General features: G+C 38.9%; 10 protein-coding genes across 12 annotated transcripts; 8 read left to right on the forward strand and 2 right to left on the reverse strand.

Moving 5' to 3' along the window:
• Nucleotides 1-9,103: 9,103 nt before the first annotated feature.
• On the forward strand, nt 9,104-10,048 carry OR52R1 (olfactory receptor family 52 subfamily R member 1; the record flags this gene model as incomplete). Its single annotated transcript, XM_079788395.1, has 1 exon — nt 9,104-10,048. The coding sequence occupies one exon, from the start codon at nt 9,104-9,106 to the stop codon at nt 10,046-10,048; it is 945 nt and encodes a 314-aa protein (XP_079644521.1).
• Nucleotides 10,049-16,398: 6,350 nt separating this feature from the next.
• On the forward strand, nt 16,399-17,334 carry LOC307109615 (olfactory receptor 51F1-like; the record flags this gene model as incomplete). The annotated part of the gene is made up of 1 exon (XM_079788432.1): nt 16,399-17,334. The coding sequence occupies one exon, from the start codon at nt 16,399-16,401 to the stop codon at nt 17,332-17,334; it is 936 nt and encodes a 311-aa protein (XP_079644558.1).
• A 5,706-nt stretch (nt 17,335-23,040) lies between these two features.
• LOC307109614 (olfactory receptor 51F1-like) lies at nt 23,041-23,976 on the forward strand (the record flags this gene model as incomplete). Its single annotated transcript, XM_079788431.1, has 1 exon — nt 23,041-23,976. The coding sequence occupies one exon, from the start codon at nt 23,041-23,043 to the stop codon at nt 23,974-23,976; it is 936 nt and encodes a 311-aa protein (XP_079644557.1).
• A 12,575-nt stretch (nt 23,977-36,551) lies between these two features.
• LOC307109588 (olfactory receptor OR51C1-like) lies at nt 36,552-37,496 on the forward strand (the record flags this gene model as incomplete). Its single annotated transcript, XM_079788401.1, has 1 exon — nt 36,552-37,496. One exon carries the CDS (start codon nt 36,552-36,554, stop codon nt 37,494-37,496), a length of 945 nt encoding a protein of 314 aa, XP_079644527.1.
• Nucleotides 37,497-41,758: 4,262 nt separating this feature from the next.
• Nucleotides 41,759-42,709, reverse strand: LOC307109569 (olfactory receptor OR51C1-like; the record flags this gene model as incomplete). Its single annotated transcript, XM_079788382.1, has 1 exon — nt 41,759-42,709. The coding sequence occupies one exon, from the start codon at nt 42,707-42,709 to the stop codon at nt 41,759-41,761; it is 951 nt and encodes a 316-aa protein (XP_079644508.1).
• A 9,003-nt stretch (nt 42,710-51,712) lies between these two features.
• LOC307109609 (olfactory receptor OR51C1-like) lies at nt 51,713-52,652 on the reverse strand (the record flags this gene model as incomplete). Its single annotated transcript, XM_079788426.1, is given in 2 exon segments — nt 51,713-51,736; nt 51,738-52,652. Coding segments are annotated over 2 exon segments (939 nt in total).
• Nucleotides 52,653-65,560: 12,908 nt separating this feature from the next.
• LOC307109578 (olfactory receptor OR51C1) lies at nt 65,561-72,614 on the forward strand. The gene is made up of 2 exons (XM_079788391.1): nt 65,561-65,692; nt 71,629-72,614. Exon 2 carries the CDS (start codon nt 71,664-71,666, stop codon nt 72,606-72,608), a length of 945 nt encoding a protein of 314 aa, XP_079644517.1. The 5' UTR covers nt 65,561-65,692; nt 71,629-71,663; the 3' UTR covers nt 72,609-72,614.
• Nucleotides 72,615-75,599: 2,985 nt separating this feature from the next.
• On the forward strand, nt 75,600-81,927 carry LOC307109540 (olfactory receptor 51E2). 3 transcript variants are annotated; one of them, XM_079788351.1, is made up of 3 exons: nt 76,166-76,304; nt 78,634-79,642; nt 80,110-81,927. In XM_079788351.1, the coding sequence occupies exons 1-2, from the start codon at nt 76,253-76,255 to the stop codon at nt 79,635-79,637; spliced, it is 1,056 nt and encodes a 351-aa protein (XP_079644477.1). In that variant the 5' UTR covers nt 76,166-76,252; the 3' UTR covers nt 79,638-79,642; nt 80,110-81,927. The 3 variants fall into 3 exon arrangements, with proteins under 3 accessions (XP_079644476.1, XP_079644478.1, XP_079644477.1); XM_079788350.1 differs by having other exon boundaries at nt 75,600-76,304; nt 78,634-81,925; XM_079788352.1 differs by lacking the exon at nt 76,166-76,304 and adding an exon at nt 75,748-75,883 and having other exon boundaries at nt 78,634-81,924.
• Nucleotides 81,928-90,961: 9,034 nt separating this feature from the next.
• On the forward strand, nt 90,962-91,939 carry LOC307109629 (olfactory receptor 51I2-like; the record flags this gene model as incomplete). Its single annotated transcript, XM_079788448.1, has 1 exon — nt 90,962-91,939. Exon 1 carries the CDS (start codon nt 90,977-90,979, stop codon nt 91,937-91,939), a length of 963 nt encoding a protein of 320 aa, XP_079644574.1. The 5' UTR covers nt 90,962-90,976.
• A 4,706-nt stretch (nt 91,940-96,645) lies between these two features.
• Nucleotides 96,646-97,624, forward strand: LOC307109630 (olfactory receptor 51I2-like; the record flags this gene model as incomplete). Its single annotated transcript, XM_079788449.1, has 1 exon — nt 96,646-97,624. Exon 1 carries the CDS (start codon nt 96,671-96,673, stop codon nt 97,622-97,624), a length of 954 nt encoding a protein of 317 aa, XP_079644575.1. The 5' UTR covers nt 96,646-96,670.
• Between the last annotated feature and the right edge of the window lie 3,703 nt (nt 97,625-101,327).

Below are 101,327 nucleotides of genomic sequence, written 5' to 3' on the forward strand. Positions count from 1 at the left end.
GGTAGGGCCTTGTTAGCCCATTCCCATCTAAGACTCCTCATCTATAAACCTTAAACTTTAAAAATATCTCTGCTCTGCCTGTTTCCAGCTGTTTCTGTAATGGTCAAATGCGAAGATGTATTTGAAGTCCTCCTTTCTAAATATAAACGGGTTCTAATAAGAAAGCTATCAGAGAGCTCAGACTGTGATGATCCTGCAAAAGGTGGAGCTGATGCCAAGTGAAAGAACTAAAAAAGTTTATAATTCTAGAAAATAGAAATATAGAAATCAGCCAAATTTAAAAGCTGAGTGAGACAACAATAAAATATATAAGAAATGTCAAATTCGGGTAACACAGAATCATAAAAATTTACTCTACTTCCTTGACTTGACTGACTTTGACATTTTCTCCTAGAAAGAAATGTTTGTTTGCAAGCTTCTTAGTGATCTTTCACTAATTCTCATAACCCTCTGCTTCAGCCTGTCACTGTGAATCCCTCTTCCCAATACCTCTCCTCTTCTACCTCTGATTTGCAGTCCTTTGCCACTAAGTGCCTGCCTTCCTCTCCCCATGCCTTGCTCTCCAGGTTAGCTCTCATCATTCCCTCTTCTTGGTCTTCTGTTTCTGGCCCTAGCATCTTACCTGGATCCCGACAAAAGGAGAGCTTCTTTCCACGATCTGCCAGCCAAGTACTTATGTGGGTGCTCTTGGATCTGGTTTCTACAAGGAGCTGCCAAGAGACCCTTGGGGTTTGGAGATACTATAATCAGATGAGCAGCATGATCCTAGTGTGAGAACTAGAATTTCCCTGGAGGTTCACCAAACCAGACTAAGCAGGTCTACATAATATGTTTACCATCTCACTTTTAATTGTTTTTATTATCTTTATATTATTTTAATGAATATAAACATTCTTTTTTTTATCCATTAACTTTAGGTTTTTATTTACTGCTGTGTAGGGTGCAGGCAAGAAATGTCCTTACACTTTCCTCATCTTCTTTTTCTATTCCCAAATTTAGTCACCAAGAGCATAATATTTTCCTGGAAAAGATATATGAATTTATATACAGCATTAGAGCTAAGATTAAATATTGTGTATTTGTATTTCAGTTGTTTGAACTGTAAAGCAAATAAATTTTTATTGAAATAAGCTTAAACAAACATTACCCAACACATATATCATCCTAAATCACTAAGCACATATCTCTATTAAAGGAAGCATCTATTCATCAAAATAAAATAGATTCTTTCCTTGTACATGATTCAATTATATCACTTTTTCATTTCATTTATAATGGATCATGGATTTCTTTTTTCTTTTTAAATATATTTTACTGATTTTTTTTTGCAGAAAGGAAGGGAGAGGGATACAGTGTTAGAAACATCGATCAGCTGTTTCTTGCACACCCCCTACTGGGGATGTGCCAGCAACCAAGGTACATGCCCTTGACCAGATTCCAACCTGGGACCCTTCAGTCCACAGGCCTCTATCCACTGAGCCAACCCGATTAGGGCTGGATTGGGGATTTCTAAGACCACTTTCTGTTTTCTCTGAAATTCAAATTGTCTTCCATTTTGCCTGCTAGCAGGATAAGGACAGGCTTTCTTTATCATCCCATTCATAACTTACTGCTATTTACTCAGAATGGTAATTAAATGTTTGCAAAATTTAGTGACTACAAATAACCTCAAGACGTTATTAAAATGAAAATTCTAATTTATTATGTCTGGGATGGAGCCTGAGTTCTGAACTTCTGAGTTCTAAGTTCTGAATTACTTTACATGGCACCCCTGAGTAATTTCCACTCATACTTGATTAGCAATAGTTGAACTTTACTGGATATCTGTTTTATTTTGCTGAAGCACTTTCATTCAGAAAAAAAGTGGACGCAGAAAATGATAAATGTTCTGTGTTCCTGCTTGTCTCAAAGAATATATTTTCTTAGATCCTATACTTTATTGATAGATTGGCTTTGTATAGAATTGTTAGATTTTTAAATAATTTTCTTTGAACATGTTTTTTAATCCTCACCTGAGGATGTTTATTGGTCTTTAGAGAGAGGAAGAGAGAAAAAGAGAGAGAGATTTATTGATTTTTTACATGTTTTTTATTGATTTCAGAGAGGAAGGAAGAGGGAGAGAGAGATAGAAATATCAATGGATAGAGAATCATTGGTCCACTGCCTCCTGCACACTCCCCACTGGAGAGCCCACAACCAGGCATGTACCCTGACCTGAAACCAAACGGTGACCTCATGGTTCATAAATTGATGCTCAACCACTGAGTCACACCTGTTTATTGGTTTTAGAGAGAGGAAGGAAGAGAGAGAGAAACATCAATGTGAGAGATAATCATGGATTGGTTGCTTCTTGTACACACCTGCCTGGGGATTGAACCCACAACCTTTGGTGTACAGGACCACGCTCCCACCAACTGAGCCACTGGCCAGGGCTTTCTCTGAATATTTTAAGGTTTAGTTTAACATAGTGAAAAAGACTAGAGATAAAGTTCTGGGTCTGTATATCTACAAATAGTGAAAACTTAACCTGTCTGTGCCTTAGTTTCTTTACCTGTAAAATGAGGATGTTGAGACCAAGTTCATGAAGTTGTTGTAGAGAATAAGTAATTTTATAATTTTAAAACCTTTAGAATACAATCTGGCATGTAGATACTATTAAACAAATCTCACCTATTCACTGCTAGGCCTGTCAGACAAAAACTAAACTTACTGGCCTTCCTTTGCAGGTCATCTCCCTATGTTTAACCATTAGGCTCTACTCTTTATCCTTGGTGCTATGAATTCCACAGTATTATTCTGTACTAGAGGCCCAGTGCACAAAAATTTGTGCATTCAGGGAAGTCCCTCAGCTCGGCCTCATCCTCTCGCAGTCCAGGACCCCTTGGTGGGGGGAGAATTGGGGTGGTGTCCACCTGCCAGCTTAGGCCCGCTTCCCGGAGGATTGGGCCTAAGCTGGCAGTCAGACATCCCTCTGCCAGCCAGTAACCCTCAGGGGGAGCGGGCCTAAGTGGCAATCGAATATCCTTAGTGCTGCTGTGGAGGCGTGAGAGGCTCCCACCACCACCACTGCGCTCAGCTTGTGGCTGAGTGGATCTCCCCCTGTGGAAGCGCAATGACCATCAGAGGGCAGCTTCTGCTTTGAGCATCTGCCCCTTGGTGGTCAATGTGCGTCATAGCAACTGGTCATTCCGCCATTAGGGTCAATATGCATATTACCCTTTTATTATATAGGATTATTATATAGGATAATAAAAGCCCAGGACCAAACGACCTGTTGACTAATCGCTATGATGCACAATTACCACCAGGAGGCAGACACTCAACACAAGAGCTGCCCCCTGGTGGTCAGTGCACTCCCACAGTGGGAGCGCCACTTGACTGACTAGGATGAGTGGCACTCCCATGGCAGGCCTATCCCCACAGGTCACGCCCACCACCTGTGCACGAATCCCTTGCATCAGGCCTCTAGTTTCTATATATACTCTCCCTCACCCCCCCCCCCCCGGCCCAGTTATTTCTTCTTTTTCCTTATTTGCTGAGTAGTATTGTATTGACTAAATGTAGCAAAATTATTCTAACTAATTGATTGACAGATTTTTCAGTGTTTCCACATTTTACCTGCTATAAATACATTCTTTAACATTTTTTATGTATATATAAGCCATTTATTTGGGGTATGCAACTAGAAGTGAAATTCCTTGGCCAAAAAGATGTTTGACTTTAACACATTTAAAGAAATTACCAGAAATGTTCCTGATGCGGGATGGCGGCAAAGGTAAACAACTAAACTGCCACCTCGCACAACAATTTCAAAACTCCAACTAAAAGACAAAACGTCTACCACCCAGAACCACGGGAAAGCAGGCTGAGTGGAAGTTTTACAACTAAGAAGGAAAGAGAAAGGAGCACAAACACTGAAAAGCTGAGGTTCAGAGGCACGCGAATCGTACTGGTGGCGGGTGACTGGGCACGTGGCTTTTTTCCAACCCAAAGGGAGACAAGCTCCCAATCACTCTGAAATCCAGTTTCTGGGGACATGTGGGGGACCCAGACACCTACGGGGAGAAGCTGGAATGTCGGCCATCGGGTCGGAAAGTGAGAGTGACTTTTTTGCAGAAATTCGCCCAGCAATCATTGTTTACTGCGCTGGAGCACGGGGCTCGGGGACTTAGAAAGGTGGAAAGGCAGAGACGGCTGATGGGAGCCATCGCCGTTTGCCACGCCCTAGCCTAGTGACGCCCTGAGACCCCGCCCCACCCTGAGACCCCGCCCTGCCCAGAGACCCTGCCCCGCACATTCTACAAACTCGCCCAGGATCCACACAGCGGCTTTTGCATATAAATGGCCTGTTCTGTGGAAGCTTAACCAAATAAACTGCAGCTCCAGTCAGACTGCTCCAAAACCACCAAACCCCAAGCAAAGAGGAGAAAACTGTAGTTCTTTCTGTAGCTCCTGCTGGGGGGGCCTCAGACAGTAGCTGACCTGCTCCCCATTGGAGATCCAGAAACTAGTGTATCTAGTGATCGGTGTGAGACGACACCAGATTTCAACTACTCTTATAACAGACACATTCAAGAGGCAGACTCAGTGAGCACCAGAGCCCTACTGGAACAAGTCCTGTCCCATAAACATGTCTTCAGCACAGCAATTCTTCTGTTATGGACACAGAGGGTCCTCACAGCCAATTGGCCTGGAGGTCAATTCCTCCCAGTGACACCAACAACAATCAACACTTAACTACAACAAGGCTGTCCACACAGTCCACAAAGGGGTGCACCAAGAGTGTTCACCTCAGGTAACTGGGAGGCTGACCCATTGAACCAATAGGACACCTAGTACACAAAGCTACCATACCAACTCAGGGAAACAGCGAAAATGAGGAGACAAGGAAACAGATCACAAATGAAAGAAATGAAGGAGAACAAATGACTGGACATAGAGGTCAAAACCACAGTTATAAGGTTTTTCAAGAATTTCATGGAAAAAGCCAATAAATTTAATGAGACCCTCAAGGATATGAAAAAGGACCAACTAGAAATTAAACATACACTGACTGAAATAAAAAATATTATACAGAGACCCAACAGCAGACTAGAGGAATGCAAGAATCAAGTCAAAGATTTGGAATACAAAGAGGCAAAGGACACTCCTCCAGAGAAACAAGAAGAGAAGAGAATTCAGAAAGTTGAAGATTGTGTAAGAAGCCTCTGGGACAACCTCAAGCGTACCAACATCAGAATTATGGGGGTGCCAGAAGAAGCGAGAAAGCAAGACACTGAAAACCTATTTGAAGAAATAGTGACTGAAAACTTCCCCCAATTGGTGAAAGAAATAGACTTACAAATCCAGGAAGCACACAGAACCCCAAACAAAAGGAATTCAAAGAGGACCACACCAAGACACATCATAATTAAAATGCCAAGGGCAAAAGACAAAGAGAGAATCTTACAAGCAGCAAGAGAAAAACAGTTAGTTACCTACAGGGGGCACCCATACGATTATCAGCTGATTTCTCAACAGAAACTATGCAGGCCAGATGGGGGTGGCAAGAAATATTCAGTGATGAATAGCAAGAACCTACAACAAAGATTACTCTACGCAGCAAAGTTATCATTCAGAATTGAAGGGCAGATAAAGAGCTTCACAGATAAGAAAAAGCTAAAGGAATTCATCACCACCAAACCAGTATTATATGAAATGCTGAAAGGTACTCTTTAAAAAGAGGAAAAGGAAGACAAAGTAAAGATAAAAATTATGAACAACAAATACATATCTATCAACAAGTGAATCTAAAAGTCAAGTGAATTAAAAATCTGAGGAACAGAATAAACTGATGGAATATAATATAATAGGAGTGGATTGATAATTCTCAGGGGGAAAGAGGTGTCTGTGTGGGGGGTACGGAAAGAGACTGGACAAAAATAATACACCTATAGATGAGGACAGTGGTGGGGAGGTAAGGGCAGAGGAGAGGGGTTGGGAACTGGGTGTAGGGGAGATATGGGGGGGGGAGGAGAAACAATTGTAATAATCTGAACGATAAAGATTTATTAAATTAAAATAAATAGATAGATGATAGATGATAGATAGATAGATAGATAGATAGATAGATAGATAGATAGATAAATAAATAAATGTTCCTGATGCGGCTCTATTCCTTGCATGGGTGCTCCCATTGCTCCACATTTTTGCCAATACTTAGTGTTATCATTATATTTCATTTTAGTTGTTCTAGTGAGTTTGCATTGGTTCTCATTGTGGATTGATTCTTTTCATTTCCCTATAATAATAATGGTGAGCACCTTTTCATATGTATATACAGTATATGTAAAATCCATTCCTTTACTTCTCTTGTGAAGTTTCTGTTTAAATCGTTTGCTTAAAATTTTATTGAGTTGTTCATCATTCTATTAATTGTAAGGCCTTATTTTTTTCAGCTAAAGCATTGTTAATATTTTCTCTATCTGTGGCTTGCCTTTTCATATTTATTATGAAACCGTTGGGAGTAGACTCTTTAAAATAAACTCTAATGTCAATTTTTTCTTTTATGGCTAATGTCTTTTATGTCCTGTCTAAGAAATGTTTGTTTTCCTCAAGCTTATGACAATATTATCGTATTTTTCTTCTTTTAGAATCTTTACAGTTTTAACTTTCAAAAGTAGGTTTATATTATATTTCATATAAACTCACATTCGTGTAATCTCAACAACACACCCTCTGACACATGCATTAAATCCCCTAGTTTTGTACTTGTGTACACAGAGGAGAGGGGAAAATTAGGGGTTAATGCTTCCAGCTTTAATCTCTGGTCTCAGAGGAAGCCAATACATGAGGCAGTGGGGCACAGGAGGAGAAGGAGAACTAATGCTTGGGGGAAGGGAAAGGCCAGACTTCAATAGACCTTTAAATAGGCCCTAATCTGAGGTCTCTGCTAATGACTGAATCCCAGAAGCCAGTTAGAGCTGCTCATGGTCATGGGAAGCTTGGTCAGAGATAAAACACAGCTCAAGGTGAGTGGTTTCCTGTGCCCCAGGTATCTCTGCCCCTCCCTGAGAGAAGTAGGACTCACCGGGGCTCCAAGATGCAGGAAGGAAAGATGTGTTCTGTGAAGAATGGCATGACACACTGGGGGCTCCTAGTCCAGAGTTCCATGACTGCTGAGCTTCCTTCTGAGAAGATTCACTGCTCAAACTGTCTTTCAGGGAAACTCCAGAAAAATAGAAAGACCACCTCCATGTGCAATCCCTGCACAAAGGTGGCTGGACCTGACCCTCACCCTGTTCTAGCACTGCTGTCCTATGCTGTAGTTTAGATACCACAACATGAGAAAACAGAATCTAAACGTCCCTGAAGCTATTTCTTAGCAAGATCTCAGCCCACTTTATCTTTCATCCCTTTAGGCTTGAGCAACCCCATTGAACTAATGGACATAACTATTTCTACATAATGAGTGCAATAATTGAGGCCTCATAGAGCCAGTAGGTACTGGAGCTGGATTAAACTCATACTCACAGATGAAAAAGGAGCTCTATCAGTGTAAGAATATAGTTCTAATAACCATTATTTCCTGAAAAAAAAAGCCATGCCAAGTTCCCACACATTAGATTATATTGTGGGGAGAAGATAAATTGAATCTGAAGTTCATTGTGTGATCACCCTAGCTAGAATATTTGAAAAAGATGACAGTTTCATCATTCAGTATGAACTATGCTCACAAGCATTCTAGCCCATGGAGGGGAGGGAAGGAGGAAATATTTAAAATCAGGGAAAGGAGGAAAGAATGCTGGGAAAAAAGGGAAAGTATGATACTCTTCCTTTAGAGAATGTATATTTCCATCCCTTAACCCAGATAACGTGTCTTCTCCACAGAAACACTTTTGAAAACCTCAGGCACTGCACAAAAATGATCAAAGGTTGTTAACTCCCTGTCCACTCTCCATTGCTTATATAACTCTGAATGTGGAGTTCGTAAGCCTGAGAGAAAAAATGATAAGGGAATTGCTGATTCCATGGGATAGCAGCAGAAAATGCAGAGAGGAAAGAGAAATACCTGTCAAGGGCCCTCATGTTCCACTTCAGACTTGGGTCCTAGGTCAGCTCTACTGCTTTGTTGTTCACGCAAGAAAGACTATCTTAGAGCAGAAAATCAGAGTCAATGGAATGAAAGCTGAGAAGCATCTCGTATGGGAGAGCTCTAGTCTGTGAGGAGGCCATTGGAGAGTCTGGAGTATAGATGCAGCAGAGGAGGGAAAGTGGCTTGTAAAAGAGACTGCACACTGTGAGTAGCTGAAAATGGGCTGAGAAGAGTCACCACTCCCCCCAAAAAAGTATGTAGAACAGTTGAGTTCACCTTTGAAGCTCATAGGCAGAAACTAATAAAGATGAAATCTTAGAGAAAGCAGCCCATACCCAGAAGAACAACTTGGGGCATACTCTACAGCCACTCCAGTGATGTGGCAGACCTGTCTATAATTCAGTATATAATTTTACAAGTAACTTTCATATATGTCTTTGTCATAAGAGGGCAACAATCTCTGCTTTATTCCACCAGGGTGAGTGCCCTAATCAATCATTATCTAGCAGAGACAGTGTATGACCAAAAGCACGGATGTGAAGTCATGTACAAGGCACTGTTTTATTGCATTTCCCAGCTGGCTTCCCACCCTGAAAGTTGTGCAAGTGGCTTAAACAAAGGGATAAAAAGGACCTAGGGGAAAAGTTAAACAAATCAGTTGTTAGGTCTAAAGAATAAAAGGGTGAGAATTACTATGACATTATTTGTCAATATAGTTTTCCCTTAGTATATTCTACTTTCAAAAAAAAAAAGTTCTTATAAAAAAGTTACACTTACAGCTAATATGTTCTGACCCCATTTTGAATGGCATAAATATAAATAAAGAATCAAGAGTAGCATCACTTTATGTTATAAATTTTTATTTATTAAAATAGTTTAAATTATTCTAGTGTATCCTTAAATACTATTGCCCTATTATTCAATTGCTCCTTCCAAGAGATTATAAATAATAATTTACTTGACTTATTTGATTATCACCTGCAGAGAGTAGATTACCTTCCCAGTGGAGAACAACTTAACCATCCTGAGATGTCGGCTTCAGGGAACAGGTCTTCTCATCCCATGTCCTTCATCCTGCTTGGCATCCCTGGACTCGAGAATTCCCACTTTTGGATCGCCTTCCTATTTTGTGCCATGTATGTGGTGGCTGTAGTTGGCAATATCACTATTCTTCACATAATTCGAACTGACCACACCCTGCATGAGCCTATGTACCTCTTTCTGGCCATGCTGGCTGTCACTGATCTGGTCCTCTCCTCTTCCACCCAACCTAAAATGCTAGCTATTCTCTGGTTTCATGCTCATGAGATTGAATACCATGCCTGCCTCATCCAGGTGTTCTTCATTCATGCCTTTTCTTCCGTGGAGTCTGGGGTGCTCATGGCAATGGCCTTGGACCGTTATGTGGCTATCTGCTTCCCACTTCGTCACTCGAGTATCCTGACCCCATCTACAGTGGGTAAACTGGGGGCAGTCGTGATGATGAGAGGGCTGTTGTGGGTAAGCCCCTTCTGCTTTATGGTTTCCAGAATGCCCTTCTGCCCCAGCCAGATCATTCCTCAGTCATACTGTGAGCACATGGCTGTGTTGAAGTTGGTGTGTGCTGATACCAGAGTAAATCGTGCATATGGACTCTTCGTGGCCTTCTCGGTGGTTGGCTTTGATATGATAGTCATCACCATATCTTATGCGATGATCTTGAGGACTGTGCTGGGGTTGCCCGCTGGCGAAGCCCGACTCAAGGCTTTTGGTACATGTGCTTCCCATGTCTGTGTCATCTTGGCTTTTTATATCCCAGCCCTCTTTACTTTCCTCACCCATCGCTTTGGACATCGTGTGCCCCGAGTGGTACATGTCATGTTTGCTAATCTCTATCTACTGGTGCCTCCCATGCTCAATCCCATCATCTATGGAGTTAGAACCAAACAAATCAGGGACAGGGTTATTCAAGGATGTTGTGGAAAAGACCCCTGAGCCCATGTGCACAGCATTACAGCCACCCCAATCACCTCACTGCTCTGGGGACATAAATGCAGAAAGTTTGCCAGGCCATCATATCTCATCACTGAGGCATTTCTATGAACCACTGACCCAGAGGTGGGCAACCTTCCAGAAGTAAAAGGAGACAATTTTCAGCATGCCCAGAATAAGACTTCTCTGAGAAATGCTGAGTTGACCTATGTTCATCATCACAAGAAAACAGCAAAAATATGTTTATCTCCAAAATGAGTGAAGATTTTGAAAAGTATATCATCTTCCATAGACCACTAAAAGTATATTATCTTCCACAGACCACTAAAGTAAAAATTATTTTTACATTGTTTGTAGAACACTAAGTTGGTATGCCTTGTTTAAAAAGAGTATAAAATTTCTATCAAAACAGTTAAAAGTACATATATTTTTCCTATATTGGAATCTCTTTATAGAAATAGAATGTTAGAAAAAAGTACAAAGATGTGTATGCTATTATATTTATTATTAAAAAAACAAAACCAGAAAAACATTTCAAAATTAATCTATAAGGAACCTGATGATGCAATGAGCAATTGAATAGCATGTGTCATTTAACTATTATATTTGCAAAGAGTGTCTAAGGGTGTGAAAAATGGTCAAGGTATAATATTAAAGGGGGAAAAAGAACAATTGCCCATAAGGCTGATGCCAATAGTAAAAAAAAAGGAATACATGTGCAAAGAAAAAGACTGGAAATACATCCAAATGCTAATAACAGCTACTCGGAGTAATAAGATTTGTGGTATTTTAATTATTTTTTTGCTCATTTATGTATCTTTTAAAAATTATCCTCTCTTGAGGAACTTTAATTTTAGTATGAAAAAGTAATTGAAACAACAAAAGTGTAGAAAAGAAGTTAATTAATTGCCAAAGTCTAGGGGAGTGGAGTGGGCAATCTGCAAGGATGAGGGACTCTGGAATAGATTAAGTTCCAGTAAAACTTGAAAATCTAGATGCAAATTTTCCAAAATCACAAGTACTTGAGACTGCTAACAATTAGGATTAGGTATTCTGAGTTGGTCTCTTTACAAAATTTCTTGATTTCCTGATGACAATGGTTATCAAAATGAAAAAGTTTGGGAAAAGACTGAGGAAGGAGATTCTCTTATGTGATTAAAATTAGTGAAAAAGTCACTAGATATTAAAATGATATTTATAAATATTCAATTTCTTTTAAAATTAAAACTTTAAGCTATTTTAGAAAACTATGTTCTTTTATTTTTTCCAACTTTATTGAAGTATACTTAACATGCAAAAAGTTGCATACATTAAATACATTTTTGATGAGATTGGACAATTTCATATATCCATAATACCATCACCTCTAAAAAGGTGACATATTGGTTACAATCCTTACATTTGTGTTTTTATCTTCATTTACCATTCTCTTGTCAAAGTCAATAGTAAAGAAGATTCTAAAATTCAGGCTTTTATATTACTAAAACCAACATCAGATAAAGGTGCTTTAAGAGGAATCGGCAATATGTTTGCTTCTCCCAAAAGAAATAGCTATTGGAGCCTAAAATGCCCCGCAAAATTAATAAATATTCTGCAGGATTGTTTTCATAATTCCAAAATTTAGCGTTGTAAGGGATCTTTACTCCCTTATCAGCAAATCAGTTAACGATTGTGAGTCTCCCCGTTTTTCTTTGTAAAATTGAATAATTTGAGATAATAAAACGAAAATATTTTAATACATAGTTTGATGAGTTCTGCAACATTTAATGCCTATGTAACTACCAGCCCAATTAAAATATAGAACATTTTCATTACTTCATAAAGATTTCTTTTACCTCTTTGTAGCCAATCACTTGCTTCTACCCCAAATAGATAGACACTGATATGATTTCTTTCACTGTGGATTAACTTTTCTCTCACTAAAACTTTATATATGTATATAAAAATAAATGATACATTTTTGAGAGGCGTGTGGCATTTTTTCTCTGTATAAAATTTTACAGATCCATCTATACTGTTACATGTATGAGTAGTTTATTTCCTATTATAGATGAGTAGTGTATTAAATTTTTTCAACATACCTCAATTAGTATATTGTTACCTTTCTCCTTTGCTTTAGCCCCTCTAGTCTTTTTTTTAATATATTTTATTGATTTTTTTTTTTTTTTTTTTTTTTTTTTTTTTTTTTTACAGAGAGGAAGGGAGAGGGATAGAGAGTTAGAAACATCAATGAGAGAAACATTGATCAGCTCCCTCCTGCATACCTCCTACTGGGGATGTGCCCTCAACCAAGGTACATGCCCTTGACTGGAATCGAACCTGGGAACTTTCAGTCCACAGGCTGAGCCAAACCAGTTAGGGCAGCCCCTCTAGTCTTTATTTACAAGCACATCAACCACTTATCTGTCTTAGGGCTTTGCTCTTAATCATCCCACGTTGCCCCATTGTTCTTTTCTAGGACATTCTATCTCCCTCTAATCATCCTTAGGTCTCAACTAAAACCACCTTTTCAGTGAGATGTTTCTTAACCTTGTATCTTGACTAGATCCTGCCCCCTATAATTTTCTTTCAACATAAATACTTTATTTCCTCCCTATCTTAGTACAATATGTAATTATTTAAATTATTTATTTATCACCTGTTCCTCTGACTTGAATATAAATTCCATAAAAGCACAGTATACTTGCTCACTATTCTATTCCCAAACCTAGCTTACTGCAAAAAAACACTAGTCAACATGAAGGAATGATTGAATCAAATGTGCCTATTATTATCCCAACAGTTCCACTACTGACCACAAGGTGGTACTTGCGGGTTTATTTTTGTCTCATTTCTGCAAAACTGGATACCAGACTTCTCAGTTCTAAGGTCTACTTTTATAATTTCCATGGAAATTTTGAAGGATATTTTTAGTCAAATAAGATAAGTCTGTTATGTAAATAACAGAAGTATCATTTCAGACACTTGATAGGGGTTGCAGGTAGAGCCATGGTGTTTGAATTTAACCTCTCACACTTTCTACTATTAAGAGTTCTTAAACCAGAAAGCATAGGAATAATAGCAAAATAAAAATTAAAGAAAAACAGCTAAATGAGAACCCTATTACTGGTCTTACTGACATCTAGGCAAACCCAAGACTCTCTCTGTCAATGTGGGCCTTCTCTATGAAAGATAAACATAATGTTTGGGTGTTGGTCTTTCCTTCTCCTATGAATCTAGAATTGCTAGGCCTATGAAGTAATCAGCATCCATACTCAACTTCTTACATTGACAAGGCTGGACAAATTCTCCCAAGAATCTGGACCCTTCCATTTATTATCACAGGAAAACAGCAAGTACCAGAGTAAGAACACATGAGAACTCATTACTTATACACCGTGATGCCAGCCACTAGCAAAATGGGGCCCGATTCATATATCAGGAGCGGACCCATTTGGGGGGAAAAAGCTAGTGAGTGGCTAGGCAAAGATGGATTCGGGAGTGGATATATCACCCTCCCTATGAGTCAATGCGGTAATAAAGAAACAGGGGCCTAGAGAGTGGTTTGCAAATTTCTTCATTCTTTATTGTCACCATGATTGTCCCAGGAAACATTGGTTTGCTTTCTTATCTTCACAGCATATGGATAATACAGAGACAACAACCTGCCCTTCTCTATTCCCCAATGACAGAGCAACATCCATTTATATGGATGATTTTGTTTATTTGCATTTAAGGATCCCAAGGAACACGTGTCACTTGAGTTAGTTGCTAAAACTCTTCTGAGATTATACAGGATTGTCCTATATTAACAGATGGAGAGAGAGAAATTTTTCAGTTTTTCTCTGTCTGTGACCCCAGGGAGATTTGCATTTTGCCAGTGGTCCCTCAGCTCAATCCCACTTTGCTATAAAGTCCTTGGATCCAGAACTGTAACTTGTTCTCTCCCTGCTAGTGAAGACAGAAAAGGCTCCTCTTTCCACGTGAAGCTGGTAAGAAGGTAGAGAAAGGTGTTTTATTGTGTTATCGTTGTACTTTGATGGGTGCCTACTCACAAATGTTCATGTGAGCTTGTAGGAAAGTCAGATAACTTACAGTCACCCCTGTCCTCAGGGATCCATATAACACACAGATTTCTGAACCCTACTAAATTATGGTTAACTATTGTAATGATTTTTCTCAGATTGACTAAAAACCCTAGGAACTTGAAATGAAAAAGCAACTGTAGAAACAAGCATAAAGGGAATAGTAACATGTATACTTACTACAGGGTATTTGCTCTCAGGAAGTAAACTTTACCTAGTATTTTAAAATGTTTAATTAAAAACATATTAATATTATAATAATTAATATTGCTATTATTTGGTTTTTGTCTTCCTAGAATTGATTTTAACAATGTAAATGTATTCCTTTAAATATTTTTAAAATGTTAATTGAACAAGACTATAACATTTCTGTGTGGATTGATTCAACTGCTTTTCCTCTTTTCTGCAATGTCTACTGAAAACCTCTACCTCATCTTCAAACTGGCATCCATCACTTCATACTCCTAGAACAGCAGTAAATATCACTCAGAACTCATGTGGGGCAAAGAGTAGGCACTGGTTAAAAGGGAAGGAAATGCTGACACAGGCTACAGCATGTCTGAACTTTGAGAACATTATGCTAAGTAAAATAAGCTATCACAAAATAACAAACACTGCATTATTCTATTTATGTGAGATATTTAGAATAATCAAAACATAGGGAGAGACAGTAGAATGGTGGTTTTCAGAGACTAGCAGGAATCGGGAAATGGGGGGTATTGTTTAAATGGCTATGAGTTTCAGTTTTACAAGATGAGAAGAGTTGAGGTAATTGATGATAATGTTGCACAACACTATGGATATATGAAATATCATTGAATTATACACCTAAAATGGTTATGATGGTAAATTTAATGTTCGGTGCATTTGACTGCCATAAAAAATTTATTTTAAAGTAGCACTGGCACATAATGCCCTCATATAACCCTCCACTAATCTACCTTTTTGCCACTTACTCTCTAGTGTCAGTGGAAATGATGATCATCACCTTTTTTAAATTAAATTTATTGGGGTGACATTGGTTACTTATATTATATAGACACATGATCCGTATATTGCATCATGTTGATTTTTTGATGGCTAATTACTATCATGTTCTAAATCAAACACCTGGTACTTTCTTAAAGAATTTTCTATACCATTGTATATTTTCAAGCTCTCATTATTTACTATATCTTTTTAAAAAATGTTTTAATTGATTTTTAGAGAGAGAAGAAGGGAGTGGTAGAGAGAGATAGAAACATTAATGAAACATCGATTGGCTGTCTCCTGCCCTGATGGGGAATGAACTGGTGACCTCTTGGTGCATGGGACGATGCTCAATCTTTACAATATTGCAAAAATTCTCCCTCTACCTTAGTCATGGCCTTTCCCCTTGCTCCCACTAACAAGTTTCCAGAAATAATATACACTGTGCCTCCACTGCTTATTCTCCCATTCATTCCTCATGCCACCGTAGCAGGTTCTCAGCTTTCATTGGGGAACTTCAATTACTTTTTTAGGGTCACTAATATAACCATTACATGGGATATCATTTAAAATTTTTGACCCTTAGTAGACTTGACTGCATAAGCAATTCTACACTATTGTTCATATAACACTGAGTCATGACATCATGCTCTCTTGGTTTTTATGGTTCCTATAAATTGTCTAAACTCACCTCACTTTAGGATTAAACCTTTACAGTGAATCTGCAGAGTTCCATTGTCACTGGTTTTCACTTGTAAGTCCATTCTCTGAGATCGTTCACCCATAATGTTAGATTAAAATGATTCACAACTTCCAAATCTATAAGGAGCAAAAATCTGAGTTTTTATCTCCAATTCAAATCTGGAAAGTTTTGCCTGGAGATTCACATCTCATGGACACTTCATATTTAAGGATACCTTTAAGGGGATTTCTCTTAATCATTTCATATATTATAGATTTAAAATTGAAAGTAATTATTTTTCTTGGCTGTCTCTATTCACAGAATCTAATGATCTAATGGAGCTTAAAATTATGTCAATATATAAAATAATAATAATAAAATGAATAAAGTTATACCAGCATCTTTTCCTTGAATTTAAGACTTAAGATGTTTATATATTTTGCTAAATATCCTATATGAGTGCAGATAAATGTCAGAGTTCAATTTAGAGTTTTCTCAATAATAGAGCACTTATTTATGAACTTAGATACTTCTCCTAACCCAAAGAAAATTTATCTAACTATTTTATATAACTATATAATTTCTTATTTCTATAGGATATGAGCATTGTGAGGACAAATGCTACAAATCTATAAAACATGGAGAGCTTCAGTAACTTGACTTCTACATTTCCAACTTTCTTGTTGACCGGCATTCCTGGCCTGGAGTCTGTCCATGCCTGGATCTCCATTCCCTTCTGCTGTCTTTATGCCATTGCCCTCTCTGGGAACAGCATGATCCTGTTTGTCATCATCACCCAGCACAGTCTCCATGAGCCCATGTACTATTTCCTCTCCATGCTGTCAGCTGCTGACTTGGGCTTGACTATTTCTACAATGTCAACGACATTAGCTATCTTCTGGTTTAATGCAAGAGAAATCAGTCTAGATAGCTGCATTATCCAGATGTTTTTTCTTCATGGATTTACTGTCATGGAATGTGGGGTGCTGGTGATCATGGCTTTTGATCGCTTTGTGGCAATCTGTAACCCTCTAAGGTACACTACTATTCTCACTAATTCCAGAATTATTCAGATGGGTCTCTTAATGATTTTACGTACTGTAGTAGTAATAGTGCCAACACTCTTGCTCCTTAAGCCCCTCTCCTTCTGTAAAGCAAATGTCCTTTCCCATTCTTACTGTTACCATCCAGATGTGATTAAATTAGCATGTTCAGATACTTGGGCCAACAATATCTGTGGATTAATTGGTCTCATTCTGACCACAGGAGTGGATACACCATGCATTGTCCTGTCTTATATCTTGATCATTCGCTCTGTGCTCAGTATGGCCTCCCCCAAAGAACGGCACAAGGTCTTTAGTACTTGTGTCTCTCACATTGGGGCGGTTGCCATTTTCTACATCCCCTTGATTAGCTTGTCCTTGGTGCATCGCTATGGCCGATCAGCCCCCAAAGTGGTCCATTCAATGATGGCCAATATATACTTGCTTTTGCCCCCTGTGCTCAACCCTGTCATCTATAGTGTGAAAACAAAACAGATTCGCAAGGCTATACTTAGTCTTCTTACAAAATAGAGATGATCAATTTTGAGAAAAACATGATAAAGGTTACTTTCACTGTTAGATGACTCTCTATTAGATTTTTTTCTCATTTTATTCATTTATTCAGCAAATATTTAGTAAGAATTTTTATATTTGCTAATTCATTAGATAAAATATGATATACTTCAAGTACTTATGGTTCATCAAATAAGGGAAGCAGGAAAATAACAAAAATAATATACATAATAGTTAACATTTACTGAGTATTTATTTTATACTGTGTTGTCTACTAATAGCTCTTTAAAAATATACTACTTTTATTTATTTCAGAGAGAAAAGGAGAGAGAGAGATAGCAACATCAGTGATTACAGAGAATCATTGATCAGCTGTCTCCTGCACGAGCCCGAAACCTAGGCATGTGCCCTGACTAGGAATCGAACTGTGACCTCCAGGTTCATAGGTCAACGCTCAACCACTGAGCCATGCTGGCCAGGCTCTACTAACAGCTTTTTAAGATATATTCTATTTTATCCTATAGTAGTTCAATGAGATATATAAAATTATTAATTATACAGGAGTGGGCAAAAGTAGGTTAAATTAGCAGCCATCATTTCCTAAAAGATAAATCTTAAGTAAAAATATGAAATAATAATAAAAAGAATAATAAGATATTAATACAAATAGTACAATAATAAATAAATAACAATATAAGAATAAACTCTGTATTTCACATGCTCACAACCATAAACCTACTTTTGCCAATACCTGTATTTTAGAGATGAAGATGCTGAGGCCTAGAGACATTTAGTTCACCAAAGGCCAGACATCTAACAGAGAAGGGTTGAGATTTTAATCCAGGCCTTCTGTATCTTAGATACCATTCTCTTCACTAGTATACTCTGCCAAGAGCAACTAGGAAAACTATTATAAGATCATTTGTAAGAACTTGATCTTTCTTAGTGTATATTTTAGCTAGTTTTCCTCATTCATAATTAATAGTACAAAAGATAGGAGGAATAGTATGTGTCATGACAATAGTATGTGTAAACCATATTTAGTATCCAGTACTGGTTCGGTGCATTTGCTAATTCATTGGAGAAAATGGAAATTTTTGAGAACTGGAAAAAGTCATGAAGTAGAATGTAAGGACATTTGGGTCAATGGCTGCTTTGGAATCTGAAGCCTTCTCCAAAGAAATATCACATATAAATACACACATTATTTTTCATAAAATTTCAGAGGTTTCACAAATGTCATGAAGGATGATACCATTCTCTTAACCAACCAAAGAATCAAGGTAAATAATTCATGGTGCTCAGCTACAAACAACTATATATAGCTAGATCTAAAATATTTGATCCCCAAAAATGGACTCACAGCAACTACATGAAGCGTAAAATTTGGTTTATAAAATGCTAGAAAACTGAGATGGAAACCTGAATTTTATTGTTGGAAAAGTGGTTATAAAGAATAAGAGATGCTTCGTGTACCCCACAAACACTGGGAGAAGTAATATGCCATCTTTCAAAAGACCGTTATGTGTATCTCTTTTAACTGTGTGTTCAATGATGTTATATTGGCAGCTCAAATTCCGCATTGATACCGTGAAAATAGGCAAGCACTGCAATCTTCAGAGATTTGGTTTACCAGAACACCAGTGACTGGGAGCCTACCTTGTGTAGGCCTTGTGAGAAGTAATACAAATGAAAAGATCAATAAAACATATTTAAACCTAGCTGTTTTGGCTCAGTGGATAGAGCATTAGCCAGCAGAGACGGGTCCTGGGTTTGATTCCTGCCAAAGGCACATATCTCAGTTGCAGGATTGATCCAGGCTCTGGTTGGACACATGCAGGAGGCAACTAATCAATGTGTCTCTCTCACACTGATGTTTCTCTCTCTGTCTCTCCCCCTTCCTTCCACTCTCTCTAAAAATCAATGGAAAAATATCCTTGGGTAAGAATTCACAAAAAACATATTTAAATAAAACAATTATCAAAATACCTGACAGAGAGCACCTTAGACGCAATGAAATGTTTAATTATAGGAACTTACTGAAGGGGAATGCTATTTCATGCAGGCCACTGTGCTACCCATTGGTAACTCCAATCCCCCAACTTTCTTTGGCTGGAGTTCCAGGACTAGAAGCTTTTCACATCTAGTTTCCCATCCCTCTTTGCTGCCTTGTGTGGTTCACCTTTTGGAGAACAGCACAAACTCTACGTCATGATCACTGGCTCCAACTTCCACAAGACCATTTACTATTTCTTCTTCATACTCTCCACCACTGGCATGTGCATCACTATTTCTTTTCTTCCCACAACACTGGGTGTCCACTGGTTTAATGCCAGGACCATCAGCCTAGATGCCAGCATTATACAATTGTTCTTTCTGCATAGATTTACCCTTATGGAATCCTCTGTGCTTTTGGCCATGAATTTCAACTGATTTGTTGCTATCTGCAATCCCCTAAAATATGCCATTTCACACAATGATTTTTTCATAGTTCATTTTTGTTGTTGAAATATCAGTCCAGACATTTGATAGGGGTTTCTGATAGAGTTATAAAGCTTGAATTGAAAACTCCACTCTGCCATTAAGCATTCTCATGCAAGGAAGCATAGGGAGAAAAATAAACAAACATAAATTAAGGGAAAATAGCCAAAGAGAGAACACTTTACTGTTTAATTGATATCTGGACAAATGCAAGACATGTTGCCAATGTGAGACTTCCCTATAAAGGAAAACATAATATTTGGGTATGTATCTTGTCTTTTCATATGAATCTAGAATTGCATCTGTTACTCAACTACCCAAGGTACACACCCAACTTTTTGGGCAAGGTTGGCCAAAATCCCCCATTAGTCCAGGATATTAAACATATTACCATAGGGAAACATTAAGTATGAGAGCAAGAACACAGGCATGAGAGAACTCATTATTTGCCTACAATGATCTCAGCCATGAGAAAAATGGGTCCCATTTAATTGATTAGGGACTAACCCATTTCTTGGGGAAAAGCTAATGAGTTATTGAAAAGAGATAGATTCAGGAGTAGATGTCATCCTTCTTATGGGTCATTGTAGTAATGCAGACTGGGATACATATTCCTTCCATCTTCATTGTCACCATAATTATTCCAGTTAATACTGGTTTGCTTTCTTATCTTCCCAGAATACTGATAATCCAAAGACAATGACATGCACTTCTCTAATCCCCAGTGACAGCGCAAGATCCAAACATTCATTTATATGGATAATTTGGTTTATTTGCTTTGCATTAAAGGTCTCTAAGGGCCACTTGTCATTTGAGCTAGTAGCTAAAACCCTTCTGAGATTACACAGCATTGTCCTGTATTTATAGATGAAGAGAAAAGTTTTTCTCTTTTTATGGCTCCAGGGAAATTTAAATTTGCCAAAGGCCCCAGAGCTTAATACCAATTTACTATAAAATTCATGGCTCCAAAACTACAACTTGTTCTTGCTCTGCTAGTGAAGACAGAAAAGGCTCCTCTTTTCATATGAAGCTGGTAAGGAGCGAGAAAGGTGTTAATTGTCGTTGCCAAGGGTTTGGAATGAGGAAAATAAGAAGTTATTGTTTAATGGGTATAGAGTTTTACTTTTATAAGATGAAAAGATGTATAGAGATGAATGGTGGCAATGTTTGCACAACATTAAGAATGTGGGGGGCGGCGCAATGGGGCGATAAGGACACATATGTAATACCTTAATCAATAAAGAAAAAAGAATGTATTTAATATCACTGAACTACACGCCTAAAAATGGTTGATGGTAAAATATTTTTTGGTGTATTTGATCACAATAAAAAATTTTGTGGAGGAAAAAATTGCACTTGGTGATATTTACCTCCTCTAACCCTCCACCAACCTACTCATTTAGCACTTACTAGTGTCAGCAGAAATGAGGATCCTCATCTTTTTAGAGCTAATTATCATCATGCTACATATTCAATCACCAACTATTGTCTTCAGTAATTTTCTACATCAATTAATCGCTAGCATTCCATATTTTCAGTCTCACACTATGTATTGTATGTATCTTTGACATCAGTTTATAAATATGTTCATTTGTCTAGGTCTTTCCATTCTTACAAAAATCTTACATTCCCCTTACAGTCTTTTTTGGTTATTGCTTATTTTTCTCCCTGCCTTCACTGATAAGTTTCAAAAATACTATACGCTGTGCCTCCACTACTTGTTTTTCTACTCATTCTTCAGGTCACTGTAGCAGGTTCTCAGCATACAAATATATATACACTGAGTTGCCAGATTATTATGATCTCTGAATGCATAAAAATCTGGCCACTCAGTGTATATCCTATATAATAAAAAGCTAATATGCAAACTGTCCCCTCGACCAGGAGTTAGACCAGCAGGCAGGCTGGCAAACCGCTCATGTCCCCTCCCCCTGGCCAGGCTGGCCGGACCCCACCCATGCATAAATTCATGCACTGGGCCTCTAATATATATATATATATATAAACACACACATATATATATACTGAGTGGCCAATTATTATGCGTTCAGAGATCATAATAATCTGGCCACTCAGCATGTAGAGATAGATATATATAGATAGATATAGATATAGATATAGATATAGATATAGATATATAGATAGATATAGATATAGAGATAGATATATAGATAGATAGATAGATGATAGATAGATAGATATAGATATAGATAGATAGATAGATAGATAGATAGATAGATAGATAGATAGATAGATATAGATATAGAGATATAGATGATATAGATATAGATTTCAGAGAGGAAGGGAGAGGGAGAGAGAGATAAAAACATCAATGATGAGAGAGAATCTTTGATTGGCTGCCTCTTGCATGCCTCCAACTGGAGATCGAGCCCACAACCCAGGCATGTGCTTTGACTGGAATCAAGAACCTTTCAATCACAGGCCTATGCTCTATCCACTGAGCCAAACCAACTAGGGCAGGTTCTCAGCTTTCAATGCTGGACTTCAACTATGTTTTCTAGGATCACTAATGTGTACTCAGATGCATTTGAAAATTTTAATTCTTTAGAAGACTTGACCTCTGAAGCAATTTAACACAGATGTGCATGCCACACCCAGTCATGACACTGTCCTCTTGATTTTAATGTTCCTGTAGAGCTGCCTAGTTTCATCTTGATTTAGAGTATATAGACCTTTCCAATAACTTTTTCATCTTCACCAGTTATCTCTTGTAAATCTAATTTCTGAGATTGTTGACCTACACTGTTTGATTAAAATGGCACTTATACAATTATATTTCCAAATGTATATTACCAGCAAAAATCTGGAGATTTATATCCACATGAGCACTGCCGACCCATAGATATTTTTAAGTGGACTTCTATTAGTCATTTCATACAAGTCATTAAAAATAATGCACTGATTTTATAACTAAGTCTCTAATCATTTAATATTGTCATTTAATGGAACTATAAGTTCTGTCAATATAGAAAATAATTAAATTTCAATATGTATAAAACTATATTGACATATTCATCTTGAATTTAAGAGTAAACACACATATGTGTATGTATGTATAAAATAGCATTTGATTTAGAGTATTCTCAATAAGTACTTACTGATGTCTTGAGATAACTTTCTTAATCAAAAGAAAATTTATCTAAATATTTTATATAACTATATAATTTCTTATTTCTATAGGATATGAGCATTGTGAGGACAAATGCTACAAATCTATAAAACATGGAGAGCTTCAGTAACTTGACTTCTACATTTCCAACTTTCTTGTTGACCGGCATTCCTGGCCTGGAGTCTGTCCATGCCTGGATCTCCATTCCCTTCTGCTGTCTTTATGCCATTGCCCTCTCTGGGAACAGCATGATCCTGTTTGTCATCATCACCCAGCACAGTCTCCATGAGCCCATGTACTATTTCCTCTCCATGCTGTCAGCTGCTGACTTGGGCTTGACTATTTCTACAATGTCAACGACATTAGCTATCTTCTGGTTTAATGCAAGAGAAATCAGTCTAGATAGCTGCATTATCCAGATGTTTTTTCTTCATGGATTTACTTTCATAGAATCTGGGGTGCTGGTGGCCATGGCCTTTGACCGCTTTGTGGCAATCTGTAACCCTCTAAGGTACACTACTATTCTCACTAATTCCAGAATTATTCAGATGGGTTTCTTAATGATTTTACGCACTGTAATATTAATAGTGCCACTACTCTTACTCCTTAAGTCCCTCTCCTTCTGTAAAGCAAATGTCCTTTCCCATTCTTACTGTTACCATCCAGATGTGATTAAATTAGCATGTTCAGATACTCGGGCCAACAACATCTGTGGATTAATTGATCTCATTCTGACCACAGGAGTGGATACACCATGCATTGTCCTGTCTTATACCTTGATCATTCGCTCTGTGCTCAGTATAGCCTCCCCCAAAGAACGGCACAAGGTCTTTAGTACTTGTGTCTCTCACGTTGGGGCGGTTGCCATTTTCTACATCCCCATGATTAGCTTGTCCTTGGTGCATCGCTATGGCCGATCAGCCCCCAAAGTGGTCCATTCAATGATGGCCAATATATACTTGCTTTTGCCCCCTGTGCTCAACCCTGTCATCTATAGTGTGAAAACAAAACAGATTCGCAAGGCTATACTTAGTCTTCTTACAAAATAAACAGAGGTGATCAATTTTGAGAAAAACCTGATAAAAGTTACTTTCACTGTAAAAAGCAACCCTGGTAGGTAACTGCCTGTCAGATATCTTTTATCATTTATTCATTGATTCAACATGTAATAAGCATTTTTGTGTTTTCAGTTATCAAATATACATATGCTATACCTCAGAAATTTTGTAGTCCAATAATGGAAACAGGAAAATATAATAATAAAATAATAAAAATCACATCCCATAGTAATTAACATTTATTATATTCGGTGCCCTGTTAGCTGCTTTTGAGATATACAGGGGTGGGCAAAAATAAGTTTATAGTTGTTCATTTGAAAAAGACATATAGGTTAAATAAATAATAATATTTTAGAAACTTGGTGTTTTGTGTACTTACAACTGTAAACCTACTTTTGCTCACCCCTGTATTCTATTTATTGTTTTAAATGACTCAATGAAATTATTAATATTTTTAAAGATGAAGAAACTGGAGCCTAGAAACATTTACTTATTCATCAAAGGCCAGACATCCATAGAGCAGGGTTTAATCTGAATCCAGGCTTTCTGTGTCTTAGAAGCCATGCTCTTCACTAGTGTTTTGCATACTCTGACGAAAGCATCTAGGAAACATGTTATGAGATCAAAAGTAAACACTAGATCTTCATTTCTATAGATCATGGTTTAAAAAGTCATAATGGCTTCCTTAGTGTATTCTTTAGTTTTCTTCATTAATTACTAATAAAACAAAATATAAGTGCATATATGCTCAAAAAGTAAGCAATCGATCAGTATCTAGTACTTGATAGTCAATAGTTAAAGCTTCAAGAATTAAGGACATTTGGTAATTCGTCACAGGAAATGGGAACTTTGGAAAACTGAAAAGATAGTGTAGTAGTAAAATGTAAGGAAGTTAGGGGCATAGGCTCTTAACCATTTTCTGCAAAAATTGGAATCTAATGAAACCCATTAGCCCTTCTCCACAGAAAAATCACATATAAACACACTCATACTATTTTCCATGAAAGTCAGAGATTTTACAAATGCCATGAAGGACCTACATGGCTCTCAACCAGCCAAAGTAAAGAATCCATTGCTTTCAGCATATAAACAGTTATTCGTAGCTAGACCTAAGCCTTTTGGCTCCTGGAAAGAGACTCACAGAAACCATATCAATTTTAAGAGGCAGGCAGCTTAAAACTCAACTGAATAAATTGGTAGAATAACTCAGAGAAAAATAGAGGTAGGAACCTGATGGGAGTCGCATCAATTTTGTTGTAGTTGAGAAATTAATCAATAGGAGGGATGCTTCATGTATCCCATAAACACTGGGACAGCAGTGTGCTGGAGCTCACACCAGCTTGTGAGAACCCATAGTGTGTATCTCATCTCAACTTTGTTTTCAGTGATGCTTTACAGGCAGCTGAAGTCAGCATTTTGCATATACTAAGGGAAGCAGTAAACTGCAAATGAAGAGGGCATTTGTTTCTTTGTTTGTTTTCAGAGATACAGTTTACCAGCACACCAGTGTCTGGGGTCTACCTTATGTTTGGCCTTGTGAAAAGCAATAGAAAATAAAAGTAAAAATGTATTCCTCTACACTCAAGGAGCTTAAAGTCTAATGTGTGAAGTAGTGACATAGACAAGTTCTAAAATAACACATTAAATGTTGTGATAGTTTATAATACAAAATTATACCCCTTGTTTGCATTGCCATCTGAGTTGAAGTGATTCCAAAGGTAAATGGAGAATAGCATCCTGGCAATTCTGTGGATGAATATAAGTATTGTGTCATCATTTTACTTTTCATGGAAAAATACTCTCCTGAGTTTTAAAATTTATCATCTTAACTGAATCTAGCATTGAAAAATATGAAAACCAAATCTTTTGTTATTTTTTCTTTTGTTTTCTTTATCCATCAGATTTTTTCAAGATGACAATATTTGTATTACTTGCTTAAAAAACATATTTTGCTTGAACAATACTATTTTATAAAGGAAGTGATTAGATTTGGTTTAGAAATGTAGTTGTGCTTCCTGAATTTTTATGTGGGGGACTTTGGTTCTGGTAATTCTACATGCCTGTAAGCTCTTTGGAGCTTCAGCAAGATAAAACACGGAATATTAAAGTTGAGGGACTTTTACTTTCAGATACTTAAAGAGCTACAATTGCGAAGTGTGTTCCTAGATAAATCACACACACACACACACACACACACACACACACACACACACACACACGAAAGGGAAAAAACTCTAAGTATCTATGGAGAACACTAGCTAGAACTGAGCAAGAGAACAAGATGATGGCAAAGGAGAAATCTTCTTGATGTATTTGGGGACTCTTATAAATTGCAAGCAAAATCTTGGATAATTTATTTAGTGTGAATTGTACTGCTGGTTTACAAAATGTCCAGGATACTATATAGACATGTTACTTGGTACAATTCTCAATGAGAATAAACTAATGCTTAGCTTAGTATGTAGAGTAGGCTTGAGGTAAAATTATTTAATTCATATTCTAATAAATTTTAGTAGCTCAAGGAGACACCATTAAAAAGATATTCATAATAGAGTCTTGAGGATCAGAGTAGCTCATTCCATAGGTCACAGGTAGAAATTAAAAAGAGTGACAAGAAAGAAGAAAACATCTGTGTGCATGTGAAGGCATAGCATTGTTTTCCCTATATTTTTCATACACTATGTAATTCTTTTTTTTATTATTAAGGTATTATATGTGTACATATCTTACCATTGCCCCCCTACCCCACTCCCATACATGCCCTCACCCCCCAGTGTTTTGCATCCATTGGTTATGCTTATATGCATGCATACAAGTCCTAAGGTTGATCTCTTATCTCCCCCACCTCTCCCTAACTTTCCCACTGAAATTTGACAGTCTGTTTGATGCTTTACTGCCTCTGTATCTATCTTTTTGTTCATCAGTTTATAATGTTCTTTATTATCCACAAATGTGTGAGATCATGTGGTATTTTTCTTTCATTGACTGGCTTATTTCACTTAGCATAATGTTCTCCAGTTCCATCCTAGTTGCTGCAAATGGTAAGAATTCCTTCTTTATGGCAGCATAGTATTCCATTGTGTAGATGTACCATAGTTTTCTGATCCAGTCATCTGCTGACGGGCACCTACACTATGTAAGTCTTGATTCTTTCATTTATATATCTGTTGTATTCTCTGCCTGTTCTCTCTCTTTAACTGATCCATCTAGTACCCTGCCATCTGATCAATTTATGGGAAAAAATGAATTTAAATGTTTTCTTCAGAAGGATGGACCTACTGAAATCTCTCAGCCTTGAAGTCAGTTACTTTCTTATTTCCTTCATGACCCAGGTTTCCAACCAGGCTTGTATTCTCACCATTTATTTCACACCAGAGCTTAACTTCAAGTTGACTCGTGCTGTTTTCCACTCTTAAGATACCACATGCCTGCCCTTTTTGCTTTTAGTCTACATTGTATTTGTAGTTCCACTCCTTTTATGAACCATTCTTTTGCCCATTGGCTAAAATGACTGAGGAAAATGAGCATGCTGGGATGGGTAAATTATATAAGGCAAGAATCCACCTTAAGGTGTGTTCCATGAGAGGCCCAGAGGACACACCATTCATCAAAGCCATTAGGAATGAGCTGTGAAAGTGATACCACCATCACTAAGAAGTTGAGAAGTGGCTCTTTTCTGTTGACCAGGAATGACAGTAAGAGATGCAATCCCAGAACCAGGCTCTTGAATATGGATGTATATGATGAGGCCTTGACATAATAGAAACCAGATAGCAGTGGTTAATCACCAAAAATCAGGGGGACTGCAATTATCATAAGGACCTACAAGGTCCAAAAGGCAGACAGGAAAGCTGAATGTGCAAATAGTTGTGAAGGTGATTAATAGAGCAGACATCATTGGGGCAAAATAGACAAGCAGCCAACAAGGCGCTAGGTAACATTTACTACAAAAAAAAAAAGACAAATGGGCAAAAAGAAGGAGACTGGAAGAACTATCATACCTTGATGTAAACTTTGTGTTAAGGAAAGACGGCAAAAAACAGTTTTGGTAGAAAGTATCTTACTCTGTAGCGTAATTCTTAACAGGTTAGTAAAAGCCGTTGGGTATCCTCAAGTCAAAGTCACCGGTCAGACAAGTCCTGTGCCCTCCGGGAATGGACCTGCCTGAGTTTCCCTGCCACACTCAGTAGAGTAGGCTTCTCTGTCTGGAGAAGCTCATGGGAAATGTGGCCATCTTCGAATGTGATCATGGATTTAAGAGCTCAGTCACTAAGACTGTTTTTCTCCATTAGTCTAAGGTGTGAAGGGCTCATTTTAATAACCTCCTCATCTCAAATTAAAAGAAAAATATTTAGGGCAATACAAACAGAAGCCAAACAACTGATTCTTGAGACAGAGAAGCCAGAGCAACTAGGCTGCTCAGGAGAAGTTTAAGAGTATGTCATTTCCCGTCTCATGCATCTTCCTTGAAGTTTCCGATGCTCAGGAAATAAAGTAGCAGGGTGAAGGATACATGAGTATTCCTTTTGCAGCTTTTCTGTAACTCAGAAACTATCTTGAAATATAGTGTTAAAAATTCTCATGAGAGAGCATCTGATTGGCCCTGCTTGGATCTGGTGTCTAAGCCTCCAGTATTGATCAATCAGGTTCACGTGTGCAGGGGTGGTGCACTGGGCCGCCCCTTTAAGCTTGTGGCTTATGTCTAACTGCTACACTGTATACCTGAAACTAATGTAATATTGAATGTTGACTGTAATTGAAAATTTTAAAAATGTTTTTAAAGAAAAGAAAGGGGAAATAATTTTGCCATAGACCCATCCAACACCATTCTAATACCCACTCATTATTCACCAATAGAGTGCATTAAGAACATGTGATTAGTGACAAATGTCTTCAAGTCAATAGTCATGATCCTGGGGATTAAATAAATGACTAAACAGAAGAATATTTTCAACTTTAAGTTTCCCTTTTAGCAAAACAGCTCAAGGCAAAAATACCGAGGATTACAAAATCAGTGATTAGATGAATAACAGAACAGTCATATGAAATTGCAAAGTGTAAAGACATTGTTAACATGTCCTATCTTTCCTGCAGGCTTGCAGAGATAAATTCAGATAATTTTGAAGCAAAGATTAAAAAGTAATCAAGATTTAAAATTCTTACTCTGTTAGGCATAGAAATGATAAACTGTCCCTCATGTATAATTTAGATTCTTCATAAAAATTTCCTGTTTTTTATATTAAATAATTACTTATTCTGACAATTACTGTTTTATAAATTTAATTTAATACTAATACTTTGCTACTAAGAACAAATAGTGCTATATATCATTAAAAGTTTAAAAACCTAATAATTCTCAATCTGAGGCAATTTATGAGAATTAAACAAAATATACAAAAATAATTGCATAATATCTATGGTAACTTAAATCTATGTTTCTATATTCATTGCCCTATTTTGTGTTAGTCAGAAAAGAAACCCATTATTCAAACCTAATTTTATAAAGTTATACATTTATTTTTCATTATTTATTCATTCAATGAATATTTGCCAACACCTGCTCTGTAAAAATAAATAAAACATGCTCTCAAAGGACATGTACTCTCACGAAGCATTTCTAACTGTGTCTTCCTATCAAAATAATCCACATGCCCCATCAGTACCTCAAAGTCAGCAGGTTCAAAACCAAATTTATTTTGTTTCATTTATAAAAAAATCGAATTCGTCTGTATATGAGTGAAATTATTTCTGACAATAAAAGATGTAGGTGATTAAAAGATATCCTTCATTAAAAAAGCTTGACCAAATGCTCCTCTGACACCCAGCAACATGTCTTTCTGTTTAAATGTCTAGGCGATCCAAACTAAAAATTTTTATCTCCCTTTGTAACGCCACCCTCTTTTCAGTCAACCAAGTCTAATTTATTGATGTCACCTTTGGCCTTTCTCTCTATCTTTAACATCAGAACTATTACCATATAAACTACGTATCACTTCTTTGATGCTGCACTTTACTAAACTTTCTCATTTCCAACTCCACAATTCTGTGCCTTTAGAACAGTGGGTCTCAACCTTTCTAATGCCGCGACCTTTTAATACAGTTCCTCATGTTGTGGTGACCCCCAACCATAAAATTGAGAACCGCTAGCAGGGTCGCCTAAGACCATCAGAAAACACAGATATTTACATTACGATTCATTAACAGTAGCAAAATTACAGTTATGAAGTAGCAACGAAAAAGATTTTATGGTTGGGGATCACCACAACATGGGGAACTGTATTAAAAGGTCACAGCATTAGAAAGGTTGAGAACCACTGCTTTAGAATCTCTCTTTGCTATCAGCACATCCTTACCAGGGGCCCTACTGCAGGCTCTCCTCATTGCAATTTATTTTCTATGCAATTGTCAGGTTAATCTTATAATGGAATCACAACATTGCTTAAAATAACCTTCTCATGCTGTCCAAATTATAAACAAATTCCATCAGCCAAGAAAACACTAAATCTTAATCCTCTGTATTTTCCTTTTAGAGAGGAAGAAAGAGAGAGAGAGAGAGAGAGAGAGAGAGAGAGAGAGAGAGATGAAAGAGAATCCTTGATCACCTGCCTCCTGCACACCTCACACTGGGGACTGAGCCAGCTGGCAACCCAGGCATATGCCCTGACCAACCAGTAATGGAACCGTGACCTCCTGGTTCATAGGTCGATGCTCAACCTCTGAGCTACACCAGCCCAGCATTTTCCTTAAAATTTTAAGAAATTATCTAGTTCATCATTCTATTTTTCAGATACAGAAACTTATGCCCTTAGCTGTAGTGTCTTTTCTTTGAGCCACACAGTTGGCAGAGCAGTTTTCTGGTTTTCTGGTTGTATAATGGAGGATTCTTAGAACTCTACTATGCACCTCTCAACGATGGAAATGCTTAAACTATATGCTGCCATCTTTGATGAGTCTCTTCTCCCCTCTCTTGTTCCACTTAAGTAAAAATGTATAACAAAATTATAAGTATATTTGCAGTAAACCTAGGGATGCAGATATCTCTTAGAGATCCTGATTTCAGTTTCTTTGGATAAATACCCAGAGGTGAAATACTGGATCACATGGTATGGTAATTCTATTTTTAATTTTCAAGAAACCTTCATACTATTTATTGTAATGGCTGTACCAATTTAAATTCTCACCAACAGTATACCAGAATTCCCTAATCTCCACATGCTCAGCAACATTTGTTACCTTTTCTTTTTAATAATAGGCAGTTTAAGCAAGTGTGAGGTGATATTGTGATTTTGATCTCCATTTCTCTGATAGTGAACACCTTTGCATGTATCTGTTGGCCTATAGTTAACAATACTATAGTATATACTTAAATTTGATAAGAGAGTGGTTCTTACCACAACATAATAATACTAGAGGCCCGGTGCATGAATTCGTGCACCAGTGGGGTCCCTCGGCCTGGCCTGCAGGATTGGGCCAAAACTGGCTCTCCGACATCCCCCGAGGGGTCCCAGATTGCAAGAGGGCACAGGCCAGGCCGAGGGAACCCCAATGGTGCACGATCAGGGCCAGGGAGGAATGCAGGAGGTTGGCCAGCTGGGGAGGGATCTTGGGAGGGCTCCAGGACATGTCCGGCCCATCTCGCTCAGTCCCGATTGGCCAGACCCCAGCAGCAAGCTAACCTACTAGTTGGAGCATCTGCCCTCTAGAGGTCAGTGCATGTCATAGCGAGCAGTTGAGCAACCTTAGCATATCATTATTATATTACACTTTGGTTGAACAGCCGACCGGACGACTGGACACTCAGCATATTAGGCTTTTATTATATAGGATAATAATAAATATAATAATAGAGGGGTAGGAGGAAACTGAGAGGTGATAGATATGTTTATGGCCTTGATGGTTACATGGTTGTACACTTATCCCCAAACTTATCAAGTTGTGTACACTATATACACAGTTTTTATATGTCAATCATACTGCAATAAAGTAGTTAAGATAAGATTTCTATGCAAGTTCTACAAAATAAGCTTTCTACACTCACCAGCAATATTTATTCCCCCCTGTAATACTGACTGATGTGTTAGTAGCTAGTTTAATACTCATAGCTCATTCTCTGTGTCCTCAATGCCCCCAGTAAGTGAACTGTAGGCTACTTGTTTTTTTTTCTCAATCATAATTATTGTAATGGAAATTTATACAGTATATTAAAATATGGTTTATGAAAGGAGGATAATATGGAATTCAAATTTACAGAACTACATTAAAAGGCCCTAACTCTACATCAAATGATTACAAATAAATCACATATATAAATTTTAGGTTGAAAGAAAATGTTCAGTGTAGGTTAAAATTATTTTTATGACTTGTATATGTAACCAACTTTATTAAATAGTTAACCTAACCATCAACCAAATAAAGTTGAATAAAATGACTTCTGTTTTGCTGGTCTATACAATTCTCTTTTCTAAAGCATGAAATAGATCTTCAAGTGTAAGGAATAAATTAACTCAATTAACCACTGACTTTGTGTTAAGCACTGTGTTCATGAATAAATGGCAGGTAAATAAAACATGTTTGCTTTAGCCTCAACAGCCAAGACTAAAGAAGATAATGTACCTGAAATTACTTGGCAAACATTAATCACTATACAGATGTTAATTAATGTAATCCTTGAGAACCAACCTGGAAGTTGCTTCTACTTGACCTCCCATCCTGTCTGATTTTCCTTCTTCTATTAAAAAGGGAACCCCCATGAAGCCCCTTGACTTTTCATTTCTATTTTACTGCTTGTTTCTGATTGTTAATATCCATTTGCTCATGTTAACAAACATTAATGCATATGTACTAGATACCTGAAATTATGCTACTACCTAGAGATACTTTCAAAGCATCTGCCATTCCACATAGTTGTACACACACACACACACAAAAAAAAACCTATTTAATAGATTATTTACAAGAGACACATAGTAGAATAAAATTCGGAACTAGATTCTGGGACTTCTTCTTGAACGTTGTGTATCCATGTTTAAAATAATGATTCCGTTTTATTTTTAATTAAAACATGTAAACATAGAGTCACAATGTCATTATGGTTTTTTCTTTGTTTGCCCCCCCACCAACTTATCTGAGCACCCACATTTCCTAGTGCCAACTAACTCACCCAGGGGGGCAGACAGGTGAAGCACAACAGAATGATGCATAAATCCCAAAGGTATTTTTATTTCAATTAGGTAAATGGCAACATCATCATGGTCCCTTATAAAAATTTTCCCTTCATAGTGGCAAATGGGTGACCTTCGTTTAACTCACTCTAAATAAGGGTAAGAGAAGTCTAAAGGCCAAGGCAAGTAGCTGCTCTCAGATCAGAAATGGTACTTGTTTGTGTCTAGAATAAGATGTGTCTGGTGACTTTAAGCTGCATTATGAATAATTTAGCTTGGGTAAACAAGAGAAAAAATTTTTTGGAAGTTAATGACAATAATTCACCTTGTTGTCTGGCATTGCTCTTTCAACATCTATATTTTTATTCCTTCTAATTTTCCACAGCTTGAAAGGTAAGACCCTCCCTCCCCTCTTATCCCTGGTCTCTAACCTCCAAACCCTCCTTGCTTCTGATTATACTTACTCTCCACTGTTTTGTTCACTTCCATGAGCCTGATACCTATTAAGAAATTCCAAATGCCAAAAAAACTACAATTTGTTAGTCACAAAATAGCCCTGGAAATGTAAAGTACAGCATAGGGAATATAGTTAATAATATAATAACTATGTATGGTATCAGGTGGGTACTGGAAATATTGGGAGGACCACTTTGTAAAGTATCTGATGATCTAACCACTATGTTGTACAACAGAAACTAATACAAAAATATTGAATGTAAGCTGTAATTAAAATTAAAGAAAAGAAATTTCAAATCCCATATAAATGTTTTGTTTTCATCTGTTTAGCTAATTATAGCAAAAACTGTGCTTATTGTCAAAGGAACTAATAAGTTGAAAACATAAATGTTATTTATCTCTAATAACCATAGGATATAGCAATTTGCTCTAGGCTTTTTTTTAGTACAATAAGAAATAAGGTCAATTTCAAATTTAAGGAATTTATCACAATATCTCATATGTACTATATTAATCTGTCTATAATTATCTATTACCTTGAAAATAAAAGGTTATTTTAAGGGTTAAGTATATAAAATTGACCTAATTATTGAAATAAGAAATTATTGAAGGAAATATATATATTTATACACACACATCATATGCACACTAGCAGCAGTGGCTGTTATTATCACTATTTGTAATTTCTGAGAAATTAAATTGTTAATTTAAAAGAAAGCAAGTCTGCCGAAACCGGTTTGGCTCAGTGGATAGAGCGTCAGCCAGCGGACTCAAGGGTCCCAGGTTCGATTCCGGTCAAGGGCATGTACCTTGGTTGCGGGAGCATCCCCAGTAGGGGGTGTGCAGGAGGCAGCTGATCGATGTTTCTCTCTCATCAATGTTTCTAACTCTCTATCCCTCTCTCTTCCTCTCTGTAAAAAATCAATAAAATATATTTTAAAAAATAAATAAATAAATAAAGGAAAACAAGTCTTTTGTATTTGAATAAATAATGGTAAATGAACCTTTTACCTAATTACTCTCCACCATGTAAGAGTGCAGTTTTCTTTTAAATCAACAATCCTTACTAATCTTTGTTATTTAATTGATTAAAAACAATTGTTTTAATTAATATTCCTTTGGCTGATGGTAAAATCAAATATTCTTCCTGTATTACTAGCAGTTCTTCTTTGGGGAATTCCATTTTTAATGTATTTTACTTATTTATTTTTTTTTTTCCTGTTTTACAGTAAGCAATTTATTCAACTGAGTGTTGTATGTGCTTTAATTGTGTCTCCCAGTTCATAATTATTCTTTTAATTCTGTGGAATTAAAGGTTTTTTTAAACAATAAAATAATTCTTTGTATTTTATCAAATCAAATATATCAATCTGTACCTCTATGGTTTATATCTTTCATGTTATCATTAGAAAATTCTTTCTCACTCAAGGATTATATAAATATTTCCCTGGTTTTTAAAAAATTTTCACCTGAGGAATATGTCTTCACTGATTTTAGAGAGGGAGAAAGGGAGAGAGAGAAACAAACATCAATGTGAGAGAGAAACATTGATTGCTTGCCTCCCATATGAACGAAAGTGGGAATCAAATCCAAAACCTAGGTATGTGCCCTGACTGGAATCAAACCTTTAGGTGTAGGGACAATGCTTCACCAACTGAGCTACCCAGCCACAGTTTACCTGATTTTAATTTAAGTTGCATGTGGTTTATACATGAGTAAATATTTAACCATCAGGAAATAATTTAAATATATATTGTGGTGTATGCTTTATTATATTTTTCCAAATGGAATTTACCCAACTTTATTTATTCAATAACTTACTGTATTACTACTGGTTTATGAAGCTTCCTTTATATTTCACTAAATGTTTATGTAGGCCTCTCCCTGTACTTTTAATTCTGTCCCAGGGTTGTATTTGTTTCCAAAAAGGTACTAAATTATTGTAATTCTATTGGAAGTGAATTCTTATGTATGTAGTCTCTGAGAAGAGATGGCTCCCTGCTAAGTTAAAATGAATTTTCACTTCAAATCTGAGTTTAATTGTTCTAAAATTCCAAGACAAAATTAGTGAATTATTTGTTTAGACCAAGTCATACTCCTGGTTAAATAGAATATTCCAGGAAAAGCAAATAAAATGTAAGTAAATTAGCAAGAACATATTCAATATCTATGAAAAGCATAAAATTCTACTAAGCAATTAGCTAAAAATAACCCCTTCTTCTCATGAGACCATATTAATAAGTACAAACTTATAATCTAGTTGAAGTATAAAAATAAAATAAAATATTGATAAGAGTACAAGATATTAAGTGGTAAGTACCAAATAAATGTAGCTAAGTAAATTGAACTTAATTAAATATCTTATTTCAGTGATGAATCTCACAGATAAAATATTAAGTGAAAGAAGCAAGATACAAATAATATATATATATATCAAGATGAAGAACAGAGAAAAGTATTTATGCTAATAGAAGTCAGAAGAATGGTTACTATAGAAAAGGACATTGTTGAGGATGAGGTGTTAGGAAGTCTCCTGGGTTGGTGGTAATATCTTTTAATATATTTTATTGATTTTTTACAGAGAAGAAGGGAGAGGGATAGATAGTTAGAAACTTATATGAGAGAGAAACATCAATCAGCTGCCTCCTGCATATTTCCCACTGGAGATGTGCCCACAACCAAGGTACTTGCCCTTGACCAGAATCAAACCTGGGACCTTTCAGTCCACAGGCTGACACTCTATCCACTGAGGCAAACTGGTTAGGGCTGGTAGTAATATTTTATCAGTTGATCTTGGAAGGTATTCCAGGAGTGTATACAGATGTCAAACTTCATTGAGCTGTACTCTAAAGTTCTGTGAACTAAATGTATATCAACTAAAAATAATTTTGAAATTCTAAATTTAGAAAGTCAAGATCTTATAAGAGAATTTTGCCTCTTCAGACCATAATGTCATTCTACCATAACTCTACTCTCCCTACGTTCCTCTTGACTGGAGTCCCTGGACTTGAATGGGCCCATGCCTGGATCTCCATCCCCTTCTGCTGCCTCTATTTAACTGCCCTCTCTGGGAATACCTTGATCCTGTTTGTAGTCCTCACTGAGCCAAGCCTCCATGAGCCTATGTACTATTTCCTCTCCATGTTGTCCACCACTGACATTGGCTTATGCATCTCTACACTGGTAACAGTACTGGGAATATTCTGGGTCAATGCACGAGAAATCAGCTTGAATGCTTGCTTATCACAGATGTTCTTCATTCACCTCTTCACCTTCATGGAATCCTCAGTGCTCCTGGCTATGGCCTTTGATCGTTTTGTGGCCATTTCTAACCCCTTGAGATATGCTACCATTCTAACTCATGCAAGGATTGCACAGATTGGCATGGCGGTCATTACCAGGGGGACTGTCATTCTGACACCACTAGTCCTACTTCTTAAGCGTCTATCATTCTGCCACAGCCACGTGCTCCATCACTCCTACTGCTTCCACCCTGATGTGATGAAGCTCTCGTGTTCAGATACAAAGATCAATAGTGCATTTGGACTATTTGCAATTATCTCTACTGCTGGAGTGGACTCTATCTTTATCCTGCTTTCCTATGTCTTGATCATTCGCTCAGTTCTCAACATTGCATCCCCAGAGGAGAGGAAAAAGGCCTTCAGCACCTGCATTTCTCATATCACTGCTGTGGCCATATTCTACATCCCTTTGATCAGCCTGTCTTTTGTTCACAGATTTGGAAAACGTGCTCCACCCTTTGTGCCCACACTCATTGCTAATTTATACTTGCTTATTCCCCCTGTGATGAATCCCATCATCTATAGTGTGAAAACAAAGCAGATTCAAAAAGCTATGCTCAAACTTCTCTGTTCCAAGAGAACTCATATTTAACAGTCATTGCTCCCTTAAAAACCCATCTCAAAGTCAATGAAAATTTATCACAAATCAGAGTTATAAACCTATGCAACTTTAGAGTTGTATGGAACTAGAAATTATCCAAATTAAACATATCTACAATGTAGCTAATCCTACTTAAGGTAATCATTTTCTGGACCAAAATACTAACTCAGATTCTCACTACCTCTCAGTTACCCTATTCCCATAAATGACTAACTGACCGCCCATCTGTACACTGTTTCTGCCAAAAACTACCTGTCATTCATTTTGAATTAACTTTCCAAATGTCCAGCTCAAATAAAATTTAAAAACAAACCAATAAGCATCTCTTCCATGTTTATTTCTCATCCAACAACTAAATAAAGCATTAACTCTTGTCTGTGATAAAGTCCTCCATAATTTAGGTTCAACGTCCCTTTAAAGTTTATCTACCTCTTTCTTTTTTCACACACTCTGCAGTCTAAGAAAACCAGTCTGCTAACTGCTTTGTCATGCAGCTTTCCTAATAGTGGGCTTTCCTCTTGACATCAACCTTGACACCCACTCCTTCACCTTGAAATACTACACGTGCCAAGGCTCATCTTTAAATATCTTCTTCATTAAATTTTCATTACTGCTTCAATTATATCTGATCTTTCCTTCTCATAATTTGCCTGTTATGGTGATTTCTCTGTATCTATTTTTTTTCCCTTTCTGTGTTTTTGACTATATGTTGTATATACATACTAGTAGTAGTTCTGGTATTATTTCCATAAAGCTGTAAATTCCCTAAATTAGAAATTATCTGTATTTTCTCTGATGCTGCTACAATACCTAAAAGTATATCTTCCACATAGCAGATAGTCAATGATAGTTGTTAAATTGAACTGAACATAAGAGACTATCAAATAGCCAGCCATCTGAATAATTTTAGTGATAAGTCATTCAATTCAATGTTTGGCATGTGAAAAATAAGAAATTTTTCTTATAACCTATTTCAGCTTTTCTGTCTATATTATCTAGCAATTGATCATAGCTCTGACCATATAGGCAAAGGCCAATTTTGGGGCCTGAGATCTCAATCTCAGGAACTTATCCCTGTTTGCATAAAGCCCAATTTGATTAAGAATAATTCAACTCATTTTTTCATGAATAAATGTTTTTCAGAACTATTATGTAATTTTAATTTTTTTTCAGGTGCCAAAGATAAAAACTAATGCTTACTCACTCTTTGCTCCTGCATCCAATAAATCTGTATTTTCTTTCTATTATAACAACAAAATATATCTTCCTCTCCATTTTTAGACGTAGTCTAGGACACTAAAATCTTTCAACTAAGTCACAGTTTTCTTATACGTTTCTTGGTCTCCAATCTTGTCTCTTTTCCTCCTTCTATTTTTTCATAAAAACACTCAGAAAAAAAGGCTTTCAAATTAAATTTTAATTATATTAGAAATAATAAATATGTTCTCATTAATAAGAGATTTTATAGAAAAGACCAAAGTCCTCCTTGATATATTCCCTCAAGTCCAATCTTTCTAATTTCTCCATAGCAAATCACTTCATAAGTTTGATATTTATCCCACCTTTTTATACAGTCATATCCATAGGTATGGGAAATATAAAATTTAAAGCAAAATTTATCAACTGTATTTCAAACAGTAACAAAATTCCTTAAGGATACTTTGCCTATTATCTCAAGAACTACGTTAAAACCAATAAGAGAAACTTGCTCATTACTCAAAAGAAGTGAGCCATGATAAAATTAAATTATAAATTAATAACAAAAATTTGGAAATTCACAAATATTTGAAAATTAAACAATACATTCATAATCAATAGTCCAAAAAAGAAATCATAGAGGAAATCAGAAAAAATTTTGAGATGAATGAAAGTGTGAGGTGAAATGAAAGAGTGCTTATAGGAAAATATATAGCCTTAAATGCCTATATTGAATAAAGAAATATCTAAAATCAATTACCTAAACCTCCACTTTAAGATTCTTAGGGGAGGGGGAATACTAAAGTCAAGAAAAATGAAAATAATAATAATAATTGTATTGGTGGAAATTAATGAAATAGAGAATTGAAAAAAAAACAATAAATACAATCAATAAAACCAAAAGTTTGTTTCTTTGCATAAATTTACAGCTGGTCCCAAAATACGTATTGAATATTAAGACACCTAGTGCTAGGACTGACCAGCAGACCCTGAAAGATGGAATGATTACCCTGACACACGTTTCTATGAAAGAGAGGGCTAAAGGACTGCCTGGCTAAAGAAACCAGACAGCCCCATTCACCTGCCTCCTTAGGCTTTTATTGTAGCAACAGCTTGAACTAAAATTAACCTCTAGATACTATCAGCAGGGTAAAGTATCCTTGAGAAAACACATGCATCTGTAGTGTTTTTTAAACAAGGTTGTGTCTAAAGACTAAACATAGAGATTCCAGTAAAACACCCAAGGGCTCAGACTTATTTGGAAAAGTCAAGGCCCCCGTCCTTTCGGAGAATCCTCCTTACAGACTTTCCAACCAAATCCCATGCTTCCCCACAACCTAGAATAGCCAAAATCATCTTGGGGGGTGGAATGGGGAGCCGAAGAGCAAAGTCGGAGAATTCACACTTAACAATTTCAAATTTTACTACAAAGCTATAGTCATCCAGACAATGTGGTTCTGAACAGGATAGATATAAAGATCAATGGAATAGAATTGCGAATACAAAAATAAACTTTCACATTTCTTGTTAGTTTTTTTTTAATTTTTTTAATTTCAGAGAGGAAGGGAAAGAGAGAGAGAGAGAGAGAGAGAGAGAGAGAGAGAGAGAGAGAGAGAGACATCAGTGAGGAGAAAGAATAATTTATTGGCTGTCTCCTACATGCCCCATACAGGGGATCGAGCCCCCAAACTGGGCATGTGCCCTGAATGGGAATTGAACTGTGACCTCCTGGTTCATAGGTTGATGCTCAACCACTGAGCCACCGTGACTGGGATCTTGTTGAGTTTTGACACAGGTGCCAAGACACTTCAATGAGGAAAAAATAGTATTTTTAGCAAATGGTTCTGCTACCCAAATGTTCATTAACTAAAAAATAGCTATATACTACATGATAGATTCATACAATGGAATACTATTTGCCAATGAAAAAAATAACACCATTAAATGAATGACCCTTTGAAAATATTATGCTAATTTAAAAAGCTAGTATCAAAACATCACATATTTTTATAAGATGTCCAAAATAGGCAAATTTATGGAGACAGAAAGTAGATTAGTAATGTCTGGGGCTGAGTGTGATGGAAGGTAATGAGATATGACAGCTCATGGGTACAGAGCTCCATTTGTGGATTATGAAAGTGATCTAGCTGGCTGATGTCGCTCAGTGGTTGAGTGTGACCCATGAACCATGAATCTGTTTGCTTCCCAGTCCGGACACATGCCATGGTTGCAGGCTTAATCCTCGGGCCATGCAGGAGGCAGCCATCAATCATCTCTCTTATCATTAACGTTTTTATCTCTCTCTCTCTCTCTCTCTCCCTTCTCTCTGAAATCAATAAAAATCTTTTTAAATAATCTAAAATTTAAAACAGTTGCACAACTCTGTAAATAGTAAAAATGTTAAACTTTTACATATTCAATGGGTAAATTGTACTATCTGTAAATTAAATTATAATAAAACTATCACATTAAAAACACAAAAATTACTGGACATTACATAAGGAAGGTGGGGAGAGTACATATGCCCAAATTACTCTTACCTTTAAAAAAAGAAAAAAATATGTTTGGGGAAAAAGATAAATTAGTAGTAACACCAGAATATAAATAAAAATATAATCAGCAATCTATAAATTTGGGGAATCTGTGAAATGTAGAACAAAGATAAAATAACATTGAAACTGAAAGCCCAAAATAAGTTCAGGAGAATATTGAAGGGGAAGAGGGGCTACTTGAAGAGATGCTCTAAATTCTGAGTGTTGGATTAGAGGACTCTAGTGAAATCTCAAGTCATTTCACTTCTCTTCCTCTCACCCTAACTTACCTCTATTTGTGCCATATTTTAGATCACAGAGAAACATGCCTATCTGGGGGGGGAAAATAGTGATAGAGAATTTTGACCTTAAATTTATTTCTGTAACCCCCAGCCTTCTTATTTAAAGTTAAAGTGATCTTTTGGGATGATTTTATCCAAGCATAAGACTCAACATTTTAACTCCTGTAAGTGGCATTTTACTCATCTATTTAATGACCAGAAATAGAAAATTTAAAAAATCCATCTAGTTCTTTGCTGCACTGGGATAGAGAATTTTCAGCACAGCCCTGCGTATCTGTTTGGTCTTCACACTGTAAATAATGGGATTCATTACAGGGGGGATCAGCAGATAGGCATTGGCAATCATAGTATGTACATATGGTGGGGCATGTTTCCCAAATCTGTGAACAAAGGACAAACTGATCAATGGGATATAAAATGCAGCAACAGCCCCAATATGGGAGATACATGTGTTGAAGGCTTTCTTCCTTTCTTTTGAGGATGCAATGCTAAGGACCGTCTTAATGATCAAAACATAAGAAAGGATGATCAAGATTGAGTCTACTCCAGCAGTGGTGATCAGGGCAGTCAATCCAACTGCACTATTAATCCTGGTGTCTGTGCATGAGAGCTTCATCACATCTGGGTGGAAACAATAGGAGTGGTGGAGCACGTGGTTGCGACAGTAAGATAGTCTTTTCAGAAGCAACACCAAAGGAATCTGTATTAGTGTCCCTCTGGTGATGATTGCTACTCCAATCTGTGCTATTTTAAGATCAGTTAAGATAGAGGCATATCTAAGAGGTTTAGAAATGGCCACAAAACGATCAAAAGCCATGGCCAACAGCACTGAGGATTCCATGACAGTGCAAAGTTGAATGAAAAACATCTGTGACAAGCAGGCATTAAAGCTGATCTTCCGGGCATTGAACCAGAATATACCCAACATGGTGACTAGGGTGGATATGGACAAGCCGAGGTCAGTGGTGGACAGCATGAAGAGGAAATAATACATGGGTTCGTGGAGACTGGGCTGAGTGACAATGGCAAAGAGAATCAGGCTGTTTCCCGAGAGGGCTGTTATATAGAGAAAGCAGAAGGGAATGGAGATCCAGATGTGGAAGGCTTCCAGCCCAGGAACACCAGTTAGCAGGAAAATGATGGAAGAGGATGTGGTATTCTGGAACATTGACATGTTGAACTCAAACTGCAGAATCTTAATCGGGGTATCCTGCAATGATATATCATATTTCTCTAAAATGCAGTCAACTTGAAATTAATTATTTCACCAGATAAACATTTATGAAAGACAATCTCTATATTATATAAAAAGCTCATAAAGATTGGTTAAAAAAGAAAAACTAAGACTACATCTAATCAAGGAGCATAAAATAGGAAATGAACAATTATGTGAGGATACAGACTTTGTAACAAACAAATCTAACAGTGGCCTAATTTATTTAAATTCACACGTCTGTTCAGGGAGGTTTACCCATTCACTTCTTGATTTCACTTGTTTGGCAGTCAATAAATATTTGTTGAAATATGTCTATAGAGTTATACAAAATTTTAGATGAACAGCAAACAGTATATGCAGTGATTCAATTTAGTCAATAAAGTAAGTTAACTTCCAGTGACCCAAAAAGAAATCTTATCTTTATCACCTGAGTACTTTCTGTCAATCAGGTTGATTATATCTAATCATAATGAAGAGCTAACATTTGTTGAGCCCCTACTATCTGTTAGTAGTTGTGATAATATCTTGTATGAACATACATCCTATTTGCAACCCCATAACTTTGAACTGCACCTAATTAACTTTCATACCACATAACAAGTATAAACAATCAAGACAATGACAATCAGGACTATGAGTATAGAGAGTCTCAAAGGTCAGTATTACGGATATTTTGATGTTATGAATGTTTAATTGGCATCCCAAATTAATTTTTTAGGATTACATATTCTAAACTGATGGGTTCAAGCATGGACTGATATATATATATCAACTGAACAACCTACAGGATGTGTTACTAAACAGTGTGTGTCTGGAATTCTCTATCTCTAAAGTAATGTTAATATATATACTGATATATATACTGCATAGAATTATTGTGATGATTAAATTAGTTAATATATGTGAAAAACTTCGCTATCTCACTATAATGTAAAAAATCACCAAATATTAGGTATTGTCACTTTTAAAAATTAAAGTTAACATTATACAATAATTTCTTTCACTTCATTTTCCACTTTTATTTGCATGTCCCTTATACTTATCCACATGTCTTATCATCTGATAGCAGAGAGAAAATATATGTTATCTGTCTGACTTAGTGTCCCTGATTAATATTTTCTTTATGTGTTCCCTTATTCCTCCACATCTATGATTTTCTCAACCTTTCTTAATCCCTTCCTTAATGAGAAGAACTCTATGCTCCTTTTCAAAGACAACACTACCACCCGGCTTCTCAATCACTTTTGGAATATGTTTAGTTTAACATTAAATTACTGGGTACATGTTATAATCCATACAATAGGGATATAGAAGCAAATTAGACATGGCACCTGTCCTCAAGGATATCAGTCAAAGGGTAGGATAGTGAAGAAAACAAATGTGTAAACAAAAAAGTAAAATGCAGTATGATATACACACTAAAGGGTTTGTGTTTAAAATACAAAATACTCAGATTAAGATTCTGCAGTTTGTATATATGAAAACGTTGTATAAGGAAAGGTCAAGAAAGGCTTTCTTGAGGACATGAAGATAACTTGTGCAGGAGATGATAGGTAAAAATCACCATGAAGATATTCTAAGCATGTCCAAGATATGTGGATTTCGGTATTCTAGAATGCCACTATAGTGTGAGATACGTGTTAAAAGGTCGTGTTTAAAGGTAACAGGGATCCAATATGGAATTATCTTTAAGATAGTAAGGAATGTGGGAATTATTTAAACACTAAAGAAAGAATGAATATAGGATCTCTTTCTACTCCGGGAAGTAACTCCATCATTTGTTTATTTTTTCTTTGATTTATATTCCCTTTCCAATCTCACATTAGCATAGTTTGTAAACATGCCAACTTTATTTTCACCTTAAACACAATGTAAAACAAAAAACAAACATAAACACACAATAAAAAAACTAACAACCCTCTCTTATTAACCCTGCTTTCCTGTAGCATGAATATCCTTCTTTTAACCAACAATTTATTGAACATTTGTTCATCCTCATTTCCCTCTTTAATGGTTCACACATATAGTTGAAATCTGGCTTCTTTTTAGACTGAAACATACTCTGTCGCATTAGTTCTCTGTTTCTGCATAAAAACTAGCACAAATGCATGACTTAAAATAAGACACATCCATTATCTCACATTTCAGTAAATCAGACATCTGAGCACAACATAAATAGGATCTCTGCTCAGGATCTCACATTGAGCTCCTTGTGGTGTAGGACTGAGGTCTCCGTTTTCTTGCTGCTGTGAGCTGGGGGTAGCTCTTAGCTCCCAGACATGTAGAACTGTCACAACATGATATTTGCATCTTCTAATCCAGTAGAGGAATCTCTCTGCTGTTTCTTGTCTCTTTTTTTTTTATTATTATTGATTTTTTTACAGAGAGGAAGGGAGAGGGATACAGAGTTAGAAACATCAATGAGAGAGAAGCATCAATCAGGTGCCTCTTGCACACCCCTTACTGGGGATGTGCCCGCAACCAAGGTACATGCCCTTGACCAGAATCGAACCTGGGACCCTTGAGTCCGCAGGCCGATGCTCTATCTACTGAGCCAAACCGGTTAGGGCTCTTGTCTCTTTTAAAGGCTCAAATGATTAGGTCAGTCTAATCCAGCATAATTTCCTTTTTTATTAATTCAAAGTCAAATAATCAGGGACCTTATTTACATCTGTAAACTCCCTTTGCTATACAATATAACATAATCACAGACGTGATACCCCATCACATTCATAGGTTCACTCACACTCAAGTTGTGGGTTTTATACTGGACAAGGACATAGGGGGCAGGAACCTTGAGGGCCCTTTTAGAATTCTGCCTACACAACTGTCTAGGTCATTCAACCTCCAAACTACTATAGATTCAGATCTTACATAGCCTTTGATTGACCATCCTTATCCTCCAGTTCCATCACCTCCATCTTATATAAAACTCTCATTAGTTTTTGCAGGAACTACCACAATATTCTCATAAGTAATTTCCCTGTCCTGAGTTGCAAGTGTTTCCAAATTTTCCATAGTGACATGAACATAATCTCAAAAGCACATCTTCACATCACTCCTTATACAGAGCTCTTCACTGCCTTCAGCAAAAGGTTAAAATTCTTTACCTCTTTACTACAGCAGCCAAAGATCTTTCCAATCTCACCAAAACCTACTATTACTGCTACCTAACCTCTTCCCAAACCCATATAGTCAACCTGGGATTTTCCTACTTCAGCAAACTACCAAATGTAGCAAGTTCTTTCACAATGCTGTCATTTGCTTTATTCACGAATTTCCCACTCTTCTTTGAATGAGCCTAAATTCTAAATTCGAAAGACTCATTATTTTCTCCTTTCGTGCACTTATCAATTCAACATTAATTTGTTTACTTCTGGAAGCTTTTTGTGGCATCACCTTATCTATGTCAAGTCAGAAGGAAATGCTCCTTCCACTGGAGCCATTCTTTTTTATTTATATATCTGGAATAGTAGTTGTTCCATTGTATGATCATAGTTTTTTAAAAATATGCCTCTTCCACTAACATAAGGTACTGTCAGGTAGATAATTGCTTATTTATCATCTATTCCCAGTACCTTTGCACTGTATTGTGCAGTATGAGAAGATAATAGATACTTTTTGATACAATTTAAACCCAAAACTCATTATTTGTTCCATTGGTTCATTTAACAAGTCAACATTAATTTGAACTGACCAAGAACTCTAGAAATATATCAGGATTTCAACACAACAGCTTTGATCATTTAATTCATGTCATGTAGCCTAAAATTATGCATGTGACTATTGGAAGAATCTCATTGAACTCTCTTTTATTCTCACAAAATGAGTACTGTGTGTGTTGATTTGGTTTTTCTTTGTTTTTTAATATATTTTTAATTTATTTCAGAGAAGAAGGAAGAGGGAGAGAGATAGAAACATCATTGAGAGAATCATCTTCGATTGGCTGCCTTCTGCACACCACCTACTGGGGATCAAGCTGGCAACCTGAGCATGTGCCCTGACCAGGTATCGAACCATAACCTTCTGGTTCATAGGTCAACACTCAACCACCAAGCCACAACAGCCTGGCTGTGTTGATTTTTTTTTGACAGTCAAATATGCCTTAATATTTTAAGGTAAACTTTTATGTGCCTCCTTCCATTTTTTTATCATTATCCTCTCCTTATATGAAGATAATATTTCAGTCCCACTGTAGGAACATGCTGCAGGTTCTGTGCAGGAATACTTTGAGTTGTCTCTCTCCCCTGAACATAGAAAGCCATTATTATGGTTATAGGGTTGGCAAACCTAGATTCAAATGCTGGCTCTGCCACCAATTAGCTGTGGTTCTCCAAATAAGCACATTAGAATCTAGTTCTGTGGAATTGGAAGCTTACCAAAAGCATTAATGTTTAAGGATTAAATAAGATAGCATTTATAAAGCATTTAACCTGCTAACTAGTACATGGTAGGCATTTAATAGTGGTAAATGTGGATGAGAATGATGTGGGTGGTAAATGATGGGGGCAGTAAAGCCATCTGTTCTTAGGTGATGATTTTGAAATGTGGCACAACTAACCAGAAAACTCACAATTGCAAGGGCAGGCTGGGGACTTTCCAAACATCAAGACACATGGTACACAGATCAAAGAAACCCAATCAGACTATAGTGTCTCCAAATACAGATTTCAGGAAAAAGCTTTCTATAGTTTTCTCTAGGCAATCATGAGAGCTCATGGCAGTTAATACATCTTTCCCACTCTTAAAGGGAACCAGTATGTGTAAAGTCTGATGTTTTCCCTGAATGCAGCAGTTTTACTTACAAAGTATGAAGATGTGGTCTTTCCTGCCCTGTTTGCCAGGAAGGGCCTCAAGAGCTGGGGAGGTGTTTTCTTCAGGGATGTGTGGTATATATAAGCACCATGACCCAGGCTGCCTGAAATCTCTTAATCAGAAAACTCCTGGGAAATAGTAGAACTATTCTAATGCAGGGATCTCTATTAGCAAAGCTTAGGAGCAAGGGTAGCTTTCCTTTTATGTTTTTCTTTTCCTTTTCACAGTATCCCATTCTCTTTCTTTTGCCATATGTGTGTGTTTGTATGTGTGTGTGCATCTTCACATATTGCCTGAGAATGCTGCTTAAAAATTTTTTTTTTTGGGGGGGGGGGGATTGGCAAAAAATCTTCAGAGAATTATTTTTAAAACTTGAAAAACTTTAAAGTACATTAAAATTAATAGGCAATATCAATTTTAGATATAGAAATAATCATAATGAAAATGTGTAAATATTCCCCTACTTAATTTTTATTGTTGTTGTTTAAGACTTCATTTTTTAGAGCAGTTTTAAGTTCACAGCAAAATTAAAAGGAAAATACAAGGAATGTCCAAATACACCTTGCCCCCACACATACGTAGCTTTCCCCATTAGCACCATCCCCCACTAGATGGTACATTTGTTACAACTGATGAACCTATATGGATACATCATTATCACCCAAAGTCCACAGGTCACCTGAGAGTTCCCTTTTCTTAAATTCTGACTCTTAAACCACCCCTGAGTTTCTTGCACTGAAACTACTGAGCCAATATAAATAACTATTTTTGGAAAGATATATTCATTTAAATGCCTCTTTCCTCCCTCTGGGAATTCTTTTCTATAACCAGACCACCAGGAACATATAAATAGACAGCTCCCAGGACTAAGTCTCATATCCATTACTATCACAACATGCATTGGATCTCAGTTCTTTTTTAAGGTGGAAGAACTAAGGCTAAGATTAGAAAACTGAGGCTCAGAGGAATCATGTTCTCACATTCACCCAACGAGTCAATAGCAGATTTAGGAACTGAATTTTCTCCTTTCTGACTCCAAATGCCATGTTTTCTACCAGTCCTTACTTTAAAAGAACTTAATTTTTAAAAAATTGTCAAATGAATGAACACGTGCTCATGACTGTATTCTATATTTGTAAAAACTTTTAAACATTGCAATTATTCTTAAGTTAACATAATAAAGGAATCTCTTGAATATATACTACTGAGTTAACCAATTTCTGAGCTGTTGGTTGCATAAACTATCTGAATATTATACAGTCCCTGATGTATTCAGAAAATTTTTCAATGCACTAAACACTGACCTCGTGCAAAAAAAAATTCTTGGGTGTAGAAGGGAAAGTTATTCAACACTATCCTGTGCTCTTTGAAAAGTCATCCCAGGAAGTAGCAGTCTTTAGTTATTATTTATTTACTTACTCATTTGTTTTTTAATAAATTTGATGTGTAACACTGTGTATATTTAAGATGTAGTGTGTGTTGCTTTGCTACATTTATATATTGTAATATGATTCCTAACGTACCAATATTTATTACATTAATAATTATAGCATAATATTATTGTCTGCATCCATTATACTGTGTTATTAGATCTCTATGACTTTTTTACTACTCATTACAAGTTTGTTTCCTTAAACACAATCACTCTTATCCACCCCTACTCCCTGGTAATCACCATTTCACACTGTTTTTTAAAGGTTTCGTTTTTTTTAGATTCTACATATAAGTGATATCATACAGTCTTGTCTTTCTCTCTGTGATTTATCTTACTTTACTTAGCATAATGTGTTTAAGATCCACTCATGTTGTCACAAATGGGAGAATATATTCCTTTTTCATGGGTGAACAATATTCTATTGTGTATATGTACCACATTTTTTTATCCATTCAACCATTGATGGGTATTTGGGTCATCTTCATATCTTGGTTATTGTGAATAATGCTGCAATAAATGTGGGAGTGTATACATCTCTTTCAAATCCTGTTTTCATTTCCTTTGGGTGGAATTGCTGGATTATATAGTGGATTTATTTTTAATTTTTTGAGGAACCTCCTTCTTTTTTTCTTTTTAATTTCTTTATTGATTGAGATATTATATATTTGTCCTCAACCCCCCATTACCTTCCCAACCCTCCCCCCCCCCCCCACACTCATGCCCTCACTCCCCTGTTGTCTGTGTCCACTGGTTAGGCTTATATGCATGCATACAAGTCCTTTGGTTGATCTCTCCCCTTTACCCCCACCCTCCCCTACTTTCCCTCTGAGGTTTGACAATCTGATAGATACTTCCCTGTCTCTGGATCTTTGTTCATCAGTTTATGTTGTTCATTATTTCCCATAGATGAGTGAGATCATGTGATATTTATCTTTCTCTGACTGGCTTATTTCACTTAGCATAATGCTCTCCAGTTCTATCCATGTTGTTGCAAATGGTAGGAAATCCTTCATTTTTAGTGCAGCATAGTATTCCATTGTATAGATGTACCACAATTTTTCCTTATTGTTTTCTATAGTAGTTGGACCAATTTATAATCCCACTACAATATATAAGGGTTTCCTTTCCAGCAAATCCTTGCCAGAAGATACTTGAGCTGATAGTCTTGAGAAGATAGGCTTTTAAAGAAAAAAAAAAAACCTTTAAAAAAAAAAAAAAGAAGTCCTTCTGTCCTAAGGTAAGGGAAACAGTCCCTACTTAATCTTGCCCTCTTAAACCATCTCTAAAGAGGTTCTCTTTTGCGAAGAATTCATGAGGAGTTCTCAGGAAGACAGAGCAATCAGATTTAAGAAAGAAAACCTTAATGAAGAGTTCAGAAGCTGCCTGGTGAGAGACATTTACCCAGCAGGAACACAAATTCCTAGGAGAGAACTCTAAATAACTAGGTCCTGCTAACCTTTGTGCCCCAAATGACAGAGTATGAAGGGCAATTTTTTTTCAGTCTAGCTCACTCTAATTCCCCAAAGGATAATCCTAGAGATGAATTTCAATTCCACTTCTTATTCAATAGCAATTTGACCCTGAATAGCTGCAAGTCAAAGCTTTAATAGGGCAAAAGTAAGAGACAAATGGTGTTAATGAATATCCCATGTGTTTGCTCACCAGTGGTTTGCCAGTAACACAGCAATCGTAAGACATAGAACCAGGTAGGAAAGGAGTTGCTCAGTTTTTCTTTTATGATTATGAATATGTTCTAAAACTTTTTGTGGTAATAGTTGCACAACTATGTGAATATAATAAAAACCATTAAATTTTGCACATTCAATTGATAAATTGTGTTGTGTGTGAATTCTATCACAATAAGAAGATGAATTCAAGTTTATAAGGCAAGTGGAGAGAGCACACCTGCCCAAAGTACTCTCGCCCTAGAATGGGGAGAATTTGAGTTGAAATAAAGATTAAATTAATAGTATAACTGGATAATAGTATAATTAGTTATCTATAAATTTGGAAAATTCATGAAAAATGGAACAAATGGTTAAATAACATTGCTAGATGAAACTACTGCCGGAATTTTATACAGGAGAATACTGAAGGGAAAGTGGCAGCTATTAAAAGGGACGTTCCAAGTACTGAAGTGTTAGATTGGAGAACTCCATTTAAATATCTGTGGAGTCCAATGAAAAAAATATGTGGAATCTAATTTAATGAACAAAATAAACTGATGAACAAAGTAGAAACAGAGGCATTGATACATAGAACAGACTGACAGCTGTCAGAGGGGTGATGGGTTGAGTGGCTGGGTGAAAGAAGGTGAAGGGATTAGTAAATTACCAGTTCATCACAATAGAGTGGAAGCATATAGAAACATGCTTTTTCAAGGTACAGTTGTAACTCATATTGGTAGATGATAAAATATGAGTTAGAGAAGACTTTGTAAAGATATGGTAATCTAAAAATTTCCTAAATTATCTTTGCCAAAACCGGTTTGGCTCAGTGGATAGAGCATCGGTCTGTGGACTGAAAGGTCCCAGGTTTGATTCCTGTCAAGGGCATGTACATTAGTTGCAGGCATATCCCCAGTAGGGGTGTGCAGGAGGCAGCTGGTCGATGTTTCTCTCTCATTGATGTTTCTAGCTCTCTATCCCTCTCCCTTCCTCTCTGTAAAAAAATCAATAAAATATATTTAAAAAAAATAAAAATTTCCTAAATTAGCTTAGGAAGAAATATTTTGAGCACAGCCTTACGAATTTGCTTGGTCTTTACACTGTAGATTATGGGATTCATTACAGGAGGGATAAGTAGGTAAACATTGGCAATGAGAGTGTGCACAAGGGGAGGGGCGTGCTTCCCAAATCTATGCACCAGTGACAAGCTGATCATGGGGATGTAGAAAATGGCAACAGCACTTATGTGTGAGACACAGGTTCCAAAGGCCTTTTTCCTTTCCTCTGGGGAGGCAATGCTGAGCACAGAGTGGATTATCAGAACATAGGAGAGGAGGATCAAGATGGAGTCTAAGCCAGCAGTAGAGACAACAATGGACAGGCCAAATGCACTGTTGATCTTGGTGTCTGAGCACGAAAGCTTCATCACATCTGGGTGGAAACAATATGAATGGTGCAGAACATGACTATGGCAGAAGGACAGACGCTTAAGGAGCAGAAGTAAAGGCACTAGAGCTGTTGTTCCCCTAATAACTATTGCAAAGCCCACTTTGATGATCCTTGAGTTGGTTAAGATTGTGGCATATCTCAGTGGGTTACAGATGGCAATGAAGCGGTCAAAGGCCATCGCCAGGAGTACTGAGGACTCCATGAACGTGAAACCATGGATAAAGAACATTTGGCCAATGCAGGCATTGAAGCTGATTTCTCGAGCATTAAACCAGAAAATACCCAGTATGGTGACCAATGTGGAAAGGCACAATCCTAGGTCCGTGAAGGATAGCATAGAGAGGAAATAGTACATGGGTTCATGAAGACTTGACTCAGTGATGATGACAAACAAGATCATTCCATTCCCAGAGATTGCAATGGCATAGAGACAACAGAATGGGATGGAGATCCAGGCATGGTAAGTTTCAAAACCAGGGATGCCTGTAAGGAAGAAAACTGCAGGGTGGCAGATGCTCTGATTGAAGGATGGCATGATGAGTGAAGGAAGTAGATTTCCCTAGGGGAAAAAAGCATAACCTGTAAAAATAGGGAAGAAAATAATTTTCATTTTATTCTATCCTATCTAATAAAAGAGTAATATGCAAATTAACCATCACTCTGCTACACCCACAAACCACGTCCACCAGCCAATCAGGAGTGAGTATGCAAATTAACCCAACCAAGATGGCTGCGGCCACGGAGCAAGCAGGAGGCTTGGGTTTCCCCGGCAATGGAGGAAACCAAGCTTTTTGCACACCCTGGCGGGTCCAGGCCTCCAATCAAGGCTACAAAGTTTCAATTACAGAAGATAAATAAATCCAAAAAAAAATGGCTGCAGCCACAGAGTGAGCAGGAGGTTTGGCTCCGCTGAAGGCTACAAAATTTCAATTATATAAGATAAATAAATCCCAGATACCAGGACCTCCACTTGGGTAGCTGGGGGCCGTGGCTGGCCTGCAAACCACCACAGGCCCCTCGCCCAGGCCACCCCACACCCCAAGGGAACCCCCACCCTGATCCGGGACACCCTTCAGGGCAAACCAGCCAGCCCCCACCCATGCACCAGGCCTCTATCCTACCTAATAAAAGAGTAATATTCAAATTGACCAGCACTCCAACACACAAGATGGCTGCCCCTATGTGGTCAAAGATCCTGCCCCCATGTGGACACAGATGGCCACCACAAGATGGCCAGCAGGGGAGGGCAGTTGGGAGGGACCAGGCCTACAAGGGAGGGCAGTTGGAGGTGATCAAGCCTGCAGGGGAGGGCAGTTAGGGGTGACCAGGCCAGCAGAGGAGGGAAGTTGGGGGAGACCGGGCCTGCAAAGAAGGGCAGTTGGGGGGGACCCAAGCCTGCAGGGGAAAGCAGTTGGGGGGAGACAAGGCCTGCAGGGGAGGGCAGTTGGGGGTGACCAGACCTGCAGAGGAGGGCAGTTAGGGGTGACCAGGCCTGCAGGGGAGGGCAGTTAGGGGCAATCAGGCTGGCAGGGGAGTGGTTAGGGGGTGATCAGGCTGGCAGGCAGAAGCGGTTAGGGGCAAGCAGGAAGGCAGTTGGGAGCCAGCAGTCCTGGATTGTGAGAGGGATGTCCGACTGCCCGTTTAGGCCCAAACCCAGTAGGATCAGACCTAAACGGGCAGTCGGACATCCCTTGAGGGGTCCCAGATTGAAGAGGGTGCAGGCTGGGCTGAGGGACACACCCCCCGTGCATGAATTTCGTGCACCGGGTCTCTAGTATATTGCATAAAGTAGGATCACTATGAACCTTGTCCTGTTCTTCAGTAGAAGTGAAGTGCATACCCAGTTATTATTTTCTTAGGTTTAGAGTTAATCTTGGGTGAAATAGAGAAAGAGACAGATCACTAAACTGTGTGAAGACACCTGGGTTTTAGCAAGACTCCCACATGTTATATCATATTTCCATCTATGTATGAAACAGGAGATTAGATAGATAATGGTAACATTTTCCAGTTTTATGATCTATGTTCATGGGCAAATAGGCTAGTTGTGGGCAACCGTACAACAACACAAAAAGCAATTCATCCTGCTTTTCTTCACTTATCAGTTTCCAAGGAAAAAACCCTTAAGAGGATATAAAGATTTATAAGTCCTTGTGTACCCAATGAAAATAAGATCTACACTAATAAAAGAGTAAGATGCCCACCAGCCAATCAGGAGTGAGTATGCAAATTAACCCAATAAAGATGGTGGGTTAATTTGCATACACAGGCACCGAGAGGCCAGCAGTGGGGCAGGTCGCAGGCATTCCACACCACCCCAGCTGCTCTGGGCCTCTGGGCAGCGTGGGAAGGCGAAAAGGCAGCTCCAGCCAGAGCGAAGGCGGTGCCTGCAGCCAGGGGAAAGAAGGCCCATTCTTGCACAAATCTTCGTGCATTGAGCCTCTAGTAGTAAAGATAATATTCAATATTCATCAGACTTCTGGTTGAACAAATACAAAACAACTATTGGTAAAAAACTAAATACTGGGAGAGAACTAATTAAAATTATTCAAATAGACCACAGTGAGTGATAGATATGGTATTAAAGTATTTAATGTTTAAGCTGTGAACCTGGTATTATTTAAGGAAAATTCTCCCTGAAGACAGATGGTCTAAAGGTAAGCTCAACAAGAACAATGAAACTCATTGGAAGCTCTCAAATATCAATTGGAGAACATATCTCAAAAGTTTCTTTTTGTTCTGTTTTTGCCAAAGGGCATTGAAAATATACTGGGGAGGGACTTCCTTAAGAAGCCATCACTGCTGGAGGATGTGAGCATGCATTCAGCCAGATCAAGAAATTGATAGGATCAAAGAAGTTCCTTATATTGATTCTTGAACTAACTTTTCAGACACCCTATTTTTATCTACAGAAAGAACGCTTGGTTGTTAAAGTCTATGTTCCTCTTTCAGTCACTGATGCATGCTTTCTCTCAACAAATATGTATATACCTACCAAATGGCAGTGTGTACAATGGACAGAACTAGCATTTGACATGGTACTCCAAGAAGGTTGATACATGACACTGAAAAGAAAATATCTGAGTGTAAGTTAACTTGGAGAGTCTCATTTCAAACCCCCCTCCCCCACCCCTACCCCCACCAGTTAACAGGCAGTAGCTTCAACTTGAGTGAAAATAACTGGTTACAGGAAATGTGACCAAGAAGGTATTTCTCTGGGCATCTGAAGAAAGGTTCAAGAGGCAGAAAGCCTCTTGAGAACTCACTAAAGGTTCAAGAGGCAGAAAGCCTCTTGAGAACTCACTAAAAATTTAATGCTGGAAAGCTTGACTTGAGACAATGCAAAAATATATATATATATAATTCACAGGTTTGGAGTAAGCATTTGGACATCAGTTGTAAGAGAAGCCTCACTTTTTCACCTGTGACATACATGCAAGAACCTCAGTGATGGCCTCCTGATAACGTTTTGAGAGTTGTCAAACTGGTGTCGATTGAAGTCACAGGAGTGGCAAAAATATCTTGGAGTAATAAAATCTAAGGGAAAGGAGGTCTGAGGAAACAGCCCTGGGAAATAGCAGTATTTAAGGAAAAGACAAAAGAAGTATCTACTGTTAAGACTGCAGAGGCATATGCCCTAGCCTGTTTGGCTCAGTGGATAGAGCATCAGTCTGTGGACTGAAGGGTCCAGAGTTTGATTCCGGTCATGGCATATGCCCAAATTGCGGGCTCCATCCCCAGTAAGAGGCATGCAGGAGGCAGCCCATCAATGATTCTCTCTCATCATTGATGTTTCTATCTCTCTCTCCCTCTCCCGTCCTCTCTGAAATTAATAAAAATCAAAATAATAACTAAAAAAAAGATTGCAGAGGCATAGCCTCTAAGGTAAAAATGACCCTCAGGAACACACAAGGACCTCATTAGTTTCTCCCAGACTTGTGACCTCAGAGCCAGGAAAAATGCCTGGCGCAATAACATCTAAAAGTGTGTGTTGAATAAAAAAAAAGGAATTGCATCTAATCATAGTTATAGACCCGAGACACTTACTATCAGGCACATATTGTGATTCCTGATATATGACTCCCTCAAATTAGATGTAAAAGTCATGTAACAAAAATTGGCATATACAGTATTAAAAGAAAAAATTACAAACTAACAGTATTCTTATTAATTTGGTATTTATCCTTGATGCTAGGACTTTGCCCAAATTTAGACATGGAGATAAAAACAGTTTTTTTCTAGATAAAGTGTTATGGACCTTTAGAATATATCTTCTTTATTTTAAAGATGAGGAAGCAGGTTTTCAAGTTAAAGCTCTTTTTATTATAGCAAATAAATTAAGAGAACCCAGTGGATTATTTAAGTGTCCAAGGTAGCCTTCATTTTTTTTTTTCCAGAGAGGAAGGGAGAGGGAGATAGATATAGAAACATCAATGATGAGAGAGAATCATTGACCAACTACCTTCCCTTCCGCACACCCCCTACTGGCCCACAACCCAGGCATGTGCCCTTGACCAGAATCAAACACAGGACCCTCTAGTCCACAGGCCAAAGTTCTATCCATTGAGTCAAACCAGCTAGGACATAGCTAGCCTTCTTTTTGAAAACAATGCTAATAATGTATTAAATACTCCTTAAGTACCAACAATTTTCTTTATTATATCTCTATCTTAGAATCCTTCTTTCCACAACTCTGCATGATTCTTCTGGAATCTTTTTTCTTTTCAACTTATATAATCAAAGCAACATAGTAGGACTATTCCAATGCATGGAACTCTATTAGTGAAGCTTCTGGGCAGGAATAAGTTTTGTTTTTTTGTTTTGTTTTGTTTTTGTTTTTAATTCTATGATTTTAAAACCACCCTTGAGTGTGTTTTTTCACTAAACCTAATGAGCAAATATTAAATAACTATTCTTGGAAAGATACATTTTAATGCTTTGTTCTCTCCTGAGGAGAATTCTTCCAGGGCTATGACTTATTCTTATAGCCAGATCACCAAGAATGTATAAATAGATTGCCCCAACTACAAAGCTTCATATCAATCACTATCACAGCAACATGCATTGGGTATTGTTGGTTACTTTTTACAGATGAGAAAACTGAGGCTCAGTTTAGAAAATCAAGGCTCAGAGGAATCATGTTACTTTCTTCTCTCTGATTTCAAACCACATGTTTTGCCACTCTTTATTTTAAAAGAACTTCAACTTTAAAAAAAAACCAAAAAACTTGTGGAATGAACATATGTTCACAACTTCAAGACTGCAGTCTACATTTTAATGACTATTTTGAACAATATAGAAATTATTTTTTAAATTACATAATATATGAATACATATAATATGTAAATATGTTAAATATATACTACTGAGGTTACCAATTTCCTCTAAACTGTTGGTTTTATAAACTATCCAAAAATTATACAGCCCCTGATGTATTCAGAAAAGACTTGGATAAACTACAATACTGACCTCATGCAAAGAAGAATTCTTGTGTCTGGAAAGGGAATTTGCTTGATCCTACCCCCTGCTCTTTGAAGAGTCACCTCAGACAGTAACAGCGAATCTTCTTAAAACCAGATAGAAAGGTGCTAAGGCTGGGGAAACAGTCTCTCATCAGTCCTGCCCCATCTCCAAAGGTATCTCTTCTGCAGAAGAACCCAGGGACTTCTCAGGAATGGAGAGCTATCAGATTTGAGGAAGAGACCCTTTATAAAGAGCTCAGAAGCTGTATTAGGAGAGGCCTTTACCCAGCAAAAACACAAATTCCTAGGAGAGAACTCTATGCAGCTGTGCCCTGCTAATTCTTTGTGCCCCAAACAACAGACTATAAAGGGCAACTTCTTTTCAGTCTAGCTTCACTCGTATTTCCCTAAAGGAGAGTCCTGGAGATGAACTACAATTTCAGTTCTCATTCAAGAGCAATTTGACCTCTGAACAGCTATAAATCAAAGCTTTGCATAGTGCAAAAATAAGAGATAAGTGTTGTTAATGAATCTCCCATGAGTTCACTCCCCATTCATTTGCCAGTGCACAGCAATCATAAGACAGCCCATATAGCAAAGAGTTGCTGAGTAACTATATTCACTGACACTAGTGCAATACTATGTGTTTCAGAGCCCAAGACCTTTTCTGTGCATTATGAATATCTTGGGGGTTGTTACTAACTTGTGCACAGGCATAGGAAATGACAAGCATATAAAAACATGCTCCACGTTATATGTCATTAGGGAGATGCAAATTTAAAAAACAATGAGATACCACTACACACGTGGCCAAAATCCAGAACACTGACAACACTGAATGGGGGACATCTGAACATGGCACGCTTTGCTCACCTCTGAGCCTTGTCTCATCCTGTTCTCCATGGCAATACATAGGTGTTTATTGATTCCTCAATTCTGCCTCAAATTAACTCAAAAGATATTTTATTGTTATAAAATTTACATTTATATTACAATTAAAATAGCTTTTTCCAGCCCTACCTGGTTTGGCTCTGGATAGAACGTTGGGCGGTGGGTTGAAGGGTCCCGGGTTCGATTGCGGTCAAGCGTACATGCCCAGGTTGCGGGCTCAATCCCCAGTAAGGGGCATGCAGGAGGCAGCCAATCAATGATTCTCTCTCATCATTGATGTTTCTATCTCTCTCTCCCTCTCCCTTTCTCTCCGAAATCAATAAAAATATTTTTTAAATAGTTTTTTTCCTAAGTTTTCTTATTTCAAAATTGAAGATAAATTAATTAAGCTGGATATTGTGTGTGGGTTTCAATTTCACTGGGTTTTGTTTTGTTTTTGTGCTTGTGTTCAATTGCCTTGCTTTGTGGTTTCTGAATATACTGCTCAGTCTGCCTAGGGATGAAACACTACATCTGCCCACTGCACTTAAAACATTTTCTTAACCTTTTATCATCTCCTTGCACAACCCTCTACTCTCCTACCTTCCTTCCTAGCTCCCCTGGAAATAGTTACTTCACACCCTTTTCCATCTAGTAGATCTTTGTAAAACAATGTAATACTTGGCACAGCTTTTTATGCCAAGAAGTACATTTAATTAGTTATTATTCTTATTTCCTCATATCTCCTTTTAGCAAATATATTTGATTAGCCTCCCTTGAACACGAGGCTAGGTTGTCCCAACACTTATGTTATCTACATGCATTCTCAAACAGGATTGTCACGTGAGTCCCTTAGCTATCTTGCAAAAATGCAAAGTATCATTTAGTACATCTAATAATTTGCGTTTCTAACAAGCTTTCAGGTGATATCAATACTATTGTTCTTTCAGTAGCAAAGATCTCTATTGATTCCCATTTTAGAGTAACTATAACACTGTTTTGTAATTCCTAATGTACTTAACTATGTCCTCCACTAGACTTTGTAATATCTGGGGCAATGTCTATTGTGTTCACTGTTGCAAGTCAGATCTTGTTTAAAAACAGATATATAGATTTTATACAATATTTTTATAATAATGAATGGAGAATGTTGGTGGAAGCATATACAAGACATGTTAGAAGCAGAGAGGAATGGGATAAATAGGAATAATCAGAATAGCCAGAAGTTGAATGAGAGGTAAGAATGAGCTTCTTTTCCTTATCCACTAAAATTGAATGGTTGGTGTTGGCCAAATCAACAGGGTAGAACTGCTAGTAATTTGGCATGGCGAGAGCCAGGAAAAGAGGAAAATGAGACTTTTACCAGACCATGAAGGGTCAGAAAGGTTATAGAACCCAGGTATTTTTTTGTAAATAGTGGCATAAACAGAATAACCATTGACGTAGCAACCATTTGTTGTTATTATTGTTTGCTTGCTTTAGGTTTATTTCTACAATTTGAATACATAAGCCCCAGGCCACTTACTCCTATCTCATCCTCTCTTTTTCTTTCAGAACTTGCACTATTTATTGACTTATAAGACTCTCAGCCCTGACTTCTGCTTTTCTGTTTCCTGCTTCAGCATGACCATCCATATCAGCTGCTACATGCATGAATTGTAAAGGTTGTATAACATCTTACAACTGAATATAAATCCTTTACTTCTGTGTCACTGAGAATTTTTGTTACCTGTAGTTTTGACTACTGTGAATAATGCTGCAATCAATGATCCTCTCTGTAAAACATGGCCTGTGCCTCTGATATTTTGCTTTGGATGAACTGCTGGAAATAGAATATTATGGGCCTGTTGAAGCAATAATATACTGGAAAATTCACTTCCAGAGAGTTCATACAAATATCATAAAACAGTGCTTAGTCCACCAAACACAGAAACATAACTCTGTGTATTGTAAGGACAGAAAAAGGCCTCTCTCCTCCTTTGCTGTGGCCTTCCACAAGTTATGAGAAGCACTTCGTAGTTAGATGCCAAGATTGCTGGCTCCCCTGATTCAAGCTGCCCCTCTATTCAAACAGGGGGAGGAAATAAGACTATACTCTCAAGGTTGCATTTTTGCACCCCCACACACACACTGTTTTAACAACTCAGGGATAATTCACAACAGGGAGCCTCTAGTTAGTAGAAAGTTCCCTCCCCCCACCCTTTCAGATAAGCCTTTTTGAATTCTTCATAACTTTTGTGCTAAGCTTGTTTCACAGGCTTGGGAAAAATACTCATAAGATACCTCCTTAGGACATTTGCTGGACTGTCTCTTGGAATGCAAACAAACTAAATTTTTAAGACAACCCTCCCTTCTGTCCCCATTAGCTCAACTTCAACACAATCTCCCTTCCTTTCTTGTCTCCTAGCAACAGCAACTGCTGGCTCTTTCAAAAGTGCAAGCCACTCTTTCTTCCCTGCCCTGTATTGACTAGCAAAACACAGGCCCTTTTTTACCTTAGAAAGTAAAATAAATTTCCTCTGCATCTCTTCTCTTAGTTGTGAATTCCTTCAAGCCCACATCATTGGCCAAACCCTAACATGTATTATGTTTTAAAAAAATATTTACTGATTTTATAGGCAAGAATATTTCACTATTGACTGTAGTAAAATGTTGACACTCAGTAGATAATATTTATTGCGAGTCCCTATGGCACAGTTTTCTTGTTCCTATTTCTGCTCTTCCTGTTTGGGTTAACAAGTTTGGAAAACATTAATATGAAGGTAAATGACGTCACAGACTGTGGTATGTCTCCTGGGGTGAATGGTATTGACATTGACCACTGCATATTCCTGTTGCTAAGTGATTTTATTGAGGGACACTTTGCTCAGACTTTTAAAAGATTGAATCAAATTACCAGAGACTCTTCAGCTAGGCTGGGGAGAGGAGGGCAGTGAGAAGAGCCATATTTTGAAAGTAGTGTGCCAGTGTGTGTCGGTGCTGTACCGGTATGCATACCAGTTCCAAAAGCTTGCACCAAGCGCTGGCGCAGAACGTACTTGATAATCCTGTAGTAACTATTGCTCTGAAAATAAAAGTCACATTCTTTCAGCCAAAGTAAAAATAAATGTAATCATTCCCAAGTCATTTCTGAAACTAATGGGAAATCAGTCACTGCCCTAGAATTTGCCCAGCCTGGTAGAGAAAATGTTTTCAAAGGTCTCAAGGAGTTCATTGTAAGGAGGCACCAGAGAACAAAACTTCATGTGTCAAATATGAGTTTACACAAGTGACAATGTGTTAGCAAGCATGTGTGCTGTAGGGTTTAGAATGACTTGAACAGGAATTAGTATTATAAGGAGGATGTGAAGATTCTCTAAGCCTTAGAGTCTAAGGAATGAATTTTAAAAACTGAAAAGGTCTCCAAATAGCCCAAGATTTGAATACTAGTTGTGACACTTATTAATTGAGAGACCTAAATAATTACTTAAACCCTTTAATCCTTGGTAACAGAATAAGTCAAAGTAATAATGGATTCTTATACCAAACTTATTATCTTCCAGTTGCGTAGGTCAAAAGTCTGAAATGAGTCTTACTGAGCTAAAATTAAGGCATCTGCAGGGCTACATTCCTTTCTAAAGAAATAGAATAAAAACCCTGGGAGAGAATAAAAACCCTGTGTTTTCTCCTTTTACAGGCTTCCCACATTGCTTGGCTCATGATCTCCTTCTGTCATCTGCAAAGCCAACAACAGTGAATCAAGTTCTTCTCATGCTATCATCTTTCTAGTTCTCTACTTTTAAGGATTCATTTGCTTAGATGAGACCCACCCACATAATCCAGGATGATCTCCCCATCTCAACATCTTCAACTTGAATCATATCTGCAAAGTTCCTTCTGCATGTAAAAGTAACATATTCACAGGTTCCAGGCATTAGGATGTGGACATCTTCATGAGTCATTATTTTGCCTACCATAAACATCTGACATAATAGATTGGACATAGAATGCATAATATGATATTGTTTTGTTGTTACTGTTTTTGTTGCATTATAAAGAATAAAATTTCAGGCCAAGATATTTTCCATGGTGAAACAGATTGGGTGGTGGGGAGATAAGAATGGAAACCAGGAGAATGGTTAAGAAACTGCTAAAATTATCCAAGTGGAAGATACTTGTGATTTGGATAGGGGAAGCATTTTTGGAGGTGATGAAGCATGATTAAATTCTGGTTATGTTTTCAAAGATATTGGAAGGATTTTCGGGTTTTTATACAGAGTGCAGGATGCAGAAATCAAGGGTGACTCCAATACTTATATGCTCAAGAGTGGTCCGAAAATGGTGGGAATGTCTGAGGTTCTAAGGGAGCCATAAGTCTACATCGATCTACAGGGACTATTTACTAAAGACTAAAGAGGGAAACAGGTATCTCACATCAGATGACATTGCTGGCCAGATCCATCTACCCAAATTCTGTGATATAAGATCATCAAAATTTGAACACAGATGGGAAATATCTCAAACTATTGTGATTCGTTTTCTTCTACCTAGTGGGGTGGGCTTTCAAAATAGAAAATAGCTTGAATTATAGAAAAGTAAATAAAAGTTTATTTCTATACACCTAACTTGTGGACTGAGATTTTTACCTACTATATTCATAAAGCACTTGGTTCATGCCTCAAAGATCACTTTATTATTGGTTATCAACACTGATAATCATTGGTTACCTTGTCTGTTTTCTACACTAAACTGGGAGACCCTGGGCAGTAAAAACTATGTTGTATTTTTTTTTAATTCCCATTACTTAGCATTAGCATAATGTTTGAAATATAGGACACCCTGTGTAAATATTTACTAGATACTTGTATGGATAAATTAGTTATATCAAATCAGAAAATGTGTTGTTGTTGTTTTTAATGTAATACATGTTAGGTTTTGGCCAGTGACGTAGGCTTGAAAGAATTCACAACTAAGAGAAGAGATGCAAAGAGGAAATTTATTTTACTTTCTAAGGGAAAAAAGGGCCTGTGTATTATAGTCAATACAGGGCAGGGAAGAAAGAGTGGCTTCTTTTTAAAGAGCCAGTGGTTGCTGTTGCTAAGAGCCAAGGAAGGAAGGGGGACTGTGTTGAAGTTGAGTTGATGAGGAGGAAGGGATGGTTGTCTTAAAAAGTTACAGTTTGTTTGCATTCCAAGAGACAGTCCAGCAGATGTCTTAAGGAGGTGTCTTATCAGTATTTTTCCCACGACAAGTGCTGGCGCGGATGCAGAGAAAAAGGAACCCTCGTGCACTGCTGGTGGGAATGCAGACTGGTGCAGCCACTATGGAGAACAGTATGGAGTTTCCTCAAAAAACTAAAAATGGAACTCCCATTTGACTCAGTGACCCCACTCCTAGGAATATATCCCAAGAAACTAGAAACACCAATCAGAAAGGATACATGCACCCCTATGTTCATAGCCGCACAATTTACCATAGCTAAGATTTGGAAACAGCCTAAGTGCCCATCAGCAGATGAATGGATTAAAAAACTGTGGTACATCTACACAATGGAATACTACTCTGTGGTAAAAAAAAAAAAGAAGGAACTTTTACCATTTGCAACAGCATGGATGGAACTGGAGAGCATTATGCTAAGCGAAATAAGCCAGTCAGAGAAAGATAAATATCACATGATCTCACTCATTTATGGAATATAATGAACAACATAAACTGGTGAACAAAAACAGATCCAGAGACAGAGAAGCATCAATCAGACCATCAAATCTCTGAGGGAAAGTAGGGGAGATTGGGGGTAAGGAGGAGAGATCAACCAAAGGACTTGTATGCATGGATATAAGCCTTACCAATGGATGCAGACAACAGGGGGTTGAGGGCATGAGTAGGAGGGGGAGGAAGGGGGGGCAATGGGGCAATAAGGCTACATATGTAATACTTTAATCAATAAAGAAAAAAATAAACTAAAATAACTAAAACAAGCTTAGAACAAAAGTTATGAAGAGTTCAAAAGAGGCTTGTCTGTAAGGGAGGGGGGAAGGAACTTTCTACTAACTAGAGGCTCCCTGTTGTGAATTATCCCTGAGTTGTTAAAACAGCAGGGAGGAGGGGGGTACAAAAATGCAACCTTGAAAGTATAGTCTTATCTCCTCACTCTATTTGAATAGAGGGGCAGCTTGAATCAGGGGAGCCAGCAATCTTGGCATCTAACTACCAAGTGCTTCTCATAACTTGTGGAAGGCCACAGCAAAGGAGGAGAGAGGCCTTTTTCTGTCCTTACAATACACAGAGTTACTAAGCACTGTTTTATGATATCTGTATTAACTTTCTGGAAGTGAATTTTCCAGTATATTATTGCCTCAACAGGCCCATAATATTCTATTTCTAGCAATTCATCCAAAGCAAAATATCAGAGGCACAGGCCATGTTTTACAGAGAGGATCATTGATTGCAGCATTATTCACAGTAGTCAAAACTACAGGTAACAAAAATTCTCAGTGACACAGAAGTAAAGGATTTATATTCAGTTGTAAGATGTTATACAACCTTTACAATTCATGCATGTAGCAACTTATATGGATGGTCATGTTGAAGCAGGAAACAGAAAAGCAGAAGTCAGGGCTGAGAGTCTTACAAGGCAATAAATAGTGTAAAGAAATGATGCTAAGAAGCACAGGTAGGTTAATGAAACATAACTGCTGTGAACAGCAATTGCTGCTAAGGAGTCAAGTCTGATTTACATTTACAAAGGGTGATGCCGTTTCACAATCTGGTATAGAATTTCATTTTTAAAAAGCCTCCTCAGAGTGGCTGTTAATGGGTATGGGATTTCTTGTGAGAGTGATGAAATTTTTTACAATTGGACTGTGATAATGCTTACTGCACAAGTCTGTGAATCTACAGACCTATTGAATTGTATTTATAAATGGGTGAATTTGGTGGTATATGAATTATATCTAAAACTGTTTTTAAGCCCTTCCATAAAAGAGCACAAGGACTGAAAAAATTATATCAGCCTTTGAAGCACATAGCCACGGTAAGTAATTGCATAATGGAACAGATATAAAAAGACTATCTGAGGGGGAAAAGGAAGTCTTCTGGGAACCTCTAGACACTGGAGACTCAGTGAGTTACACCACCACGAGGAATTGGTCTCTCGGCTCTCTGACTGTCTGCAGCCAAGCTGGAACAAGTCTCGTAAGCTCGGATCTCCCCTGGCATCCAAAGCCTCCTCAGCCTTCTAAGTCAGCCTGAGAGAACTGGCTCTGTAAGTAAAAATGTTTTGTTCAATGAAAAGGCTTAATTCTGGATTAGCTGAGATGTCTTATCCATAGGGGAGAATTTCCTCACATTGTTTAAAGTCAGATTAGACAGTGAGGTGATGGACTGAGGTGGATGGTAGAATTATGGGTTTATTTATTATTAGGAAATATCTGTTTTGTTCATCCTGGTGTAGTTTGGTTAACTGGTTGTTTGTTAGTTATATGACCTAATCATTGTGCTAATATATTTATGATGGTTACTGGTTTGGTGCTTGAGAAACCAAAAAGGTTGTCAGGGGCTTAAAACCTTATTTCTAGCCCTGGCCGGTTTTCTCAGTGATTAGAGTGTCATGGGTTCAATTCCTGGTCAAGGGTACATACCTCTGTTGTAGGCTCAATCCTGACCCCAGTCAGGGGGTGTGTGGGAGGCAACCAGTTGATGTATCTCTCTCACATCTCTCTCTCTCTCTCTCTCTCTCTCTCTCTCTCTCTCTCTCTCTCTCTTTCTCCTTTCCCCCTTCCACTCTTTCAAAAAATCAAAGGAAAAATATCCTCAGGTGGGGATTAAAAAAAAGTTATTTCTAAGCTCAATGTTTCTTAATAAAAAATGAAAAAAAAATGCCATTTGAACAGCTACTTCATGCCACGCACTACATTAGGCATATTCTTCCTTATAGATGAGGAAACTGGATCAAAAAAAGTTTATATTACTTACAGGTGACAATGGTTCTTAAGAACATGAGCCTTGGAATTTGGAAGAACTGATTTTAGAATCTCAGCTCTGACATTCACTAGTTGTGAGGGACCCTGAATATGTTTCATAACCTCTCAGATTCTTTATCAGAAAAGATAATTTAAAGTGAATTTAATAATACTTGCCTCGTAGGAATTAAAAAGTAAGATTATAAAGTGCTCAGCACAGTAACTTAACATTCAAGTAACAAGCTCCAATCAATGGTAACTATTGTTATGATTACTGTTTTTAATTCGTATTTCTGTAGAAGGTCTCAAAACTACTTAGTGTTTGAGAAAGGATCTGAACTCACATCAGTCACACACATTGACAATGGCTTGGATAATAGTGATAATGTCATATGGTCTAACTTAACAGTTAAAGACATAAACATGAGTTGCAGCTCACAACAGTGCAACAACAAAATAAGAGAATCATTGTGATCTAAGTGGACAGAAAAATTAGTTGAGAGACTATAGCTCATTTCTCACACACAAAAAATGAAGATTGTGCATGGATTGGAGAGGATGGATCGAACAGATCTGAGGGTGATTGCAGTGCAAAAGAGTAGCTTGGGAGCCCTAGCCGGTTTGCTCAGTGGATAGAGCATTGGCCTGCAGACTAAAGGGTCCCATGTACGATCCGGCCAAGTGCACATGCCTGGGTTGCTGGCTCGATCCCCAGTAGAGGGTGTGCAGGAGGCAACCCATCAATGATTCTCTCTCATCATTGATGTTTCTATCTCTCTCTCCTTCTCCCTTCCTCTCTGAAATCAATAATGTTTTTTTAAAAGAGTAGATTGGGGGAACTTTAGCGCCTCTTCCTAATAGTATACATTAGTTCTCCTTTATTCTTTGATATGAACAGTTACATTCTTTCAATTTAAGACAATGCAATGAAATACAGCTTCAAGTACCCACTAGCAACCATATTGCTATTCCTTAGTCTTCATATGTAGACCACCTGATGCTCTCATTTTTGACATTTCAAAAGTAGAATCAATAATAATTTAATTAATATTTGCATGTAGGGGATGAGAGGGAGAAGAATGTGTGTATATGTTTGTGTGTGGGAGGGAAGTAATGCTAATTAGATGATTTGCTAGAATTTAATGTCATTTTGTAACAAATAAAGCGTAGAAGAGAGAGAGAAGTTGGAATGGGGAAAGGAATACCCTGGGTATGGCTCATTTGAGGTTGAGTTATCTGAGGGATTGTGATTGAAGATGTCCCTCAAGGTGAGATAAAATTTTATTCACTGGCACTAAGCAGAGAGCTTTGATTTGTTCTCCAAATTGATTCCAGTCATTTTCCTAAATTATTGATGTGATCTCACTCTAATTCCAAAATTTGTTACTCCCTTCAAGTTTGAAACCTTGCCACAGCTTTAAAAATTCTATCAGCTTTTGAAATATAGAACTCAGGAAAGGCCACAATTAGACTTCAAATTTGCAAGTCATTTGGATATAAATACTATTTAATACCCTGGGAATAACTAAGATATCCCAAGGAGAGTATAATATCTGGGATAGCAAGAAAAAAAAAAGAGAGACTTCTCAAAAAGAAACACACAAAAAAAAGCCCAGATAGTGTGGGTCAGTAGGTCATGTGAGCCTCAACCCATGAACCAGGAGGTTGAGGTTTGATTCCCAGTCAGAGCACATGCCTGGGTTACAGGTTCAGTCCCCAGTAGGGAGCCTGCAAGAAGCAGCCAATGAATGATTCTCTCTCACCATTGATGTTTCTATCTCTCTGAAATCAATAAAAACATTTTTTTTTAAAAAAACAGACTTCTAAGGAATACCACAATTAAAAGATAGAGTACAAAAATGTTGTTTGGTAAATGGGAGTACTGGGGAGCCCACAGAATAACTGTCTTGAAGGTAATGAAGGAGAAAGTTTCAAAGAGGAGGTGGGCAACATGGAAGAAATTTGAGAAGAGGGGGAGGGAAACAAATCTGAAAATAAATTTTTGGATTTGCTGTTTAGAAAGTCATTGATGGCATTAGTTGGAGAACTTTCTGTGAGTCATTGCAGAAAATTTTCAGATTGTTACTGAAGGTGAAGCAGATTGTCCAAAGAACATTTTTTGTCATAAAATATATGGCAGGGAATGGGAGGAGAAACAGGACTTGTCTTACTGCCCACACTAGCTAAGCACAATGGCCAATTATGATATATGGTCAATATATCTTGGGTGAATTGAGTGTGTGTTGAAAATATCTATAGAAAAATGTGTCTGAGGGGCGTGGTAAAACTTGAATATTATAGAATGCCAAATGAGAGCCAATGTTGCAAAATAAGATACTAAAGTGGAAAGGAATTTTGTTGGAGTTAAATCAGAAGAGATGAGGATGATTTGTTTACTTATTCATAAAATATTTGGAAATGCCTGGCTCTTGATGCTCTGCAACTAAAATCTATGTTCCTTATTCCTCCCTTGGAATGCAAGAGTTTCATGTCCTTGCCACCGCCAATTCCTTTAGCTTTGCATGTGAGGCTCCAGCATAGTGATTTTCTTGTATTTTGTTATTTCACTCAGCCCCTGCTTATGTCTTCATGTCAAAAACACTGTTTCCTGTTTTTCATCCTTGTGAACTCACTTCTGCTCATCAGAACTTTACACAGTTATATTTTATCTACTCTGTTAAGATTTCTTGGAACTAATAATTCTTGAACACACACAGACACATTCTTACATACACACACTATCTGTCACCCCACACTATTTCTGTCTTATCCTAAATAAAGAGGTAATATGCAAATTAACCTTCACACCCTCACAAGATGGCTGCATATGACCAAACCGGCAGGGGGGTTAGTGAGGGACAACCAAACAACTGAATAGCAGGCTGTGTGGGGCGACCAGGCCAGCAAGGGGGGTTAGTGAAGGGCCACCAAACGACGGAACAAGCAAGCTGCGTGGGGTGACCAAGCCGGCAGGGGGGTTAGTGAAGGGCGACCAAACAACTGAACAGCAGGCTGCGTGGGGTGACCAGACCGGTGGAGAGGCCGTGAGAGGTGACCAGGCTGGCAGGGGGAGCTGTTGGAGGCAACCAGGCTGGCAGGGGGGGCAGTTAGGGGTGACCAGGCAGGCAGGCAGGTGAGCGATTAGGAGCCAATGGTCCAGGAATGTGAGAGGGATGTCTGGGATCGGGCCTAAACCGGCAGTCGGACATCCCCCAAGGGGTCCCAGATTGGAGAGGGTGCAGGCTGGGCTGAGGGGACCCCCCCCCCTCATGCACGAATTTTGTACACCTGGCCTCTAGTTGCTTAGAAGCATCTTATCCTTGTGCACTCTACAGGTAGCAGTAGAGTTACATATCCTCTGATATGTAACTAATACAGTGCCTGGCATGTAGTAGGTATTCAATATTGGCACTTTTTCATTTCTTATTTTCATAAGAATTACTGGGCTCTTACTAAAAATAAGGTTTTCAGCTTTAAAAAGATGAGGTTCTGCTCAGCTTATGTGAGCTGAACCTCATCTTTTGGCTCAGCGGTTAAGCATCAACCCATGAACCAAAAGATGAGGTCCTGGCAAACTCTCTGGTTTTCTCAGACACCAAATCACTGTTATTTTACTTGCTTCATATGCTTAATGCTGACACAATACAGTGTGTGCTCTGTTTGTTACTGAAACGAACTAGTGTTTATGATGGGTGATCAAGAGCTTGAGTGGAATTACTGGCTATGAAACGGAGTAAGAAATCCCCTGTGTTGGAGCCCAGCATGAATGAGGAGCAAGTGCAGGAAGATGTAGGAGGGAGAAAAGGATTTGGAGGAGCTCCTTTCTGCCATACTCAGCACAGATCATTTCAACCTAAACTCTATGTTTTTTCCTCTGATATCTAAGCCAGAAAAGGAAGGGAAGAAACTGATAAGAAGAATGCATATGAGCAATGAAGAAATTGTTTGAATTCATGAAATAATGTAAGGGGAGCCATGAAGAAGTTAGGATGAGTGAGAAATTTCAGATAGCAATTGATAATTTTAAAATAAAACTATCTCATAAAATTTCCTAGAACTCAGCAAAATTACAACTCAGTCATTGCATATTATCAAAATCATGCCAACCAGGGCCAAAATGTCCCAATTTTCAATCTAATATTCCTTTAGGTAATCCTTGAGGTACACTTTATTTGGGTAAACTTATGTATCTTGGAAACTCTTAGGTTCCCCCAAGGAACATTACTGTAATATTGGCTACTTCTCACTGATCGAGCCCTCTCCAGCCACAACCCTAAACTCTGCTCTCCCCAGATCACCTCTTCCAACTCATACAAACCCATATGCCTAATTTGAATTTTCTACTCGATGAAAAAAGAAACAAGATGTTTTCCATAAAGTTTTATCTTTTCCTCCAAAGCAAAACAGTAACTTTGTACTAGGTATCTCTTGAAAAGTACGTCTTAACAAAACGGAGAAAATCTGTTCTGGAGAACAACTAGTCTTCAGGCAAATTGAAGAAACAAATATAGCTGAACATGGCAGCACAAATGTCCCTGTGGTGGTAGGTCTGTGCTCTAACTCTCCATCCCATTCAAATGTGACGCCAGGTGCTGCATTCTAAGGGTCACTGCAAAGGTTAGATACTGTAGACACACTGCGCTGGTGCCTAAGCCATTTATTATCATTTAATATGTGTTCCATATATTATAAATATCTCTCCTATTTTCTGGCTTCCCAAATCATCCTAAGATTCTCTGTATTCTATACTTATGGCTGATGGAATACTGTTGCTCTAAAGCCCCAATCTATTTTTCTCTTATGTCAACTATACAGGAAAACCAACCTGCTACCTCTTTATCACAATTTAAACATTCCAAAAAGAATGAAATATGATCTGCCAGTCTTGGGTCAAATGTCTTTATTTAGTCCAGACATCTCTGACAAGAGGAATGAAAGAAAAGGTCACATAGTATAAACATAGCTACAAGCAAAGGGCCCCCGGGAAGAAAAATTGTGGGCTGTGAGAAATACAAAAAAATAAATAATACAAAAATTTTAAATCTTACTTACTATAGCAGCTGAAAACTTAAAATTCTCTTATCAATTTAAATAAGCTATTCATATTTATGTAGTATATAGATATTCATCTTGGGTTTGTTTGGGGTTCAATAAAATTATAGGTTTTATTTTTAAATTGTAGTTTAACTTAATTGTAGTTTAGATTAATTTTTTAAATGTAGTTTTTTTATTGTTCTAGAATTTCACCTTGGAATTCTGTACTTATAATTCAGCATGTCCAACTTGCAGAATACCACATCCTCTTCCATCATTTTCCTGCTAACTGGCGTTCCTGGGCTGGAAGCCTTCCACATCTGGATCTCCATTCCCTTCTGCTTTCTCTATATAACAGCCCTCTCGGGAAACAGCCTGATTCTCTTTGCCATTGTCACTCAGCCCAGTCTCCATGAACCCATGTATTATTTCCTCTCCATGCTGTCCACCACTGACCTCGGCTTGTCCATATCCACACTAGTCACCATGTTGGGTATATTCTGGTTCAATGCCCGGAAGATCAGTTTTAATGCCTGCTTGTCACAGATGTTCTTTATTAAACTCTTCACTGTCATGGAATCCTCAGTGCTGTTGGCCATGGCCTTTGATCGCTTTGTAGCCATCTCTCATCCTCTCAAGTATGCAACCATTTTAACTGACTCCAGAATAGCTCAAATTGGAGTAGCAATTGTCATCAGGGGGACACTGATGCTGACACCAATGGTAGCCCTTCTGAAAAGACTGTCCTACTGCCGCAGCCTCGTGCTACACCACTCCTATTGCTTCCACCCTGATGTGATGAAGCTCTCCTGCACAGACACCAAGATCAACAATGTGGTGGGGTTGACAGCCATGATCTCTACGGTTGGGGTGGACTCAATCCTCATCCTCCTTTCTTATGTTTTGATCATTAAGACTGTCCTCAGCATTGCATCCCCAGAAGAGAGGAAGAAAGCTTTCAGCACATGCATCTCCCATATTGGGGCTGTTGCTATTTTCTATATTCCATTGATCAGTCTATCCTTTGTTCACAGATTTGGAAAACAGGCTCCACCATATGTACATACTATGATTGCTAACACCTACCTGCTGATCCCACCTGTGATGAACCCCATCATCTACAGTGTGAAGACCAAACAGATACGTAGAGCTGTGATAAAAATTCTCCATTCCAAAGACATATAGACTCAGAATTCTAGCCACTCTACATCAAGTCATGTTATTAAAAAATAGAACTAGTGCTCGATAAAACTGAGCAAAAATTTACAGATTGGGTAATATATAGAATATCAGCTAGCTTGACTCCTTTATTTTACAAATGTGAATACACAGACATAAGAATGTGAGGGCTACCTGACTGGCATAGCTCAGTGGTTGATCATTGACTTATGAACCAGGAGGTCATGGTTTGATTCCCTGTCAGGGCACATGCCTGGGTTGTGAGTTTGATCCCCAGTATGGGCATGCAGGAGGCAGCCAATCAATGATTCTCTCTCATCATTGACGTTTCTATCTCTATCTCTCTCTCCTTTCCTCTCTAAAATCAATAAAAATATATTTAAATTTTTTAAATAGAATGAAAAGAACAAACAGCCTAAAGCCCTAAGTCTAGAATTTCTTCTCCCCATCACCTTTCATTCTAAATATTAATCCTGCCAACAATCGTTTTTACTTAATCCACTTCATAACAGTTAGAACAACACATTATAAAAAAATCACTCCTTTATGAGAATTAGGGAGTACTTCCTAACTGTAATAATAATTTTAACTAACATTTATTTCACTTGACCAGTCATAGCTCTAGGTGTGTTTTTTACATATATAACACATTTTTTTAAGTTTTTTTAAAATATATTTTATTGATTTTTTACAGAGAGGAAGGGAAAGGGATAGAGAGTTAGAAACATCAATGAGAGAGAAACATCGATCAGCTGCCTCCTGCACACCCCCTACTGGGGATCTGGGCATGTGCCCACAACCAAGGTACATGCCCTTGACCGGAATCGAACCTGGGATCCTTCAGTCCTCAGGCAGACGCTCTATCCACTAAGTCAATCCATCATCATCTTGGACCTGAAATATAATAGCCTTCTGATGGATCTTTCTTCATCCACTTTTGCTTTACAGTCTAGACAAGACAAATCATGTTCACTTCCTCTGTTCAACATGTTCCAGTGGTCCCCTCTCTTACCCAGGAAATATTCACAGTCATTATATGTTATATCTGACTCCTCTCTATCATCTCAACTGCTCCAGCTACTCCCCCCTTTATACACTCTCCTACATCCACACTAGCCTCCAATATTTCCTTAAACTCACCAAACATGCTTCAACATCAGACGTCACACTTGCTGTTCTCTCTACCTGAAATATTCTTCCCCCGGGTAGCTGCTGATTTACTGTCGCACTTCATGTAGATTTCTGCTTAAGTGTCATCTTATTACAGGGCTCTTGACATAAAAATAACAACAACACCTCTCCCTCGATTCCTGTCTGCATTCACTCTCTTTTCTACCCATCTTGTTTTTAGTTGCTAGCACTTTCATTCCTCAACATACTACATATCTGTTTATTTCTTCTCTTGTTCCCCATTACAAGGTAAGATCACTGAGTATAACGCCTTTGCTTCATTTATGGCATCTTTCAGACCCTGAAACAGGGCCTATCACATAGTAAAAATAATAAAATCTCTGATGACCTAGCTCTATTTTTCTCTCAAGCTTTATTACTTCCCGGAATGTGGTACTCCAGGCACAACAAACAACTTGCATTTCCTTAACCCTGATTGCTCTATCTGACTTCATTCCTTCGACAAGCTCTTACCTTCACCTGTGTCACCTTCACTCTCTCCCTTCTCTTGACTTAAAAGTGACTTTCCTTCAGAGGCTTTTTCCTGACTGCTCAAGTCTGGCTGGTGTCCTTTCCAGGTGCTCCTACAGTACCTGTGCTTTTTTTCTCGTGCACAACTTCCCTCTTCAGAATCTACTGCAACCAGCCCACTTCTATGCCCACTTCTCAAGACCAGGGACAATATTTTATTCACTGTTGGAAACTGGTGAAAAAGCTCAGATGATGTGGAATTACCAAGTGGGTGTTTGTTTCTTTGTTTCAACACACCACATAAGATGGGGTATGGAGAGAGGAAGGGGAGAAAGAAAAAGAGTGACGTAGACTAGAGAAGAAGGTTGGAAGTACTCAGAGTCTTACAAATAGGAAAGAGAAGAAGGAACTTCAGTCTCAAGATCCAGACGGCCAAGATGTTCACACTACTTCTCAGATGTCTCCCCAACCTCACCCACACACACTAATGTGTGAACAGCCCCACTGCCTAACAATTTTGGAAACTTAAAAGCTTTCATCCCTAGGGTGTGGGTAACAGGGACACATCAGGAATGGGTGGTATGCAGAGCAAATGTTGTGTTCTGACTAAGGAGGACACGCTCACATTGAATTGGAGACTTTCCCAAAAGCCAGTAGTTTAAGGAGAAAAATAAAAGAAGATACATGACCACTGTTGTAGCTACCGAACTCAGAGCCCTTAAATGTCCTATAAGGACCTATGAAGACCCTTAAATGTCCTATAAGGGCCTATGTGACTCAACTCCCCATCACCTCTGTGCTTTCATCTCCCTACTATTCTGCCCCTTGTCTGTCTACACAGGCACACTGACTTCCTTGTTGTTCCAAATATCAGATACACCCCTTTCTCAGGAACTTTATTTGTAGTTTCTTGGTCTTCTTCTTGAAATGGCCTTTCTCAAATATCTCCATAGACAGATTCCTCACTCCCTTCAGGCTTCTCCTCAAATATTTCCATGATGTGAGCCCTTCCTTGACAGCTTCACTTAAAATGTCAACTGCCCCCTGATATTTATCTGTTCCCACATTCCCTTTATTTTCCTCCTTAAACTATTTAACATGCTCTTTGGTTTTTCATATTAACTCCATGTATTTTCTGTCCCTCTCCATGAGGATGGGAGTGGGGGGAGGAGGGGCGAGTGTTTCTGGAGGGCTGTCTATTTTTCTTTTTACATTGTAAGCTCTTGATAAATATTTGTTGACTATGAATGAATAAAGAGTCAGAAAAACTGGTTATCCAACTGATATTATCACTAATTAACTATGTGACATAATGCAAAGAGCTTTTATCTCATCTAATCTTTATCTGTAACACAGGTGCAATAAAGAGTGATTTCCATACATCAAGGTCTGTTTCATCAACTGAAAGAAAAGATGGGAAAAGAAAAGCTGAAGAAGTGAATGCCCTTATTTTGAATGATGGAACTGCACATTTTGGGGCCTACCTTGGTTTTTAAAGAGAATATGAACTCCTAGAGCCCAAGGACATAACTAGTAAATGCACATTGGCTGCTGTGTTTGGCGAAGTGGCTAATGAGGAAGAGCAGTGACTGTGGCTGACTGAGGGAGTCTGAGTTACCTGGAAGAGTGGAGACAGATTGGTGAGAGCCCTGTGTCTGTACGTGTGGGAGTGAAGGCAGAGGCAGGGGCCCTTATGACTTTCCCTCCCCCCAGACAGAAACAGTGGGAAGCCTGTGGGAGTGGCACTCAGAAGGACATGGAGATATTTTCCCTGTCTGCCAAGCCCCTGGAGCCCCAGCCCATGCTCCCACAGCCTGTTCCCATGGGCCTCCTGGGCAACATTATAAATAGGCCTGTGCCTGAAAGGGCAAGCCAGCTCCAGCTGTTTTCTCTGCACCGTTTTCAAGTGAGTGCAACCTCATCTGGGGTTAGGCAGCCCAAATCCTGCATCCTAAGGGACCTTGAAGACCCCACACACTGCCTCTTGGCAGGGCAGGGAAAGCCCTTGCATGCCACCTACACCTCCATGGGCCAAGAAGGAATGTCTCAGAGCATTAGCAAGTGAGTATAAATGCAACAGCCACATTTGGGCCCAAAGATCATAAGAAATTGGGTCTAGCCAGGGGTCACCTTGGGCAAAAGGCAAGACAACCTGGGAGGGAGATATGAGGTCTTCTGGGATAGGTAACTAGGGAAACAATATGATGGCCCAAAGTCTTAGACTGCTATCAGCAAAGCAGAAACGATGTCCTGCAGAGTGATGGGTCAGGACAGTGGCTGACTGTGGCCAACAGAGACCCTTATATCTACCTATAAGTGCTACATGCAGTGGGACGGGTAGGAGGCCTTGAAAAGGAAGAAATATGTTACTGTGCTCCTCTTGCTTACCTCCATGCCTACCCTTTTCTGCACCTGGGCCCCATTTCTCTTGCACACAGAGGTCCAGTGATATGGCCTCCCTCCAAGGAAGTTACCTTAGCATTACCACATACTTATCAGCCTGATTTGTTTGGATTTCTGAATCTCCTTTCCCCAAGTTACCTATGTCAGGTACATAGATGGTTGGATGGATGCAAGATATAAGCTTCCTTTGATCTCACTGAGGGATGCAATTATCTGCCTCTGAAAAGGACTTTTTTATTCTCTGACAGCAGCTAGGGTCCAAAGTTAGGATCTGTGCTTGTCAAGGAGGGTAGCTGTTATGTCTTTGCACATGTTCTGAGGATGGATAAGAGCAAATAGCAGTCAGAGGTGTGGATTTTATCATCTTTAATCCCTGGATTTGTTACTACTAGTTTTTCTCCAATGGGGATAATCCAAGTCAAATCTTTTAGTTCTCATCTTATCATATTTATGTAAGACTACTGGTTTCCAAACTCTCTCCACTAAGGCCAAATGGAAGAGCATCTCCCAGTTGCAGTTAAGGACTGTGGTTAGGAGTGAAGAAGAATCTTGGCAAGATGAACAGTTAACCTGAACACAATTGAGGAAGACGCCTTCAGAGTTTATTCCCAAAATTCAGAGGTTCTTATTAAAGCCACGTCCTTAGCTCTTGAGAGACAATTAGCTCTAAAAGCCAGGACACTAGGGAGCCTAGCAGGGAAACATTTAATGAAGTCAGAGCACATGTGTTTAGGGTTGAGGAGGTTGTGGACAGAACAACACTTGGTTTCTAAAAAGGAAATGTCTTCCCTAATATGAATGCCGTGTTGGCCAATGTTCCAGGTAAGACAAAGCTCTAGGAATATCTGGACTCGGCCCAAGTTCTTGGGGCAATAAGAGTGGCCTTGTAGGCAGCTTTCACGTGTGTAGGAACCCATCAGCAAGGAGGGAGAGAGGAGCCTTCACAGGGAACATGCCAGACACCTAAGATCTGTTGGAGGCCCCACACACTGCCAGCACTTTTATCTCCAGAGAAGTCATTGGAGGGAGCTCCTGCCTTTCATTCAATGACCCCCCAGATGATTTTCCTTCTTTTTCTTAATAGATTGACTTTTGGCCTTTTTTGCTTCATATTCTTTTTCCTTTTAATTTTTTTAAAAATACTATTGTGTTTCTTTCTCCCCACCCTGACCTTAGACCTGGGGACCTAGAATCCTGAAAAACTGCAAAGCAAAATAAAAAAATAAAAAACCCTCCCTATCCTCAATATACCCTTTATTCCATTCTCTGTTTGATTTCTACTTATGTTTCAAAACTGAACAGAAGGATCATCTTTTTCAGGAATATGATCGTGCTTCTCCTCTTCCCATGCATTAAATGCACACCTTATGTTAGCACATCCCCAAACCCTAATAATTTGGTTACTTGTCCCCTTTTCACTCTAAGCAGGGCATCTGAAGGGCAAAAGGTATCTTTCACCTCTGTATCAACAGCATCTAACAAATAACCTTATATATAGTATGTCATGTAAGTCAATGTTTATGTAATGAATGAAAAATTGAAGAAAAGAAGGGAGACAGGAGAGGGGAGGGGAGGGGAGGGGAGGGGAGGGGAGGGGAGGGGAGGGGAGGGACAGAGGACAGAGCCATATCTGGAAGGAGTTCCCAAAAGGGTATCTCTTAACACCTACCTGAGAAAAGGACCACCCAGTGTCCAGACAATGAAGGTATGGGCCGGGAGAAGGAGTCTAAGGGAACTTGAGGAGGATACATTTTGGGATAAGCATGTTCTTTCCAGGTTCCCTTTTAAAAATATAAATGGACCTGGAGAATAGTGACAGTACATGAATTTGAGGTGTCACTTTTCTCTTTGGAGAGGGCTTCAGAGCTTATGAAAGAGCCTAAGAGGCTTGGAAGAGGGAGGAGAGAATAAAGGAAGGAGGGCTGAGGTGCATCAGTCCCCAGGTGTCCAGGGCTGACCTCTCTGACTGTGCTCCATCTCCTACCAGGCTGCCAGTGTGACCTGACCCTCTCCGGTGCCCCCTTCTCCGTGCCAGCTATGAGTTCCTGCAACTTCACACACACCACCTTCGTGCTTATTGGTTTCCCCGGACTAGAAGAAATCCATTTCTGGATGGGCTTCCCTCTGCTTTCAATGTATGCTGTGGCTGTGTTTGGAAACTGCATCGTGGTCTTTATCGTAAAGACTGAACGCAGCCTGCATGCTCCCATGTACCTCTTTCTCTGCATGCTGGCAGCCATTGACCTGGCCTTGTCCACATCCACCATGCCCAAGATCCTCGCCCTCTTCTGGTTTGATTCCAGGGAGATTACCTTTGATGCCTGCATTGCCCAGATGTTCTTCATTCATGCTCTCTCAGCCATTGAGTCCACCATCCTGCTGGCCATGGCCTTTGACCGTTATATAGCCATCTGCCACCCATTGCGCCATGCTGCGGTGCTCAACAACACAGTAACAGCCCAAATCTGTGTGGTGGCCGTGGTCCGTGGATCCCTCTTCTTTATCCCACTGCCTCTGCTCATCAAACGGCTGGCCTTCTGCCAGTCCAATGTGCTCTCGCACTCCTATTGTGTACACCAGGATGTGATGAAGTTGGCCCAAACAGACACATTGCCCAATGTGGTCTATGGTCTGACTGCCATTCTGCTGATTATGGGCGTGGACGTCCTGTTCATCTCCTTGTCCTATTTTCTGATTATACGAACAGTTCTACAACTGCCTTCCAAGTCAGAGCGGGCCAAGGCCTTTGGAAACTGTGTGTCACACATCAGTGTGGTCTTGGCCTTCTATGTGCCTCTCATTGGCCTCTCAGTGGTACATCGCTTTGGAAACAGCCTTCATCCCATTGTGCGTGTTCTCATGGGTGACGTCTACCTACTCCTGCCTCCTGTGATCAATCCTATTATCTATGCTGCCAAAACCAAACAGATCAGAACTCGAGTTCTAGCTATGTTCAAGATCAGCTGTGACAAGGACTCTCAGGCTGTGTGAAGCAGGTGACCCTTACCACTCCACTTTCCCTTATCCTTAAGGGCTTGATAATGACTTACTAATGCTAGCCGATAAGCATATCAATGCTTTTCTCCGGTTTGATCTCCAAATTCTGTCTCAGCTCAGAGTGAAATTTGGGGAGATATCGTAATTCCCTTCCATAGGTCAAAAAGTTATTTATATCTTTACTATATAAAAAATGTAAGTAGAAAATCCACCAATGCTCCAATAACTACTGGTATTAAAAAGAAAACATAAAGAAGAGTGACAAAAATACAGTTGGCTTTGAAACAAGTGACAAATTACTCTATCTGACTAGTAATCCAAGGTAGCATTTTTGTCTATCAAATTAGCAATTTTTATTAGTGAAATTTTACAATAAAAAAGGAGATTATATTAAAACATATAGTGTCCCAAAAAATGTATACATACTTTAACAGCGATAACTCACTTAATTTTCACTCTTTTTCAGGTTTAACTCATTTGAAATAATGAATGAAGCCAGACTAGTATTGAACAAAGAAACTTTATCCTAAAGTACCACTAGACAAAATATAAAGTTTGTGGTACGAAACCAGCAACAGTCGATGAATTGAGGGCACACAAAGACCGAACAAAATGATTCTTGATATTTGTGATTGCATTGCTTCGTATTATTAGCAGTGCCTGGACCAGAATGATCATCAGTTTGAAAACAGGCATTGACAAAAAAATTTATTCATTTCTGTAGATTCTTTTAAATTTTGAAAATGAACTGTATGTTAATAAACATTGACTTTATAATCATTCAAAGTGTGTATACATTTTGGGGACACCCTGTATATTCTTGAACATCACAGCTGACGAAATAATTGGCAGTATGAAATAAGAACTTTAAAAAGTTGTATGCTTTAATGCTGAAATCGCACTTTTGAAAATACATCCTAAAAAAATATCTATAAGTGCAGAAATGGGTTTTTCAAAACAGATATTAATTACACCACTATTTACAGTAATCATATACTAGAAATCTCCTCCCATAATATGTAAAAGTAAGGAAGAGCAAACTCAAGTGTGGTCCATTTACTTAATGGAATATTATGTGGAATAATTCATATTAAAGAAATATTACATGGCCTTTAAAGACTCTGCTATAAAATGAAACATGTTATAATTTTAAGAAAAACAATAGACACATGATTGAAACTAACTTGAAAAATAAACCATGCCTTGAAGAAAATGTGCTCAAATTATTAGTGACTTATTTTTGTTCCTACTTTCTAAATTTATTTATTATGGAGGTCTTGTTTAGCTGGCATGTATAACTTTTTAAATGGGGAAATAAAACAGGTAACTTATATAAACCAGGGCTTATCACAGACCTCACAGTTTGTTTACTATACATTACCTGGGAATTTATCTAAGCCCTAAATAATAATGTCAATGAACATATCTTGAGTGCTTACAATGTTCCAGGCACTGAAATGAGTGTTTTATGGGTTTTATCTGATCTTCACAACAACTTTCTGAGGTAAGTATATTTTTGTCCCCTATTATAAGTGAGAGAAATGAGGCTTACATTAACAAGATAACTCATACAGTTTGTGTGTGCTATGCCAAGATTTGAAATTACATTTGATGATCAAATATAGGTACTTAATTTCCTTATAATATTGCTTGCTGTTTAACATCTGCCATTTATTTCCTCAGCCTGTGCAAATTCTCTGTTTTCTCTCTGCTGTGTGCTTAATGAGATGAATGACTATGTGTTTTGAGAGTTAACCCTGCCCTTGTTGTGGGCAACAAATCCAGATTACTTTTCATGTTTGACAACCACCTTTCATATTCTACATCCTGCTTCTTTCCAGATTAAGGGAAGATAACATTTTTGTCTATTTACCTCTTGCACCTTCTCAATCGTGTCTCCCTTTTTTTTTTAGTATATTTTGTATCTGTCAAACAGTTCAAGTGTCTAAATTTTAACTTAGCTATCATGAGAAGGCTAAAAGGCTAATTCCAATGTAACCCTGATGTTTGGGGGGCTAACAATCTGAATCTGTGCCCATAACCTAATGTACATTCTTGATAGCCTATAATTAAGTCACTGCCCCTTTCCTCCACAATCTGGTCTTGCAAGACCTGATACCTAAATGCTCACATTTTACAGAGGTCATAAACCATGAACCCCCGGAGGGGGTTATCAGCGCTGGCACCAGGCCAGGCCCTTAGATATGATCTCAAGATCCCCATCCCAACCCACGGGGCTTTTTGCAAAGCCTGCAAAAGGTCCGGAAGTCCCATCCCACATATGGGGGACAAAGAAACCAGAGGGGTATAAAGAGAGGGCTTCCACCATATTGGTTTGCTCAGACTCTGGAGGCGACTCCTCTGAGATCACCATCGTAATAAAGCTGTGTAACTCCATTTCTCTAAGCGTCGCTTGGGTTTCTTTGGTCTTCTACAACAATAAGATATAATAAAATTCTATTTTAAATTTTGCTAACTGTTATGCCTATTGATTTTATAATTATAGAATCCTATAAACTCAGATTTGAAGGTACAAGAAGTTTTCTAGTCTTCTTTCCCACCAGTGCAGGAATCCTGATAGTTACCATTTGTAAAGATGCTAATGTATCTTTTCTCAGGATATGATGAGAAGCTGGAATCTGACTGCAATTCTTGGGCCTATGTTTTCCCTCAGTAGCTTCACTGAACAAACCTTGGGTGGGGGACTTGGGTGGACAAACCATGGTGGAGACTCCAACCTGTGGGCTCTTGCTTAAGAGGAGGGAACCTCGGAGCATTCAACTGTGATTCCCTGCTCAGAGCAGTAAAGTCATGCAGCCAATCAATGCAGCTAGAACAGGACTGAGGGAAAGAGAGAGAATGGAAGAAAGCTGTAACTTCCCTAAAGAAACAAAGAGATGCCCATGCTCTGTGAAAATGGAGATTCAGGTTTTTGGCCTCACTCCAAATAATGAGGTCTCCACAGCCTCATTCTTCCTGTGCATTCCTATATCTCAGTTAAACCCTCCTGCCTACTTCCATATGCCTAAGAGCATGGCCAAATAGACAACTTAATAAAGTGGGTATCTCCTACTCCCAATTTCCTCACTGTGTCCCACCACAGTCCAACATATATTCATATTCTATTTCTGTCTTTCGAATATACTTAACCCCACTGGGTTGTATACTTCAAAAAATTTAAATGATAAATTTTATATTATATATTTTACTACAATACTTACCAAAGAACGAATATAAACTATTTCCTTATCAATGTTATGTCAAGAACATGTTGAAATGATTGTATTTTGGATATATTGGACTAAAGAAAATACGTTATTTAAAGTTCCTTAATACATGGCTTAGAGGGGATGATATTTAATGCATTACAGGGAGACATCGCCCTGGAATGGGATTTGGGAGCTCTGGGCTATTGTTTCTGTGAGTGACCTTGTCTAGTTGATGTAATCTCTGAGCATTAAGAACCCATGAACAGTTCCAAAGGGCCTGTGAGGCTGAAAACCTTCAGGGACCCCTTCCCTGAGGCCACACCTGCTGTATTCCCAAACATGGTACCAACTCAATCTCCTACTCCCTGAATCTACCACTTAAGGCTCTTTCCAAAAACCAATCCTGCTCTCAAAGATTGGGGATTGTCCGCTTCGGGAGGTATTCACAGGCTCTCTAAAAGGAAGCCCAGTCCAACAGAAAGAGCAGACAGTTCTGTGACTTATGAAGTCAATCCACCCTCTGTGAGGCTTGTTATCCTCATCTGTTTATTAGGGATGATCACAGTACCTACCCATCAGTGTTTTATGAGAATTGTGTACAACCATCCATGTAAAATACTTAGGATAGTATTTAGTACAAAGTATGTAGTCAATAAGTATTCGTTATTATTACTTCCATAGAGGAGCAAATAATAATCCCTGCCTGACAGGATATTGGAAGAATCAAAATATGTGTTCTGATGTGACAATCAAGCCACACAGAATTTTTTAAATCACTCATTGAGTCACATTAGCCTGAGAGTTTGGAGCTTAAAAACTGAGCTTCCCATCCACCCACCCACCCCACCCCACCCCCACACACACACCAGTACCAGGTCTGAGGTTGAGGGATGGGTAAAAGGGAGTAGTATGGTGGATGAAAAAGGTGGGATTGAAATGGGATTGAAATGACTGATCTTATGCACTAGAGGATGAAGACCAACAGAAAGGTCATAGTTTTCAAAGCTGTTCCAGAAAAACATAATTGTATTCTAGAGCAGTGGTCAGCAAACTGCGGCTCATGAGCCACATGCGGCTCTTTGGCCCCTTGAGTGTGGCTCTTCCACAAAATACCACGTGCGGGCGCGCACACACAGTGCGATTGAAACTTTGTGGCCCATGCGCAGAAGTCGGTTTTCGGCTCTCAAAAGAAATTTCAGCCGGAACCGGTTTGGCTCAATGGATAGAGCGTCGGTCTGCGGACTGAAAGGTCCCAGGTTCGATTCCGGTCAAGGGCATGTACATTGGCTGCGGGCACATCCCTGGTGGGGGGTGTGCAGGAGGCAGCTGGTCGATGATTCTCTCTCATCGATGTTTCTAGCTCTCTATCCCTCTCCCTTCCTCTCTGTAGAAAATCAATAAAATATATTTAAAAAAAAAAAAAAAAAGAAATTTCAATCGTTGTACTGTTGATATTTGGCTCTGTTGGCTAATGAGTTTGCCGACCACTGTTCTAGAGGATGACAAACTAAAGTGGGGTATGGCCACTGTTTATTCCTTGTTCACATGAACCAGGGTTCTGAGAAGAGTGTTTGCCTTCTGGTTCCCATTGATCAGGAAGAGCTTCCAGGAGGATACCCTCTGGGTGCTTGAGAGCGGAGTTAACTAACAGGTGGTCCCAGACAGGCAGCCGCTCCACTGCTGTGAGAGAATCTGGGTCTCAGGCAATTGCTCATCACAGTGAGTATATCTTTCCCAGTGAAAAAGTGTCTCCAGGGACTGAAGACCGTAAAAACACTGCCCCGTTCCCAGCCATGTTTATGTTGGCCTGGTCAGTGAAGGGCACTAGTTTAGGTAGCCAAGTCCCCTTGAGACCCAGAGTCTGAGTGACGTTGCCCCATAACTAGAACAGTACATCCCCCAGTAATTTCATTGAGGCTCCCATCTCTGAGTAGTACATCATTTATCCCAAACTGGATTAACAAAAAATAAGGACAGATCATAATTTTTTTTGTTGTTTCTAGTAAGAGAGCTCTCCCCAGCCTTTTTTTTATAATTGAAGGAAGGCAAGATTTACTCTCAGTACATGTTTATGACCAGAGATTACCAGCATCACATATTTGTGATTCTTTCCCACAATGATCACCACCAATTCTTTAGCTGGTGCCAAAAGTCATGCCCAGTGGTCATTTCTTTGATGTCATTCAATGTTAAATATTCAAAAATAATTTCAGTGTTCCAGGCCCCGTAAAAGGTGAAGAGAATCCAAAAATAAAGAATAGAGGATATTGTAGTGGATGTCAAATAGAATCCAAAAGATAAGAGATAGTAAGTGTTAGAAAAGGGAACCCTGTGTACTGTTGGTGAGAATGTCATTGGCGCAACCACTGTAGAAAATATGGAGGGTCCTCAGAAAATTAAAAATACCGTTATGATCCAGCAATCCCAGCTTTGTCTGGGTATATATCCAAAGGAACTGAAATTATCTCAAAGAGATACCTGTACTCCCATATTCAGTGCAGCATTATTCACAACAGCCCAGATATTGGAAACCACCTAAGTGTCTGTCGATAAACAAATGGATAAAGCAAACGTGATATATGTGTTACACATATATTCAGCCTTGAAAACAAAAAAGGAAATCCTGCCATTTGCGACCAGATGAATGAATCTGAAACATTGTGATAAGCGAAATAAACCAAACAGAAAAAGACCAATACTGCATGGTATCACTTACATGTGGAATGTGTCTCTGCCTCAGGTGCGTCCAACAGGCTTCCGCTCCTTCGCACGTGGTCTAAGTGTCACTGGACAATCAACGGGTCAGGGCTGCCTGTCGCTACTGGAGCCAATTGAGCAGAGACAGTGTTGAACCGTATATGAGCGTTTATTCCAATAATGCCGGCAGCTTGGGAGAGCAGCAGGTCATCCGCAAAAATCTGCTCTTTCCTCCCTCTCCCCACCATAAGCCAGCTGCTTATATTGGGTAGAAGGAGGAAGATTGCAGGGGGAAGGAAGCAAAAGGAATAAGAATGGGTATGCAAAATGGGCAGTTTACAGGCAATGTGGGCTGGGGGTTTGCAAAGGCCTGCAGGTATGCAAAGGGCTGGGGGGTTTTCAAAGGGCTGGCGGCTCTGGTTTCTGCAACAAGGTTGTTCATCTTTCCATCATAATAGGCAGCTCCTGGATGTGGAGGATGGGCCGAGTTTCCAGGTGAGCTTCCAGGTCCCAGCCAGGTTGGAATGCGATTCCTTTCATCAGAACAAAACAATCAGTTATAAGATAAAAAAATTTCTAAGGATCTAATGTTTAATATGGTTTTGAGAGTTAATAATTCAATATTGTATAATTGAAATTTGCTGAGAGTAGAACTTAAATAGTCTCAGAAAATAAAGATAAATATGTGAAGTGATGAATATATTATTAACTCAATGGTGGGAATCCTTTCACAATGTATATGTATATAAAATCATCACATGGTACATTTTAAGTATATTACAACTTTATTTGTTACTTATACCTCAATACATGCATAAATTAACTCAAATTGATCACTGACCTAAATGTAAAAAAATTTTTAACGTGAGTATAAATCTAAAACTTTTAGAAAAACATGGGGGAAAATCTTCAGGATCCAAGGCAAAGCTTTCTTAGTGTTGACACCAAAAGCATAATTTATTTAAGAAAATTTTCATAAATTGGGCTTTGTTGCGATTAAAACCTGTTGCTATATCGAGATTCAATTAAGAGGACGAAAAGACAACCTACAGAGTGGGAGAATATATATACAAAATTTTCCTTAAGAGGAAAAAAGTAGACAGGCTAGACCCAGTTCAGCTGGGAGAGTGCAACCAAAGTCAAAGAGAAGTCAAATGGGTCCATAGAAAACAGCTCCAGGTCAATGACCTTAGTCCAAATTGATTTATGAAACATCTGAGGCCACAGCTATTTTGGGGGTGAAGAAAGAACAAGGACAGGCCTTGTATGTGGTGAGAAATAGAGCAAGAATTAGAACCCATGTCTGACTGGCTCTGTAGTTCTGATGAGGAAAATAAGACTTTATTTGGGGGGCGGGGGAGGGGAAGGCTTAGCAGCCTGACTCGGTACCTAGCTAATTAGTATCCTAATGCACATTCTTGTTAGCCTATAATCAAGTCTCTGCCCCCTCCTTAATTATCTGGTCTTGCAAGACCTGTTTACCTAAATCAAGGGTCCTCAAACTTTTTAAACAGGGGGCCAGTTCACTGTCCCTCAGACCATTGGAGGGCCAGACTATAGTTTAAAAAAAAACTATGAACAAATTCCTATGCACACTGCACATATCTTATTTTGAAGTAAAAAAACAAAACGGCCGAAACCGGTTTGGCTCAGTGGATAGAGCGTCGGCCTGCGGACTCAAGGGTCCCAGGTTCGATTCCGGTCAAGGGCATGTACTTTGGTTGTGGGCACATCCCCAGTAGGGGGTGTGCAAGAGGCAGCTGATGGATGTTTCTCTCTCATCGATGTTTCTAACTCTCTATCCCTCTCTCTTCCTCTCTGTAAAAAATCAATAAAATATATTAAAAAAAAAATTAAAAAAAAAAAAAAAACGGCAAAAACACCCGCATGTGGCCCGCGGGCCGTAGTTTGAGGATGCCTGACCTAAATACTCACATTTTACAGAGGCCATAAACCGTGAACCATACACAACCCCCGGAGGGCGTTATCAGTGCTGGTGCCAGGCCAGGCCTTTAGGTGTGGTCTCACTGCCCCCATCCCAACACACGGGGTTTTTTGCAAAGCCTGTGAAAGGTCTGGAAGTCTGATCCATATTTGCGGGACAAAGAAACCAAAGGGTATAAAGAGAAAGCTTCCTCCATATTGGCTTGCTCAGGATTTGGAAACAGGCTCCCCTGAGTCATGGTACTAGTACATCTGGAAATAAATGGGTTTATCCTGAATCTCGGAGTACTCCTGTGTATTTTTCGGTTGCCTGGGAAATTCTGTAACAGTTCATGTTCTTTTCACTGTCCACGTCCCCCCCCCTATTGCACCTGCCTGATTCATCAGGTCAGTCCTAGGCTAGAAGTGTGGGCACAATCTTTGTCAGCCCAAGTCTGGAGCTATAAGCCCAGAGTCCTGGTGTCTGTACCAGAATGAGAGCTGAGTTTTTAGAACAGTGTCTGTGGGCCTTTCAGAAGTCTGCTCCCTCTCTACCTCCTCTAGGAAGCCTTCCCTGACTCCCTCAGCCTGGGTTAGGCCAACACTTCTAGGCTCCCAACACATCACTCTATATCCCTACCCACTGCAAAGACGGGAACTCCTGTAGCACTCATCCTGAAGCCTCACCAGGAATGTTGTCCTGGAAAGATTTCAAATGCAGATGGGCCTTTGAAGCTGATAATCTCTGAATATCATAATTTAAACTTGGTGAGGTATTGTAGAGTCCATGATTCTGTCTCTCGCACTTAGTGTTTACTTCCTCTAAACAATTCCCCTGATTCCAAAGATTCTCCAACTTTTTTATTCCCCAGGAACCTGAGTGGAGTGTTTCCTCTGTGGCCCAAATCTCGCCTTCCCTGGAGATTGGGCACTGCTGCTAAGGCGTCTCTGTGCACTGGGATAAAACAAGTCCTCTGCCACAAAGACATCTTAGACTTCTGCAGCATGTGGAGTGGCAGAGCAGCCTGGGAAACAGCCATGGTGAGTAATCAGGGCCCCAACACACCTGCCTCTCCACTTCCTAGATGGGTGACTGCCAGCACCTTAGCCTCAGATGGAGATATCAGTGGGCAGGTCTGGAAATAATGCAGAGAAGAAGAAAAATCAGTCTTGGACAACACAAGAGACAGTGGTCTCATCCTTGGCTTGAAAAAGAGGGCCTGAGGAGGCTGCCTGGCTGAGGTTCAGAGAGTTACAGGTCAGAGATGGACTGGACTCCCAGACCACATTTCTGGGGAGAGATGTCCTCTACAGTCTCTCAAGAGAAGGAATGGATGAGACGATGTGTCAAGTCCTCTTCCCATCTGGCATTCTCATCAGTTTCTTTTTTTTGTTGTTTTTTGTTGTTGTTGACACTATTACAGATGTCTCTATTTCCACCCCCTTTGCCCACCTCCACCCAGCTCCCACATCCCCCTTCCCTCTGGCCAGCACCTCACTATTGTCTGTGACTATGAGTTATGCATATATGTTCTTTGGCTAATACCTTCACCTTCTTTCATGCAGTTCCCCCTTCCCCCTCCCGTCTGACAGCTATCAGTCTGTTCCTTGCATCCAGGCCTCTGTTTCTATTTTGTTCATTAAAGTCCAGATTATTTTTTATACTCTAATATCAAAAACTTTTAATTTGGTTAATCATTTATTTAGGAAAGTTTTGTGCAAAAACTTTTTTTCCTCTTTCCTGAATAATTCTTTATCTCCAAGAGTATTTTCACATATCTGTAACTTCTTTTATCCCTTTGATTTTTTACAAAATACATCTGCTCAAATTCTGTTGGCCTTCTGTTTGTTGCTCATCTTCGAATGGGGTGAGTTCCACCAGAGCTTCATATTTGCTCTAAATAGTATCTGAAAGAGAAGGAATGGAGGATGCAGAACTGATATTATAGGCAACTTTATTTCCTTTTAAAGTCTTCTACCAGAATATGCATAATCCTCTGCTCTAGAAGCAACCCCCACACACTTAAATGAGAAAGAAAAAGGTCATTCCTACCTTCAGAGCAAGCCCATGACATTGGCTAAATATGGCATAACTGTACACCCCAGTGTTCAGACTAAAACTCTTTTTGCTCACAGACCTATTTTTGGTGGTTGTTAAAGAAATCTCTGCTAAAAGATATTTTGTGCTGGTTTCTCTTATGTTCTTTTATTAACCCACTAGAAGCCCAGTGCACAAAATGTGTGCATTTGGGCGGGGGGAGGGGGGGTCCCCTCAGCCCAGCCTGCACCCTCGCCAATCTGGGACCCCTAGGGGGATGTCTGACTGCTGGTTTAAACCAGCAGTCAGACATCCCTCTCACAATCCTGGACCACTGGCTCCTAATCGTTCACCTGTCTGCCTGCCTGGTCGCCCCTAACTGCACCCCACTGCCGGCCTAGTCGCCCCCAACTGGCCCCTCCCTGCCAGCCTGGTTGCTCCTAACTTGCCCCCCCCCCCACCAGCTTGGTCACCCCTTACTGCCCCCCCTAGTGGCCTGGTCGTCCCCAACTGCCCCCCTCTGCTGGCCTGGTCACCTCCAACTGATCCCCGCTGGCCTAGTCGCCCCTAACTGCTCCCCCTGCCAGCCTAATCACCCCCAACTGCTCCCCACCAGCCTGGTCGCCCCTAACTGCCCCCCTACTAGCCTGTTTGCCTCTTACTGCCCCTCGTGCTAACCTGGTCACCCCTCACAGCCCCCCCCCCCCACCCCCGCTAGTCTGGTCGCCCCACACAGCCTGCTGTTCGGACGTTTGGCCATCCCTAACTAACCCCCCTACCAACCTGGTCACCCCACGCAGCCTGCTGTTCAGTCATTTGGTTCTCCCTCACTAACCCCCATGCCGGCCTGGTTGTAGACAGCCATCTTATGAGGGTGTGAGGGTTAATTTGCATATTATCTCTTTATTATATAGGATATGTGAAGAGATCAGTGTTTCACACTATGAAATGATACTTTTATAGTCAATAAATTAAAATATAGTTATTAAATAGCTTCCTTTTAGATGCAGTATTTTGTTATATAAAACACATTGGGTTAACACTGGTTAATAACATTAGATAAATTTCAGATATACAAATTTATAATACAGTGTCAGTATATTCCATTATGTCCTCACCATCTGAAGTCCTTCCATCATCCTATATTTGACCCATTTTACCCTCTTCATCCTCCCCACTCCCCTGCCCCTCTGGTAACCATCATTCTATTGTCTGAATCTATGAATTTGTTTGTATATTTGTTATTAGTCCATTTGTTGCTTTATGTTTTATATCCCACATATGAGACAAGAATCATAAATTGCAGTATATTTTTAAATCTATACATTTTATATTTGATATTATGTATGGACCCAGTCACCTAATATTAGACTTGGTGTTTTTCTCCAGTAATTGTGTCATATCTTCTTATTTTTTTTCCCAGTTTCAGGTCACATCTTTCTAGAGACCTAATCTGTCCTCCAAAGATGCTCCATTCCCAGTCTTATGTCAACATCTCATTCTTCCAGCCAGCTTCCTTCCTGATGATTGGCATCCCAGGGCTGGAGGCCGTTCATGGCTGGATCTCCATTCCCTTCTCCTGCATGTACACTGTGGCCCTCACTGGAAACTCCCTCATCCTCCTGGCTGTGAGGAGGACTCCCAGCCTGCACCAGCCCATGTACTACTTCCTGTCCATGCTGGCCCTCACCGATGTGGGTCTCACCTTGTCCACAATGCCCACCACCCTGGCTGTGCTCTGGTTTGACCATCGTCTCATCGCCTTCAATGCTTGCCTGGTGCAGATGTTCTTCCTCCACTCCTTCTCTGTGGTGGAGTCCTCGGTGCTCCTGGCCATGTCATTTGACCGCTTTGTGGCCATCTCCAACCCCTTGCGCTATGCAGCTGTCCTCACAAACAATGTCATCATCAGAATTGGACTGGCCATTGTGGCTAGAGCCACTGTGTCCCTCTTCCCAGTACCCTTCTTACTGAAGCGACTGAACTTTTGCCCTGGCAAGATGCTTCTGTCCCATTCATTCTGTTTCCATGCAGATGTCATGAAAAAGGCCTGTGCTGATATTACTGTCAACATCCTTTATGGGCTGTATGTAGTTCTGTCCACAGTGGGTGTAGACTCCTTGCTTATTGTTCTATCTTATACCCTTATTCTTCATACAGTGATTGGTCTGGCTTCCCCCAAGGAACGCATTCGGGCCCTCAACACTTGTGTTTCTCATATCTTAGCTGTTCTAGTTTTCTACATACCAGTTATAGGTGTATCCATGATCCACCGTTTTGGAAGGCACCTGCCTCACATTGTACATGCTCTTATTGCCTATGTGTACCTGGTAGTGCCCCCTGTACTTAACCCCATCATCTACAGTGTGAAATCCAAGCCCATCAGGGAGGCCATGCTCAGAGTGTTGAGGGAGAAGTGGCAAAGCTGATGAAACCAAGAATCAACCACAGAGTCCGAGGAAAACATGGCCAAACAGTCATATCTTATGTCCAGAAAGACCTTGTTTAGAGCCTTGACCCAGACACATAGTCAAGAGTATGGCAAGCAAATGGAAACCCTTAGATTGACGGGTGAAGAACAGTCTTGATTCTTTTCTGCACTCATTAATTTCAGCTATTTTATTCGGTGTTTACTTGTGTAGCAATCTGTGCTCATTATTAGATATATTAAAATGAACTGTGCACCATCTCTCCCCTTCTTTTGAGGACAGAGGCTTCTAAGTTCATAACTAAAATCAAGTGTAATGAGGCTGCAAGAGGTACACACTAAGTGCTGGAGGAACCGCAAAGAGGGTTTAAGGCCTCGTTGAGAGAAAATCAAAAAGGAAACAGGGAAGGAGGCTGAAAGGTGAGGAGCAGTTAGTCAGGCAGAAAAGGGGGGCAAGGGGAAGACACACCTAGTAAAGGGGGAAAAAAACCGAGGTGTGGAATTATTTGGTTTGCTTGCACAAAGGTGAGTAGGCATATGTGGCTCAGAGGTTGTGTGAGTCTTGGGGGAAAGACAGAAGATGATCTAAGGATGATGGGCAGTGGTGAGACTTCTTGGGTCTTTCAGACCTGATTGAAACATTTGTCCTTTGTTTAAAAGTCAGGCATGGAGCCCTAGCAGGTTTGGCTCAATGGATAGACCATCAGCCTATGAACCTAAAGGACCCAGGTTCAATTCTGAAAAAGCGCACCTACCTCAGTTGCAGGCTCCTCCCCTGCCCCGGCCCTGGTCAGGCCACATGCAGGAGGCAACCAATCATTGTGTTTCTCTCTAGCTTTCCCTCTCTCACCCACACTCTCTAAACATCAATGGAAAAATATTCTTGTGTAAGGATTAAAAAATATATAAAAGTCAGGCATGGAAATGCTATTAATTTGTAAAATGTTGCACCAGTATAACTGTGTATATTGGATTGAAAAGGTGAAAGTGCAGGAGAGAAAGAATGCAATGAAAACATTTTGGAAGTTGTTGTAAGAGTCTAGAAAATAAAGAGAATGGAAGCTAAAATTATCAGTGTCACCAGTAATGGAGATTTTTAAAAATTATATCTCTGCATTTCCTTATAACTCTCCTTGACAACACACATAGCCCTCATATTCCCCTTGGTCAGAAAAACATAAGCACAGAGCCTCTTTTGTGACCTGTAGCTTAGAAGTCCCTGGGGATCAGAAACTCACTAAGGCATCCAGCCAGTGGTATAAAGGTAACATCTTAGTTGCAGAGTTTTCTTGGGCTCCTTCAGAATGTGGACAGGCACAGAGGGCTGTCACAACAAGCAGGGTGAGTAACTTGAGGCCCAGGCACAATCCCATCTATATTATTTAGAAGAATGGGGGCCGGGTTAGTGAGTCTGACATCCCTTCTATGTTAGTTGCTGCCAGGTGTAGGAGCCAATGGGATGGGGAATGAACAGATGGTAGAGGCTGGAAGAAAAATAAGGAGGTCTACTTAGGGCAATGGATGGCAGGTCTATGGCCCTAAATAAGGGATAGGAAGTGAAGAAGGCTACTCTCCTGAAGCACAGAGATTTCTCAAGTCAGAGAATTATCAGAAACCCAGACTCTGTTTCCAAGCAAATTACTACCCCTTTCTTTCTCTAATCGGTGCTACAGTATGAGGGTATGTTAAGATCCCATCCAAGATAGCATCCTGCCAGTGACCTGAATGCTTGGTGTCACTATGAGATTGTCTTTCAATTCTTTCAATAAAAAAAGAGCCTTTTAGAAAAGCATTTGGCTTATATGTGTACTAAAAATGATTACAACCGTAGCATCAGATTACATCTCTGTCATATCACATAGTTACCATTTCCTTTTTGTGTGGAAAAAAAGAAAGAAAAGTACTTGGTTTGTAGTAAAGAGAGCATGGTGGATTCAGTCTTTGTTTTCTAGGCAACTTGACATTCCCAGACACACCCAGTCACAAGATGACAGAATCTTAGAGTGGTAGAATGGAAATTATTTCATCCCTGAAGGGAAGACTATCATTTTTAAATATCTTTGACACTTTAGTGTCCTTGAGATAATAATATAAGGCCAAACCTAATCTGATTTCTAAGTTTAAGTGATTGCTTTGGGGCTTCATGGAAATCAGAAAACATGGCAATCCAACTGTGCTACCAAAATGGGCATTTTAGTAAAAACACACACCAAAAAAAACCTGTCCTTTCATCACACAGAATCCCTTCCCAATGCCAGACCCCTCATAACACTGTAATAGTCACAAAACATAAAAGGAAAGAGCCACCATCTGGATACCAGGGAAAAATTAGCTTGAATGTATAAGAGTTGTCCCTAATTTTTGGCAACTTGTCTTCAATTGCACTTTGTAATTTTACCCTTGTGAGCTCTAAGGTTCTTGTAATATTCAGCTTAATTTAGCATTTGGATCCTTCCAACACAGCCAAGAGCAACAGATCACACAAATACCCAAAGGTGCATCAGACCTACATACCAACTAGACAAGTTCTAACCTAAGGGATTAAGGATTTGTGAATTACTCAATAATAGGTAAATCAATACAGGATAAAAGAAAAAGAATTGTGATATTCATCCCAGGTAAAAATTAATCCTCATATTTCTGCAAGTTATATAGAGATGGCAGAATTCACCTTCTATTCTGATTTAAACTACCAATAACAATGAGTATTTACTGATTGGTCCTATGGAAACCCAAATATGATTGGATACAAATAAATATCAATTGTATTAATCTGAAGGAGCCACTGGTCTTTACTATATACAAACTATGTAGTACAAATTGTGAACAAATATATGCATCTAAGAGATGCTGTATTAAAGGTTGGGATGAAAAGGAACTAGATTAAAGAGTAAGGAGTTTTCATTCAGTTCTTCATTTTCTTGTTCATTCATTCATAGTAACAGAAAAAAAAAAGGACAGAAATTTTGAAATCATCAGAATGAAAAAATTGAAATTGAATAAGTTTTCTGAAGAAATGTGATTTGAATTAGTAAAATAAATAGTAAAAATGAGGAGATAATTATCACAATGCTTGGCTCTGTAGGAAGAACTCAAAAACTCACTATGACAGAGAGGCAAACAGAAGATTTTTTGAAAAATAGGAAGGGGTTTTAATTGGAGGGCCCCAAATAATGTCACCATGGAACATGAGAACAAGCTCATTCAGATGATCTGGTCCAACCAGCTCCACACTTTACAAATCTCCAGCATCTAGTAATGTCCTGGCCAATACAGGCAGCATAACACTTCAAAGTGTTTAAGCCAAATAGACTTAAACTTAAGTTTTGAATTTTTAAACAAACAAAAAAAAAGTCTAATATCTGGAACATAAGAGATATGTAATGATTTATACCTCAATAAATGTATTTGCTCAGCAACAAACACTAAAAGTAGAGAACACCCTACTGAACTCTATAGGTGCCTGCATTTGTCTTTGATTTGTGTTTTCAGTTGGTGTCTGTAGAAATTCTAACTTTGGGTCCTTGGCCCTGCAGCTGTGGCCCTCCAGCTAGAGCAAATGTCAGTGCTGAGTGATTTACAGGGATGCACATTCAAGGGCAAATCAAGGCCTCAATATGGGTATGGGAAAGGGCTGAACAAAGTGTCTGGCTGGTATTGTAAAGGTTGTGGGGAATGTTAAATAAATGAAGTGAGGGGGTGATTCCTAAAAAAGCAATGTGTAGCCTGGATTACACTGGCATCCAGTGACCCTGGCTGATATTCTCTGGGCTAGGCATATTTAGACAGCATATTTTTAAATTTTTATTATCAACTTGAGAGAGAGGGAGAAACACCGATTTGTTGTTCCACTTATTTATGCACTCATGGATTGCTTCTTCTACGTGCCCTGACAGGTGACCAAACCTTGGCATATTGGGATGATGTTCTAATCAGTTGATCTCCCAGCTAGGGCTGAACCCATATATTTAAGTGTCTTCAGTTACCTGGCGAAAATCAACTGACTATTCATTTACCAAAACTTACCTAGTACTTGTTCTCGTTTTCATCCTGGGACTTTATCATTACTGGGACTTGATTAAAAGAGAATGTCCTATGATTTGTACTCAGACCCCTCAACACAAAAATATCTGAAGTTCTAATAAACTAGTCCGGGGTGAAGCTCTCACCCTATGGTGGGCTACAACATTTCTCTCCTTTCACATTAGCTAAAATATTTCTCTTTTCGATCAGCAGGGTAATTTTGAGACAACAATGAGAAGGCTATGTGAAAGCACTTAGAAATACTGCAAAATGCAGCATTAATAAAATAACAAAGCCTATGATGATGATGATGATGATGATGTTAATGATCATTTAGAGAGTACTATGTATATTAATAAACATCACTTTATTTAATGAAGACTCTGCATGGTACGGTGAAAATAGCATAGAACTTACATTTAGAAACAACTAAATTCTAAGTCCATTTCAGTCATTTATTTTCTGTTATCATGAAGAACTTAAAACTATCCCCTACATTCTGTATTTGTTTTGAGGACATATTCACTAATGTATGCATATTCTTTGAACTACTCATAATACAAAGAACTAAGAAAAGGAAAATAATTCATTTAAAAGCCTATACAGCAAAAATTAATGTTTTCCTAATGACAGGTACCCTGTCAATGCCTTTTGTCTTCCCAGATTGAAGAGGTTACATCTTTCTGGAGACTTCTTCTGCCTTCCAAGGATGCTCCCTTCCCAATCCTATGTCAATATCTCCTTCTTCCAGCCAGCTTCCTTCCTGATGATTGGCATCCCAGGGCTGGAGGCCGTTCATGGCTGGATCTCCATTCCCTTCTCCTGCATGTACACTGTGGCCCTCACTGGAAACTCCCTCATCCTCCTGGCTGTGAGGAGGACTCCCAGCCTGCATCAGCCCATGTACTACTTCCTGTCCATGCTGGCCCTCACCGATGTGGGTCTCACCTTGTCCACAATGCCCACCACCCTGGCTGTACTCTGGTTTGACCATCGTCGCATCGCCTTCAATGCTTGCCTGGTGCAGATGTTCTTCCTCCACTCCTTCTCTGTGGTGGAGTCCTCGGTGCTCCTGGCCATGTCATTTGACCGCTTTGTGGCCATCTCCAACCCCTTGCGCTATGCAGCTGTCCTCACAAACAATGTCATCATCAGAATTGGACTGGCCATTGTGGCTAGAGCCACTGTGTCCCTCTTCCCAGGACCCTTCCTACTGAAGCGACTGAACTTTTGCCCTGGCAAGATGCTTCTGTCCCATTCATTCTGTTTCCATGCAGATATCATGAAAAATGCCTGTGCTGATATTACTGTCAATATCCTTTATGGGCTGTATGTAGTTCTGTCCACGGTGGGTGTAGACTCCTTGCTTATTGTACTATCTTATACCCTTATTCTTCATACAGTGATTGGTCTGGCTTCTCCCAAGGAACGCATTCAGGCCCTCAACACTTGTGTTTCTCATATCTTAGCTGTTCTGGTTTTCTACATACCAGTTATAGGTATATCCATGATCCACCGTTTTGGAAGGCACCTGCCTCACATTGTACATGCTCTTATTGCCTATGTGTACCTGGTAGTGCCCCCTGTACTTAACCCCATCATCTACAGTGTGAAATCCAAGCCCATCAGGGAGGCCATGCTCAGAGTGTTGAGGGAGAAGTAGCAAAGCTGATGAAACCAAGAATCAACCACAGAGTCCGAGGAAAACATGGCCAAACAGTCATATCTTATGTCCAGAAAGACCTTGTTTAGAGCCTTGACCCAGACACATAGTCAAGAGTATGGCAAGCAAATGGAAACCCTTAGATTGACGGGTGAAGAACAGTCTTGATTCTTTTCTGCACTCATTAATTTCAGCTATTTTATTCGGTGTTTACTTGTGTAGCAATCTGTGCTCATTATTAGATATATTAAAATGAACTGTGCACCATCTCTCCCCTTCTTTTGAGGACAGAGGCTTCTAAGTTCATAACTGAAATCAAGTGTAATGAGGCTGCGATAGGTACACACTAAGTGCTGGAGGAACCTCAAAGAGGGTTTACGGCCTTGTTGAGAGGAAATCAAAAAAGAAACAGGGAAGAAAGAGGCTGAAAGGTGAGGAGCAGTTAGTCAGGCAGAAAAAGGGGGGCAAGGGGAAGACACACCTAGTAACGGGGGGAAAAAACCGAGGTGTGGAATTATTTGGTTTGCTTGCACAAAGGTGAGTAGGCATATGTGGCTCAGAGGTTGTGTGAGTCTTGGGGGAAAGACAGAAGATGATCTAAGGATGATGGGCAGTGGTGAGACTTCTTGGGTCTTTCAGACCTGATTGAAACATTTGTCCTTTGTTTAAAAGTCAGGCATGGAGCCCTAGCGGGTTTGGCTCAATGGATAGACCATCAGCCTATGAACCTAAGGGACCCAGGTTCAATTCTGAAAAAGCGCACCTACCTCAGTTGCAGGCTCCTCCCCTGCCCCGGCCCTGGTCAGGCCACATGCAGGAGGCAACCAATCATTGTGTTTCTCTCTAGCTTTCCCTCTCTCATCCACACTCTCTAAACATCAATGGGAAAATATTCTTGTGTAAGGATTAAAAAATATGTAAAAGCCAGGCATAGAAATGTTATTAATTAGTAAAATGTTGCACCAGTTTAACTGTGTATATTGGATTGAAAAGGTGAAAGTGCAGGAGAGAGAAAATGCAAGGACAACATTTTGGAAGTTGTTGTAAGAGTCTAGAAAATAAAGAGAATGGAAGCTAAAATTATCTGTGTCACCAGTAATGAAACAAATGTAGATTTTTTAAAATTATATCTCTGCATTTCCTTATAACTCTCCTTGACAACACATGTAGCCCACACATTCCCCTTGCTCAGAAAAACATAAGCACAGAGCCTCCTTTGTGACCTGTAGCTCAGATGTCCCTGGGGAGCAGAAACTCACTAAGGCATCCAGCCAGTGGTATAAAGGTAACATCTTGGTTGCAGTTTTCATGGGCTCCTTCAGAATGTGGACAGGCACAGAGGGCTGTAACAACAAGCAGGGTGAGTAACTTGAGGCCCAGGCACAATCCCATCTATATTATTTAGAAGAATGGGGGCCGGGTTAGTGAGTCTGACATCCCTTCTATGTTAGCTGCTGCCAGGTGTAGGAGCCAACGGGATGGGGAATGAGCAGATAGTAGAAGCTGGAAGAAAAATTAGGAGGTCTACTTAGGGTCATGGATGGCAAGTCTATGGCCGTAAATAAGGGATAGGAAGTGAAGAAGGCTACTCTCCTAAAGCACAGAGATTTCTCAAGTCAGATAATTATCAGAAACCCAGACTCTGTGTCCAAGCAAATTACTACCCCTTTCTTTCTCTAATTGGGGCCACAGTATGAGGGTATGTTAAGATTCCATCCGTCAAGATAGCATCCTGCCAGTGACCTGAATGCTTGGTGTCACTATGAGATTTTCTTTCAATTCTTTCAATAAAGAAGAGCCTTTTAGAAAAGCATTTGGCTTATATGTATATTAAAAATGATTACCACCGTAGCATCAGATTACATCTCTGTCATATCACATAATTACCATTTCCTTTATGTGTGGGAAAAAAAGAAAGAAAAGTACTTGGTTTTTGGTAAAGAGAGCATGGTGGATTCAGTCTTTGGTTTCTAGGCAACTTGACATTCCCAGACACACCCCGTCACAAGATAACAGAATCTTAGAGTGGTAGAATGGAAATGATTTCATCCCTGGAGGGGAAGCTATCATTTTTAAATATCTTTGACACTTTAGTGTCCTTGAGATAATAATATAAGGCCAAACCTAATCTGATTTCCAGGTTTAAGTGATTGCTTTGGGGCTTCATGGGAATCAGAAAACATGGCAATCCAACTGTGCTACCAAAATGGGCATTTTAGTAAAAACACACACCAAAAGAAACCTGTCCTTTCATCACACAGAATCTCTTCCCAATGCCAGACCCTTCATAACACTGTAATAGTCACAAAACATAAAAGGAAAGAGCCACCATCTGGATACCAGGGAAAAATTAGCTTGATTGTATAAGAGTTGTCCCTAATTTTTGGCAACTTGTCTTCAATTGCACTTTGTAATTTTACCCTTGTGAGCTCTAAGGTTCTTGTAATATTCAGCTTAATTTAGCATTTGGATCCTTCCAACACAGCAAAGAGCAACAGATCACACAAATACCCAAAGGTGCATCAGACCTACATACCAACTAGACAAGTTCTAACCTAAGGGATTGAGGATTTGTGAATTACTCAATAATAGGTAAATCAATACAGGATAAAAGAAAAAGAATTGTGATATTCATCCCAAGTAAAAATTAATCCTCATATTTCTACAAGTTATATAGAGAGGGCAGAATTCACCTGCTATTCTGATTTAAACTACCAATAACAGGGAGTATTTTCTGATTGGTCCTATGGAAACCCAAATATGATTGGATACAAATAAATATCAATTGTATTAATCTGAAGGAGCCACTGGTCTTTACTATATACAAACTATGTAGTACAAATTATGAACAAATATATGCATCTAAGAGATATTGTATTAAAGGTTGGGGTGAAAAAGAACTAGATTAAAGAATAAGGAGTTTTCATTCAGTTCTTCATTTTCTTGTTCATTCAATCATAGTAACTGAAACAAAAGAGGACAGAAATTTTGAAATCATCACAATGAACAAAATGAAATTGAGTAAGTTTTCTGAAGAAATGTGATTTGAATTAGTAAAATAAATAGTAAAAATGAGGAGATAATTATCACAATGCTTGGCTCTGTAGGAAGAACTCAAAAACTCACTATGACAGAGAGGCAAACAGAAGATTTTTTGAAAAATAGGAAGGGGTTTTAATTGGAGGGCCCCAAATCATGTCACCATAGAACATGAGAAGAGAACAAGCTCATTCAGATAATCTGGTCCAACCAGCTCCACACTTTACAAATCTCCAGCATCTAGTAATGTCCTGGCCAATACAGGCAGCGTAACACTTCAAAGTGTTTAAGCCAAATAGACTTGAACTTAAGTTTTGAATTTTCAAACAAAAAAAAATGAAGTCTAATATCTGGAAAATAAGAGATATGTAATGATTTATACCTCAATAAATGTATTTGCTCAGCAACAAACACTAAAAGTAGAGAACACCCTACTGAACTCTATAGGTGCCTGCATTTATGTCTTTGATTTGTGTTTTCAGTTGGTGTCTGTAGAAATTCTAACTTTGGGTCCTTGGCCCTGCAGCTGTGGCCCTCCAGCTAGAGCAAATGTCAGTGCTGAGTGATTTACAGGGATGCACATTCAAGGGCAAATCAAGGCCTCAATATGGGTATGGGAAAGGGCTGAACAAAGTGTCTGGCTGGTATTGTAAAGGTTGTGGGG

The sequence above is a fragment of the Cnephaeus nilssonii genome, assembly GCF_951640355.1.
Source record: "Cnephaeus nilssonii genome assembly, chromosome: 13".
Classification (NCBI taxonomy): domain Eukaryota; kingdom Metazoa; phylum Chordata; class Mammalia; order Chiroptera; family Vespertilionidae; genus Cnephaeus; species Cnephaeus nilssonii.

What these genes read in the sequence shown, in the direction of transcription:
- LOC307109540 (XM_079788350.1), top strand. Translation starts at nt 76,253, where the DNA reads ATGCCACCTACACCTCCATGGGCCAAGAAGGAATGTCTCAGAGCATTA. An exon ending in ATGTCTCAGAGCATTAGCAA is followed by an intron (nt 76,305 to 78,633) that starts GTGAGTATAAAT and finishes ATCTCCTACCAG; the next exon opens with GCTGCCAGTGTGACCTGACC.
- LOC307109578 (XM_079788391.1), top strand. Translation starts at nt 71,664, where the DNA reads ATGTCCAACTTGCAGAATACCACATCCTCTTCCATCATTTTCCTGCTA.